Genomic DNA, 121,896 nt, shown 5'->3' with positions numbered 1-121,896 from the left:
CTGTTCCAAAAGCCATTCCTTGCTACTTCTTGTCCACTAACGTCTGGTTAGACCTAGTTGTCCTGACAGAACATTCTTCTAGTACCCTTACGACTCAAGTACACTGAACAAACAGGTCTAGTAATGAAAAATGGATGGGCATTTAAAAAGAAAACAAAACACAGAACCCCCCCCCCACCAAGTGTATCCACTTTCCTAAAGCCCATTACTCTCCTTCACCACTCTTTGCCCCGCCCCATCAACTCTCAGAATGTCTTCCACCTCAGACCTGCATAAGGCTGTGACCAGAAATCATCAGCAAGATGGTGATGACAGCGGTGTAGTGAGGTGGCAATGCAGCCATGGATGCCAGGTTTATATAATTTTTGGTGCTCCCAGAAGGGGTCAAAGCAGAGCCATCCCGTTCGTCAGATGGGCTGGGGCAGCCACTTCGGGGCAATCCGGCCCCAGCCTGCCCCACCAGCTCCCTGTATCACTCACGGGAGGGTGCGGAAGCCAGAAAGAGGTGGGGCAGAGGCTTGGGGGAAGGGGTGGAGTGGGGGTGGGGAGGGAGCAAAGCAGGGGTGGGAAGAGGTGGGGCAAGCTGGGTCACTTGCTGCTGCCGCCAGGCCCCCTGCTAATCCCCAGGCCACCCTGGGCCCTGCGCTCCCCTGAAGAATGGACCCCTCCCCCAAAGTGTGGGCCCAGGGCAGTTGCCCTGGTCCATCCTATGGATGGGATGGCTCTGAAAATTTAAGCCCAAACATTGGTGGAGCCAGGCCCACGTTCCTGAATATTGGTGGAGCATGGGTACCACAGACCCATAAAACTCACTGCCTATGAATGCAGCATCAACACATTACCTTGGTGGGTGTCAGGCAGAGTAGGACAGCAAGGTGGAAGTTAACACATCCTTGCCCCTGATGTACACCTGTAACAGGTAGCCTTTTATCGATTTCTTGGGGTGTAATCACATGCTCAAATATATGCTCCCCAAGTGACCTTTGAAGCCACCACAGAAAATGCAGCAGTTGATTTTTTCCCCCTTTAAATTACGGGATTTTAACTGTGATGTCTCCTGACCCACCTCACAGCAACCGTTTGCTAGAGCAGTCAAGACATTTCTATCCTCCTTATTTGTCACTTCCTTCAGTCAAAGAGAGCAATCATAGGCTTATAGGCCCTACTTGCAGACCTTCGTCTCAGCCTCTGATATTGAGGCCAATTATTGCAAGTGAAGCGCACCGCCCCTTCTCCAAGGCATCACTCCATGCCCCCCCATCCCTCTGAGGGTGGGGAAAGCAAGTAACATTCACATGCTCACTGTCATCGGGCTGGCTCAGAGGGCTGGGGTGTGGGACGGGGTGAGGGCTCTGGCTGGGGCCAGAAATGAGGGACTTGGGTGCAGGAAGGGGCTCTGAGCTGGGGTGGAGCTGAGGAGTTTGGAGCATGTGAGGGGGCTGGGGTGTGGGAGGAGGTATGGGCTCTGGGTGCAGGTTCTGGGGTGGGGCTGAGGAGTGTGGGGTGCAGGAGGGTACTCCAGGCTGTGACTGAGGTGGCTGGAAGGGGATCAGGGCTGGGGCAGGGGGTGCAAGCTCCAAGCAGTGCTTACTTCAAGCAGCTCCTGGAAGCGGTAGCATCTCCCGCCTCCGGCCAGCATGAACCCCCTTGTGGTTCCTGGCCAATGGGAGCTGCAGGGGCAGTGCTTGGTCAGGCAGCACACAGAGCCCCTTTCTGCCCCTATATGTAAGAGCCAGAGGGGGGACATGCCAGCTGCTTCCCAGAAGCTACGCAGCATGGAGGCTAGAAAGGAGCCTGCCAGCCCCACTGCATAGTGCCACCAACCGGCCGGTCAATGGCCCAGTCAGCAGTGCTGACCCAAGCCTCCAGGATCTCTTTTTGACCAGGTGTTCTGGTCAAAAAACAGACACCCGGTCAACCTAGGCAGAGCATAGGGCAAGCCACCCACTGCGTAATCATGTCTTGCTGACCTCAGAGACTCTCATGAAGTATTAACTCCCTCCAGGTCCCATTCATGACTGCTACTGGGCAGCAGCAAAAGGAGTCCACCCATGGCAGTACTGCTTAGGAGAAGTGCTGCTAAGGGACAGGTGGAGCCACCAGAGCAGTGTGGAGAAACCAGCCCTCCATATGGATACCCAAGACTTCATAAGACTAGATTGTCTCTGCTCCAAGGAGCCCCAGGAAACACAAGGCTAGGAGCTCACTCCCTATGCACTCCTCAAAACTGCTCCCATCTGAAGGGACAGCTGTGAACAAGCTCAACATCGTCTGCCTTGCTAAGTTTCCTGGCCCTTCTACTTCTCTCCTCTGGGTCTCTGTAGAATGAGAATCTAGCTGTACTGCTGTGGAGTTCTTATTCTTCCTCCAAACAGAATAGTCACACTCAAAACTTAGCTCCTTCTAGGGGTGTAGTTTTTTTTGGTAACTCACATATATAACCTCTGCCTAAGGTCTGTCCCCCCGAAGCATGGCTATTGGTAGGGTTCCATGCAGGACCTTCCTTGCCCCAGCCTCAGCAATCCATCCCGTTTTCTAACAGTAGCAGATAAATTCTGTTATTACGTTGCACCTGTAAGAAGAGGTCAAACATTTGACATGAGGATTATTTCACCCAGGGAACCTGCATTTCTATGAACAGCTTTGGGGTATGTCTACATGGCGATTGCTGGCCTGTATCACTGGCTCAGGTTACAAGACTGTAAAAGTGTGGTGTAGATATTTGAGCTATAGCTAGAGCCCGGGCTCTGGGACTGCACAAGGGGAGGAGGTGGGGGAGAAGAGAAGGTCACAGAGCCCATGCTCCAGTCCAAGCTCCATGAGCCCGAGTCAGCTGCAGCTGTTTTATGGCAGCTTAGACAAACCCTTAGAGTCTGCACCCTGGTTTGAGAGCTCTGAGTACCATGAAGGAGTAGCACTTAAATTCTGCTTCACTTTCTTCTGCACTTAATGCACTCCCTTGTGTTCTTGTTGACTGATCACAGCTCTGCAAGTGCATATTGCTTTTTGAATGGTCAGCTCTTGCTGTTGAATCTCTCTGCTTTCTTGGTCTCTAAACTTCATATTTTTATAGTAGAAAGTTGCCAATGGCATACTCAAATCTCTAAATTCAAAGCCATGATTATGGCTTTTTTTTTTTTTAAATACAAGATCCTATATACAAATAAGTTGCCGTGAACCTTGACTGCATTCCTTGTTGGAACACACTATGCCTCAGACACTCATTATGTCAGCCTGATTCAAGTTTCACCTTCCTTCAAACTAAAAATTGTTGTAGATATCTAATACTTTCCCTGTTGCATGTAAAAATAGAGAGACCTTTGCCTCATCTGTTTTTTCCACTACTGCAATTGATATGTGGTCTAGCTGAAACCTTTACTGAAAGGGTTTCTGCTTTTCCATCAGACTACCAGCCAATTGCCTGTGACTGGAAGATTGGTTAATTCATCCATTAATGATGCCATTAGAGACTAGAAGCTCATGCATTCTCATTCCCTTCAGTATTGAGGCATTAGATATAGGCAGTGTGCCATCTGAAATGCAAGAGAGCAACTGTCACATGTGGTGCAGTGTAGCAGCATCACCACTCACCACTTCAGAATACATTAACATATGTGGCCTTCCAACTCTCACAGGCCTTTGTTTTAGTCTATAAAACAGGTTGCTACCATCCACTAATGGTGTCCCTTTGTTCTTGGAACAGGAAAACCACAAGTATTTAGAAGAATTCCCACCAGATCCTGCTACAGATGATCAATAAAGGTGGTTGTGACCACATTTGTATTTTTATTTACACACAAAGAAAAATGCTGTGGAGCACAAGAGAGAATCAGTGGGCCACAGTCAGAGTCTCAAGCATGCTAAGGATGTTGAACCAGTCATAAAGGCTATTAAAAATGGAAGTACCTTGAGAGATCCCCACAGAAAGAAAGAATTTAGCAGAATCTTGCTCTCACCCCCCAAGCTATATTTTGACTTTGCAGCCACAAAGATCAATAGATTAGTTTTTGCATTAGAGCAGCTCTCCTGATCACCACCTCAGTCACTTCTCTTCCCCTTAGCAGCCCTGCTGTCATCCTGCTAGGCCTCCATTATCTGGAGGAAAACTCCCATCTTTTAGATTAAAAACATCCAAAAAAAAGGATAAAGAATCCTCAACCTGTGGAATAAAACATTTAATCAGAAACCAGAACACAGACAAAGTCCTAAGAGTCATTGCCTTTTTTTTTTTCAGTTTTATAAATCTGACAAAAGCTTTATAAGCCGGCAAATTTTCTTGTTGTCAATAGCTTATGATTAAGGCAACCCACCTCTTAGCAAAACAATGAAGATGCCTTTAAAGACAGGAAAAGCATGGGCTGTCAGCTATAAGTGCTGCATATGATGCAGTGGGGCATTATGGGCTCACAAGAAAGCTAAATTGTTCAGAATACTATTCTGCTATGGAGCGGTGAATGATGATTATGGGTGTGTATTCTGAAGAAATCAAACATTACAAGCATTTGACGACGAGTCCTCCCTGCCCATAGTCTTCTTGTCTGTCAGGTTTCACATAAGCTAACCACAATCTACATGCAGAACAGCAGTACCCTACAGCAGAAGTTCTATGACAGAGGACAACATATGGATGAGACATTACATGGATTAATATTTCATGTAATCAATTCCAGGAAAATATGCCTGTTGTTTTGATAGCTGCTGTTCGCACTGGGAACTGTTACTATAACCCTTGAGATAACAGAGAGACCAGATGTACTTAATATGTAATATTTTATATCTAGGTATTTGTCTGGTCTCCATCACTGTGGCATCTGAATGTCTCTAAAGTATTTAAAAATAGAAACAGGACCACCACCTCCCCTCCATTTCTTCCTTTCCAGCCTGTAGAAGAAATTGCTTGATTCATTTGCTTATGTTTGTGAGTGTGTGTGAGAAGAGTTTATTATTGAAGAAGGAAAAGAAAGATTACTGATGTAAAAGAAATACTATATCCTCTGGGCTAGTCTACATGGTGCTGTAGTCTGCACTAGTGAGGTTTCAAACAGTTCCACATTAATACACACTAGGGAATCTTTAGTGCAGGCCAGCAGGGTCCATAAAGGTCAGTTAGGACAAGACACACCAATGTGTATGAGAATTTATACCCTTTAGTGTAGACTAATGCACCATATAGATAAGCCCTTATGCTGCAAGGGTAGTTCGCCAAATTAATTTTTGGCCCTATTTTTGCAGGAGGTGCCAGGGGAACTTAAATGGCCACAAGTAGTCAGGCCTCAAGTCTCACAAGACAAACAGCACCTAAAACAGTACAGTTCCTTCTATCACAGTGCTGGGGTACTAGTCTGAATAGTGGGTCAGAAGAGGAGTTCCGCCTACATCTCTTTCTGCAGCCCCCAAGATGTTCTACAGGACATCCCATTCTTGCCTTCTTGCAAGACCCATCCACCAGGATTGCGACCCAGCTTCCCTAGATAGAAAAAACATCTTTATAAACCAAGGAGACACTTCGCAATTCTTGTGTGACTTTTCTTTTCGCTTATGACAGAAAGGGGTGGGGATACCTCTACTCACCAGAGGTGGTGTTTTCTTCTGGTCTTTCTAGGGAGTAGCTCTGCATGGTCAATGCCCCTTCCTTCAGCTCTGCTCCATCACTCTCTCCATCTTTGCCTGCAATCCCTCTCTTGCTCCAGGAACTGCTGCCCACTCTTCATGACTTAGCCCTCTGCCCAGGTCATTAAGGGAGTTACTCTTCTGAAATAGTTTTTCAGCATTTCTCCAGGTAGTCTTCTTGTCCACTACCCCCAAACAGTGCCACTCTGCCGTGGTCATTAGGGGAAATCCAGGTCCACCCTCTTCTCTGGGTTCCAGTTCAGGGCCTTGTAGGTAATAATTAAAGTCTACATCTTCAGCACTTACTGCTTTTGCCCCTGGATTCCATCTTACTAGACTTCTTCTCCCTTACCTCAGAAAGAAAAACTGCAAGCTTCCTGTTTGGGGCCTGCCTCCTTGCTTTATAGAAACCCCACCTGTTCCCTCACAGGTGAACCTTCTTCTAATTAGCTTCCTGCAGCTTAGCTCTCTCCCATTGGCAGCCTAATTGGCTGATTGGGCCCAATTCAGCCCTCTTGGGGCTAGTGTGTGGCATACACCCCATCATTTTGTAATTCAAAAAGTGTTACGTTCTGGATGGAACAGGACTTTTCTTAGGTAAGTGAAACTGGATGTAATACCAAGTGGAGGAGGTTCCTTTCCTAGCCTGATTACATTTTAGCACTTTTTATCCTACATCTGTTCTCAGAGTGTCAGGGTCAGCTAGTATTGCTCTGCGTGGCATAAAATTAAAGGCTAGTAAGCAAACTCTGATCATTCTTATGCTTTCCCCAGGTCAGTCAGAGGACATCAGTGCAGGTAATCATCATCATCATCATTATCCTGATGCCATGGTTGGTTGGTGGAAACATTATTATACTGGTACTTATTGATAGTCAGTGAATTTCAGGTATGTGAACAACAGATTGCATGGTTTTAAATACCTTGCTCTCTAGGTACAAGTACAAGCCAACTTTGTAAGAGGAGGGACAGAAAGTTTTGGAGATATTCCAAGCACCATGTACAGCAAACATGCAGCATGAAAGTCAAAATATGGTCTGAAGCACTGCACTAGTTTTAATTGTGTGGTGACTTTCAAAATTGCCAGCCTATTCTGGTGGAGAGTGCAAGATATGCTGACTGGAGGATTAGGAATTTTTACTGTCCTATTATCAACTCATCCACCTTATCGAGAGGGCATATTTCCCTACGTTTAGGATGGCACTATTTATGATTTCCAAAAATGACAGCTTACATTTGCTGCTAAGAGGCTTGGGACTAGTTCTGTACAATACTGTCATTTTAAAATAGGGGCTGCGGAATACTTACTCAGCTGTGGGTAGTAACAAAAAAAAAAAGCAAGTGGGACAAAATCAGGGAAAGTTTGGTTTAAAAAAGTACATTAACTAGATCTGAACATACGTATGAACAATCCCTGCCCCCCTTTTAAAATTAATTATAAAACATGTCAAATGTTATGGCAGACATCCCTGATTTTAAAATACAATTTTTTTATTACAACCTTTTTAAATCACACAGGATTAAAGGCATGAAGGTAGAATCAGTGGTAATGCCTGGATATAGGCAGCATAAGTCAGCTCTTCCAGGGCCTGAATAAAAGCTTCTTGGTGTCAAGGACAATCTTACCCTCAGCAAATATATATTTCCTTGTAATTATCTAGCTAAGGTAGTGGAACAAACAGGTCTTTCCTTTGCAATTTAATTAAACTGCTTTAGGAATAAAATAATAGATTTTTTGGTATTAATCCTACCTTCGTTTAAAATCTGATACTTTAAATGTTTTCTGCCCGTTTCTCTTGTAAATACCAGAACTTACTTTTTAGAATCTGTGAATGTGTCCAACCTCTGTCCTCTATTCAGATATTAAAAGACACTTCCCTTTGCTTTCTCACCTTTATAGCATAGAGGGGATTGTAAGGATAGGTAGCATGTTTTAAATGTGGGAGTGACTACTCACTGAGCTATAAGTTTATACAGTTGAACACAGTCAGGCCTTCTTTCGTGAATGAACTGAGGTTTTGCCAACTACCATGCTTTTATCACAAGGCCCATGATATATGGTGTTTTTCTTAAAGCTCCAATGCCTGGATTTGAGTTCTTACAGGAGAATCTCAGTTTTCATAACAAAATTCTAGGTGTAGCCCTTCTGGATACAGAGTCTGAAAACGTGAACACTAAAGGTTCAGAAGTAGAAGGCAAATAAAAAGGACCCCAACTCTACTGTTTTTACAACACCATGATTTTAAGCCAGTCTCATGATTGGGAGGGCCTGACTTATGTTTTGGAGATTTTGAATCTTGGGCTCAGCAATAGTCTCCTAATCATTTATTAAACATTATAGAGAGAATAGACCCATATACCGCAAGGAGAAAGAGAAGCCCACTTCATCCATCTTTCTGATATCCTGCTGAAGGTCCTTTGTACACACGGTGCCTTTGGGGCTCTGCAGCTTTTGTGGAGGGATGGCTTGAGGGGAAGGAGAGCATGGCTGGAGCCAGGGGATTGCTACTCTACACACCATCCCCCTCTGCCACACCAGCAGAATTTCCCATGTTAATAACTATAATGAGCAGTTTTAACTTCTGCACTTCTGTCTCAGGGATGGAAGGAGATGGGCTTTGCACCTCCATGGTCAGAGAACCTTACTGCCAGGAGGGAAGGAAAAATAAGAATGCAGCACTGGGGTGGGTGCCCCTTCACGTAAATCGATGCCCTTTTTCCGAATGCTCTAGACCCATTTGGAAGAAAGGAGAGCAGCAGAATATGGACCTGGATTTCAGAAAAGCAGACTTTGTCTCCATCAGGGAACTGATGGGCAGGATCCCCTGGGAGGCTAATATGAGGGGGAAAGGAGTCCAGAAGAGCTGGCTGTATTTTAAAGAAGCCTCAGTAGTGGCGCCGGAACAAACTATCCTGATGTGCAGAAAGAATAGCAAATAAGGCAGGCAAGCAGCTTGGCTTAACAGAGAAATCTTCGGTGAGCTTAAACACCAAAAGGAAGCTGACAAGAAGTGGAAACTTGGACAGATGACTCGGGAGGAGTATAAAAATATTGCTCGAGCATGCAGGGGTGTAATCAGGAAGGCCAAAGCACAATTGGAGTTGCAGCGAGCAAGGGATGTGAAGGGTAACAAGAAGGGTTTCTACAGGTATGTGAGCAACAAGAAAGTTAGCAGGGAAAGCGTGGAACCCTTACTGAATGGGGGAGGCATCTTGTGACAGATAATGTGGAAAAAGCTGAAGTACCCAATGCTTTTTTGACTTTGGTCTTCACAGACAAGGTCAGCTTCCAGATTGCTGCACTGGGCAGCACAGTACGGGGAGGAGGTGAGCAGCCCTCAGTGGTGAAAGAACAGGTTAAGGACTGTTTAGAAAAGCTGGACATGCACAAGTCCATGGGGCTGGATCTAATGCATCCAAGGGTGTTGAGGGCGTTGGCTGATGTGATTGCAGAGCCATTGGCCATTATCTTTGAAAACTCGTGGCGATTGGTGGAGGTCCCGGATGATTGAAAAAGGCAAATATAGTGCCCATCTTTAAAAAAGGGAAGAAGGCGAATCCAGGGAACGACAGACCAGTCAGCCTCACCTCAGTCCCTGGAAAAAACATGGAGCAGGTCCTCAAGGAATCCATTTTGAAGCACTTGTCGGAGACGAAGGTGATCAGGAACAGTCAGCATGGATTCACCAAGGGCAAGTTATGCCTGACCAATCTGATTGCCTTCTATGATGAGATAACTGGCTCTTGGATATGGGGGGAAAGCAGTGGACGTGATCTATCTTGACTTTAGCAAAGCTTTTGATATGGTCTCCCACAGTATTCTTGCCAGCAAGTTAAAAAAGGATGGCTTGGATGAATGGATTATAAGGTGGATAGAAAGCTGGCTAGTTCGTCGGGCTCAATGGGTAGCGATCAATGGCTCGATGTCTAGTTGGCAGCCAGTATCAAGCAGAGTACCCAGGGGTCTGTCCTGGGGCCAGTTTTGTTCAAGATCTTCATTAATGATCTGGAGGATGGAATGGATTGCACCCTCAGCAAGTTCGTGGATGACACTAAGCTGCGGGGAGAGGCACGTACGCTGGACGGTAGGGATAGGGTCCAGAGTTACCTAGACAAATTGAAGGATTGCGTCAAAAGAAATCTGATGAGGTTCAACAAAGACAAGTGTAGAGTCCTGCACTTAGGAACTAAGAATCCCATGCACTGCTACAGGCTGGGGACCGACTGGCTAAGCAGCAGTTCTGCAGAAAAGGACCTGGGGATTACAGTGGACAAGAAGCTGGATATGAGTCAACAGTGTGCCCTTGTTGTCAAGAAAGCTAACGGCATATTGGGCTGCATAAGTAGGAGCATTGCCAGCAGATCGAGAGAAGTGAATGTTCCCCTCTATTTGACACTGGTGAGGCCACATCTGGAGTATTGCATGCAGTTTTGGGCCCCCCCGCTACAGAAGGGAAATTGGATGTGGACAAATTGGAGCGAGTCTAGCGGAGGGCAATGAAAATGATAAGGGGGCTGGGGCACATGAGTTATGAGGAGAGGCTGAGGGACCTGGGCTTATTTAGTCTGCAGAAGAGAAGCGTGAGGGGGGATTTGATAGCAGCCTTCAACTACCTGAAGGAGGGTTCCAAAGAGGATGGAGCTAGGCTGTTCTCAGTGGTGGCAGATGACAGAACAAGAAACAATGGTCTCAAGTTGCAGTGGGGGAGGTCTAGGTTGGATATTAGGAAACACTATTTCACTAGGAGGGTGGTGAAGGACTGGAATGGGTTACCTAGGGAGGTGGTGGAATCTCCCTCCTTAGAGGTTTTTAAGGTCAGGCTTGACAAAGCCCTGGCTGGGATGATTTAGTTGGGGTTGGTCCTGCTTTGAGCAGGGGATTGGACTTGATGACCTCCTGAGGTCTCCTCCAACCCTAATCTTCCATGATTCTATCTGGAACCTGGGACATGTGATTGTGTACTCTGGATGATGGAAAACTCCTCCTCCAGAGAAATAATACCCAGGCAGGAGCTGCGAGTTGTATGGGCCCATGGTGCCCGTGCTCCACCAATATGAGAGCACGGGGGCCTGCCTCCACCAAAGTTTGGGGCCCAGTCTCTCCCCCAGCCCCATCTGCCACCTCAGCCTGCCTCCCCTGGAGCATCCTCTTCGGCCCCGCCTACTGCCGACGGGAAATTTAAAAGGGTCTGGGCCCCCACCACCACCAGCAGCAGCGCAACAGGGCTAAGGTGGCTTCCTGCCCGCCTGCTCCGCTTCCGGAAGTGGCTGGCAGGTCCCTGCTGCCCCAGGGGGGAACGCCGACTCTGCCAACTGCGGCCAATGGGAGCTAGGGGGGCGGTGCATGTGGGCAGTGATGTGCGGAGACTCCTCTGGCCCTCTGCCTAGGAGCTGCTGCCAGAGGGGGCTGTGGGTCGCTTTCGTGAGTCGCCCAAGGTAAGCGCTGCACCCCTCACCCTCTCCAGCACCCCACCCCCCTGCCCAAGCCCAGATCCCGCACCGAAACTTCCTCCCAGAGCCCACCCCCTGGCCCCAGCCCAGACCCCGCACCCAAACTCCCTCCCAGAGCCCACCCCCTGCACTGCCCCAGCCCAGAGCCTGTACCCAAATGCCCTCCCAGAGCCCAACCCCTCCCACACCCAAACTCCCCCCCAGAGCCTTAGGCAGGTGTGTGTGTATGTTTGTGTGGTGGGGGGGGGGGCGGCGTGGGGACTTGGACCTGTTCTGGGCACCAGCAAAAATTATACAAATCTACCGCCCCTGTACCCAGGAACTCTGCATGGTTAAATTCACAAAGTTTCCCAAGTAACCTACAGTATTGCCAATTCTTGCAACTTTATCATGTGTCTGTTGGGTGGTTTTCTTAAAGCCTCAACTCCTAGAGTCAGGTGATAATGTGAAAATTTCACCTTTCAGTTCAAGAACAGGATGTTTCTAGCCCTCCTGATCGCAGAGAACAGCATGAAAACATGATCCCTGATGGCTCTAAAACAGAAGGCAAATAAAAGCGTATTTTTTTTTACTCTCATTTTTTTAATCTTGCTAGATTCAACCTATGCTCCCCTTTTCCCTGCACTCAACTACACTGTGTTCAAAATCTGCTTCCAAATTTTGTGGCCTGAACCCTTCTCTTTCAGTACAGTTTGGAAATGCCACTACCATCAAAAACGGGGGCGGGGTGGGGGGTGGGGGAAAGGCCTGTGGGAGTTTCTTATCTGGATATCCTACTAGCTCAATTGCTATCCCGGCCTGACAGGAACAATGTGGCCTGTAAACTTCACCCAACAAGAAATACATCATTGTCTCAACAGTACCCGAATGTGCTATTACCACCAAATGGTGAAAGACTGTCTGCGAAACACCTTCAAAACAGTGCTTAGAAGCTGTGCCAGGAAAAAATAATCATGCAAGAAAATAAATCCAGCCCAGCACAAAAACAATGGCTCCCTGAGGAAGCAGCCTGTGCCAGAAGGGACACATGCCAGAGCATCTTAAAGAACCACCGCAGCCACTCCCAGAGTGGGCAGCATAATGAAACAATACAGTACCACCCTCTGCTTGCCGAACTGCCTTGGCCTAACAGATCATCACTCAAAGCCAGTGAGGCTGAGGAGTTTAAGACTCAGGAGAAAGACAAACCAGACCATTAATAGACAATGCAGTTATTTTATTTTGCAGCCTTGAGGGAGCCTTTGTGGCGTGACAAATATTTGTCCTACCTAGCAACGTGTATGTGGTTTACACATAGTTCCTGTGGGCAAGAGGCAGCCACACATAAAAGCAGAAGATGAGCTTAGTCTTCAGAATCAGCTGCAGCAGAACCCTCTCCACCTTACAAAATCCATTGCACGAGAGGAATTCTCTTCATGAAGAGAACTCTGTTTTAATGATGATGTTCAAACTCATTTCCATAAAATTACCATGTGGAAAGAATGACAGAGCTTCTGTCCATTCCCCAACTATCTCTGGAAGTTAGGCTCCAGATCCTCAAAGGTATTTAGACACCAAACTCCCATTGAAATCAGTGGGAATTCGGCATCTAAATACCTTGGTGTATCTGGGCCTTAGTAACTAGACATGTTTGATGTGTGCTTCTTGTTAAGAAAGAAATTCACGACATCCTATTAGATCAGATGATAGAACATCTGCCTATTGTTTTACTCAACCATTAATTTAGGCTCAGAAACCTCCAAAAAGTATTTGAAACTCCCAATAACTCATTCAGCTCAAAACTTTGAGTCTAGCAGCAGGATTACTTGGGGATTTTTTGTTTTGTTTTATTATTGTGCCAACTGTCCAAGATTATCCACTGTTTGATGTCCCTTTCATTAATCCCTCTCTCAGTTTAATTTACAAGGGAAGTTGCAGCCTCTGTGGAGCATTTTAGAAAGGATTTCAATTCCAGAATTTAAAGGAGAAATTAGTTTGTAATCAGCACATTCTACTGGTTGTGGCAGGGATCTTCACCACTTTGAAGATTAAACTATGATAGGTATCAAACAGAATCAAGAAGCTTCCTTTATACATTCAGAGTCGACTGATCAGATAACTTGATATAAATTCATTCCGAAACCACAAGAAGTTTTATCATACTTGAATCTTCAAACAGAATGCCTACTGTTCAAGTCTCCCATTAGAGGTGGAGTCACCCTCGACACCTACAATTAAGGTTGCCTAACACTTTCCATTGTAGACTCCTGGTTTGGTTGCTTAGAGAGTTATTAAACTTTAACCATTCCATCTGACATTTGCCACACTGCTGTCTGCCCAAGGCTGATTTTTTTTTATTTGGAAGTTTTAGACAATAGGGTTTGGCTGTTTCCGAAAACACTGCTTATAGAAAAACAGTGGTCCTGTTAAATATTTCCAGCTGTTTCTTTGAAGAGCTTCATCACTTCCATGCTTTGGAGCGGGAACTTGAAATTTGGAAGGGGGACACCTCAGGGAGGTGTATTTTGCTGTTCCCATTAAAATCCACCCACAGTTAGCTCAGCTATAAACCTCTGAAAACTACCATTTTCATAGGTGTAGTTGAGTTTATTAGCAGCTTACTGCTCAAACCTTTGAACAATCTTAATCTACTGAGCATGTTCTCAGGCACAGAGGTAAAGGGCGAACACTCTTATTATTTATAATTTTTTTATTATTTTTTCCAAATACAACAAATATACCAAAATATCAGATTCATCATAATACAGTGTAACCCTTCTACCCGTCAAGAGTTGGAAGCAACAAGGGCCGGGTTCAATATCTAGGGGATCCATTCCAATAACACAATGCAAACCGGCTCGAGCCCCCACCCAGTGACCTGGGACAAATATATACCACCCCCATTGGGTGCCTCCAAGAGGCAATACTTCCCCTCTCGCAAGCACATAGTCTGAGTGTAGCAAAAAGCCTTTTAATAACAGAGAAAGACAATGTGGCATTATGTTGGGGAAACACCACCAACAGGATTCATAACACAACCCATGAGCAAAACAAAACCCACCCCAAGCAAATTGGGGCATGCCCTTTCTCTTTGGTTCTTGAGTCCAGCAACCCCAAATCACCCAAAGTCCCAAAAGTCCAATGACCCAAAAGTCTCTGTCCCTGGTCAGGGCAGCCCCAGAGTTCAAAAGTTTATCTATAGAGCTTTACCTCCCAACCTGGGTGGAGATGGAGGCGGAGGTAAGAGGCACCTTACATGATCTGAAGCTGACCGCCCCACAGCTCCATAGGCCTTCGCTCCACCAGCCACCCCACGAACTTCTTCGCTCAGCAGCCCACAAGCAGCTCCTGCCGTTCCACAAACTGCTCCGCGTCCCACCAGCAGCTCCCGCCGTCCTATGATCTGCTCCACAAGGCACTCCAACCATCTCGCAAACTGCTCCACAGTATATCTTCAGGTTCCCCCACTACTTAACACAACGCTCAGTGATTTCAGCTCTTTGGTGAATTCAGCTTGTAGTAGCGGAGCCTCAGTGCTGGTGCACTATTAGCCCAAAGTGAGCTCAGCAGCCTGTAACTAGACTCCTAATGAAAACAAAATCAGCTCTGATATTCCACAGTGGAGAGAGGAGGAAGTGCAATTAGCATGTAAGGCCCTCACCAAGGGGCCCATGCCACCAAGTATTAATACTTGTCCCCAGCCTCTCTCAATTCACAGAGTTTTGGAACCCATGACCCTTGCCTAGTGAGTGCTACTTAGTTGATGGTGAGTCCCTCCAGCATAACAAAAGGCCAAGTACAGTTCCAAGTACAGTTCCCATAATCAGGGTAATAACAATTTATTCTTCCTGCCCCAATAACAGAGACACTGGGGATCCCACAGCAGCCAAAGTGACCATTTGGGCAGCTATGGTCTCATTCTAGGCGGGGTGGGTGTGTCTATGCAAATGAGATCAGCCCCTGAAGTTCTTTTCCACAACTTGCCACACCTCACCACCAGATGTCAGGGTGGAGCTCATCCTGACACTGCTTACAACAGAAAGGAAATAAAGAGGGTTAGGCTAATGGAAGGGGAAGGAAAGCGACATCTCTCTCTTCAGGGTCTATGTTAATTCCAGACCTCTAAAAAGTCAGCCCAAATTGCTTTGAATTCCCTTTCTGAAGAATGCCAGTCATTTGTTAGCTGTGAGGTCAGCCACATCACTGGTCGGGATAGACTTTTCCATTTTTGCAGGATTAATTTTGTAGGGACCAAAACTGCATGTTAAAACCATGCCGCCTTGTTACTAGCTAATCTCCAGGTATCAGGAATATATCCAAGAATTAAATGTAAGGAGACAGGCTCCAACTTAGCATCCAATATCAAATTGGTCCTTTAACCCACTTCATACAGGAAGTCTTAATGAAGGATCATTCCCAAAACATATGAGCTCATGTAGTACCAAAGGAGTTACATTTTCAACAGAAGTCCGCATTTATGTGGCCCATAACCAATAGCCTATGCGGGGACCAGAGTACTGGAAAAAGCTTTTGGTTAATAAGTTGTAGGCTCAGGTCTATAATTGCTTTTTAAAGATTAGAGACAATTGTTTTCCAGTGGGTCGCAGATAGTTGTGTATCCAAATTTCTTTTCTAAGCAACTTTCAAATTATCAATCTTCAGCTGAGTTTTTGGGCCAAAACACTGGATACCATTGGCTGAGAAAATCCAGGAAGTTTCCTCCAAAATAATAAAAGTTCTGGAGGTCCCAATGCATCTGGTCCAAATTCATTCCTAAGTAAATGCTTTAACTGAGATATTTCCATGCTCTGGAGCAGGGCAAGCCAAATTGTGGCTGAAGATCTACAATGTTTTAAAATGATCATTGTCAATTAGCTGTGACAGTGTCATAATTCCTCCATGTCAAGGTTTTGTCACTAATGTTTAGGACAGGATTACTCCATTGGACCATCTCTACATGGAAGAATGGATGGAAGCAGAGCCTTTTTTACCAAGCTCGCCTCACAACTGTTATTGCGAAGCGCGAACGCTGTTGATGGGGATGGTGCAGCAACTGCCGTTTTGTTCTTATTTTGACTTTTATATTTGGTGCACTCTCGCCAGCTCAGTGACTGGGAGTGTTGAGTTTCGTTTGAAGGATAGTTTTAGATGGAGGGGGACCCAGCAGGAAAAGCACAACTGACTTTTGAAATGATAAAAATTATTTTTAAAAAGTATGCACATATAAGCAATAAACAGCAAACATTTTTGGAACAAAATTTCTATTTTGTATCAGATTAGAGGATTAACATTTTTCTCTCTGTGAAATATTTTACAAGGTGAGATTGTTTTACTTTCGATAGTAAAGGATTATGTCCCCATCCTTGTACTGTTTGTGTACTGTGAGCAAGAATTAGTGGTATGTGTATGTAGAAATGGATTTGCATGTGATTTACATTTTCTGTGTAGTATAGAGTTTGTCGCACTAACAAGAAAATGACAGGAGGGTAACACATAAACTTTATAAAATGAGTGACAGAAATGCAGCAGGACCCTTGCACGATTGAGATTTGTGAAAATATGTGACAGATTCAGGAAGGATGAGCATCCCAGCAGAAAAACACTCCACTCATATAATTTTTCAGTGCAATCCCCATACTGGGATATTTATGTATAGTACCATGCTATGAATTATCAGCAAAATATGAATCACTGCCAGCTTCTGTTTGACCACATACGTGGGACATCTGCAGACTCAGCGACTGCTCCCATGTCTGACTTCACTCTGTAGTTTAACTGTCACATGCTTTTGAAGTATTAAAGGGACACTATCAACTTGAAGCATGATTAATTCACACCCCCGCCACATGCTCCACAGATAAAATAAATTTCATATTCTACACCTATATACCCCTGCCAGACTTTAGGGTGTTACAATCAGTTTCCTTATTTTTTAGACAAGGTTCTCCCCTCCTCTGTGTGAAAGCATACCACAGCAGAGGAACTCATTATTTATACAGGAGAAACTATGAAACTGGTTGTGCAAAAAGTGCTGGCAAATGCATAAACAAGCAGAAAAATAGAGAAAAAAGTGTATTTTTCACTTGCAGTTACATGTTACTTGTAACAACAGTACATAAACAGCTTTCCGGCAGTAGTCTATGAGGGGTTTTTTTATGTTGGTATTGCTTTAAATGAGGGGGTGTAGTATGTTTGGGAATGCACACTGCAGATTTTCCAGGTCTTTCCAGGAAAGGGAACCAATGATATAATACCTGCCCTTGGCCCCATCTGAACCAGCGGGAAAAATACTTAAGCATTCAAAGAGTTTAAATAAGGACTTATTTCTTATTCCAAACCTTTATTTTACCGTTGTTTTAAACTAGAACAGGTTGAAGCCTACCTTCTGCAGCCCATTGATTCATGGGAAAAGGAAATGTTTAACAGACCTGCAGTCTAAGACTTATGTTACATATGGATCCAGTAGCAAAAATGCATGCATGGTACATTTGTTTTAAACAGAGAAATCACAGAAGCAAACAATTGCTCATTAATGGCTAGTAAGATTCAGGACTAAGATCAAAGAGTTTTGCCAAAGTTATTAATTGGTTTTGGTCAGGCTCCTCAAACTTGGGTGTCTGTAGTTGAAGATCTCAATAGAAGACGCCTGATTTTCAGACATGCTGAGAAACCAGTTTTCACAGAATTCAGTGGGAGCGCTGGGTGTTCAGCACCACTGAAAATCAGGCTACTCCTATTGAAATGTCTACCTTTAGATGCCAAAGTCTTAGCTTCTCACAAACTTCAGCATGTACCTAATGAGTGCATGCGAGGGGTCCCATCAACTTCAAAGCAACTCCTCACATGAGTAAAATTAACAAGTGTACCGGGGGGCCAGGGGGATTAGAGTCCAAGTTTGAAAAGTTGTCCCTTTTACTTTAATGTGCTCTCTCTTCAGCCATTCCTTTAAAACCAAACCAAAACAAAAAAACTAAACACGGTTAGGACTTCTCTCCTTAATCCATTTGTATGAACAAATACATATATTTTCTAAAAGAGGGAGACTGAGTCCTTACTGTACATTTGTATGTTGCTCTTAATCCAAAAGTGCAAACAGAGTGGTTCACAAAAGTCCTCTTTTCCCCAGTCCCAGAGATTGCTTTGTAGCTGCTTCTGACTGCCCTGGTTTCTGGAAGGAGCAATGGCCTGCTGGATCTGTGTAATTGTGGATCCATAAGTCCTAGCTCCTCTCCTCTCCCATATTTCCCCCTCCAAAACCCTCTCACATAGAGCTCTGCTCGTTGGTATGCAGAGAATGTGGACACTCTGCACAGGCTTCAGCAGCCTGCCTCCTCATGCAGAAGAACTGCACTGGTTGTGCTGTGTCTAGGTCCCTCCTGCCACCAAATGTTGTTACCAGGAATTGCACATGTGTAATTGAAAGCAGAATTTGGCTCTAACACGCCTGCAGGAAAAAGAATGAACAGGGTGGGAGAACAAAGTTCCTGACAGGCACTGGATAGATAGATGACAAGACAATCATGATAGACAACGTGAAGTCATAAGGAAAATGCGTGGAGGGCTAAAGAGAGAAGGTGAAAAGTGTGGATGCTACAGATTGGTGTCCCAAAAACTTAAATGGTTGGATCTTTTGGGGCCTTGCCCTCTTCCCCTCACTCATTTTAGCAAACTACCAGGTTCTTTTTTTGTCCCGGTATCAGCTCCAAGAAAACTTCATAGTTTTCAGCTCAACTGGCTGGAAATCTTCAGTTCCTGAGGCAAACCGTGGAATCTTCTGTAGCAGTGATGCACCAGCCAGCTCTGTGGAATCCTAGGTGTGTCTGAGCTGCAGCTACAATGGAAGCAATGAAGTCTTTTCAGGGATGGAACTGCAGAGAAAGTTTCTGTAGGTAACAGATCACCTCCAGAGACAGACAGCACCCACAACAGTGTATATCTCTAAGCACTTTTATGGTTGAAGGGGGAGTCTAGAGTGACCTCTAGAAAGTGCTGGCTCCAGGTGCATGGAAGTGGAGAAAGAGTCATGGTCATGGGAATTTCAAATGTACTTCCTAACAAATTACCATAAACTTCAAAATTAATTATTTTTCTGTTATTTTAAAGCATCCTCAGGAGGTGTGGTGAAAGCTTGTCTCTCTCACCAATCATGGTTGACTTGAAATACGCCATTCTAGTTTGCTGCGAGATATTCTACTGATCATTTTAGCAGCACCATCTAAAAGGCTGTTTCAGTGTCTGAAGAGGTCTGAACAAAGATAAATTCAAAGACTGCCTAGTGACTATAATACGAATAAACAAAAAGTCTGAAGATTTAATCTAGAAGGTTTTAGGTATTTGGTATAATAATGTGGAGAAGCAGCCAAGAAAAACAATGAACAGAAAGTTTTCTTTTTTACACTTATGACAGAAACTTCTCAAATGCTTCAAGGAAATCTGTGGAAGAGTTAAGCCCGTCTATGTCCAACAAATTATTCTTGCCATGAAAGTGGAATAAATCAGTCTCTTCTGCCTCTCCATTTTCATGTTCTTCTTGTCCTTCAACGAGGTTGGTCTCGGAAGTAGGAATAACAATGATGCGTGGGATTGCAGTACTAATGATGGAGTCCAGGCCTCTGTTTATGTGAGTTTCCCTTTGTGAGGTATCTGAGCCTCTTCCTTTGCTGATGCTGTTCAAGCCAACGGGAAGAGAAGCTGCTTTTAAGGAACTGGTCACAAGTGCTTTAGGGGAATTCTGTAGGACTGACCTCCCAAGCAGCTTCTGCAGGTAGCTGGAGGAGAGCAAAACCTAGGGTAAAAACAACACTAAATCTTTAGTACCATCATTTGACATATAACAATTGTAGGTTCTCACACCCCACTGAAACTAGTATTTGAACTCTCTTGTACCAGTCCATTACATTTTCGGTGCCAGTTCTCTTGAGCGGTTTCCCCATTAATATTTGAGCCCATGCCCCAAAATAAAATCAGTATCATGTGATCAATGTATTAAAATTCACCGAACTGTCAGTTTTAGAAATGCACAACATATACAACAAAATACTAAGTGAAGTAAAGAGACACGTATTTGGTCAAACATTTTCAAAAATTTGTAGGTAATGGACATGATCCCATTTTATGGAGCAGCACATTCTTAAACACATTAAAGTATTATTTATCCATTACTAATCTGGAACTGTATTGTACCCATTCTGCCATAAGTTTTTATGGTTACTGGGCTAAATCCTCAGCTGCTGCAAATCAGTAAAACTCCATTGTCTTCCACTGGAGCTGTGACAATTTACACCATCCAAGGATCTGACCGACTTCCTGTTTAAAAAAAAAACAACCTTCCAAGGAACACATTTATATATAAAAAGGGAGAATTTTTTTTCAGGCGTCCCAGTAGTGACACAGCATTATGCTGCTGCATGAAAACTCTTTGGGGATGAAAGCAGAAACTTCCATGTGCTCACTCTCCAGAGTGAGTTTATTTCACAGCATCTTCTATTCTTTCTGTTATATACAGGCTCTAATACTGCTCTCATCACTGTAATATCTGAGGGTACATCTACCCTGCAATAAAAGAACTGGTGCACAGACCCAGGTCAACTGAATTTGGAGCATGTAGCTTGGACTATAGGGCTAAAAAGTTGCAGTGTAGATGTTCAGACTCAGGCTGGATCCTGGGCTTTGAGACCCTGTGGATGGGGTGGATTTCAGAGCCTGAGCTACAGTCTGAGCCTAAATGTCTAGACAGATATTTTTAGACTTGCAGCCTCAGTCAGATGACACAGGCTCTGGGACTTGGTGCTGCGGGATTTTTATTGCAGTGTAGACATACCTTCAGGGTTTTAGAATAGCCTCTGCCCCCACCCTTACGAAAGTTCCAATCCTGGATCAGATGCCTCATATATGCTTTACATATTATTTCTCAAACATTTTAACACATGAAACCTGTCACATCCTGGAACCTTTTTTCTGTATAATGAACAAAGAAGGATCTCAGATTAAATATTAATTCTAACAGTTTGATTCTTCGTATCTTTATTTTCTTAAAATTCCATTTTCCCTGTCACAACCACAGTAACAATTTCAATAGTTATGTCCTTGGATGTTTCCCATGTACCTTGTCCTCCCAGTAGGTGGCTCTGTAACCATAGGAAATACAGATAGTACCATATTTAACAAAAATTAGGGAAAAGAAAAATAATTCTACTTCTTTGGCTTCAGAAGCTCTTCACTTTCTGTTCACTCTGATCGATTTATAATTTCATGATGACCATTTTAGTTTACCTGGGACGCTCAAAAGATCAATCATCATCAGGAGAATAAAAATCATAAGAATCACAAGAATGCAAAGAGCAGGGAGAACAGAAGAATGGTTTAATGGGGTGACAACAAAGACATTCGCGCCAGCAAGATACCTCACTGAATGATAGTGTTGTATCAGTCCTTGTCTTTGAAGGCTCATGACTTTCCAAGACTAGGGGGAATTGTTAAAAAAGTACCATTTGGACTAGTGTTAAAATATGGACCTTCAGTATTCCTATATGACAGGTTTCAGAGTAGAAGCCGTGTTAGTCTGTATCCGCAAAAAGAACAGGAGTACTTGTGGCACATAAGCATAGCCCACTTCATCAGATGCATCGAATGGAACATTTCGTAAGATATATATATAGATATATATATACACACACACACAAACACACAGATAAGTTGGAAGTTACCAGACAAACTGTGAGAGGCTAATTAGTTAACATGAGCTATTATCAGCAGGAGAAAAAAAAAACTTTTATAGTGATAATCAAGATGGCTCATTTACAGTTGACAAGAAGGTGTGAGGATACTTAACTTAAGGAAATAGATTCAATATGTGTAGGTCTTCTATATATTATTGTTTCTCTGCCACAGGTATTTCTGTAGTGCCTATCTGCATTGTATGTCAGCTAACAATATTTGCCTTTTATTCTACAGATATATAGGAACAGTAGATATTGCTATCTTTTGGGAGCATAGGTGTGCAAAGCAGGTATGGGGACTGCCCTGTGAGATCATCGTAACTGTCTGTATTTTATGATTAGAGCCTCATTTCATACTACCCACATAGCCTAGTCACTGTCACATGACACATCTACTTTCCCGGACCTGAGGAAAAGCTCTGTGTGCCTCGAAAGCTTGTCTCTCTCACCAACAGAAGTTGGTCCGATAGAAGATATTACCTCACCCACCCTTGTCTCTCACATGTTTTACTGTCATTCTAGATTTTATGTGTAATCATGTCAGTCCATTGCCACAGGCCATTCGTATCATTCCTCCCTAACACAGCAAGCACGCTCTCCCAACGGGCTGGCAGCTCTGGGAGGCATTGCCCCTGGGGTGGTGATGAACTACCACACTCTGGCCTTGGCTATATGTCAGCACCCCGCAACAATTTTGCATTTGAATCAACTTACGAAGATATCTTAGGATACAATAAGTTTCTAGATCTTGACAGGATGGGCAGGTTTTTATTTTTATTTTTTTTTTAAGGAGGAGTAGAGGAAAGTGAGATGATTCTCTGCCTCAGAAACTTTATTATATTGATAAATACAAGGACTAAATGATCCTCTGACCTGACTACAACTCACAGCAAGATCAATAATAGGTTTAAAGTGTTGCAACCAAAATCTGTTGTCGACAATCTGGTCATGCTATCTAGAAATCTAAAGTAAATGCCTAAAAGATCAGCTTTGTATTTTTAGGGCAACCAGAAGACCTGATGTTGAAGTGCTCTCATTGATCTTGACAAGAGGATACATGCTGGAAGCTATTGAAATATGCTTGTGCATGTAAGCATCACAAAGAAGCGCTTCACACCTTGCACCTGGGACACTCAGTGTGAATATTGTGAAAGCGCCTATCTGCAGCACTATAAACCCCATATGTCAGTGAATAGTACTGAGAACAATAGAGTGCAGGAACCCAATCAAGGGCTACTTATCAGAACTACCTGACAGCCATCCTTCGAGGACAAAAATCAGCATAGCCTCTGATTCTTCTTGTGGAGAACAGTGTGGCCAAGTTACAGTCATTAAAATAATGAATTACGATGGGTCAACATGTCTATGAAGAAAACCTCAGATTTCTACCCCCCCCCCCCACAGCTTCTCTCTCAGGAAAAAAAAAGAAAGATGGGGCAGGGAAGAAGAGAAGAGATTGAATTTGGAGTTCGGGGTGTCTGGAGGGAATCCCGTAATCCTTCTTCCTCTCCACTGTCTTAGGTGTTATGTCCTGACATGGATCTAGCAAGGGAGCTCTGAAGCAAGGTGAGGTCACCCAGTTTGGGTTCACTCCTTCTGGCAGGAACCGAACATTTCAGGCACCCAGCCCTGTGACTGAGGGTTAGATGGAGACTTCACAGTCAGGCCCTTTTCTTACTTTCTTCTGCACAGAGGCTCTGATCCTCTACTGTTTCCATGGCTTCCAAAGCCAAGGCCTAAATATAGCACCTCTATATAAAACACTAGCTCCTTCCTCACAAAGAGACAGGAACAAACTGGAGGTCTGGGCACAGAGGAACAAATCCTCACCTGTTGTATATCAAAGTAGCTCCATTGATTTAAGCGGAAATATGCCAATTCACAGCAGGTGAGGGTGTGGCCCATGGTGCTGACCGAGGTGGGATTTGGCACCAAATCTCTTGCTCCCAATAGGTCCTTCACTGACACCTGAGGAGCAGACCTACTCATTGTCCACACTGGCTCACCAAGCTGGAGAAAGCTGGCCTAAGTGGTGGCTCTTGATCTCTGTCATCATTGTCTTTTTTTGGTTTTAAAGTGATGAAACTGGTTGATGTGACTTTTGCAGTGGCACTGCCTGGAACGAAAGAAAGTGAGGATTATTCTGTCAATAGAAGGAGGTATCACACCACACTAAATTATTTAATTTACGTTGCCCAAGATTTCATAAAGCCTTAATGTTACTCTGCAGCCAGCAGCAATGTTTTATTGGGCCAGATTCCCATTACATTAAGGCCCCTTTACACCATCCTAGCAGTGTAAAAGGGCCTTAAAGTAGAAACAAACTGCATTTACACTCACTTTAAGTCCCTTTTACATTGCTTTAGCAGCATACAGGGGCCACAAATGTGAATGAGGATCAGGCCCATTATTTATACAGCAGCAACTTTGTGGTGGATACTTTCACGCATGAAAGTGGAGGTCCCTGCCTCAGAGAACATGCAATCTAAACAGACAGCACATAGATGAAGTACAAAGATGGGACTCAAAAGCACGAGCTGACAATATCGTACAACTTGTCAGTGACACAATCATTCTTATGCTGTTTTATTGTTTTTTTCAAAAACTATTTTCTACTGTCTGCTTTGTCAACATTTATAAAGGGGAGGACTAAGGTTTTCCAGGCCTTGTGGAAGAAGTGACATGAAAGAGACACCTGAAGGTAGAGTCAGTGGATGCGTTCAGGAATCAGGAGATCAGTTTGCTGTGATTCCCAGGATAGCTTCTCACTTAAAACTATGCTGTCTCTAGAAAAAAGAACCAGAGATCCAGAAGAAAAGAAAGGTGACTGAATCAGGTGACACTTCTTATGGTGTATTGTTCGTTCAGTTAGACATGTCGTAGGTATTGCCATGAAGAGCTGGGTACTGAGAAACCTGGGGGTACTAGCCAACCTATTAGTAGGGTGGGTATTGAGAGTCTTAGGCCTTTGTCTACTGAAGGTGTAGCATTGGCATATTTTCCCATGTGATTCACAGCAGTACTGTATCTGGAAGTCCAGTGAGACTGAAGTGTTGGTAAGAGCTGATTCAGGGGTGATCTGAAGTCATCTTCCGAAGTTGCACCTCTGGAAAAGTGACACTTCTGAGAAAATGACATCAAACTGCAGCAGTTTGGTTTGTAGTTTTATTGCATCCACAAGAGATGCGCTCAGTACTCACCATCTCCAGTTTCAGGGAGAGAAGGGGGGCAAGCTGCCAGACTTTCCCACCCTCAGGGAGAAATGGGAGTTTCTCTCTCCTCTTCCCCCTCAACAAAGATAAAACATTTTTTTAATGTATACTGAGGGTGCAAAAAAAAGTGGCTTCCACTACTTCTGAATCTGACTTGAAACCCTGATTTTGTAGCAAATGGAGTCGGTCACAACATGGAGGTGGGTTCCTTAGATTTGGGAGTGGGATGAGATCAACCAGGGCTGGAGGAGGTAAACATGCTGAGATGAAGCAGTCAGGTTCTTAAATTCATCCCCACTAACTGCGCTACAAGTCAGCATTTGATCTGGCTTTGGAATGGCAGGTTGCTTTTCCAGCTGTCTAAATATAAAGGGAAGGGTAAATCCCTTTGAAATCCCTCCTGGCCAGGGGAAAACTCCTCTCACCTGTAAAGGGTTAAGAAGCTAAAGGTAACCTCGCTGGCACCTGACCAAAATGACCAATGAGACAAGATACTTTCAAAAGCTGGGAGGAGGGAGAGAAACAAAGGGTCTGTGTGTCTGTCTATATGCTGGTTTTCTGCCAGGGATAGACCAGGAATGGAGTCTTAGAACTTTTAGTAAGTAATGTAGCTAGGTATGCGTTAGATTATGATTTCTTTAAATGGCTGAGAAAAGAATTGTGCTGAATAGAATAACTATTTCTGTCTGTGTATCTTTTTTGTAACTTAAGGTTTTGCCTAGAGGGGTTCTCTATGTTTTGAATCTAATTACCCTGTAAGGTATCTACCATCCTGATTTTACAGAGGTGATTTTTTTTCTTCTCTTTACTTCTATTTTTATTAAAAGTCTTCTTGTAAGAAAACTGAATGCTTTTTCGTTGTTCTCAGATCCAAGGGTTTGGGTCTGTAGTCACCTATGCAAATTGGTGAGGCTTTTTATCCAACATTTCCCAGGAAAGAGGGGGTGCAAGTATTGGGAGGATTGTTCATTGTTCTTAAGATCCAAGGGTCTGGGTCTGTAGTCACCTAGGCAAATTGGTGAGGCTTTTTACCAAACCTTGTCCAGGAATTGGGGTGCAAGGTTTTGGGAAGTATTTTGGGGGGAAAGACGTTTCCAAACAGTTCTTCCCCAGTAACCAGTATTTGTTTGGTGGTGGTAGCGGCCAATCCAAGGACAAAGGGTGGAATATTTTGTACCTTGGGGAAGTTTTGACCTAAGCTGGTAAAGATAAGCTTAGGAGGTTTTTCATGCAGGTCCCCACATCTGTACCCTAGAGTTCAGAGTGGGGGAGGAACCTTGACATGGTGGCAGAGTGGTGGGATTAACCTGAAATCATTTTGAGATCCAGTTGAGATTTTTTGAACTAGAAATACAGATTTCAAAAAGGAATTTTTTTTCCTTTGTGGCTGCTGGAAAGGAAGTCCAGAAAGCAGCTGAAACTGAAAGCAGCTTGTTTTTTCTCTGTTTGGGGAAAGAGCAGAGACAAAAGGGGATTATCTTTGTGAATTGCAGGTTTTCTTTGCCTGGAGGCAGGGTACTTAACTCCTGCAGGAAAATTCACAGTCTTCCAACCCAGAGTTTTTTCCCCCCTAAAAGTAAATGGGGGGGGGGTTCTACCCATTTGCCTGGAGACACAAGTGGCAGGGGCTTTTTTTTTTTTTTTGGATTTTGATTTTTTTACAAGGAGCACAAGTTTGAAAAGGAAATTTTTTTTCCTTTGGGCTGCTAGTAAGCAGGCTTCCAAGTAGTTGGAGGTTTTTTGCTTTGATTTGGGGCCAGAGCAGAGACAAAGGGAATTGTCTTTTTCTGTAGGCTGACAATCACTATCAGAGAATAGGTATTCTATTCCAGCACAGCAAAATTTTACAGCCAAGTTTTGTTTGTTTATTTCTAAACCTCGGGTGTAAAGTTAGTTAAAAACAGAGAGGTAAAGAAGTCAGGCACAAAGGCACTACACAAATTGGAGTTAGCCAAACTGGAGACATTGAAAGAAACCGAAAAAGCTCTAGAAGCTGCTCACAGGAGAGCAATGGAGGCAAAGGAGAAAGAAAGGGAGGCAGCGAAAGAGGCAGAACAACACCAAGCGGCTGCTCACAGGAGAGCTATGGAAGCAAGGGACAAAGAACTGGAAGAGAAGGAAAAAGAGAGGAAACATGTGGAGGAGATGGAGAAGATAAAGGCTCAGCAGAATATCCCAACAAACCCTAGCAATCCTTCTCCAGGTACCACTTCCCATCCCAGAAAGTTCCCCACCTACAAGGCAGGTGATGATACTGAGGCCTTCTTAGAAAACTTTGAAAGGGCCTGCCTTGGGTACAACATCTCTACTGACCAATACATGGTAGAGCTGAGGCCGCAGCTCAGTGGACCCTTAGCTGAGGTGGCAGCTGAAATGCCTAAAGGACACTTGAACAAGTATGAACTGTTTAAATCCAAGGCGAGAGTCAGAATGGGGATAACACCCGAGCAGTCTTGTCGGAGTTCAGAGCCCTAAGGTGGAAACCAGATGTGTCATTTACCCGACATGCCTACCACATTGTGAAACATTGGGATGCCTGGATATCAGGAGCAAGTGTTGAATCTCCAGTAAATTTGCCCTTCCTAATGCAAATGGAACAATTCTTAGAGGGGGTTCCTGAGGAAATAGAAAGATACATCCTAGATGGGAAGCCCAAAACTGTAATCGAGGCAGGAGAGATTGGAGCCAGATGGGTGGAGGTGGCAGAGAAGAAGAAAACTGGTCGCAGTTGGAGCGGAGACCAGAAGAGACAACCCCAGACCACACCCTATTACCGGGGGCTGCCCAAAGCCCCACCTACCTCCCAAAGAACCCTCCAGACACCTTATCGTCTCACCACCCCATTCTCCAGCAACCCACCTCACCCCAGTGACCCGTCAGCTGGACGATGTTTTAAATGTAACGAGCTGGGGCATGTAAAGGCCAACTGCCCCAAGAACCCCAACAGATTACAGTTCATTGCATCGGAATCACACCCCAGGTCTGCAGGCCCAGATACCTCCCAGATACCCTTGGAGCGGAGGGAAACTGTGAGTGTGGGCGGGAAGAAGGTCACCGCGTGGAGGGACACCAGAGCACAAGCGTCAGCTATCCATGCTTCCTTGGTGGACCCCAATTTAGTCAACCCAGAGATCCAAGTGACGATTCAACCCTTCAAGTCCAACTCTTTCAATTTGCCTACAGCCAAGTTGCCTGTCCAGTACAAGGGCTGGTCAGGAACGTGGACTTTTGCAGTCTATGATGATTATCCCATCCCGTTGGGGGAAGACTTGGCCAATCATGTGAAGCGGGCCAAGAGGGAGGGAACGGTCACCCGTAGCCAGGCTAAACAAGCCGTGAGGCCTAGCTCCATTCTGGAAACTTCTATCAGGACCCAGTCAGAGGTGATGGACCCGGATCCCAGGCCAATGTCTGCAACAGCAGTAGTGGATCCAGTCCCAGAGACCCAGACGGAACCAATCCCTGAACCGAAACCAGCCGAACAACCAACACCAGACCCATTGCCAGCACTGAATCCAGTACTTGCAACCTCAACACCAGAGGGCCCCACCGAACCTGAACTGGCAGCAGCCGATAACCCGACACAAGAGGCTCAGCTGGAGCCTGAATCCCAACATAGTGCACCCACGGAGAGCGGTTCACAGTCAACAGAAACAGCTCCATCCCCTATATCGCTTCCAGAGGGACCAAGCATAGGTCCACAATCCAATGAGGAACTGATGTCTCCAGCATCAAGGGAACAGTTTCAGACTGAACAGGAAGCAGATGAAAGCCTCCAGAGAGCTTGGACGGCGGCATGGAGCAACCCACCGCCTCTCAGATCTTCTAATCGATCCAGGTTTGTTGTAGAAAGAGGACTTTTATACAAGGAAACTCTTTCTGGTGGACACCAGGAAGACTGGCATCCTCAGAGACAGTTGGTAGTTTCAACTAAATACCGGGCCAAGCTCTTGAGCTTAGCCCATGGTCACCCTAGTGGCCATGCTGGAGTGAACAGGACCAAAGACCGTTTGGTGGGGTCATTCCACTGGGAGGGAATGGGCAAGGATGTTTCTACCTATGTCCAGTCTTGTGAGGTGTGCCAAAGAGTGGGAAAACCCCAAGACCAGGTCAAAGCCCCTCTCCAGCCACTCCCCATCATTGAAGTTCCATTTCAGTGAGTAGCTGTGGATATTCTGGGTCCTTTTCCGAAAAAGACACCCAGAGGAAAGCAGTACATACTGACTTTCATGGATTTTGCCACCCGATGGCCGGAAGCAGTAGCTCTAAGCAACACCAGGGCTAAAAGTGTGTGCTAGGCACTAGCAGACATTTTTGCCAGGGTAGGTTGGCCCTCCGACATCCTCACAGATGCAGGGACTAATTTCCTGGCAGGAACTATGGGAAGCTCATGGGGTAAATCACTTGGTTGCCACTCCTTACCACCATCAAACAAATGGCATGGTGGAGAAGTTTAATGGAACTTTGGGGGCCATGATACGTAAATTCGTAAATGAGCACTCCAATGATTGGGACCTAGTGTTGCAGCAGTTGCTCTTTGCCTACAGAGCTGTACCACACCCCAGTTTAGGGGTTTCCCCATTTGAACTTGTATATGGCCGTGAGGTTAAGGGGCCATTGCAGTTGGTGAAGCAGCAATGGGAGGGATTTACACCTTCTCCAGGGACTAACATTCTGGACTTTGTAACCAACCTACAAAACACCCTCCGAACCTCTTTAGCCCTTGCTAAAGAAAACTTACAGGATGCTCAAAAAGTGCAAAAAGCCTGGTATGATAAACATGCCAGAGAGCGTTCCTTCAAAGTAGGGGACCAGGTCATGGTCTTAAAGGCGCTCCAGGCCCATAAAATGGAAGCATCGTGGGAAGGGCCATTCACGGTCCAGGAGCGCCTGGGAGCTGTTAATTATCTCATAGCATTCCCCACCTCCAACCGAAAGCCTAAGGTGTACCATATTAATTCTCTAAAGCCCTTTTATTCCAGAGAATTAAAGGTTTGTCAGTTTACAGCCCAGGGAGGAGACGACGCTGAGTGGCCTGAAGGTGTCTACTACGAAGGGAAATGTGCTGGTGGTGTGGAAGAGGTGAACCTCTCCATGACCCTTGGGCATATGCAGCGACAGCAGATCCAGGAGCTGTGCACTAGCTACGCGCCAACGTTCTCAGCCACCCCAGGACTGACTGAACGGGCATACCACTCCATTGACACAGGTAATGCTCACCCAACTAGGGTCCAACCTTACTGGGTGTCTCCTCAAGCTAAAACTGCTATAGAATGGGAGATCCAGGATATGTTACAGATGGGTGTAATCCGCCCCTCTGGAAGTGCACGGGCATCTCCAGTGGTTCTAGCTCCCAAACCAGATGGGGAAATACGTTTTTGCGTGGACTACTGTAAGCTAAATGCTGTAACTCGCCCAGACAACTATCCAATGCCATGCACAGATGAACTATTAGAGAAACTGGGACGGGCCCAGTTCATCTCTACCTTGGACTTAACCAAGGGGTACTGGCAGGTACCGCTAGATGAATCTGCCAAGGAAAGATCAGCCTTCGCCACACATCTCGGGCGGTACGAATTTAATGTACTCCTTTTCGGGCTGCGAAATGCACCCGCCACCTTCCAAAGACTTGTAGATGGTCTCCTAGAGGGATTAGGAGAATATGCAGTCGCCTACCTTGACGATGTGGCCATATTTTCGGATTCCTGGGCAGACCACCTGGAACATCTACAAAAAGTCCTTGAGCGCATAAGGGAGGCAGGACTAACTGTTAAGGCTAAGAAGTGTCAAATAGGCCTAAACAGAGTGACTTACCTTGGACACCAGGTGGGTCAAGGAACTATCAGCCCCCTACAGGCCAAAGTGGATGCTATCCAAAAGTGGCCTGTTCCAAAGTCAAAGAAACAGGTTCAATCCTTCTTAGGCTTGGCCGGTTATTACAGACGATTTGTTCCGCAATACAGCCAAATCGCCGCCCCACTGACAGACCTAACCAAAAAGAAACAGCCAAATGCTGTTCAGTGGACCGAAAAGTGTCAGAAGGCCTTTAACAAGCTTTAAAGCGACACTCATGTCTGACCCTGTACTAAGGGCCCCAGACTTTGACAAACCGTTCCTAGTAACCACAGATGCATCCGAGCGTGGTGTGGGAGCAGTTTTAATGCAGAAAGGACCTGATCAAGAATTCCACCCTGTAGTGTTTCTCAGCAAAAAACTGTCTGAGAGGGAAAGCAACTGGTCAGTCACTGAAAAAGAATGTTAAGCCATTGTCTACGCTCTGGAAAAGCTACGCCCATATGTTTGGGGACGGCGTTTCCACCTGCAAACCGACCATGCTGCACTGAAGTGGCTTCACACCGTCAAGGAAACTAACAAAAAACTTCTTCGGTGGAGTTTAGCTCTCCAAGATTTTGATTTCAACATCCAACACATCTCAGGAGCTTCTAACAAAGTGGCTGATGCACTCTCCCGTGAAAGTTTCCCAGAATTAACTGGTTAAAATCGTCCTTGAGATGTGGAAAATATTGTTAGTCTTTATGTACTTGGTAGTATATTTAGAGATGCATGTGTCTTATTAACTCTGTTTTTCCTAGAGCTCCAGGAAGAAATCCCAGCCAGTGTTTCACCCTAGCTGAGATTTGGGGGGCATGTCATAAATATAAAGGGAAGGGAAAACCCTTTTGAATTCCCTCCTGGCCAGGGGAAAACTCCTCTCACCTGTAAAGGGTTAAGAAGCTAACGGTAACCTCGCTGGCACCTGACCAAAATGGCCAATGAGGAGACAAGATACTTTCAAAAGCTGGGAGGAGGGAGAGAAACAAAGGGTCTCTCTGTCTGTTGGTATGCTGCTTTGCTGGGGACAGAACAGGAATGGAGTCTTAGAACTTTTAGTAAGTAATCTAGCTAGGTATGTGTTAGATTATGATTTCTTTAAATGGCTGAGAAAAGAATTGTGCTGAATAGAATAACTATTTCTGTCTTTATCTTTTTTGTAACTTAAGGTTTTGCCTAGAGGGGTTCTCTATGTTTTGAATCTAATTACCCTGTAAGGTATCTACCATCCTGATTTTACAGAGATGATTTCTTTACTTCTATTTCTATTAAAAGTCTTCTTGTAAGAAAACTGAATGCTTTTTCATTGTTCTCAGATCCAAGGGTTTGGGTCTGTAGTCACCTATGCAAATTGGTGAGGTTTTGTATCCAATATTTCCCAGGAAAGGGGGTTGCAAGTGTTGGGAGGATTGTTCGTTGTTCTTAAGATCCAAGGGTCTGGGTCTGTAGTCACTAGGCAAACTGGTGAGGCTTTTTACCAAACCTTGTCCAGGAATTGGGGTGCAAGGTTTTGGGAAGTATTTTGGGGGGAAAGACGTTTCCCAAACAGTTCTTCCCCAGTAACCAGTATTAGTTTGGTGGTGGTAGCGGCCAATCCAAGGACAAAGGGTGGAATATTTTGTACCTTGGGGAAGTTTTGACCTAAGCTGATAAAGATAAGCTTAGGAGGTTTTTCATGCAGGTCCCCACATCTGTACCCTAGAGCTCAGAGTGGGGGAGGAACCTTGACACCAGCCAAGGCAAAGCAGCCGGGAAAAGAGTTAAAGCATTCATAGGGCCTCTAATGGTGGGGTGGGAGAAACCTTCATACGGGTGAGGTTTTCAAGATGTATCCATCTGAGCTTCAAGGCTGAGTGGGTAAACCGGAGAAGACTTGCCAAAGAAAGATTAGACAATAAAAACAAGAAGCAATTAAGTCCTTCTTTTACCTTTTCTTCAGTTATTGCATTGCAGCTGTGTGCCTTCAGAAGCAGTTCCCTCTTCTCCTCCTGTCTCGAACACGATGAAAAAGAGTTACTCCTGGAAGGCTGCAGTTTCTTATGAACTGGCTCCACTGGCTCAAGCTCTACATCACTCCAAGCCTAAACACCAGGTGAGAATTATTTCAAACAATTATATTCTCTCCAGCTTTCTATATTTTCTTTTTCATCTGCTGGTAAGCAGGTTGCTTTTGCACGTAGACAAAATGAGTGTATTCTAAAATGGGTCTCATACCCAGCCCAGATGAATCTCCCATTAGACAAGAATTATTCCACATACTTTTGATTTTCAATCTTTCTGCTCCCCTGAGATTTGTTTCTTTGGAAGCACAGAGCTTGTAACACACACAGTGCATCCATTTTTACCCAGATTTTTTACTCACCTTTGATCTCTGTAGTATAGTAATGCTTGTGGCACCTAAGTATTAGATATCTAGTAGCAGAGAGAGAGTACAGTCTGGAATGTGAGCAGATACTTCACTTATTTTTCCTGTGCCTCACTAGGAATGGAGCTCAGACCTGATTTGCTACAATCTAACTGTTCCATTTCTGGACCTATCTTGTGCAAAGATTGTGAATCATGACAAATTATATGTTGATTTTGTGATTCGGACAAAAGGTGGAGACCAAACCGTTTTCCACATGCACTTGTTAGGATTTGAAATGAGGTCCAGGAAGGTGTGAAACTAATGCATGAACCTCACTGGATAACTTCGTTCCCTCAGCTACGAACAGTCTTTTCATTTTTCCTTCCTTGTATAATTAAAACTACAGAGGCAATTTTATTTACGTTAGAAACATGCACACACTCAGACAAGAGAATGTGTTCCGTGGAAACAGCTACATTTTCTACTTGGTGCTGCCAACTTGTGCATTAGCAAGTGTGTTCCAAAACTGCCCCACGAACTGCTACCATGCAACACGCAAAAGCCACTGAGTTAAGCTTTTATTTCAAAGGGCATCTACACAGCTGCACTAAACGGGCATTTAAAAACCATGTTTCCTGTCAGTCACGGAAAGAATTGCCTCTGGCAGTGTCCGATCAACCCAGCACTGCATGACAACAGCAGCAGTTTTGCTTGAGACCTGTAAGCAAAGGTTAGGCCAAGGGCTGACACCGTTAAACAACATTATCCCATGCCTAGAAAGGAGAATACTTTAAAAACAAAACAAACAAAAAAATGACTCCACTGAGTTTACAGAAAATTAATGATGACTAACCGAACAAAAGAAATGGCTCAGGTGCTATAGCATGACTACAGTGAACCTCATTTAGCATCCACTGATCTCCTCATCCATAAAAAACTTGTTGAGATGGAAATAAAGGAGAAAATGAGAGTCAAGGAAAATGGAAAGGTGAAAGAAACAGGAGGATGCATAGGAGAGGAGAAGAGAAATGAGTTAGAAATCTTCCTTTTTTTTTAAACTCTTATTTTATCATCTCAAGAAACAACACATTTCCAGTGCCACCATTGCATAAGCGCTATGTACAACTAGTGACGTAGGTCTTGATCTAGCAAAACACTTAAGCAAGTGCTTAACTCTAAGCATGTAAGTAGTCCCAGTGACTTTGCTGGATATGTATTTTACAGCAGAAAATATACCTGATTTTCCTATCCGAATGCTTCATATATTTTATACAATAGCCTAGGTTTCTGAGAATAATCGTAATGCTTCCACAAAATTTGCTTCAGTGCAATTACATTACCTCAACCTCATGAGCAATACCTTAACGTATCATCCCTATTGTCAGAAACTTAATGGCCGGTGAGTGTAAATTAGCTCAAAGGGCAAAAGTTTCCAAATTGTATTTACATTATTACAGAATTACTTATCCTTTTTTTTAAAACAGCTTCAGTTGCCATAGCATCCGTAGCACTGCACCATAAATACAAAAACAGAAAACGAGTGATTCACAGAGATTGTTCAATAAACAATCGCTGCAGTGTTTCTGCCTGCAGTGTGAAGGTCCTTCATCCTAACATAGTGACAATCAGTTAAATGCCTGGTTGAACAGGGAACCCTTAAAATTTGGCCTGAAGGCTGAAAAACTCTGGGTCACATAGACTTATAGACTTGAAGATCAGGGCCATATGAGCAAGTTCCCAGGGGATGGTGTTCTGCAGACAATACTACTCCTGGAAAGTTCCGTTCCATTCAGCAATTGTAAAAGCACTGGAAGTAACTGTAATTGTTGCAGTGAGGCATTCAGGGAGAGGCATTCTCTCAGGTAGCCCTGATCCAGACCAGTTAATGCTTTTACATGATAAAAATTTTGTATGCCCGCTAAAACTTTTCATTTAGCACTGAAACAGGAAGATTTTTTGACCACACACAAGAATCTCAAAGGGTACATATATTCTCAGTTCAGTGTATGTGGATTTAGGTGTGTAGTTTCCTGTGGCTATGTCTGCGCTAGCGTTTTTCAGACAACTGGTGCAATTCCACTGGAATCAGCTACATATGACAGATTGGTAATGTAAGGAGGGGACGGGTTTTTACTACTTTTTTGTCCTGATTTTTCAGAAGACTGAAACGTTCCCAGCGCACTCTCCTAACAGTTTGGCTCAGGGCAGATCTAAATGACAGAATGATAAAATGACTGTGCCCTGTTTACAAAAGCAGGCACTCCACAACCTGCTACCTGTAATGGTGGGAGGTTCCGCCCAAAATACTAGTGTAGGCAAAGGTTGTGTGTCAAGGACAAACCGGTGTAGAATACTCTCAAATACAACTCTTAGCCTGCAAAATAACAAGAGGAGAAACAACTGCAAGTTGGTGATGCTATGTAATTTAATTTTTAAAATATAGTAACTTAGCATCTGTTATTCATTTTAATTAAAAAGAAATTTTGCAGTCAATACATTATATAAAAGCTAGGGGAAAAGGTTACCACTTATGTATTACTGAATGTATAGTTCTACAATGAAGTAGCGCTGGCCAACAAACAATTAGTTGTGTTCTATTATATCTGTCACCATGATATTTGAATGCCCTCCAAGAGTGCATTAAGTGATGAGACTAGTGTATGTCACTTGTGGGTCTTGCCATATTATTATTTATTTGTATTATGGTAGCATCTAGGAGCCCCAATCATGATCCAGGAAATCATTGTACTGGATGCTGTACAGAAAAAAAAAAAAAAAAGATAGTCCCTGACCCAAAGAGTTTACAATCTAAGTTGTACAATCTAATCTGAAAGTACCTCATAAGACAGAATTTTCCATTTCAGTTGGAGGTCCAATTAAAATAACTGCATGGTCTGTCTGGAAGAGCTGCAAAAGGAATGGGCTTCACACATACCTTAATCTAGTCCATAATTTGAAATATGACCGATAGGTTTATTTGATTGTGGTTTTAGATCTTTTCTTAAGGGAAGAGACAAATTATTTCACTATCTGTTCTGTGTTTAGTTTTTAAAAAAGATTGTGACAAATTAAAGGCCTGATCTTGCAATTGACAGTCCATGGGCAGAGTGTTTTGCAGTCCAGAACCCTACTGACTGGGGCTCTAAGCAGATCCAGCAGTCTGCCTGTGCTCTTTCAATTCAGAATCAAACCATGGTGTCCATCATGGATTTAAAGAGAATAAAGAATGTAAGATGCACTTAATGTCAAATATTTGGATCTACAAAGCATTAATATAGACCTAGCTTGAACGCAAAATGATGGCCAGTCAATTTAGTCTAGAACACCAATGAACAAATACTTTGACTACTCTGAGTGGTTTTCAGAACTGGTTGGAATGTGGGAAGAGAGGATCATATTTTGTAAAACAAAGGAGGATTTGGACTGTGTTAAAGTGCAGAGGAATGGTTTCTTCCAATGCTTGGTGCTAACCTCACTAGGTATAGTCACAACAACCAAATACAGCTTTTCTGTTAGTGCTTATGAAGTTACACAGTAGTTCAGTGTGTGCATGGGAAGGTGGGGGGGGGGGGGAAATTCCCTTTGATAGGTGACCAGGAATCTATAACAAAAGGTTTTGTTCATCTCTGCACCCTTGATTAGGATTTCTTCAATATGCCAATGAGTACTGTCTTTTTGCTCATTTTTTGTTTATTTTACCATTTGTTTACAACACAGTTGTTTAAAAATCTTTCTGGTGCTGAGATCAGTTCACTGAGAAGCAGGATCTCACATTCCTAAAGGTGGACTGGAGAATAAAGTAGAAAATAAGGTGCTATATTTTCAGTCTCTACTCAGATATTTACAACTTGAAACAGTTGCAAATCAATTGGTGAACTGGGAAACAAAGTGTTACTATGAATAATTATGAAAGTTCAGTATTTGTTTGCTTTTTGAGAAGTAACGCTACGTAGCAGAAGGAAGCCATTCAGGTGCCTTGATAAAACAGAATGGACAGTTTTTGATCAAGTTTTTGAATAATTTATGTTCTAACCTGTGTGAAAAAGAATCATCTTCAAGCCAGATTTGTCATGCTCCCTGGTTTTATTGATGTTCATCAACCCACTCCTAGATCTTACTGTTTTTTCAAAATCTATCTTATCTGAAGAATTTAAAGCATCTCTTTTGATATTTGGCTATTTGGTCATGTTATTTTGACTCTGATATTAGTACCCTGAAATAAGTAGCTTGCAAGTGACACATGTCACATCCTTGAGTCCTTATCCTTGCCTAGACTGTTGTCTTCCAGCCCAAAGGACAGTCAAGGGGTAAAAGCCTAACTTACTCTTAGTTCAACCTGTCACAGTGATTATTATCTTTGTGAATGTTCTAGATGATACTCTGAGCTGAGTGAACTTTCTTATGCTGGTTCAGCACAGTGTGAAAGAGCTGAATACAGTAGGTCCCTGGAGAGGGCTAGCACTGGCTGAGTGCATCCCCTATGAAGACCACTGATATGCTAAGTAATGCCCTAATAGGCACAGTGTCAATGCATAAGAGGCTGACTTTTCAGGAGTTGGGGGGAATGCTAAGAGGTCAGTCTGGGGGACGTAAGATTCCCCAAAGGGAACTTTTTATTTTTAGTACTATTCTGTCTGGTCCTACGGATATGAAGCCTACAAGGCTTGGGTTCTACTGAATTCTACCTGACAGATAAAGAGTGAAAAGACTGAGCGTGCCATTTTCATAACTTAACAAAAAAAATTATATATTTTTGTAAAATTAATGTGAATTTAATGTGCATGATTTTTCAGAGGTATACCCCAGGCAGAGCACCAGCTGCTATGACACCCAAGATTCCACTTCTACAGAACCACCACATTGGAATGCACGGTAAAAGTCAGATCAATAAACCAAACGATAATATTCCTGAACCACAGACAGTTAATCTCCTATACAGAAACAACTTTATTCTTCCAAGACTTTCAGAAACAGATGCAAAAGTATGACTTTGGATCCATTTTTAGAGAATTAACTGGGGACCTGATTTGTTTCAGACAGGCAAGTTTTATACCCAATTTCCTCCTAAAGACTTACTGCTTCTCCAGTGGAAACTGATGAAACACAGCTACTCTTGTTCCTGGAGGCAAAGGAGCGACGACTGGAGACAGAGGACCTGAATGATGATTCATTTATAGAACCTGATGAGAGATCACTCTTTGATATCCGTATGAAAAATCGCAAGCAGGGTACAGCTCTGCGAATGGTTTTCCTGAAGGGGAACAGGAAAGTAAAAGTTACAAGCTGCATAACACCACAAATACTAGCAGCACTGTTTGGAAAATGGTCTGACAGCAGTTCTCTCTCTTTTGGTAATCTCAGTATAGCTTTTTTATTTTCTTTGTAAAGGTTAAAGATTACTTGGAAGTAGCTTGTTAGGGCTAATGTGAACCGTTAACAAGACAAAAGGAAAGACATCACGTGGATTCAGCGGCTTTAAACCAAAAGGTCCATTGCAAGGATGCGTGGATGAGTAGTGAGAATCGAAAATACAATGAATTTTTAGTAATATATTCAACTTAAAAAACAATTAGTTGTTAATTTGATTGCAAATAAAGGATTAATACTGCAAACATACAAAGCTATTTAACCATAATGGGTCAGATTCTCTCCTGTGATGAGATCTGTTCTGCGCACGGGAGAATGGGAGCAGCATTGGGGAGCTGATGATTATTTATTTGTATCATGGTAGTGTCTAGGAGCCTCAGTCACAGACCACGACCTTAATATGTTAGGCAACATACAAATACAGAACAAAAAGATGCTTACAATCTGCATAATGTTTAGTAGCAATCTAAGAGCCTGTCTACACAGCATGGCACACTAGACAGAGTCAGATTATGGATTTGTGGGGCCCTGGGCCAGAGCAAGTGGGCCCCGCCCCCATTCCCTAGGGCTCCTGCAGGGGAAATTGAGCTGGGGTGCAGGGGCTTCCCCCCCCGCCCAGCACTCCTGTTGGGGAGTGGAGCCGGCAGGACTGCCGGGTGGGTGGGCGGAGTGGGGCAAGCCCCTGTGCCCCAGCCCCTGGCAGGAGCCTCGGGTGGATGGGCAGGCGGAGGAGGTCAGGGCATAGAGATGCCCATTTTTCTGGGCCCCCCCCCCAGTTGGCTGGGGTGCCTGGGCATGGGCCCAGTGGCTAATCCGCCACTGACACGAGAGGAAGTGCACCAACGTGTTGTGCACGAACAAGCCTGTACAGATCTGCTGGCACGAACTAAAAGTTCCCCAGCATGCTAGCGTAGCATGGGGCTAGTTAGGGTACATGGACTTTGCAATAAAAAGCCTGTAGCCCCAAGTGTCAGAGACCATGTCCATTTACCTGGGTTTGCAGGACTAAAAATTGCAGTGTGATGTTTGGGTTCAGACTGGTGCGTGGGGTCTGAAACCCACTGTCCTCAGGAGGTTTCAGAGCCCAGGATGTAGCCTGAACCTGAACATCTACACTGCAAGTTTGTAGCCCATCAGCACGAGCCCGAGTTAGCTGACCCAGGCCCACTGCAGCCCTGCTGCACGTCTTTATTGCAATGTAGCCATATCCTTAGCGTGCAACACACGGGCATGCTTCAGAATTCACACCCCTCTCATGCACATTGCTGCAGCATGTAGACAGGCCTTAAGTAACAGTTATGGCTCCCTGAGTTTTTGGGCTGATCTTGTGCTGGCCTAGCCCCAGCATGAATTAGAGAAGCCTAGGGGGCTCGACTAATCCATGCCAATTGGCTACACTCCACAAGGGACCATATGCCAGTTGAAAACTGGCAGATGAGAATAGGCAGATCCTTTGGTCCTTCGCCCAACAACCCCCACTCCCCGTGATGGGGTGGTCAGTTGGCACAGGAGCCAGGCATGTTGACTTGAAGCGAACTGACCGTTCTTCCTTGCGGAGGGAATTCTCAGCTGGTTAGCGATGACTAGATTCCAGCTCCTCGAGGCTGCCTGTGCTGTGCAAAGCAGATGGTTCAAGGGCAGAGAATGTGGCCCAATGCCTTTGTACTTGGCATAATAAAATCTAAAACCTCATATCACTCCAGATTAATTCTAGCACAATCAACAAAATACCAGCAAATATTGCTACAGACAGAAATGCACAAAGACCAGGAATAAGATAGGACAAGCCACACATACAATGGACAACCACTACTGCTCTGTGCACTTGTGAATCACATATCAGTGAAGGAAGCTAAGACATATATTAAGCTCCAGAAGCACATGTTAGAGCTGCATGAATATTGCATCAACAACAAAAAATCGCTTGAACATTAATTCAACTTTTTAAACAAATTTGTTTGACTATGTTTGATCCCTTGTTCCCATTGCCCATTTCCTGTAAGTTTAACAGTGAACAACTTTGCATGCAGGAATGTGTGAGGAAATAGTGAATTTTCAGCAAATACTCCAATATTCAAGAAGATACTACATTTGTAAACGTGCACATAGGCCTCAGACATCTGATTCTGAAAGATACTCTCACATGAATATGCAACAAAAATGTACCATGTGATCTGGGAATCCAAGACAGACGGCAGTACATTCAGTAGTCTGAGGACCCCCCAGAGCTTTGTCTGCACCATCTCTGACCTGGCTGGGACAATGGAATGGATGCCTTAATGTCTACAGGAGATTTGGGCCTGAATGAGTGCTAGCTGGCTGAGTCTTAGATTCCGTTCTTGCAACGAGACCTGCCTATGCAATTGCAGAGCCCCTCACTGACTTCGGTAGTGCTGAGTGAATGCAGGGACCTGCCCCTGTAGAGCTCATTGCAAGGTCGAGGTCTTAATCCAGGTAAGACAGAAGTAATGCTGATTGGGTGGAGGAAATAACTGGAAGAATTAGCAACGGTTTCAATGGTAGCTGAGGGAATGCAACCAGTGACTGAGACACAAGTTCATGGTTGAGGTGTTTTCTTGGACCCCAGGTGGCTGCTGAATTGTCTGATAGGAACTGCGGCCAAGAGTACTGTTTTCTGCCTGCAACTAGGAAGAGAAGTGCAACCACTTCTTTGCTACCATAATTCATGCCATTGTCACACTGGGACTAGATGTTGTAATGCACTCTCCCATCACTATTCAGTAACTAAAGCTGGTGGCAACCTGCTTATTAAACACTGAGCTACATGAACTGCACTAGCTGCCTGTGAATTTCCAGGAAGAATTTAAGGTCTGTTGTAACCTTCAAAAGACCTGAATGGCTTAGGACCAAGTTACCTGGGAGACCACCTGTGCCATTCTTCTCTCTTCTACTGCAATCAGGACAAACTGCAAAACCAAGCTTTTTCCTGAGGCATGTGAGGAACAGGTGGATTGAGGAACAGGATTTATGATTATGTTGGTCTTCTGGAGGTGATTAGAATGGGACATTGAAGCTAACATGGATTTTGAAGTGCGCTTTCATAATTTACATTTTAAAATTTAAAATGGATGCAGCTTGTGATGGGTACTTATGGGATGATGATTTTACTGTAAATTGAAATAAAAGAAAGTAATCAAATTTCATATATTGAGTACTCGCAAAGAACTACCTGAGAATAAGCTATAGACAAAACTTCTTCATGGAAGTTATTTGGTGAATAATTTTGAACAAATCCATTTGAGAAAATTGTGATCTGCTTGACAAAGATTCACAAACACAGAAAAGAAAATTTTTGTCATTTGTTTTGAATGAATGAATCATTTAAAAAAATCCCTCCAAATCACAGTGAAAGTAACAGCAATACTTCTAAAATGAAATGAATGCTGAACTCTTTTTTATTAAGTAATATTTGTTTAGCTTTGTTTACAGTTTTTTTTCCATATTTAGTGGGTTTCAAAAAAATAATTGTTATTTCCAGTGATCTCTATCATGGAGAGATGGTTTATTCCAGGCCATCAGAATGAACATTCAAACTTCAAGTCTAGTTCTTTCAAGTCATACTATAGATTATTGTACTGGCATGGAGATGAGATGTATTAGGAAATGTAGCTGTTCATATCTCGAGTGAAGCTGGTTCAAAAATGAAAAACATTTTGCAAAAAAAAATTTTAAGTTTTGGTCATTGATACTTCAAACAAAAAATGGACAACAATTTTAAAATTTGAAAAATTTTGACCAGTTGTAATATTGAGATCCTGATTTAACAGCAAGATAATTCTGGATACAAAACCATCATTTCAAATTGATTGCACTCCTGGTAATCCAATAATGAGTAAGCCAGTGTTCAGATATTGCCTTTTCAGCAGGTATCTGCAGTTTAAAAGTTCTAGGAATAAACACCTGATCAGTCCAACTAATGAACTTCCACAGGATTTACTGGACCTCAGCAAGGCTAAAAAGAACCTAATGCCACGATTATTAAAGAAATTCCTGACGTTGGTATGACTGTAGTTGAAGTCAGCACTATTTTCTCTGTTCTATGCAGTCATTTTTTTGGCTTACAGTAAAAATATATCATACACAGGTGTATTTCATTTCTTTGATTTCTTTTTTAAATTCACCCCATTCCCACCAGCAATTCTCAGCACCAAGGAAACATCCTGCACTGTGAGCATCACACCATCATTTTGAAGTGTGTGTGAACTCTTTAGTTCACTATTCCTGAACTCTCTGACTCATGTGTACCATCCAAACCTATCACAGTCAAAAGGGAAAAGTTAGTTTCACTCTAGTCAGAAGATCAAAGACAAAATTGTTTTGTTTTGTTCATAGTGAAAAACTGAACAAAATGTCTCATCTCTGTGATATTTAGAGTTGGATGGATGATTTGATTAATCCAACCCATTTCACCAATTGTGAATTATCCATAAACAGACTTTGATCTTGGAATATTTGCTCATTAGTCAGACTTATTGGGGAATGATATATGCAAATATATTTCCACCAATGAACTGCTTGCAAACTATTCATTGTGTCTACTTATTCACTATTTGTAACTTTCTATTTGGTCTGCATGATTTATTCTCCTAAGTGACATAATATTACTTCTACTGTCTGACTAGATGATTCTCAGACCCATAAAGTGCTTTCACAATGATTTCATGAATACTTTTGGTGTCAGCAGTCATGGAAATACAGATGGGAAAGAAGGGATGGGATTTGTAAAAGTGCTCAGTGGTGACCTAACTTTGCTCCTATTTAAATAAATGGGACATTTCCATTATCTTCAAAAAGAATAAAATTAAGCCAATGCTGAGCACTTTTGAAAAGACCCTGCCCCATAATATTTTTGGTTCAGGAATTTGACTCAATGTATAAAGACTCTCAGAAGCAGTTCCTACAGTATAGTGCTTATTTTGGGAACAGTCATTTACCTCTTTCCAAACATAAAATATAAATATGGAATCAAGGAAAAAAAAAAACTTTGGGTCAGAAATTCCAGCTTCATACTATACTTCCCTCTATTTCCGCAAACCACTGGAGGCTGGTGACTTCTGAAAGAAGATAAGGAAGTCTGACATATCCCCTATAAGCAGCCTGGGTAGATGCCACTCCAAAAAGATGTTGGCAATTTTTGATTCTCCACTAGCTCTTTATTTTTAGTAGTTATGTTTCCTGCAGCAGATAGATCCCCTCTCTGTGTATGTGTCTCTTCCACAGGCTTTCAATAGTTTGGTCCCCATAGTCAGAGAAATGAGCACAGAAGGGCTAGTCACCTCTCATGAACACCAGTTAAGATGTAAACTGGTACAAAAACATTTTTACTGTACGTTTCAGACATTTGACAGTCTTCTGAAATTAAGCAGGAACTCAACATTTTGGGGGTGCAAACATTTTCAGAAAAATATTGTCTCATTTTTCTATCAATCTTTTAATTACATATCAGATACTCAAAGTAATTAACTATCTGGGTTTTCCCAGCCTGCAACTGTGGGAAAAATCAGAGCTCCAAATGAGACAATGTTGCAATTTCCCCCTTACAACAATAACATCTTACAGACAATTTACACTGCCATCTAGTGATACAATTCTTTATATATTTACCGTCACCTCACATATTTACTTTGTTCAAAGGCTTACTATTATATATACGGCTGCTTTGCAAGAGATACTCCTTGAAAGAATTGTTGGTGAGTCATGTGAAATATTGCAAAACAATTATGGTTAGAAGAAATTCTCCTTCTAAAAAGTCACATATTTTCTGTTGAAAATGGGTATTTGGACAGAAAGTTGTGTGAAAAAGAAGTATTTTCACAGGATTCTTGGAAATCAAACATTTTAGAATTTGTACAGGTGGAAACCACCCCTGGACTCTTTCCTACCAAGTTAGAAAACAAAACAGAAAAGAATAGTGAGGAGAAAAATATACAATGGAATCTTCTGCTTTCTACATCCCAATTTGGTAAAAAAAAAAAAAAAAAATTATTGCAATCCTATTCCAATTTAGGGTTTGTTTTCAGTTTTCATGGCCCTCTTCTTTTAGCCATGGAGATGAATCTTGTGTTGATGGGTATAACACAGGCTCAATATCTTTGAAAGTGCTGAATTTGAGCTAGTGCTTGATCTTGATTATATCTGTTTGTAGTAGGCAAAACCTAAGTGACCATCATCCAGCGAGCTTTCCCACTGTTAGCTGGAACAATTATACAATATCCAACATAATCATTGATGAAAACCAGACACAATGGGTGTCCTAGGACCCGCGCCATCCTTAAGGCCAGTGGTCTATCTGGAATGAAATTTCACAGCAACTCTCAACAAACCGTTTGGTTTAAAGGAAGTCCAAGGCTTAAGCTGCTGCTGGGAAATGCAGTGTAAGTATGTACTAGTTTGGCACCATTCAGCTGGACACCTCACTCACCCACCCTGTGATTTAGTGCTTTCTAATATCTTTTGAGACTATACCACTGAAAGGCCCCAGCCCTTTGATATATTTTGTCTTGTATAAGATGAGGCTGTGCTTTTGTGGAACAGACTCCTTTCAGACTGCAAAAGGATTTTCAGTATTTTAAAAATCACCTATTATGAATCTTTCTAGATTCTGACTGGTTGGAACAGCAGTGTTTCTACCATTTATAAATCAAAGACCAGATTTAATGACCTTTACGAAAAGCAAGATGTATGCTTCCCCAGGCTTTTCCTATGGTAGCAGGGGAGGAACAAGTTGGATCTTGTGGGAACTTTTGGAGGCCATGAAGGAATCACCAATGGAGATTGCAACAGGGCCTGTGCTGAGAAGCAAAGAATTTCTGGTTCTTTGGAGATCTGCCTCAGATTTTTTCACATTATCCTCCACCCACTCCTAAGTACTTCCCTAACCCACCTGCTCCTCTCCCCCATTTGTCTCCATCAGTCTCACCCTAATTTTATGGGTTTCCCCATCCATGTGACTGGGTAAAATCCTTCCCTTCACCCTCCCCCTCCTCTATCACCTACATAATGTTCTCGGCTCTATGGGAATGGAAGGTTACTATACTCCCTCAACCCCTTTTTCACTGAGGTCAGAGGTGGTGGGTAAAACAGAATTCAGATGCCTCAGCACAGAAACCCATAAACCAGTTGTGAAGGAACCAGCAAGGAAATAAACAGGAGAAAAAGAAATAAATCAGGAAACAATGCACAACAAGCACACAGCAGATTTACTGCACTTGGGTATACTGGGATTTCAAAAAGCAAGATGGCACAGCACAAATAGTCCATCCCCATTCAGAAAATTCTCCACATAAGATTTATTTTAAAAGATACAACAACAAAATAATACCCGCATTTGCCAAGCAAATTCAGTGTGAAGTACTAACCCTGTGACTGAAAAGTTCTCACTTGTCATGTGCACAACCTGAGCCTCTAATCAGTGTTTCCTCCAACCTGCGCAGCTGCACAACATGCCACCAAGTGCCACGCACTTGATTATTACAGTCGCGTGGGGCCGGGCAGGGCCCCAGGGTGGCCCGCCAAAGAGGGCGCTGTGTGTAGGTTTTGCTTGAGTCCCATCTGACCTGCTGAGAGCCAGCTGGCCTCACGGAGGACCAGCCGAGCCAGGTGACTTCTCCGGTGCAGGGGTGCCCCTCCTCTTGTTCCCGCCCCCCTCCCTCCCCTGGCCACGCTGCTCCGGACTCGGAGCTTTCCTCCTGTGTGCTGGGGGAGGGGGGAGAGGGGAAGGCTGACGCTGGGGTGTCCCATAGAGCCGAGAACATTATGTAGGTGATAGAGGAGGTGACCATCCGTTCCCCCTCCCCCCGCCCATGTATCCAGTCTCCACTGAGCTGGGGTGACATGACAGGGGGAATCAATGCCAGCTGCTACATCTGTGGGTGCAAGAAGGAGATGAAGGGGTTATAGGTGAAGGGGGCACAGTGCAGGGGTTCGGGGTACAGCAGGGGAGTGTAGGGGTTGAAGTGAAGGGGCACAGTGCAGGGGGTAAGGAGTGCAGGAGGGGGGGCAGGGACATCTGCACATAACCTTGATATTGGTATACATAACAAAATTCATGCCACACATGGATGGAAAAGATAAAAGGGAACATTGTGCAATTGCAATAACTTCTTTATCTTGTGGCCCACATTTTACAGCTATTGGGCCATATACACCACTGACAAAAGGGGGGCACAGATCTATTGATTTCAATGGCGCTGTGGCCACTTACTCCTGCAGTAAAGTGCCCTCAATAGAAGGCATTATTATTAATGTATACATTTGCATGTGTACTGACAGACAATTGCAATGTGTTCACTGTACCTGTATCTTGGGTGAATTATTGCATAGATGATAGGATTGTAAATTGCAGAAGCTTTGGCGATAACAGCTGGCACAGATTTAGAATATGGAGTTAGAGTGTTGCCATGGCTAAAATTAAACAAAAACAAAACACAAAGGTATTTTAATGGATGTGTGTTAACTAAATTACCAAAACATACTACTCTTCCTTGATTGATTATGTCCTCTGACAACAAATAGCTTTGAAAAGTTAATATGTTTCAGTGCATTCCTTGCTGAGACTAAGACCACCATGATTTGGTGCCATACTGGTTACATTTACTTGGAGAAGCTGAATGGCCATCAACCAATGACTTCTCTGTTTCTAAGAATGACAAGCAGCCGGAACAAATACAATCGCTTCTTTCTCTGTTGCTCTGCTAGTCAGAAGCAGGAGGAGAGATTATTAATGTGGAGAACAAGGTAGATATGGAATGGTGGTAACAAAAGCAGATTCAGAATGAAAATCTCATATTGCCACCCCATTGTATCAGTTTCATTCTGCACACCAAAAGGCATCAAGGAGACTGAAATTCCAGTGTCCAAAAAGAAAGGGAGGAGAGTGAAAAAGGGGAAGTGGGCTGAGATCAGCTTTAGCTGTTTTTGCCTCAAACTCTCTCAGCTGCTAGGAGGAGTCTAATATCCATTGATCTAATATCAGTGAAGTTGAATGTGCATCAACAGGAGAACAGGTCCCCCTACAGGGGAGAGCTGGGAAGGGGAGGAGGACATGATCTCTGAATTTAAAAAGTTGGGAAAAAAAGCCTCTTGACTCTCACTCTACTAGTCACTGTCTTGAGGAAGGGGATTCTTGAGAGATCAGATATGAGGAGAGTAATCATCTGCTGAGATGCCTAGGATTACTCTGCATAAAATCAGAATACACACATAAAATAGCAACATGAAGGAAGTGAAAACAAAAATCTGTGCTCAAAAAAAAAAAAAAAAAGAAAAAGAAAAGCACACAAAGTTTCATGTAAGAAATGAAATAGACACTAGTTAATCTTGTTCTCTTTTATCCAAAGGCCTATCCTGAGGAATGATACATCACCTCTAATCTGGTGTCTATTTTAACTCCTTTTAAAAGGAAGATACACTCCTTATGGGTGACAACACTGAGTACATCTCATTTACAATCCAAGGAGGAGTCAAATTTCTGTGAAATATCCCAGGGCAGCTTCAGGCCTTGCTCCTCATTACTAACTTATCTTGACTAAGGGTCACCAGATTTCTACTTACCCCGCCCATGCAATCATCGTGACACAAGCATATGGAGACCAAGAAAAGACAAACACAATGATGACCACAAAGGCAATTTTTGCCAGCTTCCATTCATTCTTCATGGAATGCGAGAGGTAGGATTTATGACCATAGGACCCTAGCTTCTGAACATCCCTGTGAGAAGAACAACAAAGGAAGTCACCCAGTGTAAGAAAATGTTTGGTGCAAGATGCACAATGCATTATTAGCAATAAATAAAATAGAACACACACTTTATCTTTCCCTGCCCAAATATACTCAATTATTTAATATCTTAAGGATAAAGATCCTACTCTGCTACACCCTGCAAAGGGGAGTAAGCATGCAAAATGGCCTCAATACAGCCAAGAGGAGTAAGCAGGAAGAGAGACACTGCTTCTGCAACATGCTCACTCTTCATCCTCAAGAACAGCCCAGATGGGGCTCTGCCATTCTGAGGGATGGGGCTCACACAGCTGGGGAATGGCACGGTCCTTTTGGAACCAGACAGATCTCTAGTAGTGAATGAGTAGGAAATCCCACTCCTTGCCCTCTGCGACAGTGCCAGAGGCACAAGAGGGTTGCTCAATGGTAATTCAATTCCGTGAGGAGTCATTCTGCCAGGGTTGGGTGGGAGGCCAGAAAGCAAAGCTGTCATCAAGGCTGATCTCATCTCTGTATTATGAGATGTATTATGCATGAATTCACTCTTCCCAAGGGCAGCACTCCTTGCCGCCTCCATACTTCCCCTTACTCCTCCTCGTCTCTTGAGGAGATGATGTCATATGAACTCAACAGATTCCTACTCACTGAGCCAAGTATATTGGTATTGTGGGCTGGCTACTTTGCAAAGCAAGAGCGCTGGTGAACCTGGCACGTAACGTTTAAGGAGACTATTTTACACTCCAGCACGTTTATCCATCAGACAATGGTATTTGAGCCAATGAGAGATGACATTCTTTTTGCTTGGAGATAATTTTTGGAGATTGTGGTTTAGCTGCAGATATTCTGAAAGAATCATTAGTACAAGCCTGAAGAAAGTCTCACAGCTATTGTGCAGGGACTCTTCAGATACCATCCTCACTTTTTTATGCCAGCAAAATCAGCTAATATCCTGCAATTTACAATAAACTGGTCTGACAGGATTTAGCATAAAAACAAACAAATTTTAGTGAAGATATACTTTAAAAGGAAGGCCACTATGGAAATCAGCAGCGTGATGAGCTGCTTCCATAAAATGATAATATGCAAATAGATGCACTACGGAAGAAGCCTACAGAAGACACTGTGTTAGCAAGTAGAATACATATTCAATTCTTGCGGCAGCCATCCTGAATGCTCACATGTAGCGATATTGCTTTAAGGACCAAGTCACCATTCCTTGTTATCAAATTTGCAATTGCAGAGAGCATTTGCAAGCCCCCATTCAGAAAAGCACATAATCAAGTGCTTAACTGTAAGCAGCTATGTGAGTCCATCCCTGTTCAGCAAAGCTTCTTAACCATGTGCTCAAGCCTCACTGTAGTCAATAGGGGTTAAACATGTGTTTAAAATTTAGGCATGTGATTAGTTACTTTGCTGAAACAGAGCAACAGGGCTTGATCCCATTCAGATCAGGGGAAAGATTCTGATTGTCTTCAACTGGATTTGTATTGGGCCCTGAATGAGTAACATGCACATATTGAGAGGAAAAACAAGAGAGAGAGTTCCCTTTTTGATCTCTGATCAGGCCAAATTTTTAGTTCAAATATTTACAAGAAAAGGCCGAGAGTCATGTGCAAAACAATTTGTACTTGCCCGTACATTTGCATGACATTTGGTCAAATACATGCACAGATAGGTATGTGTGTGCATTGGCCTGTCTCATCTCCCTGAGTTCAGCTGTAAAAACTGCCATCTCTGGAATGTCTACAATAAATGAAACTCTTGAGGCATAAGGACTTTAATATCTGTGGAGTGCGCCAAATTCAGGCGATGCCCATTTTGCTCTGTAATGGGTTTATACATTGTCATAATCTCCCAGGGGCTTAGATGATGAACCCAAACACTGAAGAAAATGAAAAATAGCTGAATATGAGAAAACAGCATTTCTGCTTCTATTTATCTAACCTGACTGTCTATTTGGAGCATGTAAGCAGGGAGTTCTCTGTATTGTAATTCTGTAGGACATCAAAGGAGAATACAGATTCAGTGTAACCAGCATCATTAATATATCTACCGCCCAGCTCGATTTTCAGCCAGGAGCTTTAAAGTATGCTTTACAGCAAGAAGACAAGAGATTTAACTACTCTTGCTACCCTGCTTACCTGCCAGTACTTCTTACGGCCAGAAACATGAATAAATAGCAATGGAATATTATAACCAGGGGAATGAAAAACACACAGCAACATAACATCATGGTGTAACTTCTGTTTGCTGGGGAATAGGTTACATAGTCCCATGTACAAGATATCATCAACCCTTCTGGCACATAGGAACCTAAGAAACATGAAAAGTAAATAAATATGTACATATATATATACACACACAGTTTGTACAATTACTGGTGAAGGTCTAAGAACTGGATAGTTAACAAGCAGATGGTAACATGTGACCCTCACTGGCCATCCTGTACTGCATAATCACTTAACTGCTGTATTGAACAAGCCAGTTCTAGAATACGGAGAGCACCGATACAAAGCTGGCATGCATCTTGTCTCCACACTAGTCTGAACTCATTAAAAAAATTGCATCATGCACAGACAATAAGAAAACTGCTAGAAATCTTTGAGGGGGTCAACAAGCATATGGGCACCAGGGATCCAGTGGATATACTGTCCTTAGATTTTCAGAAAGCCTTTGACAAGATCCCTCACCAAAGGCTCTTAAGCAAATTAAGCTGTCATGGGATAAGAGGGAAGGTCCTCTCATGGATTGGTGACTGGTTAAGAGATAGGAAACAAAGGGTTGGAATAAACGGTCAGTTTTCAGAATGGAGAGAAGTAAAGAGTGGGATCCCCTGGGAGACCAGTCCTATTCAACATATTCATAAATGATCTGGAAAAAGGGGTAAACAGTGAGATGGCAAAATTTGCAGATGATACAAAACTACTCAAGATAGTTAAGTCCCAGGCAGACTGAGAAGAGTTACAAAAGGATCTCCTAAAACTGGGTGACTGGGCAACAAAATGGCAGATGAAATTCAATGTTGATAAATACAAAGTAATGCACATTGGAAAACAATCCCCAACTAACACGTATAAAATGATGGGGTCTAAATTAGCTGTTGCCACTCAAGAAAGATCTTGGAGTTATTGTGGATAGTTCTCTGAAATCATCCACTCAATGTGCAGCGGCAGTCAAAAAATGAACAGAATGTTGGGAATCATTAAGAAAGGGATAGATAATACAGAAAATATCACACTGCCTCTACATAAATCCATCGTACACCCACATCTTGAATACTGTGTGAAGATGTGATCGCCCCATCTCAAAAAAAGATATATTGGAATTGGAAAAGGTTCAGAAAAGGGCAACAAAACCGATAAGGGATATGGAATGGCTGCCATGTGAGGAGAGGTGAATAAGATGGGGACTTTTCAGCTTGGAAAAGAGACAACTAATGGGGGGATATGATAGAGGTCTGTAAAATCATGACTGGTGTGCAGAAAATAAATAAGGAAGTGTTATTTACTCCTTCTCATAACATAAGAACTAGGGGTCACCAAATGAAATTAATCGGCAGCAGGTTTTAAACAAACACAAGGAAGTATTTCTTCACCCAACTCACAGTCAACCTGTGGAACTCTTGCCAGAGGATGTTGTGAAGGCCAAGACTATAACAGAGTTCAAAAAATAACTAGTTACATTCATGGAGGATAGATCCATCAATGGCTATTAGCCAGGATGGGAAGGGATGGTGTGCATAGCCTCTGTTTGCCAGAAGCTGGGAATGAGCGATAGGGAACGGATCACTTGATTACATGTTCATTCCCTCTGGGGAACCTGTCATTGGTCGCTGTCGGAAGACAGGATACTGGGCTAGATGGACCTTTGGTCTGACCCAGTATGGCCATTCTTATGTTCTTAACTGTCAGTCTTCCATGAGCAACCTTTTAAAGTACACTAAGTGGTATATGATGGCATTCTGAATACTGGCTAGGGGAGAGACAATCTATCCAACTGCTCCCCCCACCTCTCAATTACTTGTAAGAAGGTCATTTTCAGCAGACACATTTAAGAATCTTTAATAATAGCAGACATAAATTAAAAGCGCATCCACTGTAACTGAGGGTCTTTTGAGATTACCTTGGAGAAGGTCTCTCATTTAAAAGGATTCATAATGTTACCTGTGCAGATTTGATACAGGCTGAATCCTGGCAAAGTCTCATCCTAGAAGCTACTTCCCCTATGCCTACTTTATAAATTGATATGTCCTAAAAAGATATGGGCTGGATGTGGAGGGGCAGGAGGAGAACCAGAGATTCTGAAGAGGTATTTGTGATGGATCTCAGCAACCACCCTCAGGAAAAGGCAGGTGAAGGGGCTGTGTGTGGGATAGGTATGTAGTGGTTAAAACTGGACTCATTTTACACAAGACAGATGCCAAAACTAATCCCAATAAAATGTTCAAACCCCCTCTGAAGCATTTCTAAAGCCGCAACATCTGCGTATAGAATGCATAATGGTGTGGTCACTAGGCGACTTTTACTGGCACTTAATTAGGATTTTGGACAACCTAAATTGGTCAGTGTGTGTGCTCCACTCTTGCTCCCCGCATCTGCCACATGCCTGTGCTGAGAGTGGAGGGGGAGAGAATGGCACAAAGCTGGCTACAGCAGCTTTTTGCCAGCTGAGGATTTCCTTGTGCTGGGGGAATCCTCTGCAGCTGGATTGAAATGGCTGCAACTGTACTTTGCACCAGTGGAAGAGTAAATATCTGACCCAGGATATTGTATTAATTCTGGGTCTATATACATGTGTATTAGAGCAGGAGGAGCAGTGACTGCTGTAGTTAAGACTGCATAAGCATTTCCTAACCCTTCCCTTCCAGTCACTCAGAACTTTCACCTTAGTTCAGTGGAAGGCCTGAGCTCTGCATAGGCAGACTCTTACACCCACATGGAGTTCTGCTGAGGTTTATGGGACTCTGTACCAGTGCAGGCACGTGCTCATACAGATTCCTTGGCACAGTCAGGGGCTTAGGCCCTGGTCTTGCAAGCGGACTAGTGGAGTCAGAACCTTATGCTCAAGCTGAGCCTCACTGAGGGTATGTCTATAGTGCAAATGTATGTGTGCGTGTAATACGGGTAGGCATACTTGTGTGTTATCTTTAATCTAGCTGGCGCAGGTAACAATAGTAATGTAGATGTGGCCGTATAAGGTTCGGCACAGGTTAGCAACCACAGGAAACTCTACTTGTTAGCTCCTTGCCACCATGGCAACACCGCTCTTTTCACCTCTGCTAGCTTGATTGAAGCTAGTGTGTGCACCTGAGCTGCATTCACACCATCACCAGCTGTGAATACATACCCTGAACAGGGTTCCATGCAGGCTCATGGACCAGCCTGACGGATTGGGCCTTAGATTTTAAACACTTTATAAGACACAGCAGTCCCTGCTTAGGCTGTGTCCCAGAGTGTGAAGCATACCGTCATTGCTTAACAAATAAGAAACAATCCTAACAGGCCATGCAGTAAAACCCGTTACTCCACCTAACTCCTTTTCTTGATTATGAGCTGTAAATATAAGACACACAGTGCTGAATATCAAAAGCAGAGCTGTGGTTATTAGAGAGCAAGTGCAAGCTTTGGAATGGATATAAGCAGAGATGCTAATTAGAAGAAAAAAAATCAATGAAGGCAAAGGAAAATAGCTTGAAGATGCTCAGTATAATTTTTCTTCACTGCATGTTAAATGAGATTTCTTCATTGTCTGACCCTTTTAGCATCAGAAAATCCTCTTCACGAGATGAAAGTAATTCAATTAGCATTTGCATGCTAGCTATTTTATTATGCTAACAGAATTTAGAGTATTCTCGCCATCAGGGTTAAACTGTACTGTTTTTGCTTTCCAGAGACAAGTCAAGGGAAACTTAACATATCAATTAAGGAATTTTGTTTTTTTTGTTCTCACTGCCCGGCTTTCCCTACCAACAACAAAAAAGAAAAATATTACTCATTACCCACTTCTATTTCTTCACTCAGAAAAGCTGAACAGTGGATGATGTCAGCTGCACTCTTTTAAAGTTTTTAGAGTAAGATCACAAGTATATCAGTGTATTCCTCCCTGTGCAGGGAGTAATGATATATTGATATAATGCACGTCTAACAAAGGCACAGTCACTGCTGTGAAGGATGTGTGAGATGCCTGTAATATTTTATGAATATTAAGTGTTTGATTTTTATTTTATTGTTTGCTATATGATTTCAAGGAGGTAATTCAGGCATCAGCTCACCTGCATGTAAGCAGGAAAGTGGTCAAACACTTCTGACAGACACCTGTTTACCGATACGCCTTAAAAGGCCACGCAGAGAAGCAATTGCTTTGAAGTCTATCCTTGACTCCCACCTAGTGGGCCACATAAACCAGTTTAAACAGGGTGAAGAGACACAGGGGGACAAGGGGCAAGTCTACACTACAAATAAGTTGACTTAAGTTACGTTGACATACAGCCACTGCAGTAATTGAATCAGTTTTACACATCCACACTACATCCTTGTGTCTGCAGTGCACATCCTCACCAGGAACATTTGCACCGATTTAACTACCAGGGTGGGGCATTGGGGATGGTTTCTGAAAGGCAATCACAGATGACATAAGCAATGCAGCATCTAGATCGACACTGCAGCAACCTAACTACATTGACTTAAGCGCTACACCTCTTGGTGAGGTGGAGTTATTAAATCAGTGTAGTGGGTAAGTTACATCGGTGAGAGCTACATTTTAGCGTAGAAAAAATATAGAGATGGGTTGACGTAAGGCAGCTCATGCCAATCTAACTCTATAGTGTAGACCAAGCCAAAGGATTTTGGGGGTGGATAAAGGAAAGCAGTCCCTAGAGGAGGGAGACACACACAGACTGCAGGGAAGCAGACTGAACTCCAGTACCAGATGTGGGAGAGTCGAGATAAGTTAGGCCTACCTAAGCACTATGCCCCAATAGCAACTATGTGAGTGAAACCAGACAATCACTATGCTCTTGGATGAACTCTCAAAGGAAAATGATAAAAGACAAAACACCACATCACCTGTGGGTGAACACATCTCACAAAGTGATCACTCTGTATCTGACCTATCAGTCCTCATCCTCAAAGGAAACCTGCACAACTGTTTCAAAAAACGAGCCTGGGAGCTTAAATTCATAATTTTGTGAGACACTAAAAATCATGGATTGAATAGACACATTGGATTTATAGCTTATTACAACAATCTATAACCCATTATCAGTAATCACCCCCAGATGCTTCCCCCTTTCCTTTTCTCCCTATTACCAGAGAGGTGTTAACAGGTCACTTTATCTTGAATGGTCCCATGAAATATGTATTAACTACTTATGCTGAACCATCTGTTCCATCTTATATTTAGCTGTGACTTTCTGATTAAGTTTCCCAGACCTGAAGAACTCCGTGTGAATATGAAAGCTTGTCTCTCTCTCACGGACAAAAGTTGGTCCAATAAAAGATATTGCCTCACCCACCTTGTCTCTTTCATTTCCTGTGACAAGCACAGCTACATGTATAAGCTTTAGGCAAGGCAGTTACACACATTGACAGGTTTTTAAATTTAAAAATACTTCACTCTTGTTATTCTTTGTTCTTACTGTTGAGATTAAACTATGCTTTGCTTTGGAAAGGCTGTTTTATGTTGTCATGGCATCCCCTCACTGGTAGGGTGTCTCCTCCTGGCTACTCTGGGGATTAGCTCCTTCCAGGTCCAACAGCTCCTTCTGTTACTCGTTCATGCACTCTGCTGCCCCGTGCAACTCAGGGTGAACGCTCTTCATGGTTTGGCGCTCCCAGCCATTTCACTACAGTGCCTCCCTTCTGGGGTTTTAAAATCTGATCACATGACTATCCCAGAGCATCTTCTACTCCCCTGCCCAGTCTGTGCCACTTCCCCCAGGGGCTGGTAGGGGAACCCGAGCCCACCTACTAACCCAGGTTCCAGACCAGGGACTATGCTTAGCCAACTGTGTTCTGCTTTCTCCCAGACCCTGTTGCTCTTCCCCTACACACCTTCCTAAATCTTCTAACTCTCCTCTCTCTGAATCAACCAGCCCACACTCCCTCCTCCCACAGAGTAACTGCAGACTACATAGCTCTGTAACTCTCAAACACACCTCTCTTCTCCCAGAAGGAAACTGCAGACTACCTCCTCTACAGCTCTTTTCTGCTGCCAGCTTCCTGGCTTTATACCAGCCCTGCATGTTCCTTCTCATTTGTCATTTTTGGACTAGATGACCTTCTGGGGTCCCTTCCAACCCTGATATTCTATGATTCTCAGCTGGGTCCCATCATCAGTCAGCCCCTCAAACCATAGCTCTCCCTTAGGTGCAGCCTATCAGGTGAATTCACCTAATTTACCCTGCTCTGCCTTGTGTGGGGGTGAACATCCCATCCAATCTGTCACTGTGTTCAAATACTGGTCACTCCTGAAGGGAAGACTTGTAGGGCTCAAACCATTCATGCCTGCTAAGGAATCATTGTTGCTACACACGGTGTTGTACTCCCAGTCTGAGAGGAAGAAAATTGTGTGACTCCACCCTGAGAAACAAAGACATGGGCTTGTAACACAGAGGGGGCGTGCTCAGAAAAACTAAGCAGCTTCCAAGGTGCAGATAGCCCTGGACAATGACAACTGTGTTTTGAGAAATCATCAGATGTGGCAACTGCAAGGCTGATCTGGTTTATTTTCTTCTACTGATAGCATAATATTGTTTTAACTCATATATTAGGAATTAGAGATAGAAAAGAACTATCAGGTCACACTGTAATTACCCTGTCAGTGCAGGACTGTTCTACTTGCTTTGCCCAGTTTAATTTTACAGGACTCAGGTGATGGAGCTTTCACTGAGAGACTATTTCACATCTTAACAGACCACATTAGTAAGGATTTACTTCCTGACAATTGGGCATCAGTGGAAATTTCAATGAAAAACCTCTCAGTGTAAATGGGACTCACACCCAATTTTTATTATTGTTGTGTTGGCACTTACAATGAAAGACCTTGCAAAATTTTACCGCAGGCTAATGAGTGAGTAAAATTTGCAAGCCTGATTAAAGGCAATAATTTTATGTGTTATTTTATTGACATATACAAGGCTTTCAATTAAGCAGATCATTACTTACTATTACAAGAATTAATTGCCCCAGATATCTATGCTAAAGCCTTATTCAGAGTTAAATCCTACACAGTATACTCAGCTGTAAAGCTATTGATTACAGGCAGATGTCTTTTGCAGTGTAGCTCAATGAAAAGCCCAACTGCAGGAAAAATGCCATATTCTATGTTCACAATAATTCAGTTTTAGATACTGGTAACAGAAGAGTTGTAAGACAGCAACGATGATACAAAAATGTGATTACTGGGATATCTAATAATAGCCTCATTTGTTATCTTTTAAAATAAAGCTAGTTAATAAACAAATCAATGCAGAAAACTAGAACAGCAAAGCAAGGCATGGAATTGTTATCTTAATATTAAAGCAAGAAGGCTATTGTCAGTTGTTATAGTGCAAGTTCACTTGCAGTAAAAGGAATAACATGAGTTTAAATCAGCACTTCATAAGATTCTGATGAAGGGGATGAGAAGGCTAAAATGCCTCTGGATTTATAGGAAATTAATAGTTTAGGATAATATTAGGTCTGTTCCAAAAATGGAAAGCATTTTCAGTGAAAAATTAAGAAAACAAAATAAAATGTGGATTTGTTTGTTTGAAAATGTGGCAGGTTTTAATTTTTCATTGAAATCAAACAAAAACATTCATTTTGATTCAGAAATCAAACATCTGAATTTGATTCAAACAGAAATCATTTCCTCCCTTCCCATTTTTGGTTCGACACTAGAAAAGGGGACAAAAGAGAGGGAAAGGGAGAAAACCCACGAAATCCAGATTACCTTTTGTTTTGACCAAAAAAAGATCAATTCTAAAAATACAAACAGATTTTCAAGCAGAAAGTGGCATGCTTGTCTCAGTTCCTGAAGGGGAAAAATGAGTAAACCGATTTCATTACTATTTGTGATGACATTATACACTCCTGTTCAGTATGAAGAGGTTTTTCGGCTTATTCAAACACTCAATGCACTCATTCAAAATATTCAAGTGTTGCTCTACTCTGAAAAGTGTCTGTGAACACAGTGTCACAGTCTGCCTGTAAGTAAAAATCCATCCACATCCCTGCCCCCAACTACCAGCCCTGCAAACTCAGCCTCACATTTCCCTTTTTTTGCAACACCATCATAGAATCACAGCATCACCGAATATCAGGGTTGGGAGGGACCTCAGGAGGTCATCTAGTCCAACCCCCTGCTCAAAGCAATAAATCAATAAATGTCCTGCTGGCTAAATTATATCCTGTGTTACATCCCCATTGCACAGATTTAACCAGATGGGATTTAACAAAACATGTCTGTGAATGATGCACAATAATAAGCAGAAATCCAGCTCATCCATCTGTTTTGACGCTACCAGGCTCAAAAGTAGTAAGATGCTATTTCTGTCACTCAAGTCAGTAGATATGACTGAATAAACACAAGGAGCCAGATCCTCAACAAACGTACATCACATTAGCTCCACAAGTTTATGTCAACTGAAGATCTGACCCAAGGAATATTTCTGTTGAGTAAGAAGGTATAATTTTTGCTAGGTCATTTCTCACAATGGAACCTCATTTTAAGATCATGAAGTAAAATCCCAGAAGTAGAGAAATTTACAGCCAAAGGGACAATATCATCAAAGTTTAAGACAAAAAATTTTACTTGTGATAAATATCTAAGTTGAGACCAAGATTTTCAAGAGGGGTTAATGACACTTAAAAATCTGTAAAGCACTTTGAGATCCTCAGATGAAATTTTCAGAAGACCAAGCTAATATTATTGTTGCTTAAGGCTGACATTTTCAGAGATGACCTATAATTCTGAGTGCCTTGATTTTTGGATGCTTTAAAGAGGCCCAATTTTCAGAAGTGCTGAGTATCCACCCACTAAAAATCCTTTAAGATGTCTCAAATTGGGCACACACAAAAAAATCTAGCATCCAAAAGGGATAGTCATTTTTGAAAATGTTGGCCTTCAGAAATATTATTTTCCTCCACTGTAACACATTTAAGCTGAGAATTTTAGAGTGCTTAACAAATATCAATAAATGATAGTAGCCCTGTGAGATAGGTAAGTACTGCGATCCCATTTTTACAGACAGGAAAATTAAGAGACTGAGGCCAAGTGATTGGACAAGATCCGTCAGGAGTGGGGAGTCTAGGAATAGAATCCTTATCAACTGTGGCTCTCTGGCTCAAAGGTTTGTGCCTTAACCAGAAGACTATTCTTCCCCCGCTTTTCTCACATCCCCCTGCCTACTTAGTCAGGCTGTCTGAGAAGGGGTAAGGAGATGCCAAGCAGGGGAGATAGATACTTATAATGTCCCAGCATAAGAGGTTGAGGGTGGAGAGAAATCTGTGTATGACCCAATAGATGATGGAAGTCACGACTAATGGGTGATTGGATGTATGTGTGGTGGGGAGGATATTTGGCAAGTGATGGATCTGTGGGTGTGGGGACAGGCAGGTATGCGGTGTAAGTGTGTGTGTGCATGTGTCCGGAGAAGTTTAGTAGCAGAGAGTAAGAGAAGGTTGTGGCAGGCAGTGGAGAAAGAGAAGGGAGGGACAGCGGGAAGAGAAAGCAGGGAGAGATCAAATGGAAAAGAGAATGAAGGAAAAACTGGATCAGGAAGAAAGCAGGCCTTTAAAAAAGGAAAGAGAAAGGAAACTAAAAGCACAGGAAGCTAAAATTATTTATGATCAAAGTTTAATTCCAAATTAAATAAGTGGAAGCAAGTAAACAGTGATGGATTTTAGATGTAAATCTAAATTTTCAGCTTGGAAAAAAGGGGACTAAAGCGAGGATATGGTAGAGGTCTATAAAATCAAGAATGGCATGGCAAAAGTTAATAAGGAAGTGTTATTTACGCCTTCACATAACACAAGAATCAAGGATCACCCGCTGAAATTAATAGGCAGCAGGTTTAAAACGAACAGAAGGAAATAACTTCTTCACACAATGCACAGTCAACCTGTGGAATTTGTTGCCAGGGGATGTTGTGAAGGGCAAAACTATAATGGGGATCAAAAAAGAATTTGATAAGTTCATGGAGGAAAGGTTGATCAATGGCTATTAGCCAAGATGCTCTGGGTGTCCCTAGCCTCTGACTGACAGAAGCTGGGGAGTGGACAACAGGGTCCATATTTGCCTGTTTGGTCATTCCTTCTGAAGCAACTGGCATTGGCCACTGTCAGAAGACAGGATAGTGCTAAACAAGATTAGAATTGTCAAACACTTCCAAGGAAAAGTTTAGGAGCCAGACTGAGATAGATTAGCAAAGACAAGAAGGTAGGGGAATTTAAGGTCCTGATCCAAACACCGTTAAAGTCAATAGACAGAGTCGTCCTATCTTCAGTGGACTTTGAAGCAGGACTTAAAAAGACTTTAAATATTGTATTATGATTTTTTACGTAATCTCTATTCAGGCTGAAATGGAGATGACAAACTTCTCATTGAATAGGAAGACGTACTATTTTTCAGTATTATCTTTCAAAGCTACTTTTTTTAAAAGTGGGAACGCTAATGTTTTACTCCTCCTGAGAGAGTCACTTCAATTTATTTGTATAAGGCCAGTACAGAAGGAATAAAAATATTAGGGGTTAAGTCTCAGCCTTGCCTCAACGTGTCCGCCCTTTTTGCGCACCCAATTTTGCATGTGCAAATAACCAAGGTTGCTATTGATTTAATGTAGATAACCAACTACCAGGCTGCATCTTCACCTCAGATATCTACATGACATTAGTCACTCCTGCCTTTATTTTCAAGCTCAGAAGGGAAGGCAGGCTTTTGATAATATGTCCCTTAATCTCTTGACGTAAAAAATGACTATCTGAGAAAGTAAGAGTGTGCTGACAACTACTGCTGAAGAGAGAAGGTACCTACCCTTTCTGACTTGAGAAGTACCGAGATAAGCCTAAGTATGCCATTGGGGTATTTGTTCTGCTTGAGTATACCTGGAAAAAAAGAACACTTGCACTGCAATAGACACAGATATACTATACTATCGCAACCCCCCAGGCATTAGCTATATATATACACTCAAGAGTAATGCCCACGGCTGTTTTACACATCTCCAACAAAGCAAAATCGCAATAATGTACAAACACACACACAAAAGAGTAAACAACGTACTCCACCCAAGAAGTGGAGCCACGCTCCATCCCAGCGAGTAGAGCCAGACAATAACAATGATCTGCGATGTGTGTTTCTTGGAACTCCACCGCATGGATTGCAGAGGCTTAGTAATCACAAGGTATCGATCAATGGAAATAGCTAATAAAGTCATCATTGAGGTTATTCCAAAGAGCGCCCCGCAAAAAGCATACAGGTCACAACCTAAACAGAAAAGTGGAGCGAAAGATTTTTAGTTTTCGAAACAAATGTAGAACTCTTTCTTATAGCCTGATGCAATAAACTTCCCATTTGTGATCACACTGTTCTTGACTCAAGACACTTTCCTCATCATAGGAATTTATACAGCCTTCCTGCCTCACCAATTTATTTTTTGTTTAATAGGGCAAATATAAAATTAATATAAAAGGAAGCAGGAAAAATGTCCCACCTTGTACTGTAGGCTATGACTGAGAATCATTTGTCAATGGAAAACTGCCTCAAGAAAAATCCAATACAATTAAAGTTACATTTTCCTGGAATGCTGCCCAATATAATGACCTTAACTATACTGAAATAGAATTTGTCTCCTAGAGACAAAAGGATATATCAAAAAATGAACATTGTTTTACGCAGTGTTGTTGTACCTCTGTTGATCCCAGGATATTAGAGAGACAGGATGGGTGAGGTTAAATCTTTTATTGGACCAACTTCTGTTGGTGAGAGAGAGAAGCTTTTGAGCTACATGGAGCTCTTCTTCAGATCTGGGAAACCTTACTCAGAGGGTAAATCTATACTGCAATTAAAAACCCATGGCTGGCCCAAACCAGTTGATTCAGGCTCCCAGGACTTGAGAAGAGGGGCTGTGGTATAGATTTTTGGGCTTGGGCTATCCTTTGGAACCCTCCCACCTTGCATGGTCGTAGAGCCTGAGCTTCTACACTGCAATTCAACAGCCCTTCAGCCTGAGACCCGTGAGCCCAGTCAGCTGGCAAAGGCCAGCTGCAGGTTTTTAATTGCACTGTAGACATACCCAGAGTGTCACTGCTAAATACTAAATACCGGGTGAAACAGATGGTTTAGCATAAGTAGTTAACACCTATTTCAAGGGACCATTCAAGGTGAAGCGGCCAGTTAATACCTCTCCAATCTAGGGGGAAAGGGCCACCCAAATACCCTGAGAGAACCTGCTTCAATACAGAAATAAAACCCTCCGACTGCCACCCTACACTGGAACCCATGCGGGGTATCAACAACAATTACAACCCACACTCAGTGAAGACCACATCATAAGAGAAATCAGATGAATCCACTCTTTAGGCCTTCAAACAACCCCCCAACCTCTCCAAGCTCACCATCAGAAGCAAGCTCCCCATCAGAAGCAAGCTCCCCATCAGAAGCAAGCTCCCCATAGGCCACGATATACCAACTTTTAATGGCACCAGACCGTGCCAGAACAAGACACAAAACCTACAGGCCAGTAGTGGGCAACCTGAAGCCCACGGGCCGCATGCGGCCCATCAGGGTAATCTGATTGCAGGCCAAGAGACATTTTGCTGATGTTGACCATCTGCAGGCATGCCCCCCTCTCACCCCGCAGATCTCAGTGGCCACGGTTCGCTGTTATAGACTTAGTTTCACTGCTATGATGATCAACACCCCCCACAACACACCTTTCAAGATCCACGGGTCCAACACATGCCTATCACAACATGTGGTGTGTCTCATCCAATGCACTAAATGCCCCAGTAACAACTATGAGGGTGAAATGAAAATCACTATGCTCTTCAATAAATTCACATAGGAAAATGATAAAAGACAAAAAACACCATATAACCTTTCACTTTTCACAGAATGACTGCTCTGTATCTGACTTTACAGCCCTCATCCTCAAAGGAAACATGCACACCTTCAGAAGGAGAGCCTGGGAGCTTAAATTCATAACTCTGCTAGACACTAACAGTTACGGACTGAACACAGACACTGGAATTATGGCTCATTTAAACAATCTGTAACCCATTTAATCCCGTGCAGTGATGCTGGAACTCTGTTAATAGTGGGGGTGCCGAAAGCCAGCCGCCCTACTCCTGTCCTTCCCCCACCCCAGCTGGGGCCCGGAGCAGGGTCGTGTCTCTGGGAGAGGGGGACCCAGACAGGGGTAAGGGGGCTGAAGATGGGGTCACAGCTGGGGGTAGGAGTGGGAGTGGGAGCGGGAGCAGGGCCAGGAGTGGAGCCCCAGGCTGGCAACTGGGACCCGGGAGGGTGGGGGGGTCGGCAACTGGGAGCCCCAGGCAGGAGCCCGCATAAAACCTGGGGGTGTTGCAGAACTCTCTGCACCTCTAGTTCCCGCGCCTATGATCCCGCGCCTCCCATCCCAGACTCTTTCTCCAACCCCTTCCCTGTATGACTGGAGAGGGGTTAATGGGCACTTCACCTTTAATGGTCCCTTGAAATATGCGTTAACTACTCATGCTAACGATTCATTCCATCTTGTATTTAGCTGTGACACACTTGTACCTTTCCCAGACCTGAAGAAGAGCTCTGTGTAACTCGAAAGCTTGTCTCTCTCACCAATAGCCGTGGTCTTATAAAACTTCACCCACATTTGTATCTCTAACTTTGTTTTATATGAATTAAAAATGCAGAGGTGCTTTTGACTTCATGCCTATTTAAAAGCCTAGATAGAGAAAACAGCCACTGGTCCTATGAAATATGGTACAAAATGTTCTTTAAAGTTACAATTTTCACTCTGAGGCAGAATGATTTTTCCTTTGTATATTCTGCTAATAGACAAAGACAGACAGAGTTGCAATTTGAAGAATTTGTCCTGGAAATCAGTGTTTCTTAGGATTTTCTGTGACACCGTGTCACCACATGTGATGGTACACTAGAGAAACATGATCGTATGCTAGAGACAGCACATAGTTCAAAATGACACAATTGACACCAAAAGTAATGTCAATGCCAGGAGCATGGAGGTAATGGACCAAATCCAGATAATTGTCCCATTTATGATCCTGACAGGCATGGCAGGATTTGTACCGATATCTAAATAGCAAAGTGGGAGAGACAAACAATATTGCAAGCCCAATGAATAAATCTCTTCTGCTGGTACTAAATAGGTTGTTTCAGGACCTGATTCACCACTGTGCTACTCCAGTTTTATGCTGATTTATTTCTATTGCTATCAATGGAATTATGCCAACCTAAATGCAGAACTAACGCAATTGTGAATCAGGCCTTTAATTGGAGCTTGCAATATTTTCAAAGGACCTACAGTTTAGACCTCACATGCTTCCTTGTTTCGGGAAAGAGAAAAGCAGTTGAGGCCATCATTTGGCTCTCTTATTTTGCGATTCTCTTTACTGATTGAATTCTCCCAGGGGCCTCGTACTAGGTTCCAGATATACATTTCGAAACAAATAAATACATAATTCACTGTCAATCAAGAAAAAGAAAAAAACTCTATATATGGCTTAACAAATTATGAATTATTCTACCCATCATCAAGCATGGTAACTGGCTTTACATGCTAAGTGGTCATGTGATCACTATGGTGTTACTCTTGAAGCCAGAGGTTTGATTCCTTTCATTCAAAGAACTGGAAGGGGAAGGAACCAAACCTATAAAACACAAGAGGGTAGGGATTCAGTGACTTTCTGCCAGTCCTGTTGGTTGATGATGTCAAGACTTTGGCTTGTGCCTCAAGAGTCTTGTGTGACTGCCTCCATGCCACAAGCTGATGGCTAAGATAGGTTCCCATGCAGAGGGAGATATGAAGTAGTATTGAAAAGTACCTATTTCGCCAAGTATCCACTCTTTGTGCAAACTGTTGATAAAGCAAATGGGGGCCTGAGAAGCAGACATCAGGAAGTCACTCACAGCCAAATTCATTATAAAGTAGTTTGGCGCTGTCCTCAGTTTCTTGTTGCTTAAAAATAATGCAATAAAATAAATAAATACAAGCCAGAGAGTTAATTTTGTTTTTACTGTTTACTTAGTCAAAGAATCTGACACTTTCTAGGTTACAATTTTATGCTTCATTCATCAATCCATTACCATTCATCCATTATGGATGTCAGGATTTTGGAACAATGACGAGGGGAAGAGGAAAGGATCTATTTTCCAACATTTTATCAATAAATGTAGAAATATATTGAATATACCCATACTTACCACACTCCATTTTAACAGAATAGGAGAGAACTCTAAATTTCCCGAGAAACATGTTTTTGCTCAATAGAGCCAGATCCTGACATGTGCTGAGCACGCTCAGTTACCATTGACAGCCGTCGGTTGAGAGTGCTCACCATTTCACAGGGTCAGACCCTAACAGAGAGTACAGCATCAAAGGCTACCCATGGGTGATCACTGAATTTTTAATAGCTGCTGTGCTGGTTTAGTCAGTCACTGTATTAGCAGGATCTAACTCATTTTTTGCAAAGTGCTTTTTGATAACCTAAGCATCGAAGGAGATACACAAGACCAAATGACATTTTATTCATCTAGAGTCTTAAATTATAGAGCTGTTTATAAGAAGCAAACCTCTAGACTACATACTTATAACTAAAACAGTAACTGGTGTGTAAAGAGACAAAGTACCACAAGGTACAATTACATATTTTCTTTTCGTCCAACGAGCACAGTAGTATTTATAACATTTGCATTAACTTGTATGCCACATTTCTGCCTGGGAGAATTGTTACATCCCAGCTATAAATCCTTGAAGATATACATGCAGAATGGAAATGCTGAGACAATTTTAACTGCTTCAGTGCCACCTAATGTAACAGGTACATGGGGCAAAATACACACTCACCACTGCTCTGTGTACCTACCATAATGATCACAGATGGGTTAATATTGTAATAGAATCTCCTTAGACGTTTTTAAGGTCAAGCTTGACAAAGCCCTGGCTGGGATGATTTAGTTGCGGATTGGTCCTGCTTTGAGCAGGGGATTGGACTAGATGACCTCCTGAGGTCCCTTCCAACCCTGATATTTTATGATTCTATGATCTTTATGATGTGCTTCATCAAAGAAGCTGAAGCAATGAAGCAGTTTGCCACAATGAGCTACTGTAGTTATAACCATAATTTTATCTGACCCCTCCATTGTAAAGAAGTTTGTATGCAATGCTGATTCTACTCTCTTGGCTTCTAAAATCATTAAACTGGAAAGTGACTGTAAAAGTGGCACTGTGGAGCTTTCATCTCAATGATTTTCTGTGCTGTTTCTCATTTGCATATTCATTTAAATTCAAGGCATATGCCAAAAGTGGCACTCAACTTCCCCAAAGCAGTGACTTGCATAGAAAAGCCTGACCAAGGTGTAACCTACATGTTCTGCCTACTGTAAATACTGCTGTCTCATCTCTCGCTCTCTCCACTCAATCTTTGTTGAAAATTTTAGCTGCGCCAAATGGATCCACCCTTCAGCTATCAGAAAGTGCTTCAAAGAAGCCATATACTAACTGTCCAACTGCAAAGAAAAAAAAAACCCACATTTTAAATGAAAGCCTAGATTTTGCAGGACACTGCAGAATGCAGCAAAATGTGTGAAATTGCTACAACTGCAGTTTTCACAAAACCAGAACTTTCTTCTGTCCCTGATGTTAAACACTGCCAATTTAAAAAAGCTATTTTTAAAAGAAAAATTTGCGTTATCTATTTTACTTGTAACATATCTAATGAGCATGCTCAAAAGTGATTTTCCAAGAGCATATAGTAATATTATCGAACCAATATTTTTTTCAAACTCACTGGCTGATGGAGCACTATTAACAGTTGAGCCATTTTTAAATTTCTGTATGAAGGGCAAAATAGTAAGTGTTGCAATAATATTTTGCTGTGGGAAAAGTATAGCAACATCAGTCTGTGGGAATCAGTATCAAAATTCAGACAGCCAGGGCTGGATTTACACTTTATGTGCCCCTCGGAACAGCATCTTCAGCCCCCCTGGCCTCCGCCCACCTACAGCTGACCCTGCATCAATATGAATGTGAAACTTATTGTGTATTGTGTCAAATTTGTGCCGACCACAATATACTGGTCCCTTTCCTCCCTGCAGCAGCCCCTCAAAGCAGCGTTGCCCGCTCCTAGCCCCCGCTCTCTGCTGGTGGAGCAGTCCCAGGGCAGTCGGGGCAGCCAGGGCACAGCCTTCCCTGGAATACACGAGACCCTCTGCTATGCATGGCATTCCCAGCCTGAGCCGGGCAAGGTGCAATGAGGGAACTGTGTCTCTCCCCACTGTGAACAGGCCTTGGGTGTCTTCCGTCCCTCGTGCAGCCCAGCATGGCAGCCACGCTCCTGCTCTGCCTGTGCAAGTGAATGGGGCACCAGCCACTCCAAACCCTGTCCTTCCCAGGCACAGACAGCCGAGATTGGGAAGTGGCTGGGATGCTCCCAGAACCTGCTGCAGCCACCCCTCCTGGCCATGGCTCAGAGTGCCCTCATGTGGGCTGACTTGGACGCTCACCCTGCTCCAGCCCCACATGTTGTGCAGCAACCAACCCATGCCAGGAGACAACTTTTCACTTTTAGGCGCCGCTACTGTGCCTAATTGGAAATCCGGCCCTACAGACAGCTGACCCAGATTCACCCCTCTGCTGCTGTGAGCAAAAAAGATGATGAAGCCCTCAGATCTTGGATGGGAAGGTATAAAGGCTGTGAGTGCTGGCTCCACACCATGCTCTGCTTGTCTCTCCTGATGGCAGGAAAAATTTCTCATAGGTGTCAGGCCCTTGGTGTGGGATGGGACCACTTCCCTGTGGCATTGTTCTCCACTAAACCAGCCTTTCCAGACGGGTGTGAAAAAACACCCCCAAGTAGCATACGTTTTACCAGCCTAAACGCTGATGTGCACATCACTATGTCAGTGGGAGCTGCTCTCCCGCCGACACGGCTACCGCTGCTTGTTGAGCTGGTTTTATTATGTCGACAGGAGAACTCTCCCTGCTTTACATTGTCACGAGCCATCAAAGTATAAATACAGACAGGAATCCTACTGTCTGTCTGCAGGCATGGAGAGCATTGATGGTATATCCTCATTTCATGTACCATGGCGCTTCCTGGATCCAAATCCCCCCAGCCCCAGCACCTTCAGGTGACTGTATGAGGCAGTCTTCATAGTATCTTTCACATATTCTTGGGCGGTAGAGGGTGAAGGGAGTCGGGGACAGAGCAAGAGAGAATATAATGGTGCAATTAAGCATTTCTTCAAATCTGTAATTTTAGTCCATCATAAAACAAATCCCACGTGTTTATTTTCTCATAGTTTTTAATTACTCAAAGGAAAAGGAATTTACAGTGATGCTCCTAGTGATAATATGCACATGGTCATTTCTGCATCTCACATCATCAACAAATATGTGCAGAGAGGAAACTGATTCAGAATATTCTCTCTCTCTCACACACACACACACACACTCTACTGTACAAACTCAAGTCATTGGACTTGCTAAATCAACCATGTCTGGAACTGAATTTCTGTACCTGTAAAATGCATAAAAAACCAAAAGGTTTCCTGTAACTCCAATAGATCCAATTATAAGAACACAAGTTCCAGTAGCATAAAGGATATGATCAGGAACGTCTGCTTTTGTCACAGTGTGGTGACGAGTTCCCGTATCCAGGATCTGAAAAGAAAAGCAAAGGAAAAATAAAAGTTACTACAATCAGGGCTTTTAATCAAGTTGACAATTAGTCTATACACTGTACCTCCCTAAACACATGCTGCAAAATAAAGCCAGATTCTTGCATACCATTGAAACACTTTTGTAGGGCTGTGTAAAAAATCTGGCCTTACCATTGGTAATGCTATATTTGTACAATGTGTAAACAGAGCACTTCATTCTCCAAGCCTCTCCACCCAGCACCTTTCACAAACAGCATACAAAAAATGTAAGGCAAAAATGAACTACTAGACTGTGGGAGAGATTGCAAAAACAGTCTCATATTTAAGATAAGAAGCTGGCACTAAATATATCTAGATACTTACTTTTTTGCTGGGGGACATGTGGATAAAGCTAAAGAATATGGAGTTTAAGGAGACTTCCTTATAAAATCCTCTTTTATTTATATTAATATTTATGTCAAGTGCCATGATGCTTGCAAATCACTACATATTTGGATAGCAAGCTGAGGCCTCTGCTTGTCTGCGAAGATTTGTAACCACATCCTCTCAACCCACCCCCATCCTCTGCCTGTTCTGTCTCCTGTCTCACTGTAGATTGTAAGCCTTTTGAGGTAGGGACTGTCTTTTTTGTATGTGCCTGTACAGTGCCTAGCACAATGGGGTCGCGGTCTTTGACAAGTATTCCTAGATGCTACCATAATACAAATAATAGTTTTATACATGTGCATGTTGCTTTACAGAGGGAATTGAAAGTACAGTACCTGCCCAAAGGAACTACGAAAAAAATACAATCTTTTAAAAAATTGTTCAGGTCACCTGTTAATGGAGTTAAATTTCCATCATAATCCTGAATGACCTTTTTTGGGTTAAATAATACAGATTTCAAGAAGAGGAAAATATTTTAAAAATTGTCAGAGGCACAACATACATGTTAGGAATTATGAGATTAATCTGATTATATGAAAAAGGCAAAGATGTGTTGGCATATAAATAGGCATCATATTTTCTGAAACAACAACCCAATCTAAATTAGTGTGCATTCTATATAATGCAACATAAACCTCAAAAAAAAACCCCAAAAAACAAAAGCTCATCATGCCTCTGCTTTTATAAGTAGCATTGCCAACTGTCAACATTATTTCTAACCTTATCCCTTCAGTTGACCTTGGGAATGACAAAGACTAAAGTTTCCTTTGTTTCTATTCCACCCCCAGTCCTCTTGACTGATGGTGCTGAGAACTCTACATGGAAAAATTTGAAGAAAAGAGGAAAAACAGCAGCTGTAGCAATGATTGTGTCAGTACAAACTCATTAAATAATTTTGACATTCCCATTACTGCCATAATCACAAGTGCATTAATAAAAAATGTCACCAATTCCCTGTGTATGTTTTTTTTTTTTTTACACAAGTTTAAGTCTATTGCTGACCAAATTCAGCAAACAAGACAGCCTGTGGCTAATTCACTCAGATCTTATTAGCATTGTCAATGAGATGATTGTGAATTGCCAGTCTAACAGATTATTTACTAATTGCTAATAGTGTGTTGCTCCATCTATAGCCATATAGGGGTCTTACAAACTAGTTCAAACACTAACAGTTTAGATAGTAGTCTTTGGACCTATGGCAATTTTACACCAGCAGAGGTTCATGCTCACAGAGCCAAATTCTGCCCTCATATGCACCCAGGGTTACACAGGATGTAAAGCAGAGCAGACTGTAGCCCGTAAGATCAAAACCAGGCGATAATACAAGCTCAAGAAGGTCTGGACTCTTCACCCAAAGGTATCACAGACCTAGTGGATTTGAAGAAGGTAAGTGAAGCTCCTCTTTTCAATTTGCCTCTCCCTAGTTCCACAGTCCTCCTTGATCTCTTTCTGACCTTTTCTATTACATGTTTTTCACCTCCTATTGCCTCAGTTCTCCACACAACCACCACCCTCCTCCCTGAAATTAATGGCAGGCCTGCACATAAACACAGATAATTGTGTGATCTTGTTAGTGTCACCTTATCTGTGCCACCCACTGCTATCCTATTATTTACTATGGTATTGCTCATTGCATCTTACCTGTAATGAGATAGTAAGCTCTTTGACACAGGAATTTTTGTTTGTTCTATGAGGTGTCCAGTACATTTTGGGATGCTGTAAAAAATGTAATTATAATAGGGCAGGTATGGGATGTGTGGGAAAGAAAAGGGCATTCGAATATAGGGTCTCCAAAGGACAGATAGCATTAGCAGAGAGACCTTACAGTCTAAGTCTAGAGTCAAAGAGGAGAAGCCCTTTTCTGGAAAGCATTTGTTTTCTCTGTGAATAAACCGGCAAGAACTTGGACAGGCTGGGAGGAGGGTTTAGACATGGGAGATTATTTTATGGAACATCTTGGTAGAGAAGCCTCACCAGAAGTTGTAAGCACACTGTTGACTCATATTTAGCTTGTGATCCACTATGACCCCCAGATCCTTTTCCACAGTACTCCTTGCTAGTCATTTCCCATATTGTATGCATGTGACTGACTGTTCCTTCCTAAATGGAGTACTCTGCATTTGTCCTTCTTGAATTTCATCTCATTTTCTTCAGACCATTTTTCCAGTTCGTCCAGATCATTTTGAATTTTAATCCTACCCTCCAAAGCACTTGTAACCCCTCCCTACTTGGTACCATCTGCAAACTTTATAAGTGTACTCTCTATACCATTATCTAAATCACTGATGAAGATATTGAACAAAATTGGACCCAGAGCTGATCCCTGTGGGCCTCACTCGATATGCCCTTCTGGCTTGACTGTGAACCACTGATAATTACACTCTAAGGTGGGTGCGTAACTGGTTGGAAAACCATTCCCAGAGTAGCTCCATCTAGGCTGTATTTCCTTAGTTTGTTTATTAGAATGCCTCTCCACTAGTAGCTTTCTCCACCTTCTGAACTGAAAAATGAGAGCTGTTAACTTATGGTACAGCCAATGAGCAGGTACTGTACTGTACAACTAACCCATTAGCAAGGATGAGCAGAAACGCCATGCCCGATATACGGTTTAGACCCAGGCCGATATTGATCCACATTGTAGACATAAATTGGGTGATGGCTCTCTTATGGAAATATAAGAGGATTTAGTCCAATCCTGCAAGGTGTGGGTTCCTGCTGTTAGTTCCTGAGCAACCTCAATGCTCCTTGGCCATGATAGGAAACTAGGTTGCTCAGAAACTTTCAAGACACACTAAGGACCTTGCAGGATTGGACAGAAAATGAGGACCTGGGAGACAGTGGGTCCTGGAGAATTTTTTTTAAAAGACAGAAGTGGTGAGTGGATTTGTGGCTTCTCTTTTGGATTTGATTGGGTTTCTGAGCAGAAATCTTAAACAGTTAAGAAATTCAGTTAACTGCCCATATTGACTGTGGAAAAAACACAGAATTTGAGAAGCTGTCAGAATCATCTGAGGCTTTTTTCCCCTTGTTATACAACATAGGCTTTTTATGCCAGAGTACATGCTCTTGGGCTGTAACTGAACCTCCACAGCAGTGGAAGAAGGTACTCCATGTTTGGCTTTGGGATTCATAAGTTAATTAGGGACAGATTCTGTTTTGTGATTTCTGAGAGGCACAGCATAGAAGACTCATCCCGAGGACTGGGTGGGGACAAAGGCAGCCTTAAACCATTTTTGTGCCTCCCAGATTTGGAGCTGCTGCAAGGACTGAAATAACATGCTCCACTCTCCCCTGTCCACCATCACCTCCACAGCACGGGTTAGAGCAGCCTCGGGGGCACAGTTAATTTGGTCACTCATTGTTATGATTTTATATTTATCACGGTAATTGCTTCTTTATGAAAAAGTGGCTATAAACCCACTTTAATTTACATTTTCTTCCAGTTCCTCTGTATCTATGTTACAATATATAAGGGATATTGAACTCCTTTATATATTGACAAGTGGATGCATGTGGGTCTAAGAGAATCTAACAAAGTGCGACAGTGGATTAACTATTGCCCAAAAGAAACATACAATCTAAAAAATTTGATAATGCCATAGGAATAAACCAGTTATATTCTCAACATCACCTATCAGTAACCCCAAGTTCCCGGCATACCCAGTCTCATGACTCAATGTGGGGAGGGAAAATTACTAAATTCAGTTGTTTTGCAATTAATAGGACTTGACAGCTAGAATGTGATTCACATGAAGGCCTCACAGTCCACAGAACTAATCAATAAAAACAAAAATGTAATGATTGGTGAAGTCTATACTTTTGTTTTGTCTGTTACAAAACCGTCTAATTTTTCCACATTCATACTTCCATGCCTCTGAAGTTTGTCTAACAGCCTTAAAGTGCAAATTCTACTCAGAAAATTATATAAAAATGGCATCAGATCTGCTTTCTGCTTGTATTCAGAATTATATCTGCTGACAGTAATAAAAATGTTTTATTTCTATTATTTCTGAAAGGTCAGCACAGATAGGAGAATGATTTGGATTCTATTCCTTCTTGCACATCATCTGCAGTATTATGACAGGAATGTCCAGATGGTGCTGTGACATCGTTTTACAAGTTATTTTTCTTTGCATATGAGCAAGTTTCTAGTCCTGGAAGAAATGCTTTGTTGTTTGTTCTGTTGTGGTTCCTTTAGGGGAACTGTGGCAAGCAGCTACAGAGTTTGCTCTCTGCCTTAATCTCTGTAACTATAGTCAGTTCTTGAGGCAGAGTCGCTCCCTGAGAATTGAGCATTGGTGTTTGTCTCAGAGTTCTTAAAGAGAAGATTGTTTGCATGCTGTTTGTGACCACTTCTGTTTCAAGACTTGTGTATATGTGTAAAAAAAAACAAAACAAGTTACACTAAGAATATATTCAAAGTCTGCACCGCTGATTTCTCCTCCAATCGGAAACTGACTTGTAAGACCCCAACATTTGTTACTACTCGGCAGAGGCATGATGATAAAATTCTTCATTAAGTTCCAATTACACATCCATTAAACCTGTATTAACCAACTGAAAGCGATATGGTGGCACAGATTCTACCTTAGAGCCAAATCTGACCTGCAGAGCTTTTATCATTGGTGATGGTCTGTGAGAAAGAATTAACTCAGATTTATCTGCAAATCCCAAATGGAGTTTCTGAGGCCGGCAATTAGGGAAAAATAAATGTTTTTCCATGGAAGCATATTTTATCTGGAAATCATTGAGACAAACACAATTCTATACTGTCATTTTTTAGTCACCATCCAGAATAGAAGTGTACTTTAAATTAGTGACGAATGCTAAGACTCTATAAAGTACACAGAAGATATTCTCTGTTGAGCAGGATCAGAAAGAGGACTTTTTAAACTGTACATGTATTTTTCTATCTTCCCTATATTTGATTAAAGTTTATGCCTATTCAGTAAATGAAATTGGTAACAAAATGTGCTTTTCCCTAAATCCCTCCTGCACTATTTAAGGATATGCACACAGGTTATTGTGGGGCAGAGTTTCAAACATTATTATAAGCCATAGTGTGCACAGGGTCAAACTGACTAGGACCGTATGGCTTCCCTTTGCAGCTGGTTTTCTATGCAAAGCACTACAGAAGCCTTGCTTTGACTGTTCTGGTTAACTGGATGTTCCATTTCTCAAAGTACATATACACAGATGGACAAGCATGTAAGAAATGTGGTAGAGGGAATTTACGCGTGGTGGGGTCTAACATAGGTAACAGACTTGCAGTACAGATTTTGTGGGAAAATGGAATTAGCACATTTCCTAGCCAATTTTCAAGACTACAACCCCACTGAAGGGTTATTTTATATTACAAATAAAAACAATTTAAATGATCAAACGTTTACTTTTCGGCATGTCACATGCACCCATCCAGCTCAAAGAAATTGTGCATAAAACATCCAAATTGTACCAAAGAATACAAATAAACATAATCTAAAATGCACTTAATCTAATATGCAGTCAGCACAAATTTACAGAAAGTCCTCCTTCATCTTGAAGCAACTTTGCATATATTTTTTAACTCACTCATCAAAACCTAACCCAACACATAGCAAAAATTATAAGCATAGGAACAGAGTCTGAAAGTAAAAACTCAAGCCAAATTAGAAAAACAATATGATCCATTGCTATCTATACTTGATGAATTGGGGACCCAATCCACCTCCCATTACCAAAACTCTCATTGACTTCTGTCATAAACATAAAGGGAAGGGTAATCACCTTTCTGTCCACAGTGCTATAAAATCCCTCCTGGCCAGAGGCAAAACCCTTTCACCCGTAAAGAGTTAAGAAGCTAAGATAACCTCGTTGGCACCTGACCAAAATGACCAATGAGGAGACAAGATACTTTCAAAGCTGGGGGACGGGGGGGGGGAACAAAGGGTCTGTCTGTCTGTGTGATGCTTTTGCTGGGACAGATCAGGAATGCAGCTCAGAACTCCTGTAAAAAGTTAGTAAGTAATCTAGCTAGAAATGCATTAGATTTCCTTTGTTTAATGGCTGGTAAAATAGCTGTGCTGAATGGAATGTATATTCCTGTTTTTGTGTCTTTTTGTAATTTAAGGTTTTGCCTAGAGGGGTTCTCTATGTTTTGAATCTGATTACCTTGTAAGGTATTTACCATCCTGATTTTTCAGAGGTGATTCTTTTACCTTTTCTTGAATTAAAATTCTTCTTTTAAGAACCTGATTGATTTTTCATTGTTCTTAAGATCCCAGGGTTTGGGTCTGTGTTCACCTGTACAAATTGGTGAGGATTTTTATCAAGCCTTCCCCAGGAAAGGGGGGTGTAGGGCTTGGCAGGATATTTTGGGGGAAAATGTCTCCAAGTGGGCTCTTTCCCTGTTCTTTGTTTAACATGCTTGGTGATGGTAGCATAGGGTTTATAGGGCTCAAGGACAAGGCAAAGTTTGTATCTTGAGGACGTTTTTAACCTAAGAATAAGCTTAGGGGGTCTTTTATGCAGGTCCCCACATCTGTACCTGAGAGTTCAGAGTGGGGAAGGAACCTTGACAACTTCTATGGCAACAGGACCAGGACCAGGCCCTTGAGGTGGAAGCTAGGGCATTTCCCTCATAATACGCAGCATTGGATTTCTAGTCTTTTTGCATCTGATATTACTTTCAGATGCATCCCTGCAACTGCTATTAAGCTAGTAAGGGTTATGCATGCATATATGAGAGCAGAGTTGTGTGCTCTGACAGACCTGATCAACTTTAACATCATATAAACAATAATGCTAACTATTATTATGATTGCATCTCTCTATCCTCTGTTTTCTTTTACACAAGTGTCCTACCCAGGAAAAGAGATGCTGCATCCTGCTGCCATACAAAATCTTTGGGATTTTCTCTTAGAATTTCTGTATAGATTGTTTTCACGTTAAATTAATACATGTTTTAGCATCCTGTAAGAGCCAACACCCTTTAGCAACACTTGCGGAAAGTGAGACATGCTGATTTACCAACAGACCTTTTCAAGTTAAAGCACCAAAGCTGAGAGAGAAGGTTCACTTTTTCTATGACTTTTCAAGGCATAAAGGGGAGGAGTATTAATAAGTGCCAAGTTAATGGAAGAAAGAGCTGGTTTCCCAATGGCATAATTCACTTTTAGTTGAGATTTTCATTAAATTTAAGACATTTAATAGGAACTCCAAACTAAGGATAAAATGTTAAAAGTGCTTAAGTGACTTAGGAGCCTACATTTCATTGAAAGTCAGTGGGGCTTGTGCACCTAAGTGCCTAGGGTGCTCCCATTGGTATTGCAAACATTTGGTGTAACATGTTCCCTTGACCCAACCTGCCCTCCAGTCCCATTCTCCCATCATGGCCTTCCCAGACTCTGTAGCCCATTCTTTCAGCTTCTGCAGCTGCCTGGCCTGCCAGCTCACCACTGATTCCTTTCCACCTGACCTCCAGTCAGCCTCTCCCCTACACAATTCCAAACCAGTGTACCCACCCCACTCTGAACCAGGTTCACAGGACTTGCTCCCTTCCAATATTTTACCTGATCCCTCACATCCCATCAGTCCAATCCACTGCTGCTACATCCAGCTGCAGGCCTCATAACTGCCACTCTAGCTGGCCTATTCATCTCTCGCTGCAGCAAACCCCCAAGATTTTTCTATTCTACCTAACAAGGCAGCTACAAATTCAGGCAAGACTGCTTTCTCCCCATCCCTCCCCCACTTTCCTGTTATTGTTTTCAGAATGTGCACACAAAGAGCAGAAATTCTGTCAGTAAGTGTGGTACAGAATATACAGAAATATTCAAGCAATCCTCAAAATAAAAAACAGAGGCAATAATATGTATTTAATAATGGGGGGAAATGACTATTGTCTTGTTTCAGAATATACTAAAACCACTTTCCAGCTGAGCCTTGGAGGCCTCTCCTGCAGCCAGGGATGTGGAAGACCCACTCCAGCCAAAAAGGAGAGCTACTACTGGCTTCCCAGTAAAGGACAACAGTCCTTCCGATTAACCTCCATCTCCACCAGACAACTACGGCTTGTGGGAAGACACAGGGGGCCTTTTTGTTATTTTACTTAGTTTATGGGCATTTTGTGTCCGATTATTGCTGTGGGACAGGTTGCTTATTCATCTGTTTGATACATCCTTAATTCCTTTGCCTGTCCTCTTCCCTTTCTTTTAATTTACCCCTCTCCTTTCTGGGAATAAAATGTTGTTTATCCTTATCTGTTGGGCCTTGATTTCCTCTCATTGTGAACAGTAATGCCCTAGAGGCCACAGGGGTTGTTTGTTTATGTCGGCAGCCAGTAGGTAGAGGCACTGAGCCTCAAGAACCCAAGGCCCTGGACCACAGGGCCACTTGGAGGAAGGACTTTACTATGCTTGGGGATCAAGGCTGCCCCAGAGGTGGAGTACGTACTTATGTCCTAAACAGAATATATTTAGAAGGTCCTTGATCATGTTCCCTTCCAGAACTATCACTATAACAATGAACTTCAAAAATGGGAGATATACTGTCAAATCCAAGTGACAGATTCAATTATTTAAGAACTTTAGAGGAAGACAACACTATTGGGTTAATACAGAGTGATGAGAATAAAAGAAGAGTGATCATTCTGTGAAATAAGAAATTGCAGGTTATACATGGAAAATCTCTGGTATCAGAAGAAAAAAAATCTTCTAAAACCTTCCCAACTTTAAAAGAATACCCCATTATTTTAAACCTGTATCTTTTATATTATTACTATTTGAATTATCATAGTGCCCTATTGAGATATGCACTGTATCTGTATAACCTGGGCTGAATCATGGCTCCTTCAAGTGAGGAACTTGGAGATTTTCCTACGCTACTTGACTTCAAATACTACTTATATATTCAACGTACCAAGTAAATGCAGAGGTAAATAATATTTTAGTGCTAGAAGATGTTAAAATACTTGTCACGGGGCACCTCTGTTGCTATCCAGGGTCCTTCATTGCCTGGCCACTTTGCATGGTCACAAACACACACTAGGTTTGCACCCTTTCACCAAGCATGTATTTACTATTTTATTACAAAGCAACACAGTGTAATGCAAGCTTGCAGCAAGAGGACTCTTCCACACAGCCCTCACTTCTCAGCTGAGACTCCCCCTCTGAACTTTCCTTCTCAGTCCCCTGCTTCCTGTTCCTTACATTTATATCCCCCCAATTAAATCATTAGCCCAGTGATTACCACCCAGGTGCTCATAATCCACCAATGGAAAGTGTTTAATTGCTCACAGCTAAGCCTGCACCTTCTTCATGCTGCAGCAACATCAATGATCCGGGGACTACTAATAGTACCCTGTCACAATACTGTCAAAAGAAACTGGACTGTATACCAATATAAGAAACAAATCCAAGCAAGCTATAATATGGACTGAAATATATTTGTCCCAAGCCATTTAATTCTTCTGTTTCCTTGGCTTGCCACTAGACTTCAGCTTTTTTGGCACCAAGAAAAGCCCTGGCCTCAGCTGGTGATTACAAAAATGTTACCACAAGTTCTAATGACTGATGGAATCTATTTTAGGATATCTTTAGGTTACGTGATGAATAAGATAAATGGAATTCTAATCCGGTCATTATTACTAACAGCTGTGACAACCCAACAATTTTTAATGAGTTAAAAGCATCTTTCAATAGGTAATTATTTCATCCATTACAGAACCCATGTGCAATAACACATATTCCTTTTCAATCCCCGTTATGTTTATAACATACTTTTGTAGAAATTTTGAGGGGTCTTTTTCCTGGACACCTAGACTACATTAGTAAAGTAAGTGTAAAAACAGGGGTTAAAAGATTTCACACATTCCATTTTTGAGTTAATTTTTCCTTCACCCATTAGGCTCAATTGAAGGACAAAACTTTTTAGTTTAAATATATATATGGCAATAAATAAATAAATACAGAATAACAAGGCTTTTGGTTAGCATACAGAAAATTATGAGAGTTTAACATAGAAAAATCATAAAAGTAAACATTTACTAAAATACTGACCTTCTTACCAATTTTGGATAACCCAGAAAGCCATGGCTGCAAAAAATGTTCTTTTCTACCTATCACTGCCCAGGAAACGATGGCATATTCTGACAGATTTGAACTTGGTCATGGTGTCCATGCATTTATGAGTTCCAGACTTCACTACTGTCATGCAAATCTAGGGATGACACCACTGACCTGAACAAAGCTCCACCTGGTTCAGAACATAGCAGCCAATCTGCACAACAAAAGACCCCCAAGAGCATTTCCACCTCTGCACTGGCTCCAAATGAACACCGCATCAGATTCAAGGTTTCAATCTTTATCTTCATAGCTCTCCAGGTGATTGGCCCAAGTTACCTGAGGATCTGCCTCACAAAGCATCATGATCATGACCATCCATGACAGCTACATTCTACTGGAACCAAGGAACTGTTACCTTCAAGAATGAAACTTGTGTGATCAGGAAACACAATTCCCTAGGCAACAGGCTTAGAACTGTGGAACTCACTTCTAGGTGAGATCAGAATGACAACCAACCTCAAAGTCTTCAGACTTCAATAAAGAGCAAAATGATCTTTCTCTGGCCTATCTTTCCCATTGTACCCCATCACCATAAACAAAAAAAACCCTTGTGTACTGTCTGGCTAATGTAGGGGAAAACAAAAGAATTGTGTATGTTCACTTTAATACATTTGTAAAGCTTTCAGGCATTACATTGATTGAAGGTGCTGTATAGATAGATCGATTTGTTAATGCTACCAAAACCCAGAGATGGAATTACAGTTTTATAGGAAGAATTATGGTGTATTCATCACCATAATTTTGTCTTGTTCATTTAACCTGTGTAAGCTAGTGGTCTCAAAGAGCTTTCCCCTGCCATCTATTGATGAACTGGGGAAAAAGGGCTTGAGTATTTGCATAGACACCTATTCTGCCTAGATAAGTAGACATGCTTGCTTGCCAAATATATCATTTTAGACTGTTTTGGGGTTAAAATTCACTTAAGTCATGCAAAGGGTAATGAAATGTTATCCTTATTGTATGACTAAAGGGCAGCAGGACTGTACATAATATACCCAAAGTGAGGGGGAGTCCCCCTTAATTTAACCTCACTCACTCAATGGGTGTAGTGATGCCAAATCCAAGAAAAAGTTAGAGGGGGTGGAGACAGGTGTTCTTATCTGGTTGCGCACACTCTTTTAGATGCCATTTGACCCTCCCCTCTAATGTTTAAAGTCAGAGCTGATCAGACTCAGTTGGGAGTCCTTGTTTCTTCTCAGTGATCACTGGAGCTGAAATCGCTGATAAGCTGGTCTAATGGTCTGAGCCTTAGGCTTTGTCTACACTGCATTTTCATCCGTTAAACTTTTATCGTTTAGGGGTGTGGAAAAAACACCCCCTGGAATGACAAAAGTTTTACCGACGAGAAGCGCCAGTGTGAACAGCGCTTTGTCGGCCGGAGAGCTCTCCCGCCGACAAAGCTACTGCCGCTCGTTAGGGGTGGATTTATTTGGTCAGCGGGAGAGCTCTCTCCTGCTGACAAAGAGCGGCTACGCTACCCGCCTTTTAGTGGCACAGCTGTGTGGCTAAAAGGTGCATCATGTAAACATAGCCTTAGATCTGGTGTGGGGACAGCACTGCAATGAAAGACAACTCAGAAGAGGCATCAGTGAACTTCTCCAGTACCCAGTGAAATGACGAAGAGCTGAAATCACGAAGGACTGGGGTAGGTGATGGAACCTCAGAACAGACTGCAGTGAGCAGTGGTGGCAGCAGCATGCTGCAAAAGCAACAGCTATAGAGATGGGAGCGTCAGAGGCAGCACTCAACCATCACTCTCCCTCATGGGCAGGAGATGAACCCACTTGAATACGCCCCTGGACTCTGGGATGTTGCTGACCTTGGACAACAAACCATGAATGGGAGGCAGCGCAGGGAAGGGAGAAATGGCACGTTACAGGGACTTTCATCCATCAGACTTTCACACTGCAAGGAGGGAAACTGAGACAAAGGACTACTGCCAAAGATACTGTGGGGTGGGTGTTTACTTACTGTTTGTATAATTTTGAATAACTGTTGCTGTGTTTCCCAAATTAATGCTGTGTTCCTTTTCTTCTTAATAAAAGTTTTCTCTTCTTGTCCACAGACTCAGTGTTTGCAAGTGAGGAAGCAATGGGACTCACACGTGTCCAGGAGTGGTGTTTAGTTTTCCCAGGTTTCTGGGTGTAGGCTCGGCTAATTCTGTTTTGCAATGTTCAGAGGAAACCCTACTCATTGAACCCACCCCTTGTTGCTGCTGACACCACGTGACAGAAGGGTTATTCTTGTAGCAGTTTCTTTCACTAGCTTTAATTCCGTAGGCATTAAGGGCCAGATTTTCAAAGGTATTTAGGTGCCTAAAGATGCAGATGGGATTTTTCTAAAGTGCCTAATTCTTTTTGAGTGGGGTTAGGTGCCTATCCTGCCTAGGCACCTATCTGCATATTTAGATGCCTAAATGCCTTTGAAAATCTGGCCCCAAGTGATTTTTATATATATAAAACTTTGTATGGTCTTAGACTAAATAGCATACTGTCCAAGCGACCTTTGGTTTAAGGTTAATGGATGCTCCAGCAGCAGTGGACAATGTTATCAGTCTAGAAGGCTGAATCAGCAATTTGTCAGGAGATGAACCATGCTTATTTATATGCAAATTTATACAGGATTTTAATCTGAGAAGAACACACAGTTATTTGTTTTTCATTTATATATTTAAATTTCAAAACTGTTCTCCTCCAGAAGACAAAAGGACCTCTAGGGTGAATTTGTAATTAACATGTTCAAGGTCTAGGTCATGCCTTGGTGCAAGCAGATTATTTTGCATTGCCATGAGGAGAAAGAATTTTATGGAGAATAAACAAGTGTTTCAGTGAAAACAGGCAAATTTCTTTTAAATTAAAAAAGCTAACAGTATAGAAAGTATAAAAGTAAAATGTAGCACCAAAGATACTTTATAGAGAAAGTTTCAAACAATGCTGGTAAACAGATAAGGAAATTAAACTTGTGTGTATTTGGGGAATAATTTAAAACATAAGATAGATTTGTAAGGATGGTTAAATCAAATGGTAAAGTGGACTTTGACACCTCTTGTAAGAGTGTCTATATACATAAATTAAAACTGACTTCTGTATAACTAAGAAAGCTTTATTAGCACACAGACACATTCCTTTTGGAGGGACATGTGACACTTCATATTGATAAAAAAGAAAGAATGGCATAGCTTTGAGCTGGGGAAGCATCCAGATAGCCCTGAAGCAACTATGTAGGGGACATGGAGGAATCCTTATTCCTGCTATTGTCCAGTGCAGCTGTGTTAGGGACAATCTAGCCTATAGTAGCAGAATTCTAAATGGGTGTCTAACTTCAGTAATTCAGGCCATTTCTATTGCTTCATCATAATAGGAATTTGGAATCTATATCCCTGAAACAACTCTTGCATTAGTTTTCCAACATCAGCCCAGAACTTATAACAAAATGCTGGAGGGAACACTATGATGGAATCCATCTTCTATTTTTGTAAAGCTCTTGGGTTTACCTTTTAGATTAAAAAAAATGAAGCCCACATATCAATTCAGATAGAACCTGTTTTTATTATAGGACACATCACAAAACCCACAAGCCAGGCAGTAATTTCTGAGATTCCAACACTATTTTATAGAAACAAGGTGGGTCAAGTAATATCTTTTATTGGACCAACTTCTACTACAAAGTGGAACAGATTGTTTAGCATAAGGAGTTAACACATATTGTAAGAGCCCATTCAAGGTGAAGTAGCCACTTAACACTTCTGTAGCAGTAGGACAAAAGAGGGTGATTAGCGGGTTACAGATTGTTGTAATAAATCCATTGTTGTAAGAAACACAGTGTCTTTATTAAGCCCATGATTTTTAGTGTCTAGCAAAGTGAAGAATTTAAGCACTCAGGGTCGTCTTTTGAAGGTGTGAGGGTTTCCTTGGAGAATGGGGACTGAGAGATCAGATATGGAAATAAAATATTTATTTTGCAAAAACAGTTTCATTCTTCTGTGTGAGTTCATTTTAGAGCGTAGTTAGTGATTGTCTCATTTCACCTTTCTCCCCCATGCATTCTCAGAGCCCGAGCTCCAGTTCGAGCCCAAACATCTACACTGCAATTTTATCGCCCTGCAGCCTGAGTGCAATGATCCCAAGTCTGCTGACCCAGGCCAGCTGCAGCCATGCTGCTGATCTTTTATTGTGGTGTGTACATGTAACCTCTGAGTACCTTTCTCAGACCTGAACAAGAGCTCTGTGTAAGCTTAAAAGCTTGTCTTTCACCAACAGCAGTTGGTCCAATAAAAGATATTACCTCCTGCATTTTGTCTCTCTAATATCTTGGGACCACCAGGGTGTAACTACAACAACACTGCAAAAAAATATTTTGTCTCAGGCAGAAACTTACTTTCCATTCAACCTATTATAAACAAATGGGCAGGCAAATAAGCAAAAAGACACATCATAACAACCACTAGAATGTGAGAAGAGACAAATCCAAAAGGTTACACTAAGGTTAAAATATTACGGCCAAGGAATCAGTTCAGCTATACCAGTGACAGACAGGTATAAGTAAGAGGAAAAACAGGCCCTTAATGCTAGCATAAGGATCCTCTGTATAGTATTAAAACTTAGAGTTCAGTCCATGGAAGATTACTCAACTCTTCAAAGCAGTCCTTCCAGAATTTTCCAGTAGCACTCCTAACTCAAACAATCTTAGCTCAAAAGCTAAAGGACCTGGAGAAGACTGACAAAAACTTACCAATGAACGTTCAGTTCTCAAAAGAAAGCTCAATCAAGATTCCAGCATGTACTGGGCTTGTCTTACCATAACTTTCCCCAAAATTCCTGGGGAATTCCTGGGGAATTCACAGACAGGCATTACATTTATTGCTTCCTCTCTCCTGGATGCAGACCATGTCCCTAGGTTCCATTGCCATGACATCCCTCACCCACATTTCCTTCCTCCACCTGGCTGCCCAGTCCATACCTCCTTCCTGCACAGTCATCCATCAGATTTTGGAATGTAGGAGAAGAGAGATATAGATGGAATGAGACTCTACATCTATGGATTATAAGGGCAGAATTTGGCCCCATTTATTTAACGGAGTACTGTATATCAGCTCATAAGAAAGGATCCTATTACAATTTTAAATATCCACCAAGCTTCGCTAAAAGCTTGCACATTAACAGTAATTTTTTGTCACTATTGCCAAGTGGTAATGTTAATAGTGAACAAATGATGAAGTTGTAAACCCTGTTTCCTGGAGATTACAGTATGATTATAGTTCATGAGGCTGAATATAAAATAGACCAATTGCTTACTGATTGTCTAAAGGTCTAGAGAGTTACCCTTAAAAGCCACCAAAGTAAAACTTGACACACTGTTAACTGCAAATATTTATCCCTGTCACTTGCTTAAACCACTCAGCATTCCTCACTTCTTGCTTTAGTAGCATTTTTAACAGAGAATATGATTGGTCTCCACCCGGAGAGAGACTGCAGTGCTGTACATCTTTCTCAAGTGATGCTGTACACAAATTCTGTGGTGCAATGGTTTTGAACTTACTCATCAATAATAGCCTTTTCCCCTCTAACATTCCATCTTCTATGTGTTTATCTTTCGATGGCAACAGTGGGATTTATGTTGACTTTAAGGGGAGCATAGTTAGGTCAATCCTGGGCATTTTTGAAAATCCCACTTTATGCTCTTCAGGATGAGGATTATCTTTTGTTTTTAATGTACTGTCCTGTCACAAGAGCATTGTCATTACTAATAATAACTCTTAGAGTAAACATTTCATCAACAGTGCACATCTAATGTAGGTAGAAAAATTAAACAAATTATGGCACATGATACTTAATGTATAAAAGACTATGTCAAAATACTACTCCCAAAGGGTAAATAATCAAAAACTAATTTCTCTTCATTGGATGATGAAATTTTTGCAACTTGTTTCACACAACTGTTTTGTTCTCTAATTTTGTAATATAAAGAAACAAAACAAATGTACATCCATGAAACTCTCTCTTCAGTCACTGTTGATTAGCAGAGTCCAAGAAAGAACACTTTAAAGTGATTCTTTCTCTTCCATTCCAGTAGTTCTATAGTACCTTTATTTATTTAAAACTAAAATGTTCATGCTATTAGTCCATCATATGGAGTAACTACTTTGGCTAGGTGGACTTTTTTTTTAAAGGTTATTTCATTTTAAATAGGAAGCACTACACAGCCACAACATATATCATAGAGCATTATTGCAGACACACAAAGGCTCCAATTCAGCACATATATAACTTTAAGCACACGCTTGGCACTTTGCTGAACTGGAGCCTTGTTGTACTCACACAGCACTTACTCAGATGTAGAGCTGTGCTGATTTTATACCAGCTGAAGATCTGGCTCACTGTATATTTACCCAATAGACCACAAAAGCTTTGATCCGGTCAGAAAGCTGCAAATTAGAAGGTCTCTAAGTAGTACCATCCATTAGATGGAATACCATAATCTGGAGCTGTACCTGCCATTTTGGGATTCAAAAGTAAAACTTTTCGGTTCACATATTTATCTATTCTGGTTACTATTAGGTATCTCAAAACTATATAATTATGTACCTATTCCAGCGATATGATACACTTACATTCACAGTTGCCTATTTTTTTTTTTTTTGGTGGCAGTTACAGAGACAATTAGGTCAATTCACAAATAGGGGCTGGATTCTCCAGTCCATTGAAGTTGCTCTGTGATGCTCTGATGACTCAAAGTTGCCATAAGATCACCTTAACTAGCCAGCAGAGGAGTTCATCAGCTCCGGGGAATCCTCTGGTGGCATAGGGTCACTGCCTGGGGTCCGATGCCCTCTCCTTCTTGGCCTCTGTCCATTGAAAAGGGCACTAGCACATCTCTATGCCCTCCCCTCAGCTCCTTTAATGGCTCTTCTGGGCCACTGACAGCTGGTGCAAATACCAGCTTGCTTTTTGTTTGTTTTATTTTAAATACCGTAAAAATTTGAAAGAACTTAAGCACCAATAAATAAACAAACAAATTTAAACTGTGTCAATTTTATTAACAATCTGATTTGATCACATAAAATCAAGACAAAATATAAATTGCTGATCTGGGCCCAATCCTGCAGTTCCAGTGAAGTTTAGTTGGAATTCTGATTGACTGAAGACTGTTGGAACAGGCACAGCATCTTAAACAGACCCCTTTGTGGCTTGATATTTCAGCACATAGAAAAACATCATGCAATCACCTGAGACAGCAGCAATCCTACATGCAAAAGGCAATAAAACATGGGCAAAGACTTCTTAGCTTTAACTCTGATTTTGTCTTTTAGGTTTGAATTCTACCCTGAAGTATTCAAATGGATTCTTATATAGTTGAATTTATAGAGGCTGCTAAGAAATAATAATAATCAATGTGACCTGTTCAAAATAGAATGAAGAACATAATGACCTGGAACAAAATGTAGAGATAATTTTGCTAGGATATTTCATTCAAAACGTATTAACAAATACACACCATATTATAATAAAGGTCTGATACAAACTGATAAAACCAGTTAAATAAGAAGTGAAGACCCAAAATCAGTTTTTAGTGGTGCCATTGTGATTACAGGTGTTCTTGGGATTGGGGCACTTGGTGCATTTAGGCACTTTGGTAAGTGGTCTGGTTTTCAAAAGTCCTCACTTCAGTGTGAGCTGCTGAGGGCTCAGCACTTCTGAAAATCATAGATTCATATATACTAAGGTCAGAAGGGACCATTATGATCATCTAGTCCGACCTCCTGCACAACGCAGGCCACAGAATCTCACCCACCCACTCCTGCGAAAAGCCTCTCACCTATGTCTGAGCGACTGAAGTCCTCAAATCGTGGTTTAAAGACTTCAAGGAGCAGAGAATCCTCCAGCAAGTGACCCGTGGTCCATGCTACACAGGAAGGTGAAAAACCTCCAGGGCCTCTTCCAATATGCCCTGGAGGAAAATTCCTTCCCGATCCCAAATATGGCAATCAGATAAACCCTGAGCATATGGGCAAGTTTCACCAGCCAGATACCCAGGAAAGAATTTTCTGTAGTGACTCAGATCCCACCCCATCTAACATCCCATCACAGGCCATTGGGCCTATTTACCATGAATATTTAAAGATCAATTAATTACCAAAATCATGTTATCCCATCATACCACCTCCTCCATAAACTTATTGAGTTTAATCTTAAAGCCAGATAGGTCTTTTGCCCCCACTGCTTCCCTTGGAAGGCTATTCCAAAACTTCATTCCTCTGATGGTTAGAAACCTTCATCTACTTTCAAGTCTAAACTTCCCAATGACCAGTTTATATCCATTTGTTCTTGTGTCCACATTGGTACTGAGCTTAAATAATTCCTCTCCCTCTCCGGTATTTACCCCTCTGATATATTTAGAGAGAGCAATCATATCTCCCCTCAACCTTCTTTTAGTTAGGCTAAACAACCCAAGCTCCTTGAGTCTCCTTTCATAAGACAGGTTTTCCATTCCTCGGATCATCCTAGTAGCCCTTCTCTGTACCTGTTCCAATTTGAATTCATCCTTCTTAAACGTGGGAGACCAGAACTGCACACAGTATTCCAGGTGAGGTCTCACCAGTGCCTTGTAGAACGGTACTAAAACCTCCTTATCTCTATTGGAAATACCTCGCCTGATGCATCCCAAGACCGCATTAGCTTTTTTCACGGCCACATCACATTGGTGGCTCATAGTCATCCTGTGATCAACCAATACTCCAAAGTCCTTCTTCTCCTCCATTTCTTCTAATTGATGCATCCCCAGCTTATAACTAAAATTGTTGTTATTAATTCCTAAATGCATGACCTTACACTTCTCATGATTAAATTTCATCCTATTACTATTACTCCAGTTTACAAGGTCATCCAAATCTTCCCATATGATTTCCCGGTCCTTCTCTAAATTGGCAATACCTCCCAGCTTTGTATCATCTGCAAACTTTAGGTGCCAAAAAATCACCTTGGTGTAATTTTAAAAGCCCATTTTAAAAAATCTTATCCACAAAGTACTCATCTGGGTATGCTATGAAAACAACCTATTGAGATTAAATGACATGTGCCTTAATTTGTGCCTCATTTTTTAATTTCTTTCACTTTAGTAACTGTCAGAACCCCCTCTGTTACTAAAATCTTGGCTTTTATAATAGTAGATTACAGAAAGACAAGAAAATATTTATCCTAGTGGATGCAATGATGATCATTTTGGCTAACAAATTTAGTTTTGTGGGAACTTTTAAAGATCACTGCATTTTAGAAACATTTTATTCTAAAATATTTATAAAGCAACATAAATGTATTTAGATGGGAAAAGCACACATAAATTTATAGAAAGAATCATATAAGTAGTTTGGCAAAACTACCCCATTTCCCTCCAAAGGATTAAAAAGCAATTTGCAATCCACAAACAAATCCCCTTTTTGTTATAAGTTTATTAAGCTGTTATTTGAAAATTTTCTTAAACAATGTACAAACGTTCACACGGGTTGCTTAGCAAGACACTTCATTAATCAGCTTCACACACAGATTGCAACTCTGAAATCTGCTTTGGGGCTTCTAATATATATTCTTTTCTCCATCAACACTTTCTGGCTATGATCAAAAAGGTCTAATAGGCGCAGATCCTGCAGGAGCAGCAGGTACCTGAGTGAGACATCACTTGGTGAATCAGTCCAATGGGGAGGGTTTAACTCGGAGAATCTTTCAGAGAGCCTAGGGCTCTCTAGTTCCATACTAAAAATCGTTATTCCTTATGATAAAGAGAGCAAGTTTTCCTAAGGGAAGATTCAGATTACCACCTCCTAAGAGTAGCAGTCAAAACGCATTGAAGCAGAACACCACCGAGAAGATTCACCAGAAAATAAATAAATAAAATGAATACATTTTAGCATTAAGAAAGCAAAACAGCACAGAGGAATCTGTTTACACCACACACACCCCGCCTTCCCAAATCCCACTCCTATGGAAGAGGACTCCCGCGCCTTTAAACTTTAAAATGCTGGGTTTTTTAACGTCTCTCTCTCTCTCGGATGGAGGAGGCCTTGCCCTGTGTTTCAAAGAGGCGTTTAACAATAAGAAAGCAAGAGCCCTCCCTCCAAGTGACGCCCCACCGCCCGGTGTGTACGTGGGAGCTCCGCTTCAGCGGCATTAGCCCCCCACAAACACCACGCCTGACAGTAGTCCGCCTCCCCCACTGAACGTGTGACGCGGGGAGGCTCTGGCGGCAGGACAGCGGCGATTCTTTCCAAACCCTCCCCGCGCCCTGAACCTCTCCGCTCTGCCCCGGCCACCGGAGCCGCTGCCTGTCCCACGCGCCCTGCCTCACCTGCTCCTGCGCCCCCGCCATCCTGGGCTCTGCGCCCCGGAGCATCCAAGCCGGCCGCGGGCGCGGGGGGCCGGGGCACTCAGCCCAGCCGGGCAGGCGGCGGGGGAACCGGCCCTACTGGTCCCCCAGCTCCATCCCGCGGAGCTGCCCCAGAAGCCGCCGCCGCCTGCTGCTGCTCGTCCGGCCGCGCCACGGCTGCGGGAGTCGGGGAGGGGAGCGGGCGGGGAGCGCGTGTGAAGGGCCCGCCGGCCTCTGGCAGCCGCCCGCTGCCTGTGCCGGGAAGGGGAGATGGGACTGGCCCGGCGCGCTCGCCGCTATTTAAGCGGCTCAAGAGGAGCGTGGTGGGGGTTTCCCCGCCCCCTGCTCCCCACGCCAGCCGGTGACCTCGGCAGGCAAGAGAAAGCGGGCTCCGCCGCTCCCCCGCAGCCGCAGCTCTGGGCCACAGGGACCTGTGCGCCCCTGGAGCTGCCCCCCTCCGGCAGTGGGGTGGCCGGACCCCTTGAGCCTCGGCTGGCTGCAATGCTCCTTGTCCTCCTCTCTCTCTCATGCCCCTGCTTTCGGTTTTCCCTTCCCTCTTCTCTTGAGTTCTTTCCTCCTCAGCCTTCCCCTTTTCCGTTTCCTTTTTCTCATTTTCCATCCTTCCTCTTCTCCTTTTTCTCCCACTTTCCTTCTCCCAAGTTTTTCCCTCAGGCTCCGCCTTTTCTTTCTCTCATCCCGTTTCTTTCCCGCTCTTTTCTTTCTTCTCTCTGCCTTGTCTCCCTCTTTCCCTTCCAAGTAACCCTCCCCCTCCACACCTCATTATGCACTGTGCCTGTTACCTAAAATGCAAATCGTTGCTGCCGTCTGTCCATGTTCCACACAGCAAAATCAAAAAGGATTTGACATTGTGGATTGACCTAATTCTCTCCCCTCCCTTCCCTCAAAACATAGGCATGTAAAAGAAAAACACAAAATGCTTTTTGATGTACTTGTAGTGTGGTAACACTTAGGAGCTCCAGTCATGAAGGGTATGGGGCTAGGTGCTGTACCAACACATCAGATGGTAGTCCGTGACCCCAAAGAACTTACTGTGGTGCTGGCAGACCAGGTGCCAGTTCTTGCCAGGGCTTTAGGCCTCAGCCAAGAAACTGACAAATTCATTGCTGGAAACCAGCCCACCTCACGTGGGTGTTAGTATAGTTAAGATGGTTATTGGACTTACAACAATGTGTTTAGAGTTGATTAAATGCTTGTAAGCTGCTGCATACATTAATCTCACTTATGTCTTTATCACATGCTATAAGGTCACATTTAAGTTTTTGCTTTGTAATAGTAATAAATATTTGCTCTTAAACTATGAACCCAGTCAGGAGGGATCCTCTCCTGCCCCTCAAGAAGGACTATCAAATCTAAATGGGCCATTGTGGGACATCATAATACAAAGACTTTGTTAGTTGCCACCTCACACCAATGAAGAGGCTACCTGCAAAAGGGCTCATTCAAACAGCTTGAATTCTGGAAGGAGGAAATAAAAATAGCTGAAAACAATTTTTTTAATCTTTTGCTGTTTGGACTCTCACAGGGCAAGACCTACAAAATAGAAGCAGAGATCTTCACGGTCCAGCTGGGTTAGCCCCAAAAGTCATTCGGAGCTGACAGATCACTACAACTCAGTCACCTTTTGAAACCACAGACTAACTCATTTGTGTATATATGCTCGCCTGCTTTAATCTTGCAATAATTCTCTAATTTCTTTTCCTAGTTAATAAATCCTTAGTTTACTATAGGATTGGCCACAAGCCTTATCTTTGCTGTGAGATCTGAGGTACAGATTGACCTATGTTAAGTGACTGGTCTCTTGGGACTGGGAGCAACCTGAATATTTTGTTATCCTTGGTGCATAGCAACGATCTATCACTAAGGCTATATCTATACTACCAATTATGTCAGCAAAAGTTTGTCACTCAGGGGTGTGAATATTCCATCGCCCGAGCGATGTAAATTACACCAACATTGAGATGTTGGTGGGAGAACTTCTTTGGGGTGGGTTTTTTTATGCCGATGGGAGAGATGCTGCAGCTCTGTATGAGTAGACATGGCCTAAGTCCAGCTTGCCTGGTGGGGAAAGATAGACTGAAATGCCCAAGGAGACTTTCTGTTACTCCATGGTAAGACTGTTATACTGCTTTAGGAGTTCACACTTGTGACTGGGTTGGTGAAATCTAATGATAGAACTTGCAGTCAGTTTGGGGTTTCTGCCCTGCTTCTTGATAGTCTGCCCTGAGATTGGCATTCACGGTCATGAACCATTCCAGACAGCTTACCGAGGAAACATTGGGTATGTTGACTAGAGGGGTGAAATCTTGCTTAAATGCAAAATTCAAGATATAAAAAAGTGGATTTCTTACTGCATTTTCAAAGTTTAATGTAAAAAGAAGAGGGAAAACTCCACCCTTATATAACCAAACCATTATGGCTGAGATTTTAATCACAAAAAGTTAAGAAATTCAAAATTAAGATTCTTGTCTTGGGCATATTTAGTACTGTGTATTAATACTACTGCTACTCACACTAATACTCAAATCTTTCAAGGTAAATTTTCTGGACAAATAAGGTTCACAGGGGGGGAATTTAGAGAGGGGAAAGGGGCATGACCAGTGGATATGTGATTTTCCAGATCAACCAATTACACCATGCCCAATATACAGAGTGATACCAAGACTGCAGTATACTCCCATGTATAGTGATGCTATGGTTGGAAGGGGGTAGGAGAATTCTGTCCTCTAGTTACCAAGGGTTTGGGCCTGAATCCACATGTATGACTGAGTTACAATAGCTGTGGGAATTATGGGAAGTCAGTGGAATTATCCCCAGCAGAGACTTTAGCCATAAAACTTCAAATGTCCTGATTTCCTGATGAGGGTGATTAGAATTACAATGTTAGGGTTTCATTAACAGGGTTTTTTTGTTTGTTTGTTTGTTTTCATAATGTATTGCTGCTTCAAAGGATTTCTGATGTGCTGGGACCCTAGAAGTGACAAGGGCTGTCTCAAAGTCAACCTTCAGTACATCTCCATTCTAACATATGCAATCCTCTACAAATGCATAGACACTCCAAATGTGTTGAATAGTCACCAAAAAAAAAAAAAAAAAAAGGCACACATCCCATGGAGTAGAGTTGCAAGTGCTCGTGTTGCCCAATATAGGTTAGGACTTTCTCACCTGACAGCCTCTCTTTTATACTATACTTCCATAATTCAGATTTGCTGAGGTACCTGAGCTGGATGTCTATATGTATGGGGAAGGAGGCGAGGAGCTGGTAGCAGGGCATTCTTTGTGAAGGCCCTTTCCTTTGGAATCTGATCCCTCCAGCCCTGTTTTGTCTATAGTAACCTACATCTGTTGACCTTCAGAGCATATCTGCAAAACACATCCTTGGGCAGGGAGGGAGGGGGAAGCTGTGAAGAAGCAAATGTTATTGGGGATGATGTTTAGGAAAAGTGGAAAATTAAATGTACTTTTGTGCTGTCTGGTGATTGTACATTATGGGTATGCTAGGGTTTTACTTTTTGTTTGTCTGATTAAGTATTTGTCAGACAGGCACTTCTGGTTATTTTATATATCCAAATAAAGTAATACATAAATATGGTGTATGATAAGTATATTTACTTCATTTGTGGATATCCAGATATATTCACACTCATTTAGTTGGCATCTACAATATGTGGTCAGAGTGCACTGAAATCAGTGAGGAAGATGTACTGAGCATTATTTTTGCTCTTTTATAACTTTATCTTGCAACCAATTTAAAGGACACTGTCAACCTGAAAGTAACATTTGCTTGAAAATCTAGCATTGAGAATAATTTGAGAGGTTACTTCTAACTATGGATGACAAAGAAATTAGCACCAAAAAAAAACCCACCCTCAATTTTTTCTCTTTGTGTATTTAAAACTGATTTGGATATAACCGGGTTCAATGCTCCCCTGTTAAATAAGGTTTGTGCATACATGTTTGCAGCACTGGGACCTTAGTTAAGTCTTTTTCACCAGGGGAGAAATCAACAGGGGAGCTGAAAAATCCATGCAAACATTTTTGTAACTGTATTTAAAGAAAGGATTCAGACACACTATTTAAAAGGAGCTCTATCAGAAACTGGGATTTTTCTTAAAGTTAACTTTCAATATTTTATTAAATGACTAACAGTATTCCTGTAAGGATAGCAAAGCAGGTTTCAGAGTGGTAGCTGTGTTAGTCTGTATCAGCGAACGAAGAGTCCTTGTGGCACCTTAGAGACTAACAAATTTATTTGGGCATAAGCTTTCGTGACTAGAACCCACTTCATCATTCTTTGCTGTTAACTACATGCATTCTAGTTGCAGCCTGCTACTTTTTTTTTTTTTTTTTTTTGCATACAGAACTCCTGCAATGGGGCCTGATTCTGCAGTCAGAATCTGGGCAAAACTCCTATTGACTTCAATGTCAGTTCCAATGAGAGTTGCATATGCAAGAACTGCCATTTTTCTCCTTTTCTACCACTCACATCCTCATCCAGCCTGGCACCTCCTTTCACTGATTCTCACACTGTCCCCCTGCAATCGACCCAGAATTCAAATGGCCCAAAATCATTTTCTTCGCCTGCTATTCAGTCCCCACTCAAGTCAATTGCAAACCTCACGCTGACTTCAATAGGGCCAGGATTTCATCCAATCTGTCTCAGTTAAGTCCCTTCTCTAACTACCCAGCATTTTCTGTATCAGGAGTTTAAGTTCTTGATTCTTGCCTTTGAGACACTGCATAACTTCGCTCCTGTCTACATTTCAACACTTATTTCTTCCTATTTCCCCTTCTCATAAGAATGGCCATACTGACTCAGACCAAGGGTCCATCTAGCTCAGTATCCTGTCTTCCAACAGTGGCCAGCGACAGGTGCCCCAGAGGGAATGAACAGAACAGGTTATCATCAAAATGATACATTCCCTGTCCCTCATTCCCGGCTTCTGGCAAACAGAGGCTAGGGACACCATCCCTGCCCATCCTGGCTAATAGTCATTGGTGGACCTATCCTCCATGAATTTATCTAGTTCTTTTTTGAACTTTCTCCGCTTAACTCCACTCAAGCTTTCTGATTAACCAGTCCTTTCATTTCCTTCTCCCCCTCTAATCTTCATGCCTTTCCTACACTGCTGTATAATCCTGGAATGTTCTCCTTTCCCTTGTGCACCACATTATTAGTCCCTCCCTCAAATCTCAATTTAAAATTCACAAGGCCCATCAGCTCAACTTTTCTATTGTAGCTTCAGTCATTACTTTGAGGAAAGGTTGAAAGTTTGGGTATGTTTAGTCCAGAGAAGAGAAAGCTGAGAGGGAATAACAGTCTTCAAATAAGTAAAAGGTTGTTATAAGGAGGACAGTGATCAATTGTTCTTCATGTGTACTAAGGGTAGGACAAGAAATAATTGGCTTCGTTTGCAGCAAGAGAGAGTTAGGTTAGATATTAGGAAAAACTTTTGAACTGCAAGGATAGTTAAGCACTGGCACAGATTACCTAGGAGGTTGTAGAATCCCAGTCCCTAGATGTTTTAAAGAACAGATTAACCTAACACCTGGCAGGGATGGTCTACATATACTTTAACCAGCAGGCATGGATTAAATGACCTCTATAAGCAGAAACTCATGATGAAGCCCATCTTATCTCTCACTCACTGTGCCCTCTCTGGCTGTATCCAGCTATGCACCATTATCTCCTCATCCTCCATGTCTGCTGTATCTCTCGTGTAACTTTAGAATGTAAACTCCTTTGGCTTGGGTCCTCATTTTTTAATTTTGCCTGCAAAACACAAAGCATACCATAAACAATTAAATGAAAACATTAGGCTATTCAAGTGCACAAAAGCTTCTAAACAAGTTTTTAAATGGCTGAAACCCCCTTCTATCACAGCCACCATCACCTTTTTCATGCTGAGATGACTCAAATACAGTTTAAGGAATTTTGATTTGAAGAATGAGAAATTCTAGCCCAAAACAATACTTTGTGGTGAAAACTTTATCTTAATGGTGCATCAGTCATACGGAATAACAAACAGGGAATCAGAGAAGACATTTTGATTACACCACAAATGTGTGTGTGGTACAGGAACTTGTCTAGTTGAATAGATCACAAAGGTTGAAAACAATCATTGAAAAGATGTCTCTCTCCTGTTAGAGATTCATTTTCAATGGTCTTCCACTGAAGTCAACGAGCTAATGCTATCAATAATGAATTCCACCAACACAATGATTAGTTGAAGTAGCAACAGCTATTTAAACTTTGTCTGGTCCTCATCATGCCAACACATTTCAAGAGACCTTATTCCAGAGTTAAGGGTTTAAAAACTGATCTTGCAGAGTCTAATGATTTAAAATCCTTTAAGAACAAGTAATAGTATATATTTAGTTACCAACCAGAAGCTAGACACATTCATATCAACAGAAAATGGGCTATACAAAGTTGATACTCAAGGCCTAACAGAATGCATCCATAGTAATGCCATTTGAGTTAACATTTTGTTGATTAACTTTTCGTAACTTCCATTTACCAACTTCTGTGGAACACTATTGAAATTAATCCACTGAGTGCTATCAGACTTTAATATGGTCAGGAAAGAGAGAAGCCTTGTCCTTTAAAAAAAAAAGAGAGAGAGAGAGAAAATACTAACTTTTGTAGTCCCTGCAGTAAAGAAGAAATAGCTACATGATATTTACATCTTGTGAGGCATGACCAGAAAGGGTTAAGCATCCTCCGGGATGAATAACTCAAATTCAACCCTTAAAGACATATGGGAAGATAATGTTTGTGTTTTTGTGTATTTACATATAGATTGGTAGTGGTCAACAATGTAATCAACAGTCCCTGTCTATGCTGTATTCTGTTAATTCAGAGTTCAAAAGAACATCCTAGCATTTAAATTAACTGTAAACACAGGATATCGCTGTTTTCATCTCTCTTTGAAATGTATAGCCAATCATCTGCAAATGATGGAAAAAACGGTAATTGCCTTACGTTAATTTGTGGAGCTAATTACCGGTGATGGACCTACTTCAAGTCATCCCGATTGCCCACTGTAATCCAAGGCACTCCGGCCTGTAAAAGAAGGCCTGAAATTATATAAAAGATCCTTGGGTCCTGATCCTATCATCTCAGATCTGCTTAAGCTTCATCTGGGGAAGTTTGAGTCACAAGATGAGATCCCAGTTGGTATGCCCTGAATATGACATTGAACTATAAGCTATGGACGAAATTCTAAAAGAACTCTTTGCAACTACAAAGCTCTCCATCTCTGCTATAAATCTGAACCTCAAGAATTGAACTTATGTCTGTATGTATATTAATCTTTTAACCATAGTCTGTCTCTCTCTTTTCTTTTTTAAATACATTTTAGTTTAGTTAATAAGACTTGGCTGTAAGCGTGTATTTGAGTAAGATCTGGAATATTCATTAACCTGAGAGGTAACGTGTCTGATCTTTTGGGATTGGTAGAACTTTTTTATATGATGAAATAAGATTTTCATTAATCCTCATCATATTTGACTTGGGTATCTCGGTGGAGGCCTGAGGCTGGGTTACTTTAAGGGAACTGTGTTTTGGACTTCTGAGTAACCAATAAGGTATAACAGAAGCTGTTTAGTGCTGTCTTGGTAAATCAAAGCCACAAGATTTGAGGTTGTCTACCCCATTCTTTACAGTTCACCCTAATAGAGTGACCTCAGCTGGGTCCCCTGGGATCTCGGTCAGACATATACACAGATAACTGTCTCTCTCTCTCTCACACACACAGATACATGGGAAAATAAAATGAAAATAGAAAAGGGTGTCAGGGAACTGAGAACAACACTGATTTACCTTTGCTTTTAATATAGTTCTTCATTTGTGACAATAGCTATCATATGCTTACAGAGCCTTTTTTCTACTCAGAGTTAAAATATATGAATCACATATGTTCAGACTCAATTGTCCAGCCCTCCAAGTGGTATGAGGCCTTCTTCAAGACCCAAAATGGTGCTAATCCACTGATGACATGCCCAAGAGCTTACTGATTTCCAAGTACTACAGTGCTGAGGAAGCATATAAAAAACCTAGATAGACAGAATCTCGATTATGAAGCATTTAACTACTCATAGATATATCGTTAAAAACTTGAGACTAGCTCAAGTATGTTGTCATTTTTAAGAAGGGACCACTCAAGATGGCATGAAGTAAATATTTATTAATATTAAGTTATCAGTAAGATCTTTTTTCCAAAGACAAACTTGGAACATTGACAAAAAATATGGAGGAAAATACTCTTCTGAACTTTCCAGTGAGTCCTTAATGTAGCTACTTGAAGCTGTAATGAGAGACACTTTCTGAAGGATTTTAGGGCATATAGCACTAAGAATGGGCATCTTAAAATTGTAGCAATGGACACATTATGAGTCTGTGGATGGGATGTTAGTTAACACAACTGAAACTTACAGAATGATTTTCACCCCTTCTCTCCACTATAATCTTAATTTAAATCATTAGCTAAACAATCTAAAGTTTTAAAATGATCTTTTGTGGGAAGGCCAGTGGGTAAACTGAATATACTAGAGTGAGAACAAGGTATATTCTGGACGCTCCAACTGATATTTTTTCTCAGGGAATATAAATATTGATTTCTTTTTAAGCCACTGTGACATTTAATTAGAACACATACAAACTACAGGGGCTGGATAACAAATGCCTCTGGATACTCTAGTCAAGTCGACTGCTTTAGAATTTTAAAATATCATCTGACTACAGAGCTGGTAATAGCAGTGATCCTGTGGGGGGAGAATTTAATCTAATTAATCCACAGATGGATTAATCACTTTTAGGTGCTTATTCACCAGCAAATATGAAGAATTCATTCAGCCAGTCAGCCTAAAATCTTCCAACAAGCCTCCCACAGTGCTAGTGACCACCTGGCCACATCTCAGGAACTGGTTCAGTGAAGTGTTAAGTAGTTCCCCTCAGCAGAATATGACCATCAGCCTTTTGTTCTAAATACATCGCAGTCAGGTGGCGCTCATCCTAGAGCCAGGAAAAAAAACAAAGTGCAGCTCTCACGCAACATGCAGCAGTATAAGGAGCCTTCGCTGAGATCCAATTGTATCAGGAACCTCCTTAGGAACTTCCCCAAAATGTGTCATCGAGACCTGGAAAGCACATAAGACTAAAACTCTATATGATACTTCCTTGGCCCAAAGAAAAGAACAAATGTCCAATTCCAAAACTGGTTTCATTGTGTGTTATTTTTTTTAAGTTGATAGGAGGCAGGGGGGATTTCCCTCTCACCAATAACAGAAGCTTTGTCCACCCTTAAAGATCAGCTACGACTGATGTTAGTAGGTGATGATGTGGAGATAGACCGTGAAAAGGGAGCTTGTAGAAGTGTTACTGGGTGGGTTCCATGTTTGTCCCTTAAGGCCTGAGCTAAATCCCATTCAAGTTAATAGGAGTTTTTCTACTGACTTGAGTGGGAATTTTCTTGGGTCCTTAATGACAAGCACATCAAGTTGGCTCAGTTGACAAGTGGAAAGTGGAGTTTTTAACTGCCAGTCCTACAAATTCAACATGAGATACGAAAGTCAAAATTCTGTTCCTTTTGAGTTAAGCATCACCAGGAGAAATAAAGATTCCAATGCTGGAATCTATTTAACACATCTGTTGAGGATACATATGGCCAGAAAAAATAATCCAGCTCACTCTCTTTCAGCTGTATTGGATCTGCATTGCTAGCAGGAGTAAAGAATAGCAAAATGTACTCTTCACGTTGGTCAGTAGACAACTACTGGAATACACTTAAGGGCGAAGTTAAGGGCTAAGCCCATGTGCAGTGGGCTACCGCAAAGCCAATGCATCACTTAAGTTCCACTAAGTGAGCTTAAGTGCTTCCTAAGCCTGGTGCTGTCCCTTAAGTGGCAGATTTATTGCTGTTTTATAGAGCCAATTTTCCAACCACAATTACATTTTAAGGTCATAACTCTTCATTATTGTAAGGCACAATTGTTCCAGGTACTTCAAAGTATATGAAACATTGAATGCTAAGAGAAATTTCTTTTAAGTATCTCTGTTTCATGTATTTTATATCAAGAGTAAATTTCTCAACTCAGATGCCTGTGGTGAACCTGGCATTCAATATCCTACTTTCCCCGAAGGGGTTAATGACACGTAGAAAGGGCAGAATGTCACAGCAGAGATCCTCCATGTGTAGTTGAGAGAATTCAGACCCTCATGATTTTAAGACCAGAAAATAGACAAAATCTTTCAGTAACTTTCATAACCTTGGGCACAGTGTTTCCAGGAGTTGGACGAAATAATCACATTGCTGTTAGCACCTAAAACTACAAAGGGTACACCAGAGTGTCACCAAGTTATTTTATCATCCAAGTTTAGATAATCAGAAATTAGGAAATGCCAGAATTAAGGTTCCTGTTCCTGCTTTATTTGGCCCCTTGTGCATATGCACTATGATATAGTTTTTAATTACATGATCACATACTATATTTAGCAGAAGAGCCCTACCTCATCATTCAGTGCACAGGATGGATGGTGCTCAGTTAAAGAGCAGCTATTCAATATTTTGCTTTATTCTCATTCTTCCGGGTGTAGCCCCATGCTTTATTTATTGCATTCTAGTCAAACCCTGCCCTGAAGACAGAATTAACAATTTCTTCATGGTTTTTCTCTGCTGATCATTGTAGCATTTGAGTACTTCACAAACATTAATTAACTTATTTTCACAATACCCCTGTGAGGTGAGGGGGTATTAGTACCCTCGTGATAAAGATAGGAATGTAGGCATAGAGAGCAGAAGGTCAAAAGTATCCACTAATTTTGTGTACCCAATTTGAGAAACCTAGGACCTGATTTTTCAGAGTACTTAGCATTATATAGTGTTCTATATGTTCAAAGCACATCTCATTGACTTCTGTTGCAGCTGTGATTCTTCAGCACTTTTGCAAAACTGACCTCAAGCACCCAGAAAATGAGGAACACACCGTTACTGATCACCTGAGAAAAGCTTGGTTTAAGTGACTTGCCTAGCATCTCATTAGAGTTCTAAGGCACAAGCAAGAATAGAATCCTATTCTACTGCATTAACCAGGAGGCCATCCTTTCTCTTCTTGCAGTAGCCCGCCTCCTTTACAACTCTCCCTCTCCAGCCCCTTGTCTCATTCTGTTCGCTGAGAGTCCCAGTTCTCCTCCTGCAACCTAGCTACTCATCACATCTCTCTTCCCACCCCTGCTCCCAATGGGTTCTCATTCCCAATCTTTTTGCCCAGTCAGTCCCAGTCTCCTCCTAGCTTCTCATCTGATCTCAGGACACCCCTCCCAGTTTTCCTCCCTGGTTGTCATTCCCACTTCCACCTCAACCGAGTTTCCTTGCTTATCCCCCTTCCCCTCAGCTCTGTCTCACTCCCTCTGACCTCCAGTCATCCCCTCATGTTTCCCAGTCCCAACCTCCTAACCTGGGCTTCTGATCCAATCTCAACATCCCCTCCCCGGCTCCTTGTCCCGGTCTTTTATCTCCAGCCAGTCCCACTTCTCCCAGCACACTCTGGCGCCTCATCAGAACGCTCTCTCTCTCATAGATTCATAGATATTAAAGTCAGAAGGGGCCATTATGATCATCTAGTCTGACCTCCTGCACAATGCAGGCCACCAAATCTCACCCACCCACTCCTGCGAAAAACCTCTCACCTATGTCTGAGCTATTGAAGTCCACAAATCGAGGTTTAAAGACTTCAAGGAGCAGAGAATCCTCCAGCAAGTGACCCGTGGTCCATGCTACACAGGAAGGCGAAAAACCTCCAGGGCCTCTTCCAATCTGCCCTGGAGGAAAATTCCTTCCTGATCCCAAATATGGCGATCAGCTGAACCTTGAGCATATGGGCAAGATTCACCAGCTAGATATCCAGGAAAGAATTCTCTGTAGTAACTCAGATCCCACCCCATCTAACGTCCCATCACAGTCCATTGGGCCTATTTACCATGAATAGTCAAAGATCAATTAATTGCCAAAATCATGTTATCCCATCATACCATCTCCTCCATAAACTTATCGAATTTAATCTTGAAGCCAGATAGGTCTTTTGCCCCCACTGCTTCCCTTGGAAGGCTGTTCCAGAACTTCACTCCTCTGATGGTTAGAAACCTTCATCTAATTTCAAGTCTAAACTTCCCAATGACCAGTTTATATCCATTTGTTCTTGAGTCCACATTGGTACTGAGCTTAAATAATTCCTCTCCCTCTCCGGTATTTATCCCTCTGATATATTTAGAGAGAGCAATCATATCTCCCCTCAACCTTCTTTTAGTTAGGCTGAACAGGCCAAGCTCCTTGAGTCTCCTTTCATAAGACAGGTTTTCCATTCCTTGGATCATCCTAGTAGCCTTCTCTGTACCTGCTCCAGTTTGAATTCATCCTTCTTAAACATGGGAGAACAGAACTGCACACAGTATTCCAGGTGAGGTCTCACCGGTGCCTTGTAGAACGGTACTAAAACCTCCTTATCTCTACTGGAAATACCTCGCCTGATGCACCCCAAGACCGCATTAGCTTTTTTCATGGCCACATCACATTGGCAGCTCATAGACATCCTGTGATCAACCAATACTCCAAGGTCCTTCTCCTCCATTACTTCTAATTGATGTGTCCCCAGCTTATAACTAAAATTCTTATTAATCTCCTTTCCCCTTCCTCATTTGTTCTCACTTCCAGGCTTCTTTTCCAGCCAGTCCATTTCCACCCAGCTCCTTGTCCAATCTTAGTTCCCTCCTTTGACTTACTGGCTCCCAGTCTCCACCAACTAATTTCCAGTCTCCTCCCACATCCCACCAGTTTCCTTCTTCCCCTTTCAGTCTCAGTTTCTGACCCACTCATCCCAGGCTCCAATTTACTCACTTTCTCTCACATCCAGCTCTTATCCCATCACCATTGGAATCAGGCAGCTTCTTCCTCTATGTTGCCTGGGCATCTGCTGGGAGTCCATTCGGAAAGACAAGCTCCTTGCTCTTAGTTCCAGTGTGTGGACCTGGCATGCCCCATAGCAGCCCAGAGGAAAGTCCAGGCTGGAGCATATTTAGAGTGATTGGAATCTTCAGAGATTTTAGCTGTGAAGTTCTAGCAACTCTTTGCTGAGCATTTTTTCAAAAGTTTATAATTTGGGTACAATTTTCATGGTGATGGCAAAAAGGCATAACCCTGACATAAAAGACACTCCTGCCAAATTTCAAGTCCTTGCTCCAAAGCATGGAGGTGATACAGCTTCTCAAAGCTTCTCCAGATTTTTGTAACACGGGCAAAACAATGTATTTTCTCTAACTTCATTCTCAGAAATGGCTGAAATATATTTAAAAAAAGAAGAAGAAAAAAGCCTGAAGCTGACAACTAGCATGCAAAAATGTAGCCTGAATGGTTAAAGTTTGGTGAAGTGATAACAAGCAACTGAAAACAGGATTTTCAGATGTGAAGTATTAAGCAACCTTAATAATAGGCAGTGTTACCTGCTCTGAATATAATGCATATAAAGGTAATGGGAATTCAATAACAAAAAGTCATATAATGTTTTAGAATCCTAGAGAAGATATAGAGTTTTTATAGATGACAAAAATATCGTAGAGCCAAATATGTTTTGACATTTAAATTTGCAAGGTGAGGTTTGCTCTGGTCACAACATTTATTAATATCACAAATATATGTTAGGTGTATGAAGATAGATATAAGCAGGCATACTGACAGTGTTTAGTAATAAAAAGCTTCTCTTTATGTTGATGGTACTTTACTGTCACAAAACCAAAAATCTTTACAATATATTTTGCTGGAAACAGAAAAACACATTCTGCAGTTTGCAGTCAAATTCATTTGCAAAAATCAAATTCACCAAAGGTACCTAGGAAATATACAGACATAAGTATACGTGAAATGTTTAAAATACTGTTCGGGATGTCAATTAATCACAGTTAATGCATGCGATTAACAAAACAAATTAAACTAGATTTTAAAAACTGTCAATGAATGGTAGGTTTAATTGCACTGTTGAGCAATAATAAAATACCAATGTAACTTTATTATAAATAATTTTGGATGTTTTTATACATTTACAAATATATTGATTTCAATTACAACACAGAATACAAAGTATACAGTGCTCACTTTATATTATTTTTATTACAAATATTTGCACTGTAAAAAAGATAAACAAAAGAAATATTTTTCACTTCACCTCATACAAGTCCACTCAGTCCTCCTCCTTGTTCAGCTGATCGCTAAGGCAAAAAGGTTAACAAGAGATAATGCTGCCTGCTTCTTATTTACAATGTCACCTGAAAGTGAGAGCAGGTGTTTGCATGGCACTGTCGTAGCTGTCATTACAAAGTATTTATGTGCCAGAAATGCTAAACATTCGTACGCCCCTTCATGCTTTGACTTGTATGCTCCAACATTTTAGATTGCTTTGTTTTTGAGTGCAGTTATGTTAAAAAAAAATCTAGCTTTGTAAGTTGCACTTTCATGATAAAGATTACACTACAGTACTTGTACGAGATGAATTGAAAAATACTATTTTATCTTTTTTACAGTGCAAATATTTGTAATAAAAATATAAAGTGAACACTGTACACTTTATGTTCTGTGTTGTAACTGAAATCAATATATTTGAAAATGTTAGACTAGCTGCTGACAGGATAAAACAGCAGCAGGTAGAGGAGTTCCCAAAGGAGCTTTCTTTAAAGTGAAGGAATGATAAATGTGGGTCAAGATGCTGCTTCCCCAATTAGGGGGCTAACCAAACTAAACAGATATTTCAAAGATAAAAAAATAAAAAAGGCCTGGATGGCACACAGAATACTGAGAGGAAGTATGAATTTTTGGAAACTAGAACACGCTAATTTAGGAAGTATAATGGAATTTTATATTTATATAGCACCTTTCATCCCAAAGGTTCCTAAAGTGCTTGGCAAATCTAACAAATTGATGTACACTATATACCATACATAGGAATCATTTTATCTGCCACTGAAAGGTATCCCCACTGGGGTGAAGAGTTACAGCTGTTTAACAGCTTAGGCTAAGTTGTGAAGACTACTGTATCAAATTAAAGCTGCAGGGATCTTCAGTAGGCATAATATAATTAACACAGCTGGAATTTGGTCAGAACCTGGGGTCGAACATCTAACTCTTGCAAAAAGCATTGCAGGATTTTTAAATGATAGCCAATGGTCAAGACCTCAGTTTTATACTGACTGCTTATATAGCCCCCATCACTACAGCATTTGAATATTACTCTCATTTTACAGATATGGAGCAGAGGCACAGACAGTTAGTGTCAAGGAACAAATTAAGGCAGAGGGATAAACCCAAGGTCACACAAAGTCTGGCAGAGCTGCAAACTCAACTCAGATCTCCAGCGTCCCAGTCCAGTATCTTAAACACAGGATCATCCTTCCTCCATCTCATCTGAAGGATGGCAACTCCAGAAAAACGTTATCCCTCCCCAGCACCATAATTGGGCATTAGTTCACTGGCGTTTCAGACAAAAGAACAACTGAAATAGCAGCACTGCTTCCCGTGGAACCTAAGCCTGGAAGCACAGTGCCTGACCAACACATCAAGAAACCCATAATACTGTTAATCTAGTGAGCAAAGGCAGACAGGATGGAGTGCACAGCTATGGAATGTCAAACAGATTGGACATCAAAGGAGCAGTGCAAAAACCACAGAAAAGATCCTACTGGGTATAGATTCAGCAGGATGAATAGTTTTCCTTTCAGATATTAATGTCAGGAGTCTCAATCCTTTTAAGGAAGTGGTGTTTGCCCATGGTCAATTATGCTATTTTCACTGGTGGATCCAAGACAATGTGCACAAGCAGAGCCTGGTTATTAATTTACAAAAAGCAGCAGTAGAATAGTATTAGGTATGTGAAGTGCATAGTCATGGAATAGGTGCATTATGTTACAGAAGGAAAAGAAATGGCGTCTCCAGACATCGCAGGATGTTTAGTAGTCAGAGCCAGAAAGGAGCTAGAAAGAGAGTGCGAGAAATGTTACATTGCCAGAGATCACAAAATAATCTGGGATCCCTTTGTTTTCTATGTGCTGTACCACATGGAATTATAAAGCAGCATATTTGGAAATTCATCTGTTGATTTGTAGCCTAGAGCAAAAAGAAACATAAAATAGGAGTACCACCCTGCGTCAATGAGCCAAGTGGATTGACCCAGTGGTTGGATTTGCTCCAGATGAAATTTGTCAGTGCTTTAGGAAAGCTACAGGTTGGTCTGCCAATTAACATGAGCGTTATTTCTGAGTCACATGGCAAATGCTCACAAGTGACAAGGCTCACATCGTCAAGATAACTGAAAACTTGAAAATACTTCTACACATTTCAATAGGTTTCTACCACATTTTCATTTCGAAGAAGGAGAATCGAGAGCTGACAAGAGCCAGCATGCCTTACTTGATGTGTGAAAGAAGTAGGGAATTGGAATACGTGAAAGCCACATTCATTTTTTTGCCTTACAAAGAGCTAATTCCTGAGATGCATTCCAAGTCACTGCTGCATTAGAGAGCCAGCCGGATGTCCACTGTGCGACAAGGGAGAGTATTCATGTAGGCTGGGTTTTATAATCAAGTAGCCCCCATTGAGTCATCAAGCTGGATTTGGCTGACTTCTGGATATCCATCAGGCTACACCCTATGTCCACACAAAGGTATTTAAAAGCATATTGAAAAGCATATGCACCTTTATTTTTACGGATGCAGATTGGACAACTCCCATGCCTAATATGTAGTCAGTCAAGAAGGCAAAGTTTAAATCAGTTTGCATTATTGGATAGCTGACAAATGGATATTGCTATGTTTAAAACAAAGGATTTCTGTCTCCTCACGGCATTTTTACCAGCATGACCCACAGCTTTTGATACTCCTACTGCACTGAGTGTACTTAGCTTACAATCCACTGATATACTTGTTAAAAAGTCACTTCAGTGTACAAAATTAATCCAATAACTTTGACTATTTAGCAGCTTTCCTCTCACCCCATCTACTGAACTCTCTCTCTTCTAGACTTCTGACAAATCTGAAAACTGAAGTATTTCTTTGAGTTTTGATGCAAGGGGTAAAATGCTTTGTTGCTTTTTAGTATGTATTGATTGCCCATGTGTGCCCTTTTCAGACAGCATTCCATGAATAGCATTTATTGATAAGGAATTAATTTTCAAACGTGGATGCCTCAAGTTAAGCAGCCAAATCCATCTTTCGACATTAAATACTCATTTCAGGCACCCAAATTAGCCCCAGGTGCTTAGTTATGGATGTAGATGCCTAACTTTAGGACCCACTTTTGAAGAATAAGCCCACAGGATGCAATTCAACTCAGTATGAAGGCCCTTGCAGTACCCTGGGCATTATGAAAAAAGCCATAAAAGTCATAATCTCTGCCAGAGCAGTTTTGACTGTGACAAACACTTGTGACGGTCATACTTTCAGCTTCCCTACTGAAGTTTTCCAAGCCTAGGCAAATGTTCTCATACTGCAATATTTTAATTTTAATTATTTTATTTAAAAACAAACAAACCAACCAACCCTTGCGTAGATACTAGGCTAGGAAAGTTTCACCTGAAAGGTGAATGTTTCAGAATGCTATAAACATTGAAAAGGGGCCTTAGCAATGGAAACACATAGGCTACCTTATATATATACATACACACACACACACTTACACTTACTCCAACTACACTGTGACTCTACAGATTTAATTAGGAGCAGTGGAGGGGGGAAAAAAGAAGAAGACGACGACGAAGAAGAAAAAAAGACCTACCTGGAAAGGCTTCAAGTTCTACAGAATAAAGCAGGTGGAAGTATATTTGGATATGAAATAAGAACCTCCAGTGTGTCCTTGAACAGACAGATTGGCAACAGTTAAAATCCCAAAGGAATATACCTTCAGTAGCAGTGATGTATCACTTCTTGAATGGCTTAGCCCAGAACACTTAGCAGAAAAGCTTCTATTCCTGTTAAGTGTGAACTCTAGAGAACTTGAAGTATCACCTAAGAGATCCCCAATGGAACAAACATCCCAAATGTTATGGCAAAGTTAGTTACATGTGTAGTTCTTTCACTGTATACCCACCAATAACAATCCAGCATCTTCTAAATGTGCTACTTTCCAGAGAAAGGTTATAAAAGTTCAAGTACATCCAAGACCTTCTTCTTGAGGCTTGCCCTGACGAGTATCTCAGTGTTCAGACACCAACTCTGTTTCCATAGTCCCTTCACTTTTGCAATTCAGTAGGAGATGGGCCATTTGCTATGGTGCACTATAGGATGGGGAACTCATTTTCCCCTTGACGTTCATCTCAATGAGATTTTCAAATCTACCTAAGGGATTTGGACATGCAATTTCCATTAAAAATAATTACATGAAATGGCATCAAACTTCAAAGTCACTACCAACCCATGCTGTTTTGCAAATTGGATGCGGAAGTGAAGAGTCTCATAGAAAACATTGAATTCCCTGAGCCATATAGTACTCATAAAGGCTATGTTAGAGTTAATCTGTATATTATCCTTAAACCAAAAGCAGAATGAAAACAAGATGCCCTTGGAAGGCCAACACATCTATTCATCCCAATTTTTTGCCTATATTTTTCACTACTACAAGGAGATCTGTCCCCTGTTGGCTCTCTCATCTCTCCAGGAGACCAGAGAGGGAAAAAGGGAGATTTTGGTGATAACATGTCCTCCCCTCCAGGGGAAACAGGAGAGCCTACTACCAGATTTCCTTCCCAAATCCAGAACCTGTGAGCAACAGTAGAATGGCCCGTTCAGTTGCTGCTCCTTTCTTGGCACCCCAGAGAAGGGTGTGTGGGAGCCCAAGGAAGCACCTCGTATATCAAGCTTTCCCAAACTTACAAAAACTGAGGCTTCTTCAGGAAAATGAACCCAATTATGGATCCCTTCAGGCCTGCCATGTGTTGTTGAAGGCCTACACATCTTAATTTATACATTCTCCATGCCCCCACAGTTAGTCCTTCATCTTCTCCAAGGGGACCATGCCCTTCCCAGTTCCACATTCTATATGTTGTGTGCACGCAAACACACACACACACACACACGTCTGGCTGGACGTAGGCCTGATTGATGGCATGGAGTCCTTTCAGGTACGTTTATTTCCTTTTGCCCATTCTTTTCCATGTGCTATATATTGCCACAGATTAGTTACATTGCCACCTCAGCACATGATTTCAATACCCATGACATCATAGTAGCACCAGAATTGGAGTGTTCCCCCTTCCTTTTTGATCTACTGTAATCACTGTGCCTGTTGTAAGTAGAACCATTTTAGCTCTTTGTACTAGTCCTTTGGGGAAAAACAGGATCATGTGGGAAACATTTGTATGTATTATCTGATGGACAGCTGTAAGTACAGTGCATGTCAAACTGCACCCATGGCACTGGAAATATACTACATCAACGGATTACATAGGAAAGCTCTGGTGTTTTTTTCTCCCTCCTGGTAGATAAATGTAACAGCATGTAAACACACATTAAACTGCGTTCCTAGTCACAGTAATGTGGTTTAGTACATGTACTTACATCCAGCAGGAACAAATGAAGGCTTCTCAAATAATCCACTTCTCCTCTTCACCAAGCAGACGAGCTCCAGTATATAAACTGTTCTCTGTCTGTAGTTTTAGTTTCTGGGCTTTGCTCAATCTAATACTGATGAGTTTAGGTAATCCTTATTCTATCTGGCACAGCACTCACCAGTACAAGTTTAACTTGCCCAGCAGAATAGCTGAAAACACCACACTTCCCCAAAATGAAACACACAGTATCAAACCTGCTTCAGGAAAGCAAAGAATGAACCCAGCAGTGCACACAGGTGTAGTGTATGGGCATCGTATCCCTTTAAATAATTTGTGAACCCTCTAGAAGTGTTCACTATGTCCTATGTTTTAAAAGCTACCAGAATCCTGCAAGAGCAGTACTATGCATATATAGCCAGGCCCTGCAAATTGTGTGTATTCAGTAAACAAAGTTATTTGGACCCCACCCTACCTGTGTGGTTCCTTCAGCTTATGTTTGTTGCGTAAAGAGCAAAAGATGCAACAGGTATATATGTACAACTTCCACTGTCTCCAGTAAAAACTACACAGATTGACTTGAGAGCCTCGAGAGCCAAGTATAGCAGAAACAGTAAAAGTAAAGACAGAGAGAAACTGACACACAAAATCCTTCAAAAGAACAATACAAATTCCCCAGAAGAGGGAGAATGGAGAGTCCTAGAATCTTGGGTTAGACAGCATTTTCCTGCTTCAATGAACTCTCTCTAATCCATCCCTCCTTCGCTGTGGGGAGGGTGATTCGAGCATCAAATCAAAGCATCCCTGGCGGGTGGGAGTCAGCCTTGACTGTCTTAGTGATAGCTACTCCACAGCCTCACACAGTTCAAAAGCAGAAAGCAGGTGAAACCATGATAACATGACAGAGAAGCAAGAGAATAAAAGAATTTTTTTAAGGGCCTGTAGGGAGAGGCTGTGGGATGAAGCAAGCAGAGACACTTCCAGGACCGAATAAGGTACTTTTTGTATCCTGCTTTCCAAGTGAATTGTTGCTTCCTTACTTAATACTGGGGGTCTGAATCTATATATTTAAAATAGATTTTAAAGACCCTAATTATGGTCCCAGATGCACAGATGCTATTGAACATTTTGGACTAAAGCTCGAAAAACTCATAAGGCACCCTGGGCAGCGAGCCCAATCTCTGTGTGTATGTATGTTGGAAAGAAAATAATTACAATACAGTCTATTTCAATGTAAACTGAAACAGAACCATTAGCACGGAACAGTCTTCACACACACAGTAGGAAATCCATAGATAAAATCAGTTTGATGCCACTCAGTTCAGACTTCTCCTTTTCATTTTGGCAAGAAAAATAATTTCCTACTGTAGTGCATTTTCCACACTGTGATGTTTGTTGAAATCAAAAGTACTTACACCTCTATTCAATGGAAAATTACCCCTGGTCTTTCAATGGCTGCTATTTTGGCTCTTCAATTTACTGATCCTATTCAACTGAAAGCTGGTTGGCCTTCAGAAACCATGTTGTTTACTATTTTAATTTCCCATCCAGAGCCCCAGGCCACTGAAGAGTTGGAAAACTCAAGCCTTCAATCTCCCTATATGAAATTGAATCTGAATCAGTACAACCCCTTAAAAGAATTTCTATAAACACAGAAGGACTTTAGTCCTCTCTCGATAGCAAGCAATACTGCTGCATGACCATTCTTAAGGAAACCTTAGCCTGAGGCTCTTAAAAGCCATGGGTTCTCGTAAGGCCCAAGAATTTCTTTTGCTCTTCCACCCTAATTTTACCCTGCTTCCCCTATCCTCAAATGAACCACATCATAGTGATGCTTCCTACCACCTGACCACAGCTTCCTCTATCATGCCCTTTTGCATTACTTCACATGTCCTTCATGTGGTTCATTCTTTGGAGCAACAGCTCCCCTTTGATCTCCCAGAGCTGGGATTGGCTTCTCCACACACAGCATCTTCTGGATGAAAAGGAGGTAGCAGAAGAATTATGAGAAATAATAGAAGTTAGAAATGGAAAAGACCTATTAGATTGTCTAGTCCAGCCTTCCCACAGCTTCCACTGTCAGTCAATGCAAGGCATATCCTCCGGGAGAACATAGATATATGTTGTTTCTTAATTCTCTCTGAGTCCCAGATACAATGTGATTCTCCAAAATAACTGAAATAAAGCAAGCAGCTTGTGTTTTGTATTCCACATATACTAACACATGCTTACAAACTGCCAAGTGTATTTAAGTTAAGTGTCCCAATTCTGTCAGCAGCCAATAGCTGATGCAGCAGAAAAAGGTGAAGTCATTCTTTCGTCTTATCCCTACCTGTTGTTTTCCCTTTGATTTTAAGGTGTTGGTTTGACCAATTTATCTAAGAGATCATGTCTCTGCCTGTGAGATACTGCCCAGTTGTGATCATGGCAGCTGAACTTGCATTTGATTGACAAAAGAGAAAAGGGTCTGCTGGCAGGGCATTCACCATTACAGTGCCAAGGAATTTACTCTCCCCCTTGGCTTCTAATATTCCAAGCATGTTATTCCAATTCCATGTTCATATTCCAATTTTCAGGGAATGCTGCAAAGCCCATCTATTTTTCTTGGCTGGTAAGGAGCGGGGTTAGGCTGGGTAGTGGAGTCTGGGAAGGATTCTGTTGCAGGGTTGTTACATTTATGTTATTGGCAGTGGTATTACAATCTGTGGGTAGCTGACGTCTGTTTACTTTAAGAGTTCATTTTTAAAGCCAATGTCAAGGGTGTGCAGAGCTTGGGATGGGTGCTCGGCTGTGGTTGAGTCGTACAAATTGCAACAAACAAATAAGTGGTTGGATCTACCAGTTCTACAGCTAATTAGTGTCACTACAACATTAGCTCCTGACAACTGAAGCAATCTTGTAGTGCAATTAAAAAAAAAAAGTTCGTGCACCCACTTTCTGCACCATTCATAAGAGATGAACAGCAGGGTAGATTTAAAGAGAACTTTGACGTCAAACATGGCATACTTTCAGATGGCCATTCTGCATTGCCCCGGGATCCTGGTGAAGGTTGCTTCTAACAAACTGCGTTAAATAATTTTTTTGCACAGAAAATTCACTGACAGATTTCCTGAATAATTTTTTGATCTATGAAGTGTTTGGATCATACTTATGAAACCTCTTATGGCGTGCAAAATTTGTAAGTGAGATGGATTCCATTTGAACTAGTTATTAATTGTCTAGATAATCCAGATTAAAGTGAGTTTCCAAAATAAAAATCCCAGTTTCTGCACAGCTTTTATAACCACTGACACCACTTCTGACCTACACATTTTACGGTTCCATCTTTTTCTGCTCCTTTCCTTTCCTTGCCAGAACTTCCCCACTATCTCACACCATCCCCAGCTCCTGATTTTTTCAGATGATGCCTTCTTTTCCTGTTAAAACTCCCTGAAGGTTTCCTCCTCTCAACGTCTGCCCTACGTCCCCACCTGAAACTCAGACATCAAACCACTGAGAATAGGCAATAAGGGTACGACAAATAAATCAGGCTTTGCCTATTCTAGCATTTTCTTGACCATCAATGAGAGACCATATTGATCTGGAATCATTCTCGGTCATGACCAAAACAGAGAGTTATTCTAATTGAATGCAATACATGGTAGTCCTGTTCCTCCATTTTAAACTAATTTTGCTCACAATCATAACCTGGCCATGTCATGCCATCAGGACTTTAAGCTGAATTTCCCACTGAATTGAATGGTGAGTGCTGCTTGAAAAACAATAGTGCAACACTGACCCGATTTCTGCAACACATTTGCATAAATTAACAGCACAAATGAATATTTCTACAGCACCGAATTTTTACACACTTGAAACTTAGGCAGTCACTAACTATTTCTAAGATTAAAAGCCAGTCATGAAATAAAATTTAAAGTAGTAAGGTCACGACCTCACCTCTGTAACCAGAGAGACTCTGCTCCTCCCACCACTCCCCTCCTGCCCCACCTCTGTGAGGTCACTGCCTTAACTCCCTGTACCCAGAAGGTATGTCTAAAAGGGCCACCGCAGCAAGCCTCCCAGCCTGGGTTGCAAACTTGGGCTAGAGAGGCTCATGCCAGTTCTCTAAAAATAGCTGTACAGACAGTGATTTGAAGGTGTGGTTCAGGTTGGAGTTTGTGCTTTGAAGCCCAAGCAGGGGAAATGTCAATCCTTGATCCACACCAAAGCTGCCTTATACCATTACTGGTCAGATGGCGGTCATCCATGAATAGGTGCTTCATCAGAGCAAGACCCTCAGCTAGTCACCTGCAGAGTCAGTTCTGGAGAGGGGGGTTAACATGTGAGGGAATGGTTAGGGGTGGGATTTCTGGAAAAGGGGAGGGATACCCTGGGGGCATGGCAGAGAGCTGGGAGGGGACTTTCAACTGGCAAACTAAGGAGGTTCACTGCCTGAAAGATATGTCAGTTCCAATAGCTATTAAGCATGACAACAATACTGAAAATCCATCAACTGTGCCACACTGGCACATAACGGATTGAGCATCAATTAATTGAACACCAGTGCTTAACTACAAATTTCAAGGGTATCTTGCACCCTGTCATTTGCAGGGGTAAGCTGTGGGGCTCATATGATTGAGGCTGAGTTGAGCGTGTGCCAGGGTATGCAACACATTCACATGGTGCTTGCAGCGTTGAAACTTTAATGCAGGTAAGCATTGTAGGAGTTTACTTGAAATCAGCAGCCAAATTTGACTCATGCAGGAATGAATCACAGATGTTAGAGATGGACTGGATCGCTTAGGCCTCCCAGACAATCTCCCTGCCAGCGCAGGACATTAATGTTTTGATCAGTCTAGCTTTAAACATTACAGGTAATGGAGTATCTACCATTTTCTTTAAATCATTCCAGAGCCTGGAATCACATTTCACTCCCAGGAAGTTTTCCCTGTTATGCAGTCTACATATTTCTATTCTTCATTTCATCACATTATTCTTACCTGCACCCCTGCTTTTAAAATGTTCAGTGCAGAAATTATTCTTTCGTCAGGAATTCATTTCACAGGAACAGAAGACATAGAAGTAAATAGGAAGGGGTTTGGTATTTTGAGAGACTAGATCAGATAAGCACCTGATTCCTTTACCTGGTATGCATTTCAGTGGGCTCAATAGTATAGGGCTTGGAGTTGAGCATGAATCCCCAATATGAACTGCTAAAAACCTCGATCTCTGGCAAGAACATTAACAACAGCGTCAGCAAAACACAACACCAGATAATGCACTGATAATGAGATGGACTGAATGACCTATTTTTTGTAGATCTTTTTCATCTCACGTGTGAGATTTGGATAAATGGTAAGAAAGACTATTTTCATTATATTCCTTTGATTCTCAACAATCTTAAATTATATAAAAAAGAAAACCAACACCAGTTAATGTCAGGAACTAAATAAATGAGAAAAACACAAATGAATAGAGGGGAAAGATTTATATTTAAGAAAAGCAATTTGGAATCCAGTTACATACTAAGGCCTGATTCCTAAGCCCATTGAAGTCCATGGGCACCTTTCTATTGACTTTGATGGGATTTTGATCAAGGCCATAACTAGCCAGTGTAAACAGATGTTCTTATTAGTTACCCCACCTGCTTTGGGGTGCCATGCATGTCCAGGAGATTAGGGATAGATAGACCAGTCCCTGCACTTCTCTTTGTTCAGACATTGCCTCCACAGATCAGAAGACAAAGCTACCAGAAGAGTACACTTGTTACCACCTATTTACTTTGTTCAGGCAGCAGGAGCACTTCAATAAACATCTGGTTAACAATTAAATGCCACATTTGTTTTATTAGCTGATTGTCTTGGGAGGATTGAAAGAACCCAGGATAGGGGATAGAGTACTGTAATGTCAGGACCAAAGAGGCAAACTGGCAAGTACAGAACAGTCAGTCATGTAGCAAATAAACATTAGTATCTTAAAACGGCTCAAGGCAAGTTTGCCACTTGTTGAAATTCAGAATCTGAAATTGTTTGACATTTCAGACATTTTTGGTACAGAAACAAAATTGTTGATATTATTATTTATTACTTATATTGTGATAGCACCTACAAGCCCCAGTCAGGGACCAGGGCCCCAATTGTCCTAGGCACTATACAAATAAAGAACAAAAAGATGGCCCCTTCCCCCAGAAGTTTAACAATCTAAGACAAGAGAAAACAGGTTAATACAGACAGATAAGAGAGCACAAGGAAACAAGGAAAAATATGCATTGCTTAAAAGTTTAGCAGCAAGCCACACAAACTTTTTTTGTGTGTAAAGATGTTTTACTGTTTTGCTTATAGTGAAGCACAAAGAATTGAGGGAGCCCATGTGAAATATGCAATGTCTATCAGATATTCCCCTCCATATTCCTGACCAGAACTTTGGAACAACCTAAGTGAGAGACTTGCTCACAGAGAATACATTCCAGATTTTGCAATGAGCCCAGTGCATGCAGGTGTAGGACTTTTGGAGCTTAATGCTGTGTGAATACACTTGCAGTGAGTGATCAATAAAGTTCAGCGGTGTTCTCATAGTGGCTCCGTGCATTGTTTTATGAGGCTCTCAATGAGAATAGAGACAACAAAATATGTGCAACTATGCTAATGGCACAACTAGGATAACGACTTTCATCCAACAGAACCCCAAATCCTTTATGAACTATGGCCTCAATCCTGCAGTGAACTCGGGGCATCCAGATACCTGCACGTGCATGAAGCACTATTGGTATCAAGGAGAATTTTACCAGACACATGCCATGTATCACTGACAGACACACACATTTTTGAAGGAGGCCCTTGTTAAAAATGGGACTCTATGGGTCTCTGCAGGGACATGCTGCAGAACTCCCAAGTAGTTAAGCAGTGGCAGCATCTTGATCCTACCACCTTTCCTACTTGTGCACTGGTGGAGAAGTGGCAAGGAAGGTGGGGCTGACTCGCCAATGGGAGACACAAGGTGGAAGTTCCTCTAACAGCAACTGCTTCAGCCACAGCAATAGCAGGGACACAAGGGGAAGCAGCAACTGGCTCAGCATTTTAACAAGCTTTATCCATTTTGGACAGAGCGGAAAATACTCCTTTTTTGTTTGCTATTGTTCCCCTACTTCCTGACCCCTTCTCATTCCCCATGCCCACCCTCAAAAAATCTAATTCCTGTCACCATGATCACATCACCGTGCACCACTGGCTGAAGGTTTTGGGAGAGGGCTGGGAAAACTCTTTTTGGGATAAACACTAAATGTAACTACAAAAAGAACAGGAGTACTTGTGGCACCTTAGAGACTAACAAATTTATTAGAGCATAAGCTTTCGTGAGCTACAGCTCACTTCATCGGATGCATAGAATGGAACATATATTAAAATATGTGTGTGTGTATATATATATATACACACACACACACACACAGATAAATTGGAAGTTACCATACAAACTGTGAGAGGCTAATTAGTTAAGATGAGATATTATCAGCAGGAGAAAAACAAACTTTTGTAGTGATAATCAAGGTGGCCCATTCAGACAGTTGACAAGAAGGTGTGAGGATACTTAACTTTAGGAAATAGATTCAATATGTGTAATGACCCAGCCACTCCCAGTCCCTTTTGCAGATACAGACTAACACGGCTGCTACTCTGAGACTAAATGTAAATGACTCATTTTTTCATTTCAAGTATGCACGTAGGGTGGACAGGGTTAGATATCTTATGTGTTGCCTGGACAACACCCACCGCTTCCTGCTACAGAAGTGGAGCTCAGCTCCTTATTCCTTTTAACCCCAGCAAGTGATTTCCATTTTCAAGTTTTTAAAGGGCTGGAGAATTATTTTAACAAATCAAAGTCAAGATTCTCCTTTGCGGGATGTAGGTGCCAGTTTTATTAAAAAGGAGTTTACATAACCCCTCTTCTGATCATCAATACCTTGAATATAATGACAAATTCTTTCCTTTGGCTGGTGTGTCCATATATCTCCTCACTAGGACCTTACTTTGGGGGGAGTGACTTAAAGTTGGCCCTTAAATATAGTCCTTTGCCTTCAAGGGAATTAATTAGTTAACTGCTTGCAATGTTTCATGACAATATCAATTAGTTGGTCCCTTACTTCAGAGCCTCTCAGGGAAATGAAAACAAGATCAAACTCTTGACCTCAGGGTGGAAAAAAAAAGTCCCTAACATGCTCTTTCCCCAATACCAGCTTCAGTCCCAGAAAAACCCAGTCTCTCTGGGTCAATGAGGAGACAGAGCACCTGATATTTCACTGTCTTGCCTATTGTCAGGTCACCTCCGCTTGTGTAAGGTGGATGTAACGCCCCTAAAATCAGAAAAATAGTGTTTTTCACTAACACCACAGAGGTGTAAATGGTTACCAGAGGCAAGGTATTAAAGAATCAAACCAAGAGTCTCTGTATACAAGCCAGTTTGGCCCCTTACTCTAAGGCTTCTTAAATTTAGGCTTCTGATGGACAGGGAGAAGAGAGGTTCTGCTTTTCTACTTGAAAATAACCAGGTTAAGACTTCTTAACAGGCCTCATCTGAAAGGCTCTCCTTCTATTAACGGCAGATTATACAGTTTCCCTAGTCTAAGCCAAATTCCTTTTCTCTCTCTAGGATTTTAGCCCCTAATTTGCTTTGCATGGGTCACACTGACAGAGCTAGAATCCATGCATATTTGGGGCCCATAAAATGTTAACACAAAATTTAGATTTTGTTCTGGAACACAGCCAGTATTTAACAAACCCTGACAGTGCCACATGCCCTCTGAAGATTGTGACCCACTGGGTAATCATCTCCAATATATATTATGTACATGGAAAGTAACTGCTGGCCAGCACAAGTAATCACACTACCAAAACCAGACAAGTCTGTCCAAATATGAACTGATTATAAGGTCAAAGTAAAGCAGTTCAGTCACAATAAGAGCTCTCTTCGACAGGTCAGGCAATCTGGCCCAGCATAGAGATGCAGTACTAGCCTCCTAACTCATCCTTGCAGCCAGACCAGGTGGGTCCTAATAATGCCGGCCTAAGACTACAAAATGTGCTGGAGAGTTTCTGGGCGGCAAAGAGAACTTGGGGGCAGGGACAGAGACAGAACAGTTCTGCAAGGAGACAATCTTAGAAACTGACAAGTTCAGGCTGTAATGTATATTGTTTGTTAATTAAGTTAGAAACAAAGGAAATCCCAATAAGAGGATACATTTGAACAATATTTCAAGTGTGTATGTGTACTGTGGTAGGAGCAGGGGGAGAATGACATCTGATTACACTATTCTTTGTCCACTATGGGAGATTTATTTGCAATGCTAGCAGGGATCACTTATGTAAGTAACCCAATTTGTCAGAAGGCTTATGCAATGTAAACTAGATCTGGACTCAGAGGTGTAGCGGATGGTAAATATTTACTGAAGACTGTACCACACCCTAGACTGCTGTATAACTTTACAAGTGTGCCTGGCATGTTTCAATTGGTTATATACAAGAACTTACAAGGACTTGATTTTGCCACATGATAATGGTAAAGAATTACAGATTGTCACTTTCTACTAACAATGAAAAAGCAGCTATATCAGAATAAGGAAAATACCAGTATCCTTAAACCAATTCACTTGCTATCTGCTTCACTGCCTGGAGCCTTCCCAAAACCCTTCTTCCTGGAGACCTGACACAGATATAAAGAAACAGCACATACCTTTTTAGTTTCTTTGACGATAAATTAACTGCAAGCATGTCTGTAGAGAAACACCTCCAGATTCCAGAGAAGTGCTTACTTTCCTTACCACCAAATATGTAATATGGTGAGCCATGAATGCTGAAGCTGTTGCAGTCGTATTCCAGGCATTCTAGGCAAAAACATTTCTGAACTCCACTCACTTTCAGGTGTTTTCATTAAATGCATTTTGGTACTTTTAAAGCCTTTCATCTGTAGTATGATAAGACCTTTATACTGTATCTATAGGTACAAAGTGGCAAGCAGTGGATATGGCCAAAGGTGTGCAAGATTGCTTTTAATAAATGCAAACAACAGTTATTAAGATTGCTGTTCACCAGTGCATTGTGACAAACACAAACCATTCTGTCAAGCCTTTGACAAGTTGCATTGTGCAATGGGAGCTTTGGTGCAAGGTGATACAAAGAGAGACTAACTGGCTTGGTCTCTATAACTTTAATCATTAGCGAAAAGAACTGCAATTTGGAAAAGAGGTAAAAAACTTGGGTCCAAACTTGGATTTGGAACCAAAATTCAGGTTCCAAGGTTTTGTTTCAGACCTGTCTTTAGTTATAAGGATGGATCTGGGCAATCTCCTATTTGAATATTGTACCTCAGTAATCACTCTGTGTGGATGCAGAAAGCAATGATCTTTTCAAATAAGTGATGTGCATAGAAACAAAGACTTCATCTTGTCAGGACACACAGAGTTCTAACAGGAATTTTAATTCAAATCAGGTTAGACATTTTGGCTTTGAATAGAACTTCCACAGTTATTTTTTTTTAAATTGCAGCCAAATGACAATCAAAAAGGTATGAAATTATTTCTGCCTTGGCAAACAATTTACAAAACCCGACCTCTCCCACTTTGAGTTACACCTTTGAAAGCTTTGCTGATCAGTGTACTGATGAAAATGCTAACCGCAATGGAAACTTGCTTTCAGAATGTAGTGTTTGCTCCAAACAGTAGAATGATCACTAAAAGCAGTGGTCAGTGTAACCAGATTACACTCTAAATACCAATAAAGTGCCACGAGCCCAAGAGCAGCTTTGTAAAGGATTACTGAATGTTATTGTTATGATGTAACCATGAATGAACCAAATCTTAAATTAATTTAAACCCATTGAGCAAATTCTAGCAGACGACATACCTGTCAAATTTAGCCCATGCAGAGAGCAGCAGAAAAAATTAAATGTCAGATTGCCATTTTCTTACCCATCACCTTTCTGCAAATGCATGCAAAAGCTCCTGCCACAGATACCTTCACCACTGGAAGGATGGTTTCACCACTGGAGGGGGGGTGGAGGGTGACTCCATGTTTCTGTTTCCTTTTCTGTCTCTGCTCGAGAAGTCAGACATTTAGAACAGTTATTAGTCATCTTGTTAGGAGAAATTTTGAAGATGGGAGATACAGTGTCTCTTGCCATGCCACCCTCACCATCACAAGAGAAAACGAATATTTGGGTGTGACAAGGGATCACCTGACAATAGGTTGACTGATACATAACAAAACCTGCTTTCCTTGGGCCAGAATGTGGGGGGGGGGGGTAGACGTGGTATGTCTGGACTTTAATAAAGCTTTTGATACTATCTTGCATGACCGTCTCATCAACAAACTTGGGAAATGCAATCTAGATGAAGCTACTACAAGGTGGGTGCAAAACTGGTTAGAAAACCTTTCCCAGAGAATAGTTATCAGTGGTTCACAGTCATGCTGGAAGGACATAACGAGTGGGGTCCCGCAGGGATCAGTTCTGGGTTCTGTACTGTTTAATATCTTCATCAGTGATTTACATAATGGTATAGAGAGTACACTTATAAAGTTTGCAGATGGTACCAAGCAGGGAGGGGTTGCAAGTGCTTTGGAGGATAGGATTCAAATTCAAAATGATCTGGACAAACTGGAGAAATGGTCTGAAGTAAATAGGATGAAATTCAATAAGGACAAATGCAAAGTACTCCACTTAGGAAGGAACAGTCAGTTGCACACATACAAAATGAGAAATACTAGGAAGGAGTATTGCGGAAAGGGATCTGGGGATCACAAGCTAAATTTGAGTTAACAGTGTAATGCTGTTGCAAAAAAAAAAAAAAAAAAAGCAAACATAATTCTGGGATTTATTAGCAGGAGTGTTGTAAGCAAGACACAAGAAGTAATTATTCCGCTCTACTCTGCGCTGATTAGGCCTCAACTGGAGTATTGTGTCCCGTTCTGGGCACCACATTTCAGGAAGGATGTGGACAAATTGGAGAGAGTCCAGAGAAGCACAATAAAAGTGATTAAAGGTCTAGAAAACATGATCCTATGAGGGAAGATTGAAAAATTTGGGTTTGTTTAGTCTGGAAAAGAGAAGACTGTGTGTGCATGGGGGGGGGGGGGGGGGGGGGGAGGCGGGAGGCGGGGGGGCAGGGAGGGAGACATGATAACAGTTTTCAAGTACATAAAAGTTTGTTACAAGGAGGTGGGAGAAAAATGTTTTTTCTTCACCTCCGAGGACATGACAAGAAACAATGGGCTTAAATTGCAGCAAGGAAGGTTTAGGTTGGACATTAGAAAAAACTT

The 121,896-nt window shown here is 42.0% G+C and overlaps 1 protein-coding gene across 4 annotated transcripts; it reads right to left on the bottom strand.

Moving 5' to 3' along the window:
* Positions 1 to 17,360: 17,360 nt before the first annotated feature.
* On the bottom strand, positions 17,361 to 90,567 carry LOC140910237 (melanopsin-like). Of its 4 annotated transcripts, XR_012158464.1 has the most exons (11): positions 89,999 to 90,567; positions 68,990 to 69,132; positions 65,294 to 65,427; positions 61,518 to 61,721; positions 50,396 to 50,567; positions 48,090 to 48,245; positions 46,833 to 46,940; positions 38,226 to 38,400; positions 32,731 to 32,883; positions 24,959 to 25,046; positions 19,774 to 19,825 (listed from the first exon to the last, which is right to left on the bottom strand). XR_012158464.1 is itself a non-coding variant. In XM_073340705.1 (10 exons), exons 1-10 carry the CDS (start codon positions 90,041 to 90,043, stop codon positions 19,439 to 19,441), a joined length of 1,677 nt encoding a protein of 558 aa, XP_073196806.1. In that variant the 5' UTR covers positions 90,044 to 90,567; the 3' UTR covers positions 17,361 to 19,438. The 4 variants fall into 4 exon arrangements, 3 of the variants coding, with proteins under 3 accessions (XP_073196806.1, XP_073196807.1, XP_073196808.1); XM_073340705.1 differs by lacking the exon at positions 24,959 to 25,046 and having other exon boundaries at positions 17,361 to 19,825; XM_073340707.1 differs by lacking the exons at positions 19,774 to 19,825; positions 24,959 to 25,046 and adding an exon at positions 23,759 to 23,874.
* Between the last annotated feature and the right edge of the window lie 31,329 nt (positions 90,568 to 121,896).

Source organism: Lepidochelys kempii, chromosome 4 (assembly GCF_965140265.1).
Source record: "Lepidochelys kempii isolate rLepKem1 chromosome 4, rLepKem1.hap2, whole genome shotgun sequence".
NCBI classification, from domain to species: domain Eukaryota; kingdom Metazoa; phylum Chordata; order Testudines; family Cheloniidae; genus Lepidochelys; species Lepidochelys kempii.
The sequence above is the reverse complement of the archived record's forward strand: the minus strand, read 5'-3'. Positions and strand labels throughout refer to the sequence as shown.

Excerpts from the sequence above, each read along its gene's own strand:
- LOC140910237 (XM_073340705.1), bottom strand. The coding sequence starts at position 90,043 with ATGCTCCGGGGCGCAGAGCCCAGGATGGCGGGGGCGCAGGAGCAG. Across the intron at positions 38,401-46,832 it reads ATAATTCACCCAAGATACAG|GAAAACCATTCGCAGAGCTG; the intron begins GTACAGTGAACA and ends GTTCCCCTTCAG. Across the intron at positions 19,826-32,730 it reads ATGCAATAACTGAAGAAAAG|GTTTTGCTCTCCTCCAGCTA; the intron begins GTAAAAGAAGGA and ends TTTTTACCCTAG.